The sequence below is a fragment of the Haliotis rufescens genome, unplaced genomic scaffold (genome assembly GCF_023055435.1).
Source record: "Haliotis rufescens isolate VD_foot unplaced genomic scaffold, xgHalRufe1.0.p SCAF_6, whole genome shotgun sequence".
Classification (NCBI taxonomy): Eukaryota; Metazoa; Mollusca; class Gastropoda; order Lepetellida; family Haliotidae; genus Haliotis; species Haliotis rufescens.
In genome coordinates, this window is record NW_025964334.1 from 39,854,775 (window position 1) to 39,986,661 (window position 131,887).

General features: G+C 40.5%; 4 protein-coding genes across 6 annotated transcripts; 2 read left to right on the forward strand and 2 right to left on the reverse strand.

The window, feature by feature from the left end:
* Nucleotides 1–1,527: 1,527 nt before the first annotated feature.
* Nucleotides 1,528–51,483, reverse strand: LOC124123818 (general transcription factor IIH subunit 1-like). 3 transcript variants are annotated; one of them, XM_048385644.1, is made up of 15 exons: nucleotides 51,342–51,473; nucleotides 50,125–50,172; nucleotides 49,527–49,713; nucleotides 47,548–47,749; nucleotides 23,115–23,211; nucleotides 22,906–22,971; nucleotides 22,650–22,743; nucleotides 19,935–20,084; nucleotides 18,132–18,211; nucleotides 16,953–17,204; nucleotides 15,256–15,462; nucleotides 14,555–14,645; nucleotides 12,362–12,477; nucleotides 9,032–9,124; nucleotides 1,528–4,181 (listed from the first exon to the last, which is right to left on the reverse strand). In XM_048385644.1, the coding sequence occupies exons 3-15, from the start codon at nucleotides 49,678–49,680 to the stop codon at nucleotides 4,098–4,100; spliced, it is 1,686 nt and encodes a 561-aa protein (XP_048241601.1). In that variant the 5' UTR covers nucleotides 49,681–49,713; nucleotides 50,125–50,172; nucleotides 51,342–51,473; the 3' UTR covers nucleotides 1,528–4,097. The 3 variants fall into 3 exon arrangements, with proteins under 3 accessions (XP_048241601.1, XP_048241602.1, XP_048241600.1); XM_048385645.1 differs by lacking the exon at nucleotides 50,125–50,172 and having other exon boundaries at nucleotides 51,449–51,483; XM_048385643.1 differs by lacking the exon at nucleotides 50,125–50,172.
* A 34-nt stretch (nucleotides 51,484–51,517) lies between these two features.
* LOC124123821 (protein pitchfork-like) lies at nucleotides 51,518–63,989 on the forward strand. Its single transcript, XM_046487003.2, has 6 exons — nucleotides 51,518–51,627; nucleotides 59,065–59,210; nucleotides 60,558–60,656; nucleotides 60,975–61,111; nucleotides 62,667–62,793; nucleotides 63,450–63,989. Exons 1-6 carry the CDS (start codon nucleotides 51,621–51,623, stop codon nucleotides 63,516–63,518), a joined length of 585 nt encoding a protein of 194 aa, XP_046342959.1. The 5' UTR covers nucleotides 51,518–51,620; the 3' UTR covers nucleotides 63,519–63,989.
* Nucleotides 63,990–66,821: 2,832 nt separating this feature from the next.
* LOC124123826 (zinc finger CCCH domain-containing protein 11A-like) lies at nucleotides 66,822–95,567 on the reverse strand. Its single transcript, XM_046487008.2, has 17 exons — nucleotides 95,549–95,567; nucleotides 90,843–90,909; nucleotides 90,396–90,515; nucleotides 89,773–89,896; nucleotides 83,892–84,038; nucleotides 83,536–83,718; nucleotides 83,211–83,276; nucleotides 82,197–82,259; nucleotides 79,429–79,509; nucleotides 78,233–78,472; nucleotides 77,936–78,040; nucleotides 77,457–77,552; nucleotides 72,503–72,667; nucleotides 69,765–69,838; nucleotides 69,388–69,553; nucleotides 68,558–68,855; nucleotides 66,822–67,920 (listed from the first exon to the last, which is right to left on the reverse strand). The coding sequence occupies exons 2-17, from the start codon at nucleotides 90,894–90,896 to the stop codon at nucleotides 67,773–67,775; spliced, it is 2,130 nt and encodes a 709-aa protein (XP_046342964.2). The 5' UTR covers nucleotides 90,897–90,909; nucleotides 95,549–95,567; the 3' UTR covers nucleotides 66,822–67,772.
* A 184-nt stretch (nucleotides 95,568–95,751) lies between these two features.
* LOC124123825 (thyroid transcription factor 1-associated protein 26 homolog) lies at nucleotides 95,752–110,856 on the forward strand. The gene is made up of 4 exons (XM_046487007.2): nucleotides 95,752–95,981; nucleotides 97,846–98,014; nucleotides 100,820–100,922; nucleotides 110,535–110,856. The coding sequence occupies exons 1-4, from the start codon at nucleotides 95,855–95,857 to the stop codon at nucleotides 110,703–110,705; spliced, it is 570 nt and encodes a 189-aa protein (XP_046342963.2). The 5' UTR covers nucleotides 95,752–95,854; the 3' UTR covers nucleotides 110,706–110,856.
* The last annotated feature ends 21,031 nt before the right edge of the window (nucleotides 110,857–131,887 follow it).

Genomic DNA, 131,887 nt, shown 5'->3' on the forward strand with positions numbered 1-131,887 from the left:
CAATGGATTGCATGACCATGCTTACAGCAGTGGCATTTCTCTGCAGTAACTACCTGACCTTGGTGTAACTACAGTCATATGTCACATATATATTAAGTAAACATGTCCAACATCACTGAACATGTTAAATACAGCTAACAACAAAAACTTTATAGAGATTTAGTTAAATACTCATTCTCACACAATGATGTCCATAATGTTGATTTGGTAACTTGTAATGATATTCATTGTTATAAGTCTTCAGGAAACTAAGATGTGATCTTGATTCCAACTGTTCACCGTCTCATTGTACAAATAGTACAAAGGTATAAACTAATGTGTCCCTGTCTGCCAGTATGTAGGGTATGCCTGGATGACGACAGCAGCAGCAGCAGCAATATCACAGTTCAAACAATGGGTTCCGAACCCTTCTCCAGAAGACACATACAGATTGGCAACCTCAAACCTGAGGACTCTTACTACAAACACTTCCAATTCCTAGCAAATCATTTTAGGTTTTCACACAAATGATAAGTCGGCAATGAAATGTTGCCCAATACCTGAATCAGCAGTGGTCAGCCATACCACTGAAGCTTGAAATAGCATAGCACCAAACAGAAAAATACGACAAATGTATTTCACTTTAGACTCGATCATGTAACTACATACATGCATGTAGTGGTGCAAAATGTCCTCTTTTGAAATTATTTGATGATCTCCCTTAAACAGAATTGTGACAGTACTACTGGACACGAAGGTGACAATGAACAAAGTATACAGGAAATATAGGCTATCAGTAGTATCTGAATCAGGTCCCCGATCAGTAGGAAAGCTTCAAAAGCTTGCTACATAGAGCATCGCTTTACAGTTAAAGTTTAAGCTTGTAGAAATTTAAAGCATTTGAAGATGCTGAGGATATGCTGGGAAGTGGAATTCGGCTGACTTTCAATGTGAATGACTTGCGTCGCTATACCCTAACTGGTCAGTGAAACAGGTAGCAATACTATAAAGGCTACACGTGAAGATTCACCTGAAGTTTCAGAATGGACTATTTGTCGGTGCCTCAAGACCTCAAGCTACAAAAGAAAATAGGGCCCGAAGAAGAGGGTGCCAATTTCCTACAGCCTTGCGTGGTGATGAAAGATAATGTGGAAAAGGTGGAAGCAAAGAATATATGTAAATGGTGCAGGGTCATTCCCACTGTCTAGCCCAGTCGTACATCTCAAACAGTATGGATCTCCGCATCAACCAATGTTAATAGACAAATGGAGCTGTTGCAGTTTATTAACATTAATATCCTACAAGTGGATCTGTAATATTTATATTCTATTAGAAGATTTGAGCAAAATGTGAAAAGAATTCTACAATTTTTTATTCAATTACAGAACCATGAAATTATTGCAGTTCTTCTGCTCATTACTATTGTACTCGGCAACTGTTAATATTAGCAGTCTGATTACACCTGATCCAATACAGCACCTGATTACAGTGACAGCCAGATGAGAGGTGAAGTCAGGACTTCCCAGCTGGTCCAAACTATTAGCTATGCCCTCCCACCATTGTGGCCAGTGAATTCCTATCTATACCGTTGTTGCCTATTTTCTGTCATGACCACATGACTGATCCTCATTAATTGTTGTGTCAATAAAAATGATAATATGTTTTTAAATGAAAAACGTAATTAAAATTATCACATAATACAAAGTTTCCACCATATCAATTGGCCTAGTTGCAGTCAGGAGTCATTCAACAGAAACAATTCTTGACCCCATGTCAGGTCTGATAATTTAAGGTATTGATTAGAGTTACTAAAAATAGAATGGAAATTACATGAGGTGGTATTCTCCAAACCTGTCTGCTGGAACCACCTAATGCTACTGTAGCTAGCGCAGCCATGGCGTTAGCATTTTATTCGCATATTAATATATTGGATGGAGAGTGAGAATCTGTCCGCACTGAAGATTACTGACCTTGCGATCTCCACGGTGATATGTTTACTGCATTATACATATGTAGTGCCGAGCACCCCAACAATCTGCAGGATGGCGACTTGCTTGGGTAGAATGTAGGACATACAAGGTATTCTTCATGATGTTTCATCTTAATATGACCTTACAACAAGGGCATCGAGTTGATTTTATTATCAAGTTATGGAAACTATATGCATGATCATACACACACCAAGCAGCTGTCAAGTTAGGTCATGTTGGATAATAGGGACATTCCTCTCATTTTTGTCTTCTCAAGAAATGCACTAAATTATTCCAACAACCAAATTCAAAGGATGAGTATATATTGTTATATATTGTTCTATATTGTTATTGTCTCTGTTATACAATAAAACAATTATAAACTTTACAGGAGGTCAATACTTGTTTTTATGGACAGGAAAATGACTGACCTCAGACTTAATTTGTCCTCAGTCAATATGTCATTTCTTTGGTCCATAAAAACAGCTACAGACGTCTCATAAAGCCTAAACTAACAACTGGGAGAAAACTATACTTTTCCCTACTGTTAATTGTGCAATGTTGTCCAGGCATGTCCTACTACACTGTCCAGGGTGGTGTGTATGTTTGAAGACATATCACATTCACAAATCATCAGTAATTAATACTCACAAAAATGGTGACTTTTGGACTCCTGGCATACAGTGCTTACTTACAAACAGTATTTCTACAAGCAAGAACAACATATAGCAGCTGGAATATCTACCTCTGTGCACATATTGAACATAAGCACAATATTATCCAATCAGTTACAGCTTACAAGGAATTCCACAATATCCCTCCCATTGGAATAAAAGCCAATCCATGGCCACTTACATCATTCATTCACAAGGGACAGGACATCTATAATTCCCAGTTGGTAACTCTATTTATTACTCATTGTCACTTAAAGAAAGAAAAGTAAGAAAACATAAAATATGAACCCTACAGAGAAACTCCACTGATGTTAGCCTATTGTTTAAATGACATCATGATGTCAAATTGTGATGTCATCATGGTCATATTGTATTTTTCTCAACAACAAAGCATTGTGATGTCATATCGCTTATTGCTAATGGGACATTTTTGGCCAAACCTACTTGACCTTATATGATCTTGATCATACTCAATATGAATCATGATCTAACTTCAGGAGTTGAAAATACTTTTAAAATCTTATGAAAAATAGACACATGATCATTGTCATATTTTCACTTCTTTGAAGAGACTCATGAACCAAACATTCTGCTACCAATACCAGCCGTAGACTATGTAGTTTTACTCTGTAGGGACAGAAGATGATTCTGCAGGATCAACTGATACATCAGGCTATGTTTCTCCATCAACTCTGCTAATCTAGTGCACACTGCAAAGCCCTTGTACACCTCAACACGCTTCTATCAGTATGAAGCATCCCTGTACGATGTCATTTTGTGGTACGCCTGTGAAGGAGCGACTCCACGTTTCTGGTGCTATGATAATACTGGATACAGAGTGAGCTCCACCAACCCCAGGCTTCCTTCTCACCAGTCACCATCACTATGGTTACACAAAACAAGTGATGACTCTTCAAGCTGGAGTCTCTGTTTCAACACACCACAGCGTGTCTCGTTTCTCATGTCTCCTTGCAAATTTCTTCATCTTCACCTTTTAACCATGGAGTCAATTTCCTCCATCTTTTCCTCCAGTGCCCTACTTGTCGGTGGGGATTTGAGCGGTTTACATGGGGGAAACTCAGACCTGGCACACCAACCATACAGCTCTGCACAGCTGTTCATACAAGCCTCGAAAAGACCACCAATTGTCCAAGGCACAAAATCGGGTTTTCGCCAATTCTCATCACAGCACATGTCCTCATGTCTTCTGTCACAAATAAATACTGATATCTTTCCAATCATGCTGATATCCACAGAAAGTTCCACCTCTTTCCTACAACTGTGTTACCCACACAGTGGTGATGAGGAGCACTACACAGTGCACACAATGGTGGACTATAGCACCGAGTGCTGTCAATGTATATGATTCACGGTCCACTCTGCTCTGACCCTGGGCAGGTCTTGATGGATGCAGTTTGCACTGTCTGACATTAGCACCAAATAAAAGCCGTAAACAAGGCAGAAGAAGTCCGTCTCATCTGCGACTCAGCTTCTTGGCCTGCCAGGCATCAAACTTGTTGTAGGCAGCCTGTAGCATCTCCTCCATGTGCCCGCACAGCTGGGGAGACAAACAGGTCAAGGTCAGTGAGGATTACATTACAGAAAGCAAACCAACAGTAATTCACAGAAACTAACAGTAGTTGGGTAGATTCAAACAAACTAACTGTAGTTGGGTTTTTGTTTGTTGTTTAATGCCTCACTCAGCAATATTCCAGCTATATGATAGCGGTCTGTAAAATAATCAAAGTCTGGACCAGAGAATCCAGTGACTGACATCATGAGCATCGATCCACACAATTGGGATCGATGATATGCATCAACCAAGTCAGCAAGCCTTACCACCTGATCCTGTTAGTCGCCTTTTACGACAAGCATAGTCGCCTTTTACGGCAAGCATGGGTTGCTGAAGACCTATTCTATCCAAGATCTTCACGGGTCACATCACAAGCTGACTTAAGGTGTCATGACATTATATACATGACTAATGAACACATCACTAGATGACATCAGTGTCATGACAATATATACATGACTAGAGGACACATCACTAGCTCACATTAGTGCCATGACAATATATACATGACTAGTGAACACATCACTAGATGACATCAGTGTCATGACAATATATACATGACTAGTGGACACATCACTAGATGACATCAGTGCCATGACAATATATACATGACTAGTGGACACATCACTAGATGACATCAGTGCCATGACAATATATACATGACTAGTGGACACATCACTAGCTGACATCAGTGTCATGACAATATATACATGACTAGTGAACACATCACTAGCTGACATCAGTGTCATGACAATATATACATGACTAGTGAACACATCACTAGCTGACATCAGTGTCATGACAATATATACATGACTAGTGAACACATCACTAGATGACATCAGTGTCATGACAATATATACATGACAAGTGGACACATCACTAGATGACATCAGTGTCATGACAATATATACATGACTAGTGGACACATCACTAGATGACATCAGTGCCATGATAATATATACATGACTAGTGGACACATCACTAGATGACATCAGTGCCATGACAATATATACATGACTAGTGGACACATCACTAGCTGACATCAATGCCCTGACATTATATACATGTCTAGTGAACACATCACTAGATGACATCAGTGTCATGACAATATATACATGACTAGTGGACACATCACTAGATGACATCAGTGTCATGACAATATATACATGACTAGTGAACACATCACTAGATGACATCAGTGTCATGACAATATATACATGACTAGTGGACACATCACTAGCTGACATCAGTGTCATGACAATATATACATGACTAGTGGACACATCACTAGATGACATCAGTGTCATGACAATATATACATGACTAGTGGACACATCACTAGATGACATCAGTGTCATGACAATATATACATGACTAGTGGACACATCACTAGCTGACATCAATGCCCTGACATTATATACATGTCTAGTGAACATATCACTAGCTGACATCAGTGTCATGACAATATATACATGACTAGTGGACACTTCACTAGATGACATCAGTGTCATGACAATATATACATGACTAGTGAACACACCACTAGAAGACATCAGTGCCATGACAATATATACATGACTAGTGGACACATCACTAGCTCACATTAGTGCCATGACAATATATACATGACTAGTGAACACATCACTAGATGACATCAGTGTCATGACAATATATACATGACTAGTGGACACATCACTAGCTGACATCAGTGCCATGACAATATATACATGACTAGTGGACACATCACTAGCTGACATCAGTGCCATGACAATATATACATGACTAGTGGACACATCACTAGCTGACATCAGTGCCATGACAATATATACATGACTAGTGGACACTTCACTAGATGACATCAGTGCCATGACAATATATACATGACTAGTGGACACATCACTAGCTGACATCAGTGTCATGACAATATATACATGACTAGTGGACACATCACTAGATGACATCAGTGCCATGACAATATATACATGACTAGTGGACACTTCACTAGAAGACATCAGTGCCATGACAATATATACATGACTAGTGGACACATCACTAGATGACATCAGTGTCATGACAATATACACATGACTAGTGGACACATCACTAGCTGACATCAATGCCCTGACATTATATACATGTCTAGTGAACATATCACTAGCTGACATCAGTGTAATGACAATATATACATGACTAGTGGACACATCACTAGATGACATCAGTGTCATGACAATATATACATGACTAGTGAACACATCACTAGATGACATCAGTGCCATGACAATATATACATGACTAGTGGACACATCACTAGCTCACATTAGTGCCATGACAATATATACATGACTAGTGAACACATCACTAGATGACATCAGTGTCATGACAATATATACATGACTAGTGGACACATCACTAGCTGACATCAGTGCCATGACAATATATACATGACTAGTGGACACATCCTTAGCTGACATCAGTGCCATGACAATATATACATGACTAGTGGACACATCACTAGCTGACATCAGTGTCATGACAATATATACATGACTAGTGGACACATCACTAGATGACATCAGTGTCATGACAATATATACATGACTAGTGGACACATCACTAGATGACATCAGTGCCATGACAATATATACATGACTAGTGGACACATCACTAGATGACATCAGTGTCATGACAATATATACATGACTAGTGGACACATCACTAGATGACATCAGTGTCATGACAATATATACATGACTAGTGGACACATCACTAGATGACATCAGTGCCATGACAATATATACATGACTAGTGGACACTTCACTAGAAGACATCAGTGCCATGACAATATATACATGACTAGTGGACACATCACTAGATGACATCAGTGTCATGACAATATACACATGACTAGTGGACACATCACTAGCTGACATCAATGCCCTGACATTATATACATGTCTAGTGAACATATCACTAGCTGACATCAGTGTAATGACAATATATACATGACTAGTGGACACATCACTAGATGACATCAGTGTCATGACAATATATACATGACTAGTGAACACATCACTAGATGACATCAGTGCCATGACAATATATACATGACTAGTGGACACATCACTAGCTCACATTAGTGCCATGACAATATATACATGACTAGTGAACACATCACTAGATGACATCAGTGTCATGACAATATATACATGACTAGTGGACACATCACTAGCTGACATCAGTGCCATGACAATATATACATGACTAGTGGACACATCCTTAGCTGACATCAGTGCCATGACAATATATACATGACTAGTGGACACATCACTAGCTGACATCAGTGTCATGACAATATATACATGACTAGTGGACACATCACTAGATGACATCAGTGTCATGACAATATATACATGACTAGTGGACACATCACTAGATGACATCAGTGCCATGACAATATATACATGACTAGTGGACACATCACTAGATGACATCAGTGTCATGACAATATATACATGACTAGTGGACACATCACTAGCTGACATCAGTGCCATGACAATATATACATGACTAGTGGACACATCACTAGCTGACATCAGTGTCATGACAATATATACATGACTAGTGGACACATTACTAGCTCACATTAGTGCCATGACAATATATACATGACTAGTGAACACATCACTAGATGACATCAGTGCCATGACAATATATACATGACTAGTGGACACATCACTAGATGACATCAGTGTCATGACAATATATACATGACAAGTGGACACATCACTAGATGACATCAGTGTCATGACAATATATACATGACTAGTGAACACATCACTAGATGACATCAGTGTCATAACAATATATACATGACAAGTGGACACATCACTAGATGACATCAGTGTCATGACAATATATACATGACTAGTGAACACATCACTAGCTGACATCAGTGCCATGACAATATATACATGACTAGTGGACACATCACTAGCTGACATCAGTGCCATGACAATATATACATGACTAGTGGACACTTCACTAGATGACATCAGTGCCATGACAATATATACATGACTAGTGGACACATCACTAGCTGACATCAGTGTCATGACAATATATACATGACTAGTGGACACATCACTAGATGACATCAGTGTCATGACAATATATACATGACTAGTGGACACATCACTAGATGACATCAGTGCCATGACAATATATACATGACTAGTGGACACATCACTAGATGACATCAGTGCCATGACAATATATACATGACTAGTGGACACATCACTAGCTGACATCAGTGCCATGACATTATATACTTGATCATTCAGTTGTATTCAAAGTGCACCTTGTTTGCAAGGCATCCTGCTTCCATTCACAACATGTACTTCAATTTCAAATTATACTGTAATCATCACTCCAGCAATCTGCAGAACCAAGGCAATAACAGATATCTGTAACTTCAGACTGTAACTGTAACTGCATCATAAAGCTACGAGACTCAGGAAGGTGATTATACCCATCACACTATTGCTGTTGGACTGCACTAATGGTACAACCATCAGAGATATTGTGATACTAATGAAATCCTACCCCATGTGGCTCATGAAGCCAGCTGACTCGTCCTACACACTGTAATATTGCACTCAAACTTTGTACAGACTTTGATTTGGACCAAAAAGTAGCTGGAGACACATTTAGCAAACACACGCTGGTTCTGACTGAGGTCAACTCATGGCATGTGCACATGCAGGGGACTTGTTCCAGTTCTGGTTCCTCCCAGCGCCAGTGGAGATGACTGTTATCACCCAGTTGCTACTTACATTCACAGAGTAATGGTATGATGCTAGCTTGTCCTTCAGTGGGTTAAGCTTGGTGAGCTGGAATTTTTCTAAAGTTGTCCTCATTTTCCCTATCTGAAACACAATGACACAAATATGACTACTATCCTGGTGTTATACCATACCATACCATACCATACTAGCCAATATTAGTAAAATCTAAATATTTTTTACATTTGTATACTTATCCTGCATTACTCCTTAATGCATTTACTGCTGTCTTTTGACAGAGACGAACTGTGTGAGATCCAGCTGCTGAAGATATTTGTTCCAACCAGTAGAGGCAGCACCCTCACACAGTCGGCACATGACCCGGAAGTCATGACGTCATATCAAAACACATATCTGCTTTAAACACAACTTCTGAAACTTCATAGGGAGGCAGGGTAGCGAAGGGAGGGCACTTAGACGTTGTAATGCAGGATAAGTATACAAATGTAAACAAATATTTAGATTTTACTTAATTTTTTAACTTATCCTGCATTACTCCTTAATGCATCTTTATCAGACGGCATGACCGGTGGGCATACCTTGAGATGTGATCCATGATAAACCCTCAAGGTCCTGTGAATCCCCAACGCATACAAGTGATGATCGGAACATCTACGACCATTCCTGTCTTTAGGAAACAAGAGTCGATGCAAAAAGGAAAAACCCAAATAGGTGACAGAAATATACTGAACCACAAAAGAAACGTCAGCATGGATAGATATATATGAGAAACCTTATTTGTCCGAACACTGTAAACATACTTTGAGACATTTTAAAAAGATGAAACTTGACAAAACTGATCATCAAGGTTGAAATTAAAGTGTCAAATGTTCTTAAAGCGAAACACAACACTAGTCTCTGAGAAAATGGCGACACAAGTCAGTATCTCGTGTATCCACCATGTGCATTGATGACTGCCGTGCAACGTCGATACATGGAATGGATGAGGCAGTTGATGAAGGCCAAAGGCACTAGAGCCCGCACTCTGAGGCCCACAGCCTTGGTCGCACGTCATTCAGCTATCTTTGAATCTCGTCCCACAGGTGCTCAATGGGATTTAAATTGGGACTGAGGGCAGGCCACTGCATGGTTCTGATGCCATTCTGCTGGAAGAAGTCTCTTGTTGCTCTCGCAGTGTGGGCACGGGCGTTATCATGCTGAAACTCGTGGTTGCGGCGACGTGCCAAATGAGGTATGGCGTGTGGTCTCAAGACTTGATCAATGTACCGAGCTGCTGTGACACCATTGCCTCTCCCTGGATGGATGTTCTGGAAGACCACAGGATCATGGAGGTAGTGGTTGGCAACAGCGTTCCATGATTGACTGGAAGGAGCAGTTACTGTGAAGAGCCATGGAAGATGCGACCGCCTTGATCTCGTGTGGGTTGTTAGCCTGGGGAGGGGAGGTGTCCAATCCGGTGGCTGACTGCCTGGAGACACAGGGAAATAGGATTCCGGCTGACCTCCGACTGTGATGAAGGGGAGACCAACAGGAAAAAGGCGTTTCCTAGACTCCTTTAGTTTGTCGTAGGAAAACCTTCAGTGCTCTAACAGGGTATAATGTATATAATGAAAGCTTCTGCTCGCTCATCATTGGCACCCACAATGGACGAGGGGGAGGATGGCGAATGATCTACCAGCCTGTCCTGGGGGGGGGGAGGGGGGTTGTGATGAAGTCCCGGCACAGCCCAAGATGAAACTGCAAGATGAATGAGCTCCTAATTTGAACCGGGCACGGGAGACGTCAAGTGCATGGAGCTCACTGACCCGAGTGGCAGTAGCCAAGGCCAGTAGAAACACCATCTTCTTCGTTAGGTCGTAGAAGGAATAGAAGTGGAGTGGTTCGAAGGGAGCCGTCAGAAGAACCTTTAAGATCCCATTCAGATCCCACGCGATCAGTCTGAATTTGACTTTCTAGTCTTCTAGATGGAACGAGCGCAGTAAGCCCTAGAGTTCGGGAATTTTCTTCATTCTCCGGTTGTCCAGGATGGCAAGAACAGAGTTGAGGGCGACCAGGTATTTGGAGATGGTAGAGCCTTTCAACCGACTTGTGCTGCGCAAGTACAGAAGGAACTCAGCCAGCAAATGCGGTGTCGCTGTCATTGGATCCTGGTGTTTCTCTGAGCAGAATGCCTGAAACGAGCACCATTTATCATCATTGACGCTCTAGTCAAATAGCCCTTGGCTCCTATGGCTTTCTGCAGATGTGCCAGGCGTGCAGACAAAACAGTGCAGTGTTTGGGTGTGGCTACCGACTGTGTGGGTGGAGCAGAAGGTTGGGCCACGCTGGAAGTTCCAGGGGGTTGTCTCTGGTGATGTTTCAGAGGTCGACAAGCCAAGGTGCAACCAAAATCAGTGTCAGGTGCCAAGTAGTGTGGATCTTTTGAAGAACCCTGGGAAGGAGAACCAGAGGTGGGAAAAGTATACACATGTAATCCTTCCCAGGGAACACTGAAGGCATCAACTGCAACAGAGGCCGGACTGGCACCTGTGAAATGTAAGTCGACAGCTGGCAGTTCTGAGATGTGGCTAACAGATCGATGTTTGGGGTGTAAATTGTTTGGCAAAGTCTGGCGAAGACCTCTGGGTAGAGCTTCCATTCGGTGGCAGCCACCTTGTGTGGCCTGGACAGAGCCTGTGCCAGAACATGCTCTCAATCTGGTGAGTGCTATACGAGAAACTACTGGCCTAGGCTGACCACCATGTTGAAAAAGCGGAAGGTCTGGTTTAGCAGGGATGGAGAGTGGAGGTGATGTTGTCCATGGATATGATCAACAGTGCAAGACCTAGCATGCTGTGTCAGCAAGTGACAGCCAGGATAAGCACAGATAAGCTACAAAGTAAAGAAACAATAAGCTTTAATATCCACAAGGGATACAAAGTAATTTCGTCCGTGGAGGTGACAAAGCAGTTATGTGATTTGATGTGAGGTCATGACTGTGAAATGGTGATGCCTCTACTGGTTGGAACAACTTTTTTTCAGCAGCTGGATCTCACACAGTTCATCTCTTTGTCAAAAGACAGCAGTAAATGCATTCAGGAGTAGTGCAGGATAAGTTATAAAGATATATCACAGGCTGTGAGATGAGTGCTCAGGTTGCAGTACAATAGCTAGGTTGCAGAGCATCACCACTTAAGTGAAACCCATTAGCAAACTGGCAGAGGAATGTGTTGACAAAGAAAAGTACCGGGGCAAACCTTGCAATGAGCGCTATGCACACAAAACTTATACCCCAAAGGTGAACACAGAAATAAGAATCCAGTTTTAAACTTAATCGACAAGAAGTCCTAAATGGTCGCAGTAGAAGCCTGTCTGACTCACCTTCTCCTCGATGAACTTTGACGATGGAGGGAAACATGTCCAGAAGTGTCTCAGGAGTTCACAGAGAGCGTTGTATTGCTGTTTGATTTCCTCCTGGACATCACGGGGAATCATCTCTGCAACAAAGTGTATCACAGTGTTACCATAGAAACACAGAACCAGGGATCGTCTCTACAACATTTCTTGCTTTCAATGTTTTGTTGTTGAATACCATGTATACCATTGCCATACAAATCTCAGTCCAGAATATGTGTTTGTTGTGTGAAGACAACAGAGACATGGTGTATGTTTGACAGCTGCAATGATACACACCATCGGAGGATCAATGACAGGTGATCAGTCACCAACAATGACATTGTCATCCTACAGATAAGTCATTCAATCCTATCATGACTTGTCATAAGCAAAAGGTTTATTCACTTGGTAACCAGTATGTTTACAGACTACTACTCTCTGTAATTCCCTCAGGTTCCAAGATACTTGATCATGTGAATTAGATTGAAAACACTTCAGCCAAGTCAAAACAATGAAAATATCAACAATACATTGTCATTCATCATGTTCGTCTGGAAGTATCTCGGTTAAACAGATGTTGCAACTTTATTCCATGAACAAAGAATCAGTTGTGTTACTATGTTATGCAAGATCCGCCTTACCTGCCTTAGGTAGACTGATACTTCACAACTATAAACTTGACAAATAATAACTGGTACATAATTTTACTGCCTGATATTTGTTAAAAACACAGGTTCATTCATAAGCACCTGTCTGTAACAGGGACATATTGAAGTTCTCCTCCCAGTGGAGAGGCACAATGGATTCATAGAGTGAGCAGGGCCCACTAATACCCCCAACTTTGACTCCCAACACAATTCTAAGTTCCAAACATGAAAAAAGCCAATTTTTTAAAATAAAATACACTTATCCAAATCAAACTTTGCACGGCACCTCTCATATTGGTATTTTAACTGTATCCCCAATTGGAAAAGAATCCATGATGTAGTTTTCAAGTTATAGGTCACACAAATGTTGAAGTAAAAAAATATTCAAAAGTTGAAAAAATTCATCATGTTCATATAGAAAATACACATATCAAAATTAAACTTTGCACTGCCCCTCTTCTATTAGTATGGAAACTGTTCCCCAAATTTCAAATGTATCCATAAAGTAGTTTTCAAGTTATTGGTCACACAAATGTTTAAGAAAAAAAACTGTAAGTAAAAAAACAAAAATAGCTATATTTTTTCAGAAAATCCAAATATTGAAATCAATCTTTGCACTGCACCTCTCCTAAAGGTATATAGTGTTCACCAAATTTCTCCTCAGAAGGATGAACGGATGGAAGGACAGACAGATGGAACTGCTGCTGACTGGTGCCCTGCTACAGAGCGAGTGCTACTACTCCAGGGAAATGTGTACATACGGTGTAACTGCTGCTGACTGGTGCCCTGCTACAGAGCGAGTGCTACTACTCCGGGGAAATGTGTACATACGGTGTAACTGCTGCTGACTGGTGCCCTGCTACAGAGCGAGTGCTACTACTCCGGGGAAATGTGTACATACGGTGTAACTGCTGCTGACTGGTGCCCTGCTACAGAGCGAGTGCTACTACTCCGGGGAAATGTATACATATGGTGTAACTGCTGCTGACTGGTGCCCTGCTACAGAGCGAGTGCTACTACTCCGGGGAAATGTGTACATACAGTGTAACTGCTGCTGACTGGTGCCCTGCTACAGAGCGAGTGCTACTACTCCGGGGAAATGTATACATACGGTGTAACTGCTGCTGACTGGTGCCCTGCTACAGAGCGAGTGCTACTACTCCGGGGAAATGTGTACATACAGTGTAACTGCTGCTGACTGGTGCCCTGCTACAGAGCGAGTGCTACTACTCCGGGGAAATGTGTACATACAGTGTAACTGCTGCTGACTGGTGCCCTGCTACAGAGCGAGTGCTACTACTCCGGGGAAATGTGTACATACGGTGTAACTGCTGCTGACTGGTGCCCTGCTACAGAGCGAGTGCTACTACTCCGGGGAAATGTGTACATACGGTGTAACTGCTGCTGACTGGTGCCCTGCTACAGAGCGAGTGCTACTACTCCGGGGAAATGTGTACATACAGTGTAACTGCTGCTGACTGGTGCCCTGCTACAGAGCGAGTGCTACTACTCCGGGGAAATGTGTACATACGGTGTAACTGCTGCTGACTGGTGCCCTGCATGAGAGTGCCCCCTGGTGAGAGTTCACTGAGTATGCTCATCGCCTGGCCCCCGGGGAGTACCTGCAGTACACAAAGTAGAGATGTAACATCAGCTAGCTGTCGGTCTTTACTTGTTGTTTAACATCACATTTAGGAATATTCCAGTTGTATGACGGCAGCCTGTACATATCAAGCTTTGACTGACATTATTAACACCGATCCACTCTATCAGGTGTCAATGCACGCCCAACCAGGTAAGCTATGTCTGCCAGTCTGCAGGTCTGCAGGTCTGCAGGTCTGCAGGTCTACAGGACTAGTTTGCCTGCAGTGTAGGTACTGGCAGTGACACCATGGTAGTGGGCGGGATGGATAATACACATCACACAGACAAGAAAGCCACACTGACATTCTTCAAATGATCCAACAGCTAGTTACAAGACCATTCATCAAGGTTGAAGGACAAAGTCTGGTATCTATCCCATTTCATCGCACATTATATTATCAAATAGGAATCAATAGGAGTCATATATAAGAAATAAACACTGAAGTGCTGCACCACAACCATGACAACACTCCACAAGTTAGATATGACAGTGAAATGCTGAAGGAAAGCCTGCTGGTGGGTGACTCCAACAGTAGATGAGATGGGCCAACGAGAGCGACTGACTACTGGCCCTGGTGAAATCATCACCTGAGTGAGCTGGGGGTTCCAGTGCTGGATCTCCTCCCCAACAGCATGTAGCGCCTGCATCACATTCTCACTGGTGGTGTACTTAGCAGCCATGACAGGAGTGGGGCCGTGCAGGTAGCGCTCCATTTTCCCCAGTCTCAGGTTCACATGGTTTGTTATCAAGTCATTCTGCAGGTCTGAGTACTCAAGCTTCTCCTGGAGTTTCCGCTGCAAAAAGGAAGAGATGTTAGATGGTGTTGCCGGGTGATGGTGTGACTGACAAATGGTGTTGCCGGATGATGGCGTGACGAAAAGACGGTGTTGCCGGGTGATGGTGTGACGAAAACGGTGTTGCCAGGTGATGGGGTGACGAAAACACGGTGTTGCCGGGTGATGCTGTGATGAAAAGACGGTGTTGCCGGGTGATGGTGTGACTGACAAATGGTGTTGCCGGGTGATGGTGTGACAAAAAGACGGTATTGCCGGGTGATGGTGTGACTGTCAAATGGTGTTGCCGGGTGATGGTGTGACAAAAAGACGGTGTTGCCGGGTGATGGTGTGAGTGACAGATGGTGTGACTGACAAATGGTGTTGCCGGGTGATGGTGTGACAAAAAGACGGTGTTGCCGGGTGATGGTGTGACGAAGAGACGGTGTTGCCGGGTGATGGTGTGAGTGACAGATGGTGTGACTGACAAATGGTGTTGCTTGGTGATGGGGTGACTGACAGATGGTGCTGCTGGGTGATGGGGTGACTGACAAATGGTGTTGCCGGGTGATGGTTTGACTGACAGATGGTGTTGCCAGGTGATGGTGTGACTGACAAATGGTGTTGCCGGGTGATGGGTTGACTGACAGATGGTGATGTTGGGTGATGGTGTGACTGACAGACGGTGTTGCTGGGTGATTTGGTGACTGACAGATGGTGTTGCCGGGTGATGGTGTGACTGACAGATGGTGTGACTGACAGAGTGTGTTGCTGGGTGATGGTGCTGCCGGGTGATGGTGTGACTGAGAGATTGTGTTGTCAGATGATTGGGTGACTGACAGATGGTGTTGCCGGGTGATGGTGTGACTGACAGATAGTGCTGCTTGGTGATGGTTTGACTGAGAGACGGTGTTGCCGGGTGATTAGGTGACTGACAGATGGTGTTGCCGGGTGATGGTGTGACTGACAGATGGTGCTGCTGGGTGATGGTGTGACTGACAGATGGTGATGTTGGGTGATGGTGTGACTGACAGATGGTGTTGCCGGGTGATGGTGTGACTGACAGATGGTGCTGCTGGGTGATGGGGTGACTGACAGATGGTGTGACTGACAGATGGTGTTGCCGGGTGATGGTGTGACTGACAGATGGTGATGTTGGGTGATGGTGTGACTGACAGATGGTGCTGCTGGATGATGGTGTGACTTTCAGACGGTGTTGCCGGGTGATGGTGTTGCTGGGTGATGGTGTGACTGACAGATGGTGTTGCTGGGTGATGGGGTGACTGACAGATGGTGCTGCCGGGTGATGGTGTGACTGACAGATGGTGGGCTATACACATTGTACACACAACCTCAGAGGGACCAGGCAGCCACAAGGCTATTCAACTACCACAAAAACTATTATGACAATGTTTACACTTACATTATGACTTTGAACACATGATATCCAAATCACACAGTAAATAGTGCAATAGTCACTAGTCAACTACATTTCAAGTAATATTCCATACCTTCTTATTGACAGGTTCTCCTGAAGAATCTTTACTGGTAGAAGGTGTGGCTGCCTCTGGACCAGCAGAGCCGCCGTTCTGAACACTGCATTCCCCATTACTGGTCTTTGTGGAATCATCCAGGGAGATGCTGCTGGTACTGACTTCACATGCCCGTAAAACCATCGTGGAGTGATGGTTGAAGCGTCGGATCATGGACAAGTTAGTGACATTATTGCTCTTTCGACTATCCTCAATCATTCCTCGATAACCCTTTTCAATTAAAAGCCAAAACAATGTCAACATAAATCTTAAACATACACAGGCTTCATTTAAAAACATGAACACAGCATGATGACTGCTAGTGAATGTTAAAGAAATGGGCCCTGGAAACTGAGGAAGCTTGAACAGTGACTTGTATCACATGATAAGAAGTTCAGCAGTTCCTTTCCATAAAGACTTAAAACACAGAAAACCTTTGTCAACATTAGCATATGGAAGAAGTCCTGGGGACCTTTGATTATGACAAGATATCTGTGTTTTGAGAAAAACGAAGAGTTGATATCAGGCCATCATCCATGGTTATGAAGATGGTACAGAGCTGGATTCTCAAGAAAGATACATCAATGGGCTTAAACTAATTAGATTTTAGTACAGGAAACAGTGAGTGAGTATGGTCATTATGCCACTTTCAGCCCAATATTTGCCCATTAGCACCACAGAGGACAGCAGAATGGCTTCAAACATTGCACCAAAGAAGGGAATTTAACCCGGGTCATGCATAACCACTAAACTACCCCACCACCCCTTTGAGTGAGTTGGGTTTAACACCGCTTTTAACAGTATTCCAGTAATATCGTGGCGTGTCAGCTTAAAAAGTTTACCACTTCAGTGAAACCCATGAGCATGGGTATGGTGCTGACAGACCTAGAAACATAATCAGGGCGAAACCGGGATTCGAACCCACAATCATAGGTTTCTGGCATGCCTAAGGGACGTAACTCTGAACAGTGAATTGTGGTGCCCCCCCCCCCCCCCCCCTCCACCCCGTTTGAACACTCACGGAAGATGTTGCTGCATCCTTAATACAACAGAAGTTCACATAATTCCATAAGCAACATCTGAGCAATATTAATTATGTGAGTGATCTGGCAGCTAGTGATGTAGCCTGATCACTGCGCCTGACAGTTGCATACCTACCTCCTCTATGGCCGTGTCTCTGATCCGGGACAGATCAATGAGTGGGTCCGATACATTGCGGCTAATCTCCTCCTTCATGTCTGAAACATCAGGTGGTTTAGCTTTACTTTGTGACAGAAGTTAAACTGGTACTGGAAGAAGCTCTTTCTTAATTGCCATCAAGAACATTAACAAATAGCGCATTGGTCACTGAATGTTATGTGTAGTAAAATGTTCAGTCACAAAGTTAGACAATGTGGCGGTTATCATGGTTACGAGGGGTTTAATTGCTCACACATCATTTGTCTGCATAATGTGGTCTGCATGATGCTAGAGGACAGTTATGTATCAGTGTTATGTTCTTCTCACACAGAAAAGCATGTCCTGGTAACAAACATCCATAAATAACATCACCCTGAGTGAGTGAGTGAGTGAGTGAGTGAGTGAGTGAGTGAGTGAGTGGGTGGGTGGGTGGGTGGGTGGGTGTTAGGGTGGGTGAGTGAGTGAGTGAGTGAGTGAGTGAGTGAGTGGGGTTTAATTTAATGCCTGTTTTAACAGTTTCCACTAAAATCACACATGCCAACTTGATGTGGGAGGAAAGCCCGAAGTGATGCAGGTTTCAGATGTTTACCACTTTGGTGAAACCAATAAGCACGGGTATGGTGCTGACAAACCTAGAAACACAATTGTGGTGATCCGGGAATCGACCCACAATCACTGGTTTCTGACATGCCCAAGAGGTGCAACTCTGCACAGTGAATTGCGCCGCCTTAGACGACTGGGCTTGGACGACTTCTGATACTTTTGCCTAAAACTTGGAACCTACAACCTCACATATCAAGTTTAGTATTGTAACCCACTGTTTCCCTCTGAGCCACCAGGGCAGGTGATCAAAGGTTGTTCAATCTTACATTACTTCAGTTGTCTGCATGCTGCACATGGTCTTTCTCTCGCCCGCTGTCATCAAATCCATTTTATAACGCAACTACTGCCCCTGTGTATTTCCTTCACTTGTGGATTTACATTTTCAAAAAAAAACTTTTTTTAGCTAAAACTTCGACCATGACAAAATTATAGGCGTTAGCGTAGATATTGAGTGAAGTGGCATTGGTTGAGTCCAATGTTTTGTGTGGGTTTGTCAATCTGAGTTGTGAAAACAAAGTTTAGCAGTGTATATGCTGAAACATTGGTTATTCACACCAATATGCTTGACTCAAACATATATGTAAGGCACTGGAAGTGTGCAGCATCAATTGGGCATCTCTAAAGAAAACCAAGCAATCTCTGCAATGATTAGTTCTACCCATCTCTCCATGCCGCTCATTGTGACACAAACAATGTGACACCACAGTCGGATATAGCAAATTTTCAGCACTTTGCTGCCCCCAAAACTTGAAATACACTCTCTCAGTCAATTTCTATCATTTGCTCTTGCCAACATCTATTGCCAAACACGCTTTGAGTGAGTGAGTGAGTGAGTTTCGTCTTACGCAACTTTTAGCAATATTCCAGCAATGTCATGGCAGGGGACACCAGAAATAGGCTTCACACATTGTACCCATGTTGAGATTCAAACCCAGGTCTTTGGCTTGACAAGCGAACGCCTTAACCACTAGGGTACCTTACTGGCCCTCAAACACAATTTGAATACACAGTACCCAAAACTATGCAGTTAGTAAGCCAAAGCTTCCGAGGTGATGCAGCCATAAAGTCAGCTGTTTCAATTAGAGGTGGTAATTGTGATTTGAAATCTCTGATTGACCAACCAGAGACAAGTATTTTTCCAACTGATGGAGGAATGGATAACTACAACTCCACGCTTACCTTCATCATCATTCTTGGCACATTCAGAGAACAGGTCCTTCGTGCCAGTGTGCGTACGATCTCGGTGGAAGTAGTGCGACTGGAAAAACCTGGTCCAGAACTCACTTTCAGTCATCCTGTGGGGCACATACTCAGCATGCTTCCTCTTCACTGGAACAAGAATACCTCACTACTCAGACAATCATTCAATTCACTGTTTCAGCTGATAGGAGAGGCACAAGGTGACTGGCAGCCCATCAACTGCACAGACAGTCCCCATGGAGGGACTCTAACCCAGCATACCACTAAGCATACCACTGAACAACCATAAAGATAATTTAATTATGCAATTTTTAGCAATATTGCAATCCTATGGTGAGGGACGGCTTTACGGTGAGGTGAGGTGAGGTGAGGTGAGTAGAGGTGGATAAGTAAATAGTAAGGATAAGTCCTACTTACAATATCGATTAAACAAAACAATGCACCGCCATTAAAAATCATAATTGAAATTCGGAGCAGCATGTCTTTGCATCATACTTTCTGTATCATAGGGAAACACTCTCAGGAGCTATAGTGACTTAGTCAAATGCTTTTCCTATTGCAATCTTCATTGGTCAGATCATATATATTCATCCAATCAATTGCATTGATTTGTGGTTATGCTTCGTCTGCCAATTTTGTTTATCTGACTTATTGACTTTTGCCATTGACTTATTACATTTCTTGGGTCCAAGTCATTGACCTAAACACAGGTTTATGTGTCAACATCACTGGTATCCTCTGATCTTGAGCTGACCAGTCCATGTTTTATCCCCTTAATGCCAAATGATAGGCAGGGTAACAACAAGTACCATCTTTTAACGACTTTGGTATGACACAACCGGGAATTCGAACCACTGACCTTCCACTCTCCGGGCAGATGCTCCTTCATAGAGAGAGTGAGTGATGCAAAGCCAGCAGTACCACATTATATCACAGCCAATCAACTTATATTACTACGAAGTTAGTAAAATTTAAATATTTTATACATTTGGATACTTATCCTTCATTACAACATTTATGATTTTACTGCTGTTCTTGACTAGGAAGACTGAGCTGCAGAAAGGTCCTTGCTACAGTGGGTGAGTGAGTATGGTTTTACACCACTTTTAGCAATATTCCAGCAATATGGGGGTCCTTGCTACAGTGGGTGAGTGAGTATGGTTTTACACCACTTTTAGCAATATTCCAGCAATATGGGGGTCCTTGCTACAGTGGGTGAGTGAGTATGGTTTTACGCCACTTTGAGCAATATTCCAGCAATATGGGGGTCCTTGCTACAGTGGGTGAGTGAGTATAGTTTTACGCCACTTTTAGCAATATTCCAGCAATATGGGGGTCCTTGCTACAGTGGGTGAGTGAGTATGGTTTTACGCCACTTTTAGCAATATTCCAGCAATATGGGGGTCCTTGCTACAGTGGGTGAGTGAGTATGGTTTTACGCCACTTTTAGCAATATTCCAGCAATATGGGGGTCCTTGCTACAGTGGGTGAGTGAGTATGGTTTTACACCACTTTTAGCAATATTCCAGCAATATGGGGGTCCTTGCTACAGTGGGTGAGTGAGTATGGTTTTACGCCACTTTTAGCAATATTCCAGCAATATGGGGGTCCTTGCTACTGTGGGTGAGTGAGTATGGTTTTACGCCACTTTTAGCAATATTCCAGCAATATGGGGTCCTTGCTACAGTGGGTGAGTGAGTATGGTTTTACGCCACTTTTAGCAATATTCCAGCAATATGGGGGTCCTTGCTACAGTGGGTGAGTGAGTATGGTTTTACGCCACTTTTAGCAATATTCCAGCAATATGGGGGTCCTTGCTACAGAAGTTGTTGTACCAACCAGTTGAGTGGCATATGCCCTCCCACAGCTACTACGTGACTGGAAGTGGTGAAGTGTATTGGACATCTGACACTACGCAGGGAGGTAGCAAAACGATGGGGAAGCACTTTAAACGCTGTAATGGAGGATAAGTTTCCAAATATAAAACATGTTTAGATTTTACTAAATTTGTTATATTATCCTGTATTACTACCTTAATGCATTTTTATCAGACAGAACGGAGGGGGCAAACCTTCAGATGGAATTTCAGAACAGACCCTCCAACCAGTCTGGGTAACCTGACAGCATCCTGAGCGGAAAACACCGGAAAACACAGACCTTCCTGTCCGATAGAGCCACACAAGGCAGAGTAGGAGGTGTGAAATCCAGTCATGCAAAAAGGAAAAGTAGCATGGGCCAAGTTCTAAATTCCAATTCAAGCAGCTGGAATAAACAGAATTATGAAACATTCTAGTCTGGGGTATTTTCTACCAGGGAGGTTGCAGGGTCAGTTCCGCGGTGGGAAAGACCACCTGCTGTGCGCCACCACCAGGGAAGGGAAACTAGGCACACCTTGCACATCGTCAAGAGCGACGGCTTGAATCTCATGGGTTGTTTTTGGCTCTAGGCGGGTCGTAAGCAACAACAACTCCTGCAGCCAGGACCTCTCACAGCTCTGACAGCAGTAAAAGCATTAAGATAGTAATGCAGGATAAGATAAAACAAATTGCAGACAAAATACACGTCCTCGTACAGTATTTCAATAATTAGGCCAAGACAAGTTGCCAGTTGACGATTCACTTCAAAGACATGACTGTTTCTTCCTTTCAAAATCCCACTCTCCATGAATTGCCTCATATTAAGAAGTCGACTCACCCATGGGATATGTCCTGAAGATAGACTCGATGATATCAGCATTGAGGTTGTACTTGAGACCATTGCAGCCGTCCGTTTGAGGCTTGATATCTGCCTGCATTTCATGAAACAACTTTCATCAGTAAAATGTTGTCAGGCTAGCTCAGGCTAGGATGTTGACCGTCTTACTTGCCTATAATGAGCCAAACTGGTCTTTCTCAATTATAAAACATTCATGACCAAGCATTAACAAGAAGACTGGTTTAAGCTAACTTACCAAGAACGCAGGAGAAATTCCAACAACTTGCTTAGTCTCTGGCTTGCTTGTATTGTTTGTAAATTTCTACAAATGAGAATAATAGAATGATAGAAATGGTAATCAATGAAGTCAAATACTCACTCCCAACAAACAGGAAGTGAGGCACTAGGGTCCCCATCTCTACCACACATCAACAACTCCCCAGTATCTGCATGAGAGATACATACGTGAGCACGTGATGCCCAGAACTCCTCGGCCGAGATCACCTGACTGACCACCAGGTCCTTGTACAGCTGAAACAACTCCGGATCATCCTGCAGCATTCTGGAAAACAACACTAACAAGTATAACACAGTATTCAGGGGAATAAGACAAATGCCACAGTTACAATCTAAATGGTCAAGATACAGAAGACAAAAAACAAAATGTGATCTCGGTTGATGTCATTACCGTATTTTCTTGAGTATAATGTGCACCCCACGTCTAGCGGATTCAGTATTTTGGAGAAAAAAAATGATCGAACATTATGCACAGAAAGAAATTACACCGTACCCCTTCAGCGAATTCTGGTAAACGAACGGTCGATAAGAACCTAGGTCAGTACAAATTTGAGATAAATCACCAGACCTAGTAAACTCCTAGACATTTTTTTATATTTGTATACTTATCCTGCATTACTCCTTAATGCATATTATTTGTTTGTTCTTGACAGAGAAAAGAGCTGTGTGAGAGGTCTTTGCTTGAAGAAGTTGTTCCAACCAGCTGAGAGGGCAACCCTATCACGTAGCTCCCACGTGACCAAAGGAAGTGACATCACGGATCCTCACATTATTCTGGAGTCCAAAACATCGGAAGGCATCGTAGGGAGGTAGATCTGCAATGGGTGGGTCCCTTTAGATGCAGTAATGCAGGATAAGTATACAAATATAAAAAATATCTAGGATTTTACTAGATTTTTAACTTATCCTGCATTACTCCTTAATGCATCTTTATTGGACGGAATCGGTGGAGGGCATACCTTAAGATGTGGGCTTTCATCTTTTATTTCCAGACTAGCGAGCCTTGGCTATGTGGTCGGCATCGGGTGACCCCTCCATGTACGGGAACCTTCAATTCCCTCAGCTGGTCCTCAGCTGTGTGGTCGGCATCAGGTGACCACTCCATGTATGGGAAAAACTCTGTTTCCCTCAGCCTGTCTTCGGCTGAATGGCCAGCCTTCCCTTACATTACATGGAAAGGAAGAGTCAGGTATGTGTTGTGTCCTGGTACTATGCAGCCTGACAGTAACTGTCGGTTAGGTCGAGACTGGAGCACCGAGCCGTATGCAAGTGGGGCATGAACCTTCTAGTCCAGGGCATACGCCTGGGGAGGTTGAAAGGCCGGCTCTGGACTTGGAGGCAAGGTCAGTGACGTGTAGTAGTGGTGACCTGTTGGGCCACTACTAAGGGACTATTGCACATCCTCCAATGCGACATCTCGCAGGTAGTGACTGGCAAAGACTGTGTTGGATTGCCAGAAACACCCCTTCATGATGGCGTGTAGAGAGAGACGTGGGAGACAGCGTGAGTGGCGGGTCGTCTATAAGCGCCAGGTTGTACCCATGTCGGATGATGTTGGTGACATACGGGTCCCCCAGGATCTCCCAATTCTGCCAGAAGCGACTCAGTCTCCCACCTAGTTGGGTGTCGACAACTTGAGCAGCTGGGGGAGGGAGGTCCCAGTCGAGCCTGTCTGGCGGGACTGGTATGTGCCCGAGGACTTTCCTTTCCCCTTGCCTCTGCCCCGAGAGGTTGAGGTGGAGCCCAGCCCCCGAGTCTGGAGGGTGTTGCGTCGTGGCTGGTAGGAGCCAGACTGGGACACCTTAGCTGTGACACCCTGGCTAGGGCCTTGAGAGCTGTCTCATCACGGTTGAAGGCTGAGACCCGGGAGTGTGTCTTGGATATCTGTCCATTAAAGAGGTCAGAGCCGGACCAAGGTTGACGCTTAATACTCTGGGTCCCAGTTCGACAAGGCAAGGTACCCAAGGCGTCTGGTGGTAGTGAGCTTGATCAGAGCAGCGCACATATGACAGCGCATCTGTTCCACTTGTTGTTGGAGGTAGGATACAACCGTTGTTAGGTGGTCAATCCAAAAGGGGTTATCCTCCGATAAGTCCTGCACTATGGCTCTGGAGGACAACGCCATCAGTGAGAGAGGTTTGAGCGTGTGGCGAGTCTTGGTTTCCACGTAGGCGAGTTTGTTGTTTGAAACTCGGACTGAGGTGGAGCGGTTTGGCTGTCTTGTTATCGACCTTAAGGCCGGGCGAGGGAGCGATTGCCTCCAGTCAGTCTGCGACTTGGTCTAAACCCAGGTTGGACTTACCGTCCAAGGGATGAAGGCAACCCCCGAGGAGTCGGACTGATAGCCACTGGAGCATCTGCAAACCGGGGAGCAGCTCCTTGATATATGATCCTGATGATAAGATCTGCTGTCACTCCGACGTGAAGACATACTTGGGGAAGCCTAGTCCATGGAGTGACGAGAGGTAGATGATGTCTGTGTGGTCGGCTGCCGAGGTGGAGGCAGAGGCGCCGGCATCTGTATAGGCACTGGAGGATATATAGGTGTCGTCTGAAAGAGCACATGAAGAGGAGGCGCTAGTAGAAGCGTCGACGGCTGTCTGGCCTGTAAGTACTGAATGTATTGATGGAGAGAGGCGTCTATCATGGGCATCTGTGCCGTAGGCGGGGGCGCCTGTGGGAGACCGAGCATCTGTCAAGAGGATAGTATAGGCGCCGTCTGGTAAGTGAGTGCCACACCAGGCCTCAAGGTGGCCGCCGCCATAAAAACAGACGCTGTAGTTGTCGTCAGAGTGCTCTGGGTGGAGACAGAGACCGTGGGGTCCAACATCAAGGTAGTAGTTGAAGTCGGGGGGGGGGGGGGGGGTAGTCATCCGAGATGGCCGATCTTGTGGGGGAATTCTCGGAGAGGTCTGACATCCTGCGCCGGTGTTTCCTAGCCTGCTGTGTTCTGAGTTTCTCAGGAACACGGGAGATACTGAGTGAATGCTGTGGGTGAAAGCAGTAAACAGTCTTTACATCCTTGACCCTGGAGGCATTGAGATGTAAAATTGAGGCACAGGGGGTGGGGATCCCACGCGGACATATTACGCTGGCACTTTGAGCAGGAGGACATGATATCTGCAATGAAGCAGTGTAAAATCACATTGTGTCCCCACCCGATTATGTATGCTATAAATTATTTATCCCACAAATATTACGACAAACGTAAGACAACATACAACAAAACAAACAATGCAAGACACCTGGCATTATGTTTTCTTTTGAGAACATGTCAGTAAGTGTCTAGTAACGTTATGCTACATGTTTATCAAACATAGAATGTACAAAATACAAACCGTAGGCACAACACAAAGACAAAAAACATTAACTCAAAGAGCAAACACGTGAGGGATTGAATCAGCTTATGCTACAGCAAAAACAAAAGACAACAGTAATGTGAGGATCCGTGATGTCACTTCCTTTGGTCACGCGGGAGCTGCGTGATAGGGTTGGCCTCTCAGCTGGTTGGAACAACTTCTTCAAGCAAAGACCTCTCACACAGCTCTTTTCTCTGTCAAGAACAAGCAAGTAATATGCATTAAGGAGTAAAGCAGGATAAGTAAATAAATAAATTATTTACCGTTTGAATTGTATTTTTTGTTCTGCTAGGCATTGTTTTACATCCAGGGACTAAGATTACCTTGTGTATATTCTCATAAACTAAGCCGGAAACAGCAATCAGCTGTACACATGTTTTCTTGGAATCTACCACTGTTTCGGTTAAAACTTACCCAATAATATTACATAATAGGATTTTGATGCAAGGATCGCAAAAAATTGTATTAATATATTCCAACATCTTGTTATTTTAGTTGCAGCTTTTACTAAATATATTCAAAATAATAATAACCCTAAGCGTAGCACTTTGGTGCAGCTGATCGCTATTGCCGGTTATTTTTTTCACATGTAACAATTTGACTAGTCACTGTCGAGGCTCCCGCACATGTGATCGCGAGAACTACATGTTGACATAGAATCTTCAAACTACAACATATATGTCTTTTAATGAGTCAAAGTATGGCATTTATGATATATGTGTTCATTCTCTGTTAATTAAAGTTTGTATCAAGGCGTCAAAGGCAGTAATCTGCCTGTGGTTGCTGTTAATAAGGTTGAGTTGTGCGATCTTCCGATCGCTTCACACAAGATTTTGCCAAAATTAATTAAAACAATATTAAAAGAAATTTAAATAAAATTAATGAAATAAGTGACAAATATAGATAGATAATTACATGATTAATTTGTGTACTTCAGTAAGGATTTGGTGACATGGTATTTCCGGTGTTACGTGCTCATGGTAATGTCTTTGCGTTGGGGAAAAAACCCATCAAAACTCATTATGGTGTGTATAATGCACACCCTCTTCTGCCCAGCTGTGTTTTAGGAAAACAAGAGTGAGTGAGTGAGTGAGTATGGCTTTACGCCGCTTTTAGCAATATTCCAGCAATATCACGGCGGGGGGACACCAGAAATGGGCTTCACACATTGTACCCATGTCGGGAATCGAAAGGAAAACAAGAGTTTGCCACTGATGTGGCTATATCCCCAGCCCCTGTTGCAGAATTTATGACATAATTAAATCTAAACAAACCCTAACCTTTTTTAACCGAGGTGGAACTTGTCATGGAAATTGTAAAAAAAAAGAAGAGTTTTGAACCTAAGTCCATCTTGTTGCCATGGAAACGTAAAAATAAAAATTTCTCAAATTTCTCAATAGCAAAAGGCACCAGTTCAGCATGTACCTGACAAACCTGCAAAGTTTCATGAAAAAATATTGAGCGGTTTATGAGTTATGCTCTGGAAACGAAACGTGACAGACGGACTTAAGGACGGAGCCCATTTCTATAAAAAAAAAAAAATTAAAAAAAGAAAGAAAAGTGTTCAATATACTCAAGAAAATATGCTACATAAAAAAGTATCAGTGTAAAGTTTACATTCAGGGAAGTCAGAATATTGTTTTCAAAAACGTCTATTGGTTATGACACGATAAAGGAAGCTTCTTTAAGTTAAAATCCTCAAAAACAAAATACTAATCATCCTCAAGACTGTGTGTTACATATCGTGATTTCAATGAAATCACACATATCAAACAATAGTTATCATTGTGAATAATTCTAAGAATACCACCTCTATCACATCAGTGCCATAAATTCCTGTTTATGCTGAGAACCACACTATAAATTTTTATAAATTTTCAACAGACGTCCACTACACTGCCAACATATCCATAGTTGTGAGGGAAACCCTATCCCTTGCCAGAGGCGCCACTGCGCATGCGCAAGGCGGGAATCTAGTCACTTCTTTCAACCCATACTCTCATCAACTAGATGCAGATATTTGGGGAGGTGGGAGGGATTAATTCCTGATGTGATAGAGGTGGTATTCTTAGAATTATTCACAATGATAACTATTGTTTGATAATTCTTGTGAATACCTCACCTCTATCACATCAGTGCCAGTATACACCAGAGGGACCGGCGGGTTCTGGTATCTAGCATCCCATAGATATTTGGCTAGTGAAGTGGTAAAACCAAGGATTATATGCCAAAAAAGGTCTTAAACGGATGTGCCTAATAGTCTACTTACAAGACTTAGACGTATATAATTTTCAAGGCGTCATGTGAAGGGTATATGTATATTCCCTTGTGATACTTAGACTTTTTGTGACGTCGCTTCCTGTGATGACGTCATCTGTGACGTCACTTCCGGTGATGACGTCATCTGTGACGTCACTTCCGGTGTCACTATTCTCCCGTATCACTTATGACGTGGTTTACCGTTATGCCCTTTTTGGATAGTGATATTTAACGTATCTTAACGTTTCTCCGGTGTGATGACTCCTATGACGTCACTTCCGGTGGTAATACATTAACCTTTCTATCATGTAGATTACCGTATATCACTTAATCCTTCCATCTCTGATTTCAGTGTTGACATTTGCCCTGTTTTACTAACTCAATAGCGCAGTCCAGTAACAAAGTACAACTTACCCTGAGTTCCTGAGGTACTTCTGAAATCTTCACCCCCCCCCCCCCCCTCTTTTTTCCCTTTCCTGGAAGAGGGAGGGAACAGGTTACTTTATTTGGTAACTATCACCTGGGCGGCCACCAAAGGCCCCAGAGTGTATAGTCCATTTAGATCGGTCTGTATGTCTCGTAAGTAAAAGTTTGAAAAAGTGTTGTGGGACTTCCACTGGCAGCTGGCCACGATTTGTTCGATGGATGCAGTATTCCATGTGGCTAGGCTTGTTGCCAGTGCTCTGATTTCGTGGGGTCTGCAGCTACCCCAAATCGGAGTGGAGATTTGTGCCGTTTTATAGCTATCTGTGATAGCTGTTTTTAGCCATCCCGCTACAGTGCCCTTTGCGATGTCCTTTTCTGACGAGGGCTTGCAAGAGATAAATAGGCGTTTTCTCTGCTTTCTGTGGGGTTGAGTCGCTGTGATAAAATATCTCAAGGCTCTTATGGGGCAAAGCAATCTATCCGGGAAGTCCACACTTTTACTTAAGGCTGGAATTGTGTATTGCCGATGTCCGAGTGGGCCGAAGGTTGACGACTGGTTTTTGGCAATAAATTCAGGGAGCGATCTGAACGACACTGATTTCCATTCTTTGGTATGGGTTACAGTGGAGATGTCAATAGCGTGTAGTTCTGACACGCGAGACGCCGTAGCCATGGCTAAGAGAAAAGCAGTTTTCTTGGAGACTGATAGTAATGTCGCACTACTCATGGGTTCATACGGTGCTTTCATCAATGCCGACAATACTATAGATAGATCCCATTTAGGAAAAGTACGTGGTACTTTTATATCTTCCAGGGCAAAAGACTTCATAAGTCGATTTAGTACTGGATGGGTACCTATAGATAGGTCATCGTGTTGTAATACTGATGACAGGGCTGATCTATATCCTTCGATAGTGCCGTGTCGTAATTTCTTGTCATTTCTGAGATGGAGCAAGAAATCGGCTACTATAGGTATCGTTATATCTCCATGTAACTGTTTTCCTCTTCTCCATTCGACGAACTTGTCCCATCTGTTATTGTATAATGCAGATGAGGTTGATCTCCATGAGCTAGCCACTCTTCGTGCAGCTGATTCAGAGTAACCGGCTGCTTGCATCTTATGCGAGATAACTTCCAAGCGTGAAGATGGAGGTTGTCGAGGCGGCCGTAAAATATGTCCGTCTTTGGTTGTCTCAATAGGTCGGGACGTACTGGGAGTTTCAGAGGTACTTCTATCAGGAGTTGTAGGATTCTCGGAAACCAAGCCCTTTTTGGCCATGCCGGGGCTATGAGGATTATGACACAGTCCGTTTCCTCTATTTTCCTCAGTACTCTGTCTAGGAGAGCCCATGGGGGAAATGCGTAAGCAAACATTCCCTTCCATTCCATGGAGAGCGCATCGACTTTGAGTGCTAGTGGGTCTGGTACCGGGCTGACATAGACTGGTAGTTTGTTGTTGAGACATGTGGCGAATAGATCTATGTTTGGACTGTCCCATACCTGGGTTATCCACTTGAACACCTCGGGATGTAGTGACCATTCTGTGGGTACTATCTTGTTCTTCCGGGATAGGTAATCTGCTAGTATATTTAGCTTGCCCGGAATGTGTCTTACTTCGATCTTGCAACTCACTGAGTCTACCAAGGCATATAAAGGTGTAACCTCCTTCAGTAAAGGCTGAGATCTTGTGCCTCCTTGGTGCTGTATGTAAGCGACCACGGTTGAGTTGTCTGTAGCTATCTTCACTGACGAGTGGTGTAGACGATCTAGCCAAGCTGTTAATGCTAGATATATTGCTCTCATTTCTAGACAGTTGATGTGCAACTCTTTCTCTTGGGAGGACCATTTCCCTTGAATGGTGGCATCGTCCATATGGGCACCCCAACCCTCTCCTGATGCATCTGTGTAGAGTTGATGTAGGGGGGTGGGGTATTTTAGTGGAATACCTGGCATGACATTTTGACGATCTAGCCACCAAAGGAGTTCTGAGATTCGAACTTCTGGGGGTTGGATTAGTGCTTCCAGCTCTAGGTTCTTGGTGGTGTTCATCCAAATCTGCAAGGACCGCAATTGTAGCCTGCCTCTGTAGGTTAGGTCTTGGATAGATGTGAGCGTGCCTAGGCAAGACATCCACCACCTTCTCGACTTGACGGGCTGATCGAGTGCGCTCGTAATCATGTGCTGTACCCTTGCATATCTGTCCTCTGGGGGTGCGACTATGCCTTTGTCGAGAATAAATCTTGCGCCGATGTAGGTGATGGTTTGTGTGGGTACTAGCTCTGATTTTTGAGAGTGAACCAGGAAACCTAAATGTGTGAGAAGTTGGATGAGACACACTGTGTTTAGACTGAGTTGTGATTTGTCCTGATCGACCGATAGGAAATCGTCTATATATCCGTGCAGCCTTATGAGCTTCATATGGGCGAACCCAATGACGGGATTGGTGATCCTGGTGAATAACCATGGGGCGATGGAAATGCCGAATGGTAGTACTCTGAACTGGTATCTCTGACCGTTGACAGCGAATCGTAGGTATCGACGATGGCTTGGATGGATGGGGACGTGAAGATATGCGTCTTGGAGATCTATGCTTATCATCCAATCTGCTTGTCTTAGGGAATTCTTTAACTTCTTTATAGATTCCATCTGAAATGTGGGTGGTTTTTCCAGGTAATCTTTGTTCAGAGTTTTTAGGTCTATTATTAATCTCATCTCTGAAGAATTCTTCTTCGGTACTGGGGAGTAGAATCCGAGGGTGGTGTCTGACTCCTCTAGGATGCTGATAGCTCCTTTTGTGAGTAATTCTTGTATGGCCACTTCTGCTGCGATGAGTTTGGGTCCTGATAGCTGGAATCGGGGTCCGGTAGGATGAATGACTAGTTTTGGTCGTTTTAAGAAGTGAAGTTTGTAGCCTCTTCTTATTACTTCGATTAACCATGAGTCGTCTGTGATGGTCTCCCAGTTGTCTGCGTACTGCGTAAGACGGCCCCCGACAGGCCCTGGAATAGGATGAGATTTGAACTTGGGAAGTCTTGAGTCGATGTTTGTAAGGTTGGCTAGTTCGACTGGATTTGGAATAGACTTGTCCTTGGTCTTCCGTAATGCTAAATCGTTGTCCGTAGGGCAGGCGAAGTCGGTAGGATCTGGATGGGTCTGTAGATTTATGGTGAAGTCATCTCCGGAGGGGGCCCCTACGGGAACTGCCTCTTCCTCTGCCAAGTCCTTTCTGTGAAGTGGGAAAATCAACTTTGGAGCTCTTGTACCTGGGTTGATACGATCTGTTTCTCTGTGTAGAGGCTCGAAAAGAATCCCGGTTGGGCTGTTCACGTCGGGGTCCAGGACTCCGTCGCTGGGGTCGAGTAGCCGCCGGTTGTCTCTGTAACTTGGATGCTAATGAGATGGTGGATTCCTGAAATCTCTGGTTAGTTGAAGAGATAATGGCTTCCTTCACCGACTTCAGTCTACCGTTGAAAATCTGCGATGACGTAATGGGCTGTGACATCATGGATCTCTTTAAGGGGTCTGGCATCACATGATGAACTTGCTGAAGTAAGTGTCTTCTTTGCATGAGCAAAAACTGCGATGACATCCATACTTGAGTTGATAGGAGGTCTTCCTGCATCTTCAGTATGTGGTCTAACGAGCTGTGGATAAATCCCGTCTTCTGACTAGTCATCTCCGTGGAAGTGTCTAAGGTAAGATCTTCGCTCTGGTTGCACGGTGGTATGACATGGCGAATACCAGCTGCTAACCAGTTGATGTAAGAACTGGTATTCATCATTTGTCTGTTGACCCTATCTAAGCTCTTGATCTTGGACATATCAATGCGCATATTGGGGTTAGGTTTCTTAACCAGATCGAAGTAATCTTCATCAATGCTAGGCTGTAGTGAGAACGGATCATCATGTGTTTTGTAAGCAGATTTGATAAATACAGGCCTCAGTTTCGTACTAGGTCCCGCTGAACAATTCAATTGATTTTCAGTTTTCTTGATGACGTCATCCAAATATGACGGAGGGGGAAGCGTATGGTATGGTTCGGTCCCTTTATCGGGTCCCTCATATCCTGCACGTTCAATCAAGGGTTTAACGGGTGTACTGTCCTGATCTGGTTTTAATGTGGGCATTAGTTCATAAAGTTCTGCTAAGATGTCTCTAAGGGAGTAATTGTTTGATCTATAATCCTCCTCTATAGCAGTGTCCCCATAGCCTGAATACTCCTGTGTAGATCGGCACCCCCTACTCTGGCTGTGCTGGGAGTGGGTCGTATGGCTGAGGGTATCGTAATCCCGGTCGTCTGATTTACGACAAGCTGTGCGAGAATCACGTGGTCTATAACTGTATGGTGATGTCATATTTCCCTCGCTTTCTTCGCCCGTATAACAGGACTGTGTGGCAGTATGAGAGGGTGCACGCTTAGGATTACTATCCTGATATGCACGAGCTTTGTCAGTGCGTCTATCATAGTGGCTTGACGGTGATTGGTGCGTATTTCTATGCATACTTCGGTGTGAAGATCGTGATTCACGATGATCCCTATGGTATGCGTCGTAGGGAGAAGATCTATGAGATTCTCGGTCTCTTAGTATAATTCTCCTACTGTCCTCATAATCTGATTCATCGTAACCTTGCTTTACATGTCTGCTGTATGAGGGTGTACTGCCATATTCAGCCTTAGATCTCTGTTTATTCTCGTGATCGATCCCTGATTGGCCAAGCCGAGTTTGATTAACTGATTATTTTAGATCTGAGATTTCTCGAGACATAGATTGCATGCGTGTGTCAATCATAACAGACATAGAATTTGTTATTCTTTCCGTGAACTCATTTACGTTAAAGGGGGGAACGCGGCAGAGGGTGAAAGTCGTTAGTTTCTGTCCAAACTCGACGATCGACCGTACCAGACGTTGCCGGATGCAAGTTAGAGGTACTTTCTGATTGACCGGTAACATGCATCTGCTCCTCAACATTATAGGGAGAGTGGGATGAGCGACGTGATCTCTTCTCCTCATAAGGTGAGATGGCGCCCTCGCGCGACACTCGCTTGTCACCCACGTGATTAATTTTTGCCGCCTCGGGCTTAATCACTTGTTTTCTTGATGTAGATGCTCTAGTGACTTTCTTATAATCGGGATTTTTGATCCATGCCTTGGAGAGCTTGTCAAATTTTTCTTTTGACAGATGCTCGCAATAACTGCACCTTGACTTCTGTGTACAGCTGCTTTTCTTGCATGCGAGACATCTAGGGTGAGGATCCCCCGGAGCTTGGTGTTGTCCACAGCCCGAACAGACAGGTGTCTGCTTATGAGATGAAGATCTCATCCCACAACACTTTTCTTAACTAATTACTTACTAGAGACTCCGATCTTCTATACCCCCGTTCTGCTTGTAGAACTGCTCTTTGCTTGTAATCTATGAAGCTTGAGACGATCTAATGCTTGTAGTGTGGAACGCAATCACGTGTTCGGATGTGCAACAAAAAATTTTCCTTGTTGTCATCAGGACACACAGGAAAGAAGTGACTAGATTCCCGCCTTTGGCATGCGCAGTGGCGCCTCTGGCAAGGGATAGGGTTTCCCTCACAACTATGGATATGTTGGCAGTGTAGTGGACGTCTGTTGAAAATTTATAAAAATTTATAGTGTGGTTCTCAGCATAAACAGGAATTTATGGCACTGATGTGATAGAGGTGAGGTATTCACAAGAATTATATTGTTCACAACATAACATCACAGAAGTTGATATACCCATCTATTGTTCACAACATAACCGTGACAACAGTAGATATATCCACCTATTGTTCTCACTATAGTGAATGAGTGAGTATGGTTTTACACCTCTTTTAGCAATATTCCAGCAATATCCCGACGGGGGACACCAGAAATGGGCTTCACACATTTTACACATGTCGGGAATTGAACTCGTGTATTCGGCGTGACGAGCGAATGCTTTAACCACTAGGCTACCCGACCGCCCCTGTTCTCACTATAACCATTACAACAGAAGTTAATATTATCATCTATTGTTACAACAGAAGATGATATACCCAATTACTGTTCACAACATAACCATGGTAATAGAAGGAGATATACCCATCTACTGTTCACAACATAACCATGGTAACAGAAGGAGATATACCCATCTACTGTTCACAATATAACCATGGTAATAGAAGGAGATATACCCATCTACTGTTCACAACATAACCATGGTAACAGAAGGAGATATACCCATCTACTGTTCACAATATAACCATGGTAATAGAAGGAGATATACCCATCTACTGTTCACAACATAACCATGGTAACAGAAGGAGATATACCCATCTACTGTTCACAGTATAACCATGGTAATAGAAGGAGATATACCCATCTACTGTTCACAACATAACCATGGTAACAGAAGGAGATATACCCATCTACTGTTCACAGTATAACCATGGTAATAGAAGGAGATATACCCATCTACTGTTCACAATATAACCATGGTAACAGAAGGAGATATACCCATCTACTGTTCACAACATAACCATGGTAACAGAAGGAGATATACCCATCTACTGTTCACAGTATAACCATGGTAATAGAAGGAGATATACCCATCTACTGTTCACAACATAACCATGGTAACAGAAGGAGATATACCCATCTACTGTTCACAATATAACCATGGTAATAGAAGGAGATATACCCATCTACTGTTCACAACATAACCATGGTAATAGAAGGAGATATACCCATCTACTGTTCACAGTATAACCATGGTAATAGAAGGAGATATACCCATCTACTGTTCACAACATAACCATGGTAACAGAAGGAGATATACCCATCTACTGTTCACAGTATAACCATGGTAATAGAAGGAGATATACCCATCTACTGTTCACAGTATAACCATGGTAACAGAAGGAGATATACCCATCTACTGTTCACAACATAACCATGGTAATAGAAGGAGATATACCCATCTACTGTTCATAACATAACCATGGTCTGCTTAAACTCTTTATCCACGTATAATGATATTTGTCATCTTTTTCGATCAGAAATGAATTGATTCTGGGAATATGTTCTGGAGCGGAGCTTATCCTATGTACAACAATTCCTTTAGAAGAATGACCGAAAACATTTATAGCTAAATTATTTTGCTTTTCCACCTTATCAATTTGTGATATTGGTGTAGGTTCGTCTATACCATCGAGGTTGAGCCCATCGTTTTGAGGATAGCTAGAAGGTCTATTTGCAATTTTAGAATCTACGGGGAACAATGCAGATCTTATCATCATTCTTAAACAGTCATCGGATTTATTTTTTACATTAATTATGGCTTTTTTCTTCTTATAATACAGGGGTAAATCTATATAAGATCCACCTTTGAAGGGCATATTATTTGCTATATCTAAATATAAACTATCGATTTTATCTACACCCCAACCCGAACCTCTATTAGTCCAGCGTTCTAAAGTTTCCTGTATCCTCTGAATTGATGTATCTAATGATGCGATAATAGTATCGGATTCGGTTATAAATTCTTGATTGCTTCGGAAATATGGTTTGGTATATTCAGTGCTATCGTCTGTGCTACTTTTACTCAATGACATTTTAATCGTCAGCTGGTATTTTATACTATTTAAATCATCTAACTCCTCGTTAATTTTACTCGATATTATGGGCTTAACATCATTAATATCCATGTTGGAATTAATATCCATCTTCCAACCTCTTAGATATTTACCAATGCCGGCGGATGTGGGTACAAATATTTATTCTTGTTGTTTTTTATCAACATCACCTTGTTGATTATTATCAACATCATCAACATCATTATCAACATCATCTTGTTGATTATTATCTAGTAAAGTGATTAATTCAGCTCTTCTCATTCGAGAATAACCTCTCAGCCCAGTTTTTTGCTTGAACTTTGAGTTCTCTAACAGTCTTGTTGTATTCCAAACCGAGTAAATCGATCAATTCAGCTTTTAACATTCGAGAATATCCACGTAGACCACGTTGTTTTGCTAAAGCTTTCAGCTCTCTGACAACATAAGTCATTGTGATCTATAAATACATGTGAACTAATGTCTAATTGGTTTGAATTCTACCCAATCTATTTATCTCCTTTCGGTAAGCCTTTTTCCTCTCATAAATAATTTGAAACCGTTTCTTGTCAGCACCGTGACTCTTACATAAACATTAACTACCTTTAACCCCAATCCCACATACAGAACACGAATAATTAATGTGCCCTTTTCTAATTGCAATGGAGTGGATTCCACAAAAATCCGACATACAGCTCTTTCCACAAATTTGTGATCAGCCCATGCGTATGAATTTACATGTTGATGTGCCCCTCGCCATTGTGATAAATATACACTTCTAGTATCATTTGTCTAAATGCATGCCCCAGCCTAACATAAGCAGTCAACGCTATTTATAGATTAGCAGTCAGGGTGATTTATTGATTAGCAGTCACTCTGGCGAGCGAGTCAGCTCGAACTAGGTCATGGTTTATGCGTAGTTATTGTGTAACTATAAATAGCCACAGCAGTCAACCCCATTATGAGGAATTTTACCTCGCGGTTTTTTTTAGCCTCTGATGGTGTATAAAACTGACTCATTGTTGGTCTCGGCATAGGGTCAAGTTTTTTCCCATAAACGAGGAAGTATTCGTGCAAGGCAGATTCGACATCCTTAAACGTTTGAATTGAATGTCCTTGTTTACGTAGTTCTTCATGAATAAAATCTAATCTTAATATCCTATTTCTGGTCCATTGTGACTGGGCTGCTTCGAGTTGTTCTAATGCTTTATTATGTCGTTTACGCTCCTCTTCAACTTCTTTAGCATTTGATTCCCTCATACTAGAAAATAAAAAATTACTCCCCGAAAAAGATAGAGCATTAACAACAGCTCCACCGACCATCATCGCAATTGATGCCATATTCAATAATATAAAATATTCAAATGTTTATATGAATATAAAATATTCAAATGTTTAATTACTTCATTATGTCTTCCGGGATAAGCCCTTGTTTGATGAGCATATCTTTTGTTGACATTGCTAATCCAATATGAAGAATGGTCATACCGATATCATAACCATTAAAATCTAGCTTGGGAGGTGTGGCTTTAGTAATCATTTTAGCTATAAGGCATAGCCAATGGCCAAGCCAATGGCCAAGCCGCTGACCACCGCTGAATGATACGTTGCGTTTACCAACATTTTACCGTCTGTAACTGGAGTAGTCATGCTTCTTATAGCATTATATGAGGGCTAACCTCTAATTGAACTTGTTGTTGTGACATCAGGGGTGACGTTGTCTCTTCTCCGGTCTTATAAAACAACCATACAACTCCTACTAGTGCCCAAGTTTTAATTCGGATCAATATTTGAATTATTCATTAGTTTCGCTTTGCGAGCGAGTCTGCCCATTCTTCCTGCAGCTATTTTTGGGGGGTTCTTAGTAACTCTGGCTTGTTTTTGTGGTTGTGGTTGTGGTATTTCCGCAATCTGTTGTGATTGTGCAATCGGGGTTATTATTTCCTCGTTCGCAATCTGTTGTGGTGTCACCTGTTGAGTCTCCATTATTATTAAGTGGGCACGTATGTTTAAATTGACAATACCTAGCCGTTATTAAAGCTGTGGCGAGTGGAGCTAAGAACATTCCGTATCTATGATAAAACTCACAGCTCACTGAGCTTATAGCGGGTTCGATGAATGGATCTTTCTCGAGAGATTCGCATAAATACATGCGATGTTCTGCCGGGATAGGAAGAAACGTACTAGCTCTGACTGTGCATAGTTGTAATATAGCCGACCCTATCGTTTTAGTCATGGTAGCTCCCAGTCTAGACTCGTAACGCGCGTACAGTTTTTTAATTTCTTCGTCGGTCATGTTATCAATTTTTTCGATAGTATAATTTTCCCCCAAATATTGGGAACATTTTCCACCGGCGAGTCTTTCTCTATGTTTATCTAAAGATTTATCTGTAACTGCTTCTGCATGTTGATCAGATTCTTTGAGCATTTATTCGATGAGTTCGTCGCATTCCATAATGTAATACCTAAGGAGATATTTAAGTCTAACATAATATAATATGACATATCCAATACATCCCGTAATAATAAACTGTTGCGAAAGAATGAGGATTTCAAACCACATCATGCCATATTAACCGCTAACGTTCAATTTATCGTATTTTTACTATAATTTTGCTATATTTGCTATAATTTTGCTACATTTCCTATAATTTTGCTACATTTTGCTACATTTTGCCACATTTTTGCCACATTTGCTATTATTTTGCTATAATTTTGCTACATTTTGCCACATTTTGCTATAATTTTGCCATATTTTACTAAGCAAATGCATAAGCAGCTGGTTGATCGGTTTTTAATATGAGTTTACAGTGCTTCGTTGCTGCTAACAGTTTTCTGACTTTATCTCGTTCGAGCTTGGTATAAATAACATCAATTTCGCGTAGACATTCCTTGAATGAATCTCGGTCTTTGCAATGAAACAGTGCTACCCATTTGGTCTGCTCTCTAAGATCTTTTAGGACAGAGTTGTATTTTTGAGTAAGTTCCCAAACGCTATGCTGACTATGCTGACCTGAGAATGCTAAATACGAAAGCATATCTTTCTTTTTGGTGAGTTCTTTACACGCGCTGCAATCGTCTATTACGAAAAGGGTTGATTCTCCTTTGTATTATTCGTAAACAGTCTTGTAAATGATCGCCCGGATCGACTCTGTGTACCCCGTCGTCATTTATTATCTATATGTTTTATTAACGCTTATAGTCGGACACAGAACAATAATATGATCGAAAACGTCCCGATAATGACTTTCTAAAATATCTAGAATAAAAGCTGTTTTTCCACAAGCCCGCATATGATAGCGCAGTGCCGTTCTTTAGGTAAAAGATTATTAATTGCTTGCACGAATCGTCCATTCTGTATATTAAGTTTGCGCATCCATAATCACGTACAAATATATGTTTAATTTACCAGCCAATTCCTGGAGCTTTGTTATCTGTATGGTGGCACCCTCGCTAGCATTTTCTATTCTCCTCCCACTGCCATGTAGTTGGTCATCGTCCGTTGTTCGCATGTCGAGCCATAGCGCATACTTCGTGGTGAGGTATTCACACTTCGATACACTCCCGGAGAAGCAGATCTTTCACGACCGCGTTAACTTCTGGGCTTTGTTTTATAGAAGGAAGTTTTTTAATCTCATCCAACTGTTGATACGCTAGCATTCCTTGACTATATAGTTGATTAGGAACGCCCTCGATAGTCAATTCTACTTTTGTAATCTTGGGATTGTAGAACTTCTCGGTATTTCTTTTAAACGCATCGGAGGGGTCCTCGAACAACATTAAAATACCCTTCAACGACCTCGTGGGGACCTTTAGATTGATATTCCACATCGTATCTTTTTTATCCCTCGTGATCTTTCGATGTCGCAGCACGCGATCGTACAAAATGGCTAAACTTCCTGTATACTGGTTACCAATTTGTCTGGCTAATTCGGGATCTGTTATCATATCATACTCCAGCGAGATATTGTCAATGGAATAGCTAGCCGTTTCATCCCCAGTGACTTTGATTACTCTGCTGTAGTCATTAAAAGTGAGTTCGTATTCTAACCTATCGCCTAGGGATGCTTGATAGAAGGGCATGTGGGAATCTATTAATTCAAAGTCTAGGGGAATATAGAATCGGTTACCTAATGCGTCGGCAACGGCCTGATCTTTTACGACAGTACTATCACCACTAGAAGCATCTACGCGCAGTCTCAATGTGTTCCGATTACAAATACCTTGGTACTGTAAGTTTTCCCGCTCTTTATCCGTTCTCCAGAGATCCATGTAACAATAGTATACATCGCTATCGTCGATACTCAAAACCTCATTACTAGCCAATTTTAATGGCGATTTTCTTAACGATAGCACGACCTATGTTCTGAATGGGCTCCCTGTTAACGTCAGTAGAAGTCAAAATAATCGTAAATGCTAGTCGAACAGTTCCCGGAACTAACACATCGTGTGCGCCGAGGTTAGGAAAGTGAACCAGAAGCGTTTGATTCTGATCGATGGTACTTGGGTTATTAGTTATAGTTACAGACTGACGAATTGCTTTGACCCCTAATGGATCTCGAAGTCTACGTTGTCGGTTTAACTTCCGTCCGTATTGCGAAGACATTGTTATATTGAAATTATGTAACCTTATGTTTAATACAAAAATGGATGATTTGAATCTAGATAACATAACTGATACTAGTCCAATCGAAGAGGGTACTGATGAAACCAGCTTTGGTGGCATGAATCTTAACGATGAACTTTTACAATCAACCGTTAATGATTATTACGATACCTTTAAAGATGTTACCCCAATTGGTCGTGACTATTCAAAGTTTGAATTAGATAGTAAAGGAATATTGCGACTGCGTGTCGCTCCGGATATTGGTCTTATGAATTCTCGTACTCCGGTGGTGGTACAGGAGGTAGCGGTTCACCGCCTAGTGATAGGGATGGTATAAAAGAGTGGATAAAAAAGCATTTAAAAGCATTAGGTTCAGCACTGGGAAAGCTCGCTGGGAAAGCCGCGTCTGCACTTCCCGGTATAATAGGGAGTATAGTTTCCTGGCTCTTGAATTTATTAGCTAAGACCACAACTTGGCTTAGTCAAAACTTGTGGGCCCTGATCGTAGCAATTGCAGGGCTGTTGTACGTATCCGCTAAAGACTATTTAACCAAATCATTTCGCTAAGAACTATTTAACCAAATCATGAGTAAACCAGCCGCGACTCCACCTACTATAAGTGCTGTTTTTTCATTGATATGTTGTTGATTTTTAGCCGCAATATGTTGTGGCACTTTTGGTTGTGCGTTAGTAGGAGCGTCCGTAGATATCTGTGGCTTGACTATTCCTGTTTCACCTGTGTTTGTTTGCGTTATTAATTCGGTGTTAATATCTGAATTTATACCTGGTTTTTGTTGATCGGTAGCAATAACAATTTTATTATTATAACCTATCACTTGTCCGATCTTAAGTTCCATATTACTCGGAGACATGTTTAGTCCCGGCACATAAACGTAGTCTACTTTGGATTGAGCGTACTGTAATACATCTTGATAACGCTTTATAGAAGTTGGTATGTCAACCTGTGAATTAATAGCATCCTCCACGTTTGCAAACAACTGTTTTTGCGCATCGAGCGCCGTCCCAGAACCGATTATTCCCGTTCGTGTTTGCGATTGTGCACCAAGAATTGCCCATACATAAGTTCTTATTGATTCATTAACTCTTACAACTCCTGGGTTAGTAAATTTATTTTCTGTTTTATCATTAAGAAATTCATTCCAAGCATTTCCAGGTGGTTGCTCAACCTTTTGGATGGTGAAAGCAACACCACCCTTAAAGTTCATACGATCATCTCTGCACTCGTTACTCGAGAGAGAAAAGCTCGAAAGAAGCCGACCTCTTTTCAGTAAATCATCGCTGACTTCTTTAACAGAGGGTGCACCAGCGTACAGAATACCTAGACCATGGTTAACTCCACTCAGACGCCAATCTTTACTCGTAGAAATATTAAATTCCTGACAAATACGTTCGAATGCCCACCTATTGTACGGATTATTTGATGCATTCCATGCTCGATCCTGCGGTAATGGGGCACTAATTTCTTTAAGAATACGTCTAATCTGATAGTACACGTGAAATGATAAAACAGACTTATTTAGTTCAAATCCTGGGGCATAAAGAGATACACCACATCCTGTTGTTGCACACCATATGGCAAAGTTTAACTGATTCTGTCAAAATTGCATCAGATTGTGAAACAAATCGTGCACCATTTTATCGCTAGTTGCCGTGACCCTGTATTTTTCAAAGATATCAGGGAATTCAACAAAAAAATCAGCACCAGAGGCACTTACTAAAATCGACTGATTAGTAATGTATCTCGATTTCATATTTAAGTTATGATATAGTATCATTGTATATTTAATATGTATGTCACACTCCCGGGAATAACAAATGGTCAGTCTATTGAACTGCTTCATACTATCGATAACTCGGATGGTCAACTTGAAGTCGCTCTATGCGATGTAACGTATTACCCGAGGTGGACCAATATAAATGATGCAAGACGTAATAATATATTTTTACTATTAGGTGAATTAGGTAGAATTGACAAATACATTATTATACCTGATGGGTATTACAGCGTATGCTCACTCAATAATGAAGTTTTTAAGCCTTTCGGAGCTAGTCTCACACAAAATGATTCGAATGGGATGTTGAAATTAGACACTGGAGAAAATCAAGTAAGGCTTTACACGAAATTAGCGGTTACACTTGGATTTGCACTCGGAGATATAACAGTAATCAAGACATCAGCACAGGGATATAAATTACCCGATTTAGTTCCCTATTAAGAGTTGTGCATCCATCTTGATAAAAAAAGCACGACGGATAATATTCAACTAAAAAGTCCTTCAACTCTACTCAGATCTGTTCCAGTAAAAGATGAAAAATACAATAGCGGTAGAACGGACTCTTTCTCAACATTACAATACAAAAAATTAAAGCGTGGTATTATTTCAGACCTCAAAATTTTTGTATTAGATGTAAAACACCAACCTGTACATATAGGATACTTAAGTGTAACACTCCATATTATAAATAATGGTTGATTCATCAGGCCCTGGAACACTCAGACAATGTAATACAATAGCGCTTTCCGATCTCGGAGACACAGAAGGATTCGGTAGACCTGGTACCTATGGTAAGTTATACGCTTTACACTTACAAGATAATGTATACAAGCTGAAAGAAGTTACATTCACAGGTAATCTAGGAGATTTAAGCGAAGTCGACGTTGTTAGTAGACTCCTTAAAAAAACCACTTCGTACAATCTTACTCACAACGATGATAATAAATGGACTATGGTCGAAGCAAACATCGAGTGGCTATTGAATATCGTCATTACCCCACCGTATGTTATGATGGGTAAGGCACATAATTTAACTAAGATAATAAATAGTAGGATCGTACTCGCGGCTTATATCCCATCAAAACAAAAAAGTGTGTTAGTCTCTCCCCAGCCAGAAAACCCAGGTCATATGTTATATAGTCGTCCGGCAGTAAAAAATGTTAGTTTAAATTTGGTTACTGAATTCAATGATATTAAAAAGAACTTGAGTGCAATACCTAATCTTTCTACGCTTATTATTGAAGTCTTGTTCGGAGATGTACCGGTAGATGTCTTCGAAATATTACCAGGACTATCGATTAAATGGCAAAAGAAACACAAGCGTCAACGTTGCAGTATTATTCATATTGGAGCTTCACCCGTTGCAACCCTTGAGGTAGTCCAAATTATTAAAAGTGATAGCATTTCTCTTACTAAGATATTCTTGCAGTATAATATTCATTTAATAAGGTTGATGTATACTCTCAAAACATTTAAGCAAGATCAATTAAAGACTATTATATGACCGTAATATACACTATGAGTTTATATCCGGCGCTCGATGAGGCATTTGAAAAGATGGATACCGTTGATGGATTTCGATTACATCAAATAAGCGATATAAAACATCGAATAGGGAAGGATAGGGAGTTGAGACTTGGATTGTATAAAAAGTATCGCAGAGCCGTAAATGCTATGGACGGAGTTGACACCGCGCTTGTAACAGCTGGCATGGGACTCGGTGTAGCCGGTGTTGGTTTATTATCAACTATAATCGCCGCGCCTATCGTTCTGGGCATGGAAATACCCGCCGGAGTCTCAGGACTGGCAGGAATAGCGATAAAATTCATTTCTCGTAGGTTGCAAAAGAAAGCATTAAAACACGATAATATTCGGATACTCGCCGAAGCAAAGTTGAACAGCATTGAAGATCATATTTCGACAGCAATGGCTGATTGTAAGATATCTGGGGAGGAGTTTCGTTTAGTTTTGTCAGAACTCACCAAATACAACGCAATGAAGCAGGAGATTTGTTCAAATTATCGTAAGACCAGTGGTATTAGCGAAGACAAGAAAAAAAAGTTCATAGAACAGGGGAGACAACAAGCGCGTCAATTATTCCTTGCCAAAACCAAAGAACTGGTTGGAGATTAAAAATAGATTGCTTACTATCATTAGATCACATTTAGAAGAATCCTTACATAAGTATATAATAATGGAGAATTACAAACCAACAAAGGAAGAACTCGAAAAAGCTATTGAAACATTTATGCTCAGGGACAAAATTATCAAATGGAGAGAATTAACACAAGGTATATATTATATTTGTGATGTCAAACCAACCAAATACGGTCATCAATTGTTTCTTACCAATTTCGAAAAAAAGTATATAGTCTGGTCTCCTAGTAAAATGAACGAAGAACTTAGTAAAAATGTTGAATATCACTTTGTTAAAAATAATGGTATACGTATTAGTAAAAATAATAGAGAATATTTTCATTACAATTTAGTCTCATCTGTACTAATGACATCATTGATTGACTCCAAGAGGTGGTGAGCTAGAGTCAATTTAACTTAATCTCATGACTATCATTGAATCGCATAGTCATTTACACATAAAAAATGCCACCTGTAGTGGTGGTATAAGTATATAAATCTGGCTCCAGTGGAGTTGCGGCAGAATCACAATTACCTATAAAAATTTATATCATAGAAGCATTGATAGGTTTGAAAATGGCTCCAAGTGGTGGTGAGCTAGAGTCATTTTCATTACAATTTAGTTTTATCTCATGAATATTGTTGAATCGCATAGTCATTTACACATAAAAAATTCCCCTGTAGTGGTGGTGTAGGTAAATAAATCTGGCTCCAGTGGGGTTGCGGCAGAATCACCATTACCTATACTACTCCATCTACTGTTCACAACATAACCATGGTAACAGAAGGAGATATACCCATCTACTGTTCACAACATAACCATGGTAACAGAAGGAGATATACCCATCTACTGTTCACAATATAACCATGGTAACAGAAGGAGATATACCCATCTACTGTTCACAACATAACCATGGTAACATACCTTCAGCAATAATTACTGTCAAGTTATGGCTTCCATTGGCTCTTGCTATTCACCTATCAGTGCCAATCATCTGCTGGCTTCCCTTGTTAGTTTCTTCCCTTTGTTATTTTCCACCTTTCGTTACCTTAATAATTTTGTTGTCCTTACTTGTACATATATATATGCTCATGTACATATATACATATATCTGCTCTATGCCTCAGGGCATTCATTCACCTGATGAAGGAGTAAACATCAACTACGAAATGTTGTGGTCCTCATAATAAAGAATATATCAATATATTCTCTTCCTTATACCCATCTATTGTTCACAACATAATCATGACACAACAGGTTCAGTAGGCTGATGTCTGTTTAAATAACAGACCAACTACCAGTACATGAAAATAATAAACAAGGGCCTTGAGTACTAAAGAGAATATTCTGCTTCTGAGTAAAACATTAAGTGTCCCTTGTGAGTGAATACAGTCAAGTCCCGTTAATCCGACATTGATGGTTGCATATGATTATGTTGGATTAACGAGTATGTCGGATAAACGAAATTTAGTAGTATCAACATTCGTGATCGAAAATCGGACAACTACACGATAGATAAACAAGTAGTCAAAAATATAAAATAAATATTCATATTGTTATGTTTCATTGTTGGCCGAATATGTTTTCTAATCAAGCAACCTCTAAAGTTTAACACAAAACTGTTACGGACTGTATGACTTATTCAAAATACTTTAAAAAGCATAGTCTGGAATGGAAGTCGCAACTTTGAAACTGGTACCTAAAGCTTAAGAAAGCTGCTTTCTAAGTGGCTAACGTCGACTTCCTGTTGATCATTTCATTGGTAGGTCATAGTTCGCGAAAGGTTGTTCTGACGTGACCTGTAATGGGATGTCCTCGTCGATAGCGAGAACTTGTATCTGATTTTAATAAGATTGAGGTAATCTAAGCATGTGATTTATCCTGTTTTCTTTATTCAAAGCATTAATTGTTTATTGTTAAGCAAGTTTATCTCTGCAGCCGTTGTAATATGCAGCTACCAGCCGATTCGTCTCGCATCAAAACACAGGCTGTGTATTCGCCGGCAGATGACCACAGAGTACGCTGATCACTGTGTCGGATTAACGAGACTGATTAATGAGTGATTTCGGTAATTCGTTGCAAATTAGGTGTGTCGGAGTGGGCAGAGTGCGAGACTGTCGGATTAACGGGTCTAAATAGCACAGATTTAATCGGTTCCCATCATTAGTGTTGGATAAAGCCGACTGTCGGATTAACGAGACTTGACTGTATATGACTTCATAGATCTTTGCCAAGGTTAGGTAATAACAATTAACAACATCAATACACTAGGGGCAGCAGGTTTGTAATTCTGTATAGCTAACCTCATTATTGGACTGTAAACAAAAATAAGTAGATGTACCATGATACTTTAACAGATGATACACGTCACAGCGCTTCATGAGACGTTCGGTACCAGATGAAGCAAACATCCAAGTACCTGTTTTTCTCCTCAAGTTCACTGCTTATTTTCATCCTGAACTTAGGCAGCAGTTGCTGGAGCAGCTCCTTGACACTGTCGCGATCCCGCATCTGTGCTGACCGGCCCTCGGCGTTGTTGAAGTGGAATGTGTTTGCACCACCATCATGCATCACCAGCTGCAACTGCACTTTATCTTTTGTGTCTGGGGAAATTTTCTGCGCTGCAATGTTTACATCATCTTATAGTTCAGAACTAGTAGAGTTTTTAAAAAAATGATTGATAATTTCAGGACATTTCTTTGTGATTCCATATTGTGAATATTGAGTAACTCAATAGCATCAACAGTGAGAGTTCTGTACATGGTGGCTGTAACACGTGGTCCTAAGAATTACGTACTGCAGTGTGAGCCACGACACACACCGTTCCTACACCATATGAAGCACTGTGGCAGGCTCGTGTTAGTCCACCTCTCTACACAAGCTTTACGTACTGCAGTGTGAGCCACGACACACACCGTTCCTACACCATATGAAGCACTGTGGCAGGCTCGTGTTAGTCCACCTCTCTACACAAGCTTTACGTACTGCAGTGTGAGCCACGACACACACCGTTCCTACACCATATGAAGCACTGTGGCAGGCTCGTGTTAGTCCACCTCTCTACACAAGCTTTACGTACTGCAGTGTGAGCCACGACACACACCGTTCCTACACCATATGAAGCACTGTGGCAGGCTCGTGTTAGTCCACCTCTCTACACAAGCTTTACGTACTGCAGTGTGAGCCACGACACACACCGTTCCTACACCATATGAAGCACTGTGGCAGGCTCGTGTTAGTCCACCTCTCTACACAAGCTTTACGTACTGCACACTCATCCCCAGACAGTACTGGAAATGATGTTTTATACACACTCTGGACAAATCCTACTCCATGCAGACATGTTCTGTCATACCCATATTACAACAAAGCAGGGAAGAAATACAGTAAACTACGGTTATAACCGCACGCTTATAACAAACTAACTTTTTAGTCCCGACTATTTGCTGTAGTTATACTGTATATATGCTTATAACAAATTACGGTTAAAACGAACTAAAATTAGCAGTCCCTTTGAGTTCGTTAAAACCGTAGTTTACTGTAGTATTTTCTCTGATCATGATGGCGCAAAATGTGGCAGCACTTGTACCAGAGGTTGCCTCAAAGAAAAGCAGACATATTAGCAAATCAATTTAACAAGTAAGTATTCTTATCAATCATAAACATGATAAACAACAGATATATAAATTGCATTTCTAACATGTCTAAACCATATATTCCAAATAATAATGATTATTTTACTCGATCATACTAAATTACATAATAGATTTTCATCCCTGCTCACCACATGTCCAGTTCAAACACCCCACCTCACATCATCTTACGGTCCCCAAATATCTACAGACACTGCTAAATGTGTGTTTCTTCTTTCTTGACTTGATGAAATACACCCTATACAGAGTCCTACCAAACTGTCCTACTTTGTGTGTATAACATCAGAAAACAGTTAATGTGCACAGATACCTTAAATTGTTTGTAAACAAAATGTCTCACACATTTAAAACATTTGAGTAAAAATCGAATAATTATTTCATTGTACAAAATAATCAACAATAATCCAGTCCTTCACAATTATAGGTCTTATCCAAACTACACCTTATTTGAAAAGAAATGTGGGACCCCATACCGACACAGCAAGCAAAGCTACATCTAACACAATGCCTACTTTCTTAATTCCTACACAAAGTACAGTTTCGATACAATTTTCTTCAGGGCCTGTGTTTCCAGTCAGTTATAAACTTACCAGCTTACTGGACCGAAAGGACCTTAAAATACTGGTATGTACCATATTTTGGACTGACAGGGTAAAATTTTACCAGCACACTGCCTATTTTACCGGTAAACAAACACTGATGACGCAACTTGAATAAAATATCAAGCTAGAATAAGAGTACCTACTTTTAATGTTGGCATACATGTGACTGATAGTGAAAGAGCTCTTCCCCCCCGGCATCCATGCCAAGCGGGTGCCCATGAGATACAGAGTTCCATCAGTCTTCTTTTGTCGTACATGGTTGACAATGAGCAGCACCTCCTCAGATGATTTGGACATGACGATGGGGACTGATGGCCTGGGAGATCACAACTGAAACAACACTTACAATATAATATGCTGGGGTTTGAAGCCACAAGCAGCAATAATACATTGGACTTGGTAATGATATACAAGAAACCCTGTTAAGTGGATGGTTCTGTTTACAGTGGAATTAAATTCAAATCACAAGTGTGTGTATATATATATATGCAATCGAACCCTGTTATCTTGAACCTAGCAGGACCGCATTGTAACTTTGACACACCCAGACATTCGAGCTAAATAGGCATGAATATGTATATAGTAAGGTGGTCGGGACCGGAGAACAGGTTAGAGATATCGGAACATTCAGGATGACAAGGTTCAACTGTAACATGTGTATATAGACATTACTAACAGTTCTGGTCCAGAGAATTAGTTTCCTGATAAACAGGGTCAAGAATGACAGGATTTTTACTTTACCATGAGTATCATTACTTGCAAGTAAATCCAGGCAGGAGTGGACAAGGGCTGAAGAATACATGGGTACAAAAAAATTATACCTAAACTAACGACAGTAAATTTATGATCCAAAATTAAAGTATTAGAGTCAATAAAAAATGAGTCAATGGGTTGTTTTCTTGAAAGGAAAGTATTCAAAATACCTTCATGATAATATGCATGAGATGGTTATGGCATAAAGCTGTATCAGCAATCTTGCAGCTATTCGTGAAGATTGTCTGCAAGATGACTTCAAACACTGATTATGATACAGTATTACGACAATCTGTCACTGTCAGCTAATAAATAGCTGACACACATTCCCATTCACTGCCATCAACTTGTACCGGTGAGGTTTTGTTCTGTACTTTGAGCTCTTGGTGAGGTGAATAAGTACTTAAACTTGAATCAGGTGATTATGCAGCACTTTGAGCATGCTTAAGGGTGTGAATTTGGCGCATTATAAATTTCAACATTATTATTACAATTATTATCATTACATAGAGACACATATGCGTGTGCATGTGTGGCTGGTTTTACTAGACCCTGAACCAACCAGCAGGCACTTTTACAATAAGTACCATCTTTTTACATCTTAAGGTTTGACAGGGTCAGTAGATCAAACCACTGACCTGATCTCCTGGCAGATGCTCTATCCACTACACCACAGATTTTGAGCTCAAGGAGAAAAAGATCTCTAATATAATTTTTCATTTATGACTGTACTTCATATGACTTTACTATATAACCAAACTGTTAACACGATAATAATAATAATAATAATAATAATAATAATAATAATAATAATAATAAAAAAAAAATGTGTCATGGTTGACAATGGTATACGATCCATACCAAAACGTCACTATTACAGTATAATAAAGAATTGGTTATCCATAAATTATGTCTACTTTGTCATCCGTCAACTTCTAACAAATGCCGCCTGGGTGTATCAAACTATTATTGGAGGAGTAAAGTTAAAAACAAATGATCTTAATTTGTACATGGCATTCACACAATGATTCGTATGCTATTGATTCAACATTTTCATTGACAAGAATAAAGTCAAATAAAAAACGTTAAAGTCATAAACAGTTTAAAGTACCGAAAAATACAATGTCAACGAGAAGTCCTTGTATAAGGACTTTGACGTTTGTGTTTACAAAACTTCTCAAATCAAACCATGAAACTTTATTCACCTTTTCCAAGATCAGTATTTCATTAACACCATCCTTAAAACAGCAAGCAGTGACTAGATAATTCTATGCTAAATCATGAACTAAACATCGTCAAAAACAACACGCACTTGCCGGTGGACATGCCTATTTACGACAACCGGAAATCGAGTTTTGCGACACTTCCTGGCAAAAATCGATGTCACACATGCGCAAGAAGCATAGTAACGCGTAACTAAGAGAAGCCGAAATAAGGAAATAAGGACATTTTAGAGAAACTCTAATCAGTTGTGGTCCCTCAAAATGGAGGGTAAGTTCAATATATCTTTGACCATTAATTACTTGTATGCCATATGGGTATATAGAAGGAAAAGGATATTGTAAATTATCGTGGGCTTGAGTGTTTGGACTCCAAACCGCCAAGATAATGGTATACGTCCCCTAAATTCGTGTATTCAGAAAGGCCAAGTTTGACTGTTTGTGTTTTTGGCCATAGTGCAATTTGACCACAAACTACTGCTAAAGTTGTAACAACGTATACGTCGGATAGTCAGCTGATGGCAGACAACATTTGGTTCTTTCCGTTTGGTACAATGCGGTGAAAGGAAATATTTTCAAAAGAAACCTATAGCAGTGGCAGCAGTACGCGGACAGCGGTAGTAACCATCACTCATCAAACATTTATTAACAGCTAATTAGTAAACTGCTAATACCTAAAACTAACAGGCAAGCATGATCCGTTTTTCTCATAGGCCATTTAAAAATGTGTCAGCAAGAGATAACTCTCTAAGCAAACTGTCCAGGATCACCTTTTAAACATGCATGCCCCGCCCCTAGGTTTTCTTACATTATCGCTAAGCAACATTGTTTCCGGTCTTAAATTAGTGTGTTCCAAACAACTCATTTTAAATGAACTTTGGTGTATGGTAGGACTTTATGAAAATGTAACAGCATTCCAGGAAAGACGATGACTTGAAAATTCAATAAATAGTACTGTTTAACCTGCTGGATGCCGAGTTTTGTTTTTTGACGTTCATTTTCCTCAGATCTGAAAAGTGATGGTTGCGCAAGTATTGCGCTCACACCGCAATGGATCTACCTCCGGCTATAAAATTACGTAGAGATGTAGAATATGAAGTTTCCTATCTGTTGGTGTAAATTTTACTGCAAATATTAAACCAGTTCGAAAACAAAATATGGCTAAGTGTCGACTGAGAATGTACTAAAAATAGGATTTATATGCTTATGTATAACGTTACATGTCGTAAATGACGAAAACTGATTTTCCTCTATGACGTCAAAAGACGACAGAGAGGTCATGCACGTACAAAGAAAAGGGGGCATAACTCTGCTGTGCTTAGCACAAGTTTATTGTTACTCAGGTCATTCTTGATGAGAATGACCTGTGGATAAGGAAAATATATTTCCGTGGTGTTTTTTTCAAGAGGAACTTTTAGGTATAAAAACACCTATAAGAAATGATGAAATCATACTTTATAAAAAAGGAAGTAATAGCAAAATGGATAGCCCTATCTAACCTATAAATAAGTCATTAAATTCCAGCATTCTCCTGATTGTGTAAGTAGAATTTGACTAATGTTGCACCATTATTAATGGAGCACTAACCTTGTCATCAAATGTAATGAATTACTGAAAAAAATGACACTATTTTTATTTGACGTCATAGAAGGTTTTATGTCTCTGCCAACGTCGGAGAAAGACGACATGGGTATGTTGATTAATATATATCTCCCCTAATTTTCGCTCATAGTATGGCAAATCTCGATGTGTAGAACGGAATTTGTTAAACAATGAGATAGTTTACCGTGTATCTTAATTGGACAAGCCATGCACCTGTTTGGCATCAATTTTACGTAATAGGGGCGGTCGGGTAGCCTAGTGGTTAAAGCGTTCGCTCGTCACGCCGAAGACCCGTGTTCGATTCCCGACATGGGTACAATGTGTGAAGCCCATTTCTGGTGTCCCCCGCCGTGATATTGCGGTAATATTGCTAAAAGCGGCGTAAAACCATACTCACTCACTCACTCACGTAATCAAATACCAAAAAGAATATTTCAAAGCAAACACCATTATTTTCAAATTGGACATATGTCTTTGTTCATTATTATGTGATTATTTCTCTTTATCTCACCTCAGAATTATACAATAAAAGATGCGAAGAAAGCAATCTCATTAAAATCAGACCTCAGTTCTCGCTACCACTAAACAAAGATCTGAGGAAATCCCATTAGGGGTCACGTCAGAACGACCTTTCATTCTGACCAATCAGAGCATCGCTTACCAGATTATGAAAGTGACAGTCGGAATGTGATTTCTAGTCATGCAACCTCGAAAACTTTAACTCCACATGATAGTTACAGGTTTAACGACTGAATACATACAATCTAGACCATCTATTAGCCATTCCAGAATGTTCTTTGTTTAGGATTCAAATTTGTAATCAAGAATTTGTCAAAATATGTTTCGAAGCGTGATTGCCAATTTTAACTTAGTTCCGTAAAGCACGAGAAAGCTGCCTTCTGATTGGTCATTCCATTGGTCGGTCAAAGTTCGCACAAGGTCGGTCTGATGTGACCTGTAATGGGATGTCCTCAGATCTTTGTTTAGCGGTAGCGAGAACTAAGATCTGATTTTAATGAGATTGCGAAGAAAGCTCCTTTGGTATAGAATTATCAGGATAATCATATAAGTCATGACCAATGGGGTACATGGCACGGTTTATATATTTACACTTTTTACAATTCTTGGAGAAAAATGGTAAACAGTTTAATATCCTGTGATCACAATATTTAATAAAGGGTGAACCCATTGATAATGTAATACAAAACGAGAGGAATAATTCGCAAATCACTTGTGACTAACTTGCATCTGGCATATCGTTAGACATCACCGTTCTGTCTATCAAACGGCATTAAAAACAATTCCAAGACCAAGACAATTCTTCTAAAAATGTGTGCATATATTTAACAATAAAAATTATTCCTTTTTTAAAGTAATATATTCAGTTTCAGTTTTAATATAAAATGAACCTGTTTGTACGAAATAACAATATTGACTAATACACTCCAAAGAAATACGAACATGTTACATTTACATTTACATTTCATTTCACACTTACATTTCATCTAAAGGAAAGAAATATTTAATACAACACTATAAAGTTATCAATTTCTATGTAAACAATGTTCAAACAAACAGTAGGTTATCAAAGGTTATATCTTTTGTGGCCTATATCTATGTATATCATATTGAATATTGATAAATATTCATAGTGAGATTAATTGTGTGAAAAAATGTATAAAATATATGCAAAATCTACATCATTATTTAAACTGTAAACAGCATGATACAATGATCATGTGTACTTTCATTAACGGACCTTCACCTCAAAGAAAATACCAAATATGTGTAACAATGTTGACGTATGACATCACTACTGGTGACCAACTTTTACAAAATGGCATGTTCACTGACAACAGTAGGAAGGAGGGGACTTTCGATGATTCAGGGATAGTATGTACATAAATGTGACATGTAAGTAATCAGAAACATTCTGACAATCTGTGTACTGTTATTTGTTTAAATGTTTTTCATTGAAACCAAGATAACTAGACAGAGATAAATACTGTTGTCGCTGAGCAGGATTTTGCGTCAGTCATGGCGTCGCACAGAACGGCACCTTTTACAATTTCTGTTGAATTTACCAAATCATTGCAATGTATCTTTTTTTTTAATTACCCAATTCTTGCTACAATTCTCTTCCCACGAATATCATGAAAACTTTGAGCAAATGTATGCAACAAATAGACAAATGGATAGCTCAAAATAGGAGATAATGTTACACAGTGTAAAATCTGAATTTTGCTTTGTTTACATTTCAAACAAGCACATTTTTCCGACCTCAGTGTTCGCTTTCACACCTTATTTATTTTGCTTGATTTCATCTAGATACTTTACAATGGTGTCAAAGACAATTTGTCATTTGAATCTAAAATATATGAGGAATTCAAGGATGTATGTATCGCTGCTGAGTTTGAAATATACGTGATGTGATAGGCATCTCATTACCGGCATAAGTGTAACATGATTTTGTAAACACTATCCAATATGCCCATTGGTGATTTGATAAAGGACATATATGTTATTTTTGAAATTCATTTCTCTGAGTCAATATCCAAAATTTAGATTTTAAAACATGCTGTAAATAATGCCATGAATGGTGATTTGGTAATGTGTGATAAATGGCGACATTTACAATGTACCTAATTTTTAGAGGTCGTTTTCAGTAATTTTGTATTGCCTAAAATGACAGTGGCTGTTATCACAGAATGGGGAATTTCCCACAGAATTCAAAACAGTGTAGTTTATTTGTGTGCGTGATGTATTTTGAATTTTAATCGACTTCAAAGTGAGGGTTGAAGAGGAGGGACAGCGATGTCTGGGTACTACCTTGATGAAACAGTGGCAAGGGAGTACTCAGACATTTTAAAAAAAAAAAATCAATTGAACATCTTCATCACATTTCAACATATAAGATTTTATTTTTATTGTACATAGTGACATATAAATTAATATAACTTAATGCATGATTTATAAAATAAGATCGAAATAAAATCTTTATTTGTGTATACGTACCATAACAATATTCAGATGTCTATATTCAACCTAGCTCTTCATATAATAAGGTATATTTTCTTCAAAATTGTTCTTAGTCTGTGTGTAATTATTTATAATTGCATTTTAATTTTACAATTTTTTTAAATATCTATAAAATCTACTAATATATTTTCCAAGAACTTTTAGGAAGTGAGCCAAACATGAACGTAAAACCTGCGCATTACCTTGACATCTAAAAAAGGCAGTTGAAGCAGTCACTGCTCGCGAAATGTCCGTAGGAAAAGCTGCTGTATCTTATGTTATTTCTCAAACTACACTCTGTGATAAGATAAATCAAAAAGTGCCAATGGAATATCAAAATGATGAAGAGGATCAACTGGCCAAATGGGTTATACAAATTTCAAAGACTGGGTGTGGTCGTTCCAAAGTAGACACATTATGATGTTGGTCATATGTCAGGTGTATCAAGACACACATATTATGTACAAGTATTTAGAATTAAAAGATACCTATAGTATTATAATGTTGCATCTTACATTGATATAAATTATCTAAACATGATTATAATGTAGTGTATGTATATTGAAAAACATATGTGCAAGATTTAGCTGAAACACTACTCGTTGTTGTAAACTTAAATACTTGGATTATTTTCTCTTTTTTTCGATAGGTATCACATTTTTTACGTGATACTACTTGCATTCATGGCCAGTTATTTATTATGAGACATGTTAAGAATGAGGTATATGTTTCAATGTCTCCATTCCATTCTAACAAACAAGATATGAAGTGTCCAACTACTGCCTCTCTGTCTGGGTACAGCAGACCATGTCCTGGTACTACCGATGCAGTCGTCAAGCTCAAAGCATCCACGTTCAGACTGAGCAAGACGTTCTTTGCCTTTTGGTCAATTTTGTCACCACTAGCAGTTGTGTCCTTTTGTATCAGCAATTGTCCGTTCAATTCTGATGGTCAGTTAGTGTGTTGTAATGCGATGATTGTTATGTGTCCGGGTTCTGCCTCCCCTGCTCATTTGCCAAAATAATGCCTCTGTTGTGACAACCTAATTTTAAATGGTAACTAGGTTATAAAATTGAATGGTATCTTTATTTGTTCAAAATCTGTATGTAGCTACAAAGATGTTTGGGAACATAATCTTGCCAATCAGCATGGAGCCCTTGTAGTTAGTTTCATCAAAATATAAATGGGGAAAAGCTCTCGTTTAAATGAGTAGGTGTTATACTGTTTTGAGATATCTCTATTTGACATCACAAATGGAGATTTGGAGCACAGAACAGGAAACAGAACTAAATATTACACGTCATTGCATAATGTCAATGTACATAACCCTCCATCATAGTGCAGTAGTGTCATTACCACTTTTTATGGCATTCTCTTTTTACAGTCAGTTTAGTCTTTGGGCACTGCATCTCGCCAGTTTTCACCATACCCCTTTATGATCTTAGGGACACGGACACCCAATCAATAATCTTAGGGTGAGATTCCAAAGCCGATGACATACTTTGGGTTGAGTACCATTGAGCCATACAGTCAATTCAGTGAATTTGGGTAGGTTCTTTGTTACTAGGGGTAAAGCAAGTTTCTCATTTCCAGAATCAGGTGTGGATATGTAGATATATTTATAATTGAAGGGAAGACATAACATTCTTCTTGTACCATATATTTGGTTTTGGAGAAGGATCTCAGGTAACTAAATTTGCTTAAAGGAACAGGACGTTGACAGACTGTTCTGAAGTTTTGTTTGTAAACAGTAGCCGGTAACCCCCGAGCTTACTCGGAGCTGTTCGCCTTATTCTGTTTCTGCTCCCCGTGACCACATTGGTGTATGCTTATCATGTGACAGCACTTTTCTCTTGTTTGTAAACAAATGCGCTTATTCTGAGATAAGAACAGACAGGCCTAATGCAAGCCTGTTGGTGCACTATACATATTGTTTTGCATAATTGTGTAGAAATACTAGCTACTTCAACTGCGACAATGAGGTAGGCATGACAATATAGCTTACACATCAAAGTGATCATATCACTAGCTGTCCGTAGGGCTTTGATGACAGGATGTGGAGGATAACTACACAAATGGATACAGCTTTTCATGTGTTAGGATATTTTCTCAAAAGAAAGTTAAACATTTCATGACACATGTTTATATAAACGTGTAGACTCATCCAACATGAAACTGATACTGTCTACGTTCTGACGATTTGACAGAGGTTCTCGGCTGACCGCAAGGAACCCTGGGTAGGAGAGTGATTGGCTTCACACGACAGAGGCATATTATTATTATAATCTAGGCTTTGATAAAAACTGGCATCTAATCTAATCAAGCTGGCAATTAGTATTTTGTAACTCAGCCGCAAGTAAAACACACAAGCTTTCTCTTCAATTTGCCTCTATTAAAAAACAAGACTAAAGCCAGTTTACCCTACACAGTGCTTACGTTGCATGATTTAAAAACACATAGACATACTGACCCTTTCAGCAAATTGTCACAAGGGGTGTGGCAATTATGATCTTGAAAAAGAGTCCATATGATAAGTCTGGGTTCCAATATTTAACAAGCAAATCTTCTGAATGCCCTGACAGGTAAAAGCAAATTGTGCTTTGAAAGCATTATTACCCAAAATAACAAATGTTTTGTGATGAATAAATGACTGTACAAGTAAGTGTTGTTTGTGCATTTGATCTTTGAATGCTTTGACCTTTTTCATGTTTGCTAGTAACAGTTCTAGTTTGTGATTATGAGCATCTGTCCGTACAAAACCCCAGTCACAGATTTATTCCACTTTGTATGCACTTGTCACTGACAGCTAGTGTCGATGGCCAGTTGGAGGATGTGTGTCCAAACTTCTGTAGTCATGGTCATACATAGCCAATGATGTGCATAATGAAAAGAGAAGTTAAGAAATGTTTCAATCAAACCTTAGTTACCACAATCACTAACACCTTGTAATTTGTGTATGTTGAAGGGCAGATAAGTTTTGTTTACATGGAAAAGCATATGTTATTATTGACTGTTATATGTTGGTTATTAGAACTTTTTCAACAATTTAAAAATGTACCTTTACAAACAGTATTTTCGTTTATTTCAGTGGACAAGAGACCTAAGGTTGCCTTCATGACAACTCTAAATAGGGAACTATTCCCTACCAAAATGCCACCAAATCGTTTTGGTAATGAGGTAGTTCCACTTCGAGGTGCTCCTCACAGAGGACCGGGCTGCTATGAAAATGAAGAAGTATGGCTCTGATCTTGCCTTACATTGTACATTGCTATAGATACTAAGTTGTATGTGCCCCTCATGGTTATTCTCCCTGCAGTGTTTTATTGTATGATAAACAACTCCCACTGGTCGTTTATTTATTGTATGAAATATCAATATTATGTTAATAAAATGTACAAGTGTAAAAAATATTTATTCTTGTTTTGATAATGATGAATAAAACTCTCTGAATAAAACCCGAACTCGGCAATGTTTGACAAGTCTTTCCTGCATTTTCTCACAGTTCGAATGTTGATTATCTGTACCTTTTCTCCCAATACCAATTGTCATATTTCCCCCACTTTTGGATTAGCCATTGTGTTTATCTGTGTTGCCCAGCTACATCTATGGGGGAACAACTCACTAGACACTTCCCTCTAAAAAATAATGGCGTAACATTTACTTCATCAAGTTGCGAGCACATGTTCGAATCTCCAGAAATGACATCATGATAGAACAATGTTTTATTGTTCATTGTCCTTTGTAATTTGTCACGTAGCTATCTTATATATATATATATCAGTAAATGTCTCATAGATAATAATCTGGAGCAAGGAGGTCCAGTAGTGCTAAAGTTGTGTGTGCATCCGTAAGGGAACATGCATTTGATTTTTAGGGGGAATTGGAGGGGGGTGGAATTGTTTTTTTAGAACAATCTATTTTTTTCCCAACTTTATCCAACAAATTATTTACTTACTGAGAACCATTAAACAATCTATTATTTTCACTATAAACACAAAAATATTAGGGTGTATTTTTCACAAAACTATTAATTCTTTTTACCACTGTCAACATTTAACAAACTATTCATTTTGGTCATATTTCTGAACAAAGTATTCAATTAAAAAACTTGCAACCCACCCCCATAGAAATATAATGGATGATCCCTTAGCTGCACCCTGATCATTTGATTATGAGATCAATCCCAGATTGGACCAATAGTTATCCTTGGTCTGTCAGAACAATACACAACGGTGAACCTTGTGGTACGACCTGCATCACTTTTACTCACATATTGACCTGACATGCTGTGATATAACTCATCTGGGTCTCATTCTTCATAGCCACCAAGTGCTAAGATACTTGTAAGGTTATGTCGAAGTATTGGAGTCACGATCGTGTTGTCACTTTGGTCACTTTGTGAAACAAAGCTTTAGTATCGTAAATACTCTTCAAGGCAGTGTCAAACTCCACTCAGAATCAGAGAAAGATGAGAATCAAGTTGGGAAGCGGCCTATGTCAATTCTCAGCCAATACCCAGTAATATTTGTTATGAATAATATTATTAGTGCCACTTGTAGCATCATCTCATACCCATTTCAGAAAACAAACTTCTGGTATGGTGTGAAGAACAAGATTACCAGTGAAAAGGGCTACACTCTCGGAGCTAGGACGTCAAACAGGATACCATCAGATGCAAAGGTAATCATAATCACAGTCACATAATTTACATGATGCAAATGATAGTTGAATATATTGGTTTACATTACATTAAATGTAGGGTTGTCTTACAACATCATATGGACTTTGTATCTGTATCAAGTTATATTGATGTGACAAGGTTACAATCTGAATAAATTATAATCTTGAGAAAAAAATCTTCTCTATTTGTCCTAGGTCCATTTTGCTGATCCTTTTATGAAGTAAACCTGTTGCAATGGTATAACATAGTTAAGACAAATGACAAAATTATACCATGTATCTATCTGACTTAACAAAACCTTCCTTTAATGTAACTAGTTTCAGACACCTAGCCCTTTGGTCTACCAGACAACCTGCACAGAACCCCGAACCTTCTCGGCATCTAAGAAACCATTTGAAGTAGGGGCAGAGAGGTTCCCCGTGTACAGGAGGGACATCAGTGAGGTTCTCCCTGGGTAGGTAGCAGTCACTGTCAATGTAGGGGGAGAGGTTCCCCGTGTACAGGAGGGACATCAGTGAGGTTCTCCCTGGGTAGGTAGCAGTCGCTGTCAATGTAGGGAAGGGGTTCCCCCAGTACAGGAGGGACATCAGTGAGGTTTTACCTGGGTAAGTAGCAGTCACTGTCAATGTAGGGAAGGGGTTCCCCCTGTACAGGAGGGACATCAGTGAGGTTCTCCCTGGGTAGGTAGCAGTCACTGTCAATGTAGGGGGAGAGGTTCCCCGTGTACAGGAGGGACATCAGTGAGGTTCTCCCTGGGTAGGTAGCAGTTACTGTCAATGTAGGGAAGGGGTTCCCCCTGTACAGGAGGGACATCAGTGAGGTTCTCCCTGGGTAGGTAGCAGTCACTGTCAATGTAGGGGGAGAGGTTCCCCGTGTACAGGAGGGACATCAGTGAGGTTCTCCCTGGGTAGGTAGCAGTCACTGTCATTGTAGGGGGAGAGGTTCCCCCCGTGTACAGGAGGGACATCAGTGAGGTTCTCCCTGGGTAGGTAGCAGTCACTGTCAATGTAGGGGGAGAGGTTCCCCATGTACAGGAGGGACATCAGTGAGGTTCTCCCTGGGTAGGTAGCAGTCACTGTCAATGTAGGGGGAGAGGTTCCCCGTGTACAGGAGGGACATCAGTGAGGTTCTCCCTGGGTAGGTAGCAGTCACTGTCAATGTAGGGGGAGAGGTTCCCCGTGTACAGGAGGGACATCAGTGAGGTTCTCCCTGGGTAGGTAGCAGTCGCTGTCAATGTAGGGAAGCGGTTCCCCCTGTACAGGAGGGACATCAGTGAGGTTTTACCTGGGTCGGTAGCAGTCACTGTCAATGTAGGGAAGGGGTTCCCTTAAACCAGATCTTCTTTGAAATGGGGGCGGTTGGATAGTGGTTAAAGCATTCGCTCGTCACGTCGAAGACCCAAGTACAATTCCCTACGTGGGTACAATGTGTGAAGCCCATTTCTGGTGTCCCCCGCCGTGCTATTGCTGGAATATTGCTAAAAGCAGCATAAAACCATACTCACTCACTTACTCACTCTTTGAAATAATTGGAAACTTATGTCATGCACTAATGCAAAATTAATCTTCTCCTGACCTAGTCCTCCTCTAAAGGTTTATATGTTCTTGTGACAGATTTATTTGTAAGTGTTATATTTGTCACTTTGTCTAAAAAAATATATATGGATCAATGCTGACACTGAAGATAGTGACAGCTGCTTCACTTCTCTGTGAACTATAGTGCTGTTTCATTACATGTACTCCAACATAAATATGTTGAATGTCATGTTATTTTACCTGTAAACATGTCTTACAAACAATAATGAACCTATATTCCATGCAGGACATTAATTGTCTTATTCCTCAGATTTCTGTGATCCTGTAGGTCATGTGTATTAATTTGGAACCAAGCACTTTAAAGTCATGTTAGAATTCCTGATAAACCATGTAGATGGTTTTAGCTGATATTCTTTCCAGGGCTTGAGCAATATATGAATGATGTATCAGGAGGCTGTGTACTTCTCTTTGCAGGCCAGGCACATACGAGCACCAGAGCCCTAAGAACAGAATGGTTCAGTGGCACCAGTCATTTGGTGGAACGCCCATCATGTTGCCTGCAGTCAAGGTGACAAGCACCATACAGAAAAACACAGATAAGGTGAATGCTATGTTACTTCTTAAAAGAGGGTCTTAGAAAAGTATCAAGTGTACAAAACATTTGATAAACTATGTCTAAAGTACTATGTTTAAAGAACTAGAATAACCTGCACCTTAGCATCATTATAGATGTTCCAAGAGTCAAATCAGATCATTTTTATATACAGAATACATGTATGCTGTCAATTGTTGACACATCTTCAAAAAAAATAAATTAATCCAACATGTTGACTCTAATATAAGGTATCTGCATCTGGCACCTGTTTTAGGGTACCTCCTAGAGACCCAGCCATGTTGTATACAACTGTAATGAAAGGGGAGTTACTTGAATGATGCTTTTTTAACAGTTCCCTGATATTGCTCATCTTTGTAAACACACATATAGTTCTCAAATTTTGATAGGGGTACTGAGAACCTAGAGTACAACTTACGGAAATATTTTCACTTGAAACATGTTAAAAAGAAGGGGAAACTGTCAGTTTCATGACAGTATTGGATACTGTTTGCGTGACAAAATGTCCAAGCAGTCACTCAACTTGACATATCCTTTTCTAAAGTTTTAAAAGCTTATATGTGCCCTGGAGTCTTCTGAGGTATCTTCACCTTTCCACATTTTCTCTCTGTGGTTCATTTGCTTACTCATCATTTTTCTTTCAGTTACTCAGCACGAAAGAAGAGAAGAAATATCATCGAAAGCTGGCTTATCTTAAGCTGTATTATGATTAAGTTGAATATTCTAACATTGGCAATTTGAATTGTTTTGTTGCAAATGAGGTCATTAAACATCAGTGTCTGGTGAAGTTGAGAAATGTCGGAAATGATAGCAAAATGTTCCTCAAATATTTTAATCACATTTCAATTCAAGAATGTTGTCTTATACATGTATAAGTATGATCCATCTGTTTTTGTGTGATGATGTGCGTTTTTGCAAAACTTCATGTGAATACAGATATCTGGTATTGGTATTGTCACTACATGTTAACAATGATCAATTCCTGATTATAACAGATAATCAATGCTCAGAGTTATTATATTGTAAACATGTGACACAATGACATTGTTTTGTACAAGATGTAAATATGTCTTGAAGACAGGCATACTTTCAGTGATCTGTGTCCAGCAATATGTAGAGGCCTTTGTTGCAGGATATATATCTACATGTACATATATTGTAAATAAATGTGTGTTTGTTGTGTACATCTTTCTATGACTTGCTTATTGTGACAATTGACACTTTTTGGATGACTCAGGTGAGCATTTTCATGAAATGATTTCTCTCATCCTTAAATGTTAAAAACCTATTTGACATGTTAGTCCCTACATATACTGCAAATGACAAGCCATCAACACATGGCGGACCATGTAAAAAAAACAAGTGTATCAGGCTAAAATCTAAATATATTGCTAATCTACACTGTGAAGGAATTGCAGGTAATGTTAGAAAAATGTACACCAGTTTGTATAATACTCTGCCATAATCAGGTTCTTTGTAAATAATTATATAGTTGTCTACATGAATATTTTAGTTATCAACTTGCATTGTGCCTCTTGTTTTTTGTTTAACACCGCACTCAGCAATATTCTAGCTATATGATGGCAGTCTGTAAAAAATCAAGTCATGACCAGACAATCCAGTGTTTGATATTATGAGCATTGATCTACGCAATTGGGATACGTTGACATGCATCAACCAAGTCAGAGAGACTGACCACCCGATCCCGTTAGTTGCCTCTTACAACAAGCATGGGGTGCTGAAGACCTATTTGAACCCGCATCTTCACTGGTCTGTTGTCTTGTCCAATGTATATGTACTTGCATATAGTGGTTGGATAAATACTACTGTGTACTTGGATAAACCACACACATCGAGAGACATCTTGAACAGTGTGACCACACTGTTGATGACAATACAAAGCGCATCACTCCCACCAACCTAATAATTATATACATATTTGCATTACACATATACTTCAATTTCAATGTTTTTTAAATCAAAACCAAACATAAACAATAGACTTTTCTGCATGTATCATATATTCTAAGTGCCATTGTGACCAAACAATAACACTTGTACAATCCATAGTGTTTTACATGTACTGAACAGGGTATTACAATCAGACAGATGGCCATTAATGACAGCTAAATGTCTTGTAACTGTTTGTAATTAACGTGTTATGTTCATCACTTGTCCTCCGTGCTTCCAGGTAGTTTCCTACACCCCATCATGCCCTCCACACTGTTAGGCCACATCTGTCCACACTCAGAGTTGTAGACAATGTACGTTGTTGATCTAGCTATTAAATGGCCATCTTATCCGTAAGGTAAAACATATTCTTAATTAAATGTTTGAATGCATTTTATATTTATATTTCCATCCGTACATCCTCTTAGATTTGTTTAGTGCTGATATCCATTTTCTAAAATGTGGGCCCACTTCCCCCCATCATATATCGTTATCAAAACAAGTGGGCCCACATTTATATATCACCTAGCTTCATTAGGTTGCGTAATTAGTGCTGATTATCAATTTCTAAAGGTGGGCCCATTTTTTCCATCATTGTGATTGCAACAGGAGGGACCACATTTATAAATCGCTAAGCTTCATTAGGTTGGCTTACTTATAACCATTTACTAAAATGTGGGCTAACTTCTTCCGTCATTTAGTGATCGAAACAGGTGGGCCCCCATTTGTAAATCACTGGGCTTCATTGGGTTATTATTTGTAATTATTTTGCATGGGTATGTAGCAATATATATTATTCTCATTTTGTAATATTGATGGGAAATGTCTTTATAAATTATTTAGTGTGACGTTAATTCCACGAAAGGCACAAAAGGTCTTGTTTGAATAACGTCATCATAGCTGACCACACTCATTCCATAATAGTTTTGCAAAAAAGAAAACAAGAAACTTAGAATTACTTCAAATTAAACTTACAGAAGCAATACCACTCATTCCACTTTTTCAAGTATAACACATCAATCTAATCATAAGTGTCAGTGGCGATATAAGCCTGAAAATATGTCTACACTTGAATTGAACTCGGACATGATACAAGCCTATTACCAAAAACTTTTCCGGGAACTTATTCCATAAAAGGAATAACTCATGAATATTAATGACGCCACGACCTAGTTTTGCGGTATTTGTACATTCTAATCCAATTTGGCCATAATACTTATTTTAAGTAGCCAAAATAGCAGTTCGTAATGCAGTTTGTTTACATAGTACATATTCTCAACAAGTGCGTTTAGTTTAGAATGTGGGCCCACCTCGAACTTTCGATTAGGCAAACAGAGTTAGCGCCCCTCTCGAACCATGGATAATGCTGTTTGGCCCTGTGTCCTTGCCCCCACCCTGTTTGGAATCTTCTTCGATAACTAATAAAAGAAAATACTCTGAACACCTTCCCCATGCTCAGCCTGAGTTGCATCCTCGGGATCACCTGGAGAGACCGATTCACAAACATAGAAGTTCTCTCAGCCACCCTGATCGCGAGTCTCTTCAGCCTTCTCCAAATCTGCTGACTTTGCTAGCTTGGCACCTCTGCTTCAAACAACTGAAGCAGGAATTATGGGCGCTATACATGGAATTTAAGAGGTACGAGGAATGCCCCACCAACCGCAGTCGATGGAGGAAGGAGTTCAGCAGTCTGGACAGGTGAGGCCCCGAGGACAAACAGACTCGGTGGAAGAACAGCTGCAGCAACAGGAACTGTCATTCTCGAGTAGACCTGTACAGCCACAACAGGAGCCACAAAACTGCCAGCTGACTCACCTTCAACCTAGGCGCAGATTTGTGATCTCACAAGATCGACGGATGCCTGGGATAATTTTATTTATTTAAAAAAAATATATTAAGCTCTTGTAAGTTGCAAAAAATAATTGAGCTCCTATACATAAGAAAATAATGCTGATTCCAAACTCTGCTCAAAAGCACAAGAGGAAACACTATCTGACTTTCTTTAAAGTATAAATAGAGCTTGGCTGGCTGGACAGTAACCGATGAGATGAAGGAAAGAACATACATCTTATACAAATATTTTATTTCAATATGTACATATGTCACATCTTGTCAGTAATAAAATCTTTCATACTCTGAATACCAGTCTAGGCCTTCATTTTCAAATCCAAATTCTCCCTCCTCAAAATATATTGGTCCACAAATACACATATATCACAAAATAGCACTTACAGAGGCAATACTGCATTAAACAAGATATACCAAGGACATTGCACTGTGAATACATGTACATTTAACGAAGACATAAATCCTTCTTATGCATGCATTGGCACCAACAGCCAAAAGAAGATGAGGTGTCAGAACATTCTTCTCTTGACAAGAATAACTAATTCAAACTTAACAGCTAGTATGTGTGTGAAACAGTTTCTCCCATGTCTTAATACTGCACGTACCAGTGTAGAACTTGCAAGGAAACTGGGTTGGAACATAATGAGTACAAACAATAGCAGATACATTATATATGTTTGTATATAATCAATGAGATCTTAATTCTTTTTGATGACACGACAAAATCTCAAACTTTAGATAGTTGTTCTTTGCTGAAAATCATGTATATGGCATACAGTATGAAATATAAACAAACAAAACAAAGTTTCACTGGCAGTGACATTTAACTGATGAAGGTAATGTCAATGGGTAACAATGAACTCGACTGACTGTGAGGGCAAATTAAAACCACAACTTTGGGGTAAAATTCCAAAGAAACAAAACCCCATAACAAATATCTGCAAACTTATTACCAATAAAATGAACTTTAATTTGGACCATGAAACTACTTAAAATCCTTCCTAAATAACAAGTACTGTAACTCAACCATGTAAATCATTTTACTGTTACAAACTACCATTTTTTCCACCAACATTCATTGCTTTGTTTATACTACTGTTAAATCAGATCAGAATCTAAATGTATTTATCTTAAAAGGTAGAGAGTCATTATGCAGACAGAATAGCAAACTATGCCAACAGATCATCAATGTCCTGCAATATATCTCCCTCATCTAATTTCCCTCCATCATCAAATTCATCCAAATCTTCACCAAAGAAAAAGTCATCATCATCTTCAGCAAGGCTGACCGACTGCTTTGATTTCTTCTTTGAAGGCCTGCAAATATACATAAACACACCGTCATAATCATGATACCAGTATCATATTAAACCCAGCTTGTTTGTTTGTTTGTTGTTTTACGCCACAGCCAGCAATATTACAGCTAAATGACGGAGGGCTGTCTGGACCAGACAATCCAGTGATGGACATCATGAGCATCAATCTACGCAATTAGGATATGACATGAATCAACCAAGTCAGACAGCCTGATCACCCGATCCCATCAGTCACCTCTAACGACAAGCATGTGTTGCTGAAGACCTATTCTCTACCCAGATCTTCAGGGGTAAATTAAACCCAGTGACACCTTGCAGTACAACACTTCATTCACCTGCTTTGGTGTAATGTTAATCTTACACACAGGCTGGGCATGGTCAAAATCTGCATCTACATGTATATGATCTTACTGATTTTGTGCCGTTTGAGCTCTCCGTTGCGTTGATGTTGGTGGGACAAGGGCCAATTAACAAAGTCATTTCAGTAAATTATAATGAATTCTTATATAAAACATTAAGGGCAAAAATGGCATTTTCAGTTCCCCAAGCAAAGGGCTAAAATGCACATATAATGTGACAAGTGTCAGTTTGAAGTAAACTAGCCGTAGCACCATGTAAAGTACTTCAAGTACACCTACAAGTCTGAACCCTGACTGGATGTTCTTCTCTTTGGAAGGGAGACATCTGGAGTTGACTCTTCAGTCTCGTTCTGCTCACTGTCAACACTCTTCTCTCTGTCCTTCACTTTGTCACACACATTATAACTTAACACATGGCCCTCAAACAGACGACCATTTCCACCACTCCTCTGCTCACTGCTATTGTTCACTGACACATTCTCTTTTGATCGTGTATTGCTATTTTTCATTGGCATAACTGAAAGAGTTTGTTTGGCACTTGGTCTTACACAAACTGTATTTTCTATTTGAGGTTTATCTGAAAAGGAAATAGGACTCATGATTAACATTTTGATACAAATTACTTCAAAATATAGACTTAAAATGCAATTCATCATAAACGAAAATAATTTGATACAAGACATTGGAGCCAATATTCAGATAGTTTGCCATTGAAGTTTGAGGCAACAGCCATGATAGCTTTTCACTTGGGATGTCTAGTGGGGCTATTTTCACCATTGCAATTGTACTGCTATAGTTGCCGACACTACTGCAATATTATCGTGATAGTAGAAAACAAACGTTAAGGCTTCATAATTATATTAATCAATGCAATAGAAATGAATAAAGTATTGCTGAAAATCTTAAAGTCAGCCATTTTCCTCCATCACTATTCAAACAAACTGAAGTAACTCTGCAGTTGTCGTATTCCAAGAGGCAGGTTTGAAATTCACATAATTTATGCATACAACATATACAACTAATAGCAGCTATTGAAACTGTTATGCATACTATAATGGGGCAATGTCCACAAAGGCACATGTACAATAGTCATTGAGAGGAAGCATTACCTTCTTGTTCAATGTCAAACACAACAGGTGTAAAGGACACTTTGGGCTTAGGACTTTCAGGCTTGTATTCTTGTTCAAACTTTGCACGTAATTCCTGTTGTCTGCGTCGCTTTTCTGCCATTATTTCTGAGAAAGTCTTCACCTTTACATCGCTGGTCGGTTTTACCTATAATCACATCACAAGGTACTTAAAGAACATACATATTGATACATAAATGTCTGATGTCTGATTTCCATTTATACTGAACATTACAATAAAGTTTTGTGAAACATTCCACTTAAAAAGAAACAGAAGAATGTAAAATGCATGAGTTTCTTACCTGACATAACACTGCACTACTTTCAGAATATGCTACTTCGAGTTAGTTTGTACATACCTCAGAAATTGCTATTTCTTTTGTTACAGGCTTTGGAATATCTGATATACGCTGCTTCACTGGTAGAGTCTTAACTGCAAAAGGAAAAAATCTTATTGTAAATAGGTAGTCTTATCATGCTTATCAGGTACAAATACATACCATATTACGATAATCTAAAAATAATGCTAACTTCCAGTTGAGGGGTGTGTTCGGCTGAAGTGTTTGGGATTTAGAACAATATAGGAAAATCATACTTTCTCAGCAGGAGAGTAATAACAGACTATTTTCCCTACCACAAGATAACTGACAATTTCAGATTCAAATGTTGTGCTTACCAATGTCTCTGCTACTGGTCAAGGTGAACACTACATCCTGAATACCACTGTCAGCAGGCTTTTACAACCATATGGTACAATAGACAGTGGAAGCACTAATAAAAACAAGCATGAAATACTCATATCCCCCGCCAATATGACATGTCGGGTTGTGTGCAATGCATTAGCTCCTGTGAACTATGTTCACTGGCCGTTTTGTAAATGGCCTAATTGCAGCACTAAAAAAGTTATTACTGGTGTTGTTTTGCCATCTGCAGTTTATGTTAGAATACGTAACTGTATTTGTTATGAGTAAAGATGAGATATATGGACAAACAAGTTCCTTATAACAATTTGGAGCGACATTTCGGTGTAGGTTCTAACACTGTTATCAAGCAAGTGAAGTACAGAATATGGTTGACAAGAATATATACAGGATAGGATGCAATGCAGTGTTTATACAGTTGAGTAGGTTTAAGATACATTTACAGTTGTATTTGTAATGAGATGTGTTATAACTTCAACAATAATCAAAGAAGTAAGGGAGTTCATGCTTTACTTAGAGATCATTGAGAGCAGGGGCACCATGAGGTGTACTGAGAAGTACAGCACCAATCATCTGATGATCTGAGTAGTAGACTGGAGTCTGGAATGCTACAGCACTGGCATGATCAGTAAACAACAAGTCCAGTGTAGCTCCTAGACAGTGAGTTGAAGAGTGAATGAGTTGAGTCATTTTTCGCACATGAAAGAAATCTTCAAGTTTGAGTTTTTCACTCAGTTCACAGTTGAAATCCCCAGTAACTAGGGCATGTTCACATTCATGCTGCTTGGAGAGATCCTGAAGTTTCTGCATGAAATGAGAAAGTGAATGCGACAACCATGACACTTTTGGAGGAACATACACACAAGAAATGCAGAACTTGCCAACAAGAAAGGAAATGTATTCAATACTGCGAAATGACATTACATCACATAGCTGGACACTGTTCTTGAAACTTGTTGAAACATACACAGCAATACCATGTGTAGTGTCTCCTGGATAGACTTTATATTCTGGCAGGTCTCTTTCACTGTAATCATTGATGTGTGTTTCTGTGAAACACAAAACATCAAGCACACCAACAAACTTGTCCTTCTTCACATCTTCGAAATGAGCACTGAGGGATCGAACATTCAAGTGAGCTACCTTGAGTCCATCACCATGAATGTTCTCTACAGGGTGTGTCAAGGTGAACAGTCATTCATTCCACAATCTAGTCATATCATCCAATGCTTTTTTGTTCATCAAAACCTACAAGCTTTAGGCCTTTCCTTGTTTTGACCCTACTGAGCATCGTATACACTTGACCAGGCTTGGCTTTAAATTTACTTCCTTGTGCAATTGTCATGTTCCCAAATCATCTGCTCATAGGTGCTACCTTGTGACTTGTGGATTGTGAGGGCCCATGCTAAAGTTCCTGGATACTGTTTTCTTTCAACCATGGCAGATTTAGCATTGTCTGACACAGAGAACAAGGCTGCTACAGCAGTATTGGTACTGCATGTTTCAAATTGACAGGACCTCGCTTCTTGCATCACGGCACTGAGAGGAAATAGGCTGGTTCGGGTGTCCCCGTTCATGTTACAGGTACCCACTGTGAGGAAGTAGCCTGGTTCAGGTGCCACTGTTCATGTTACCACCATGCACTGTGATGAAGTAGGCTGGTTCGGGTGCCACTTGTGTTTTCAAAACAATTCACCATATACCTCGTCAAAGCCCCTTTGTCAAGTGTCAATTAGGTTATCATGGTAACGGTTCTCAGGCAACCCTGTGTAGATGTTTTTGTAGAATATGTAAACGGTTTCTGAGTTATGCTCTTGCTAAGGAAACATTCGTAAAAACTCCAAAACTATCAAAGGGCATGGTTTTCAAGATCTGCTCCGGAAACGAGGACTACCGCCATTTTGAGCCTAAGTCAAAGTCGTTGCCATGGAAACTCGAAAAATAATTTTGTAAAAAATCCCAAACTATGAAAAGGCACCAGTTCACCACTAGACCTATCTATGTGCCAAGTTTGGTGAAGAAATATTTTACGGTTTTCAAGATCTGCTCCGGAAACAAGGATTACCACCATTTTTGGTTTAAGTCAAAGTCGTTGCCATGGAAACTCGAAAAATAATGTGTTAAAAAATCCCAAACTATCAAAAGGCACCAGTTCACCACAAGACCTATCTATGTGCCATGTTTGGTTAAGATATCTCTCACGGTTTTTGTGTTCTGCTCCGGAAAGGAATTGTGACGGACAGACGGAAGGACGGACGGACGGCACCCATTCCTATATCCCCCTTCCACTTCATGGCGGGGGATAATAATGCATGAATTTATCAAAATTCATTCTTCTACAAATACCTTCAGAAACCATTTTTTGCAGTCCCTACATTAAGAAAGTTATATCTTACCAGTGTTTTTCATCGCAGGGGGCATGTATATCGGCCGTTCCTTCTTGACAGAAGGTTGTTTCTTTGCCTTCTCTGCCCTAATGTCCGTCAGAGTTTTCACCTTCAACACTGCTACTGGTTCTGCCATCTCAGGGGTTTCCTTATCAGTATCATCAAACATTTCATCTGCAGCAAAACATGGCTGTGATAAAATGTTTTATGTAAATTTAGTAAAATCTAAATAATTTTTATATTTGAATTGTATACTTATCCTGCATTACTCCTTAATGCATTTACTGCTGTTTTCTGACAGAAAGACAAACTGTGTTCCAACTAGTAACTGGCAGCACCCTCACAGTCAGCATGTGACGCGGAAGCTATGACATCACATAAGAACCTTACTGCTTCAAACACAACATCTGAAACATCGTGGGGAGGTAGTGTAGCGAAGGGAGGGCACTTAGACATCGTAATGCAGGATGAGTACACAAAAGTAAAAATTACTCTGTGATGAACATTATCCAACAGTACAGAAGGAGACAAGAGTTGATGCATCAGGAAACCCGAATGGGTGGCAGAAATAGAATGAGGCTGGTAGCCCAAAAGTAGAACTGACCTAAGAGCAAAAATGCGGAATGCAGTAGTAGAGCCCTCTAATCTGGGGTGATAAACACTGGAGAGTTTGACGGGCCCCGCTCTTGGTATCTGTGAATCAGTGGCGTTGGGGATTAATGACCAGTTATTTACCACCAAGGGACCAAAACTGTGGGGGTGGTGTCTAATTCGGAAGCTTGTAGGATGACCACCACGAGCCACAGGGAAATAGCATTATTGCTGACCTCTGACTGCATCAAGGGAGAGACCAGCAAGAAAAGGCGTCGTAGGAAAACACGCAAAGCCCGCACAGGGCATAACCAAAGCTCTGCCTCATTGTCGACACCAAACGATAGACAAGGGGGGGAGGGGGATGGTGAATGATCTATCAGGCTGTCCTGGGTGTTGATTCTTGGCAATGAAGTCCCAGCACAGCCCAAGATGAACAGCGCCATGAGTACCACATTCGAACAGGACACGGGAGATGTCAGAAGGTTAGCCAAAGTTCTTGGGGGTTGCCTCTGGCAAGGGCTCGGAAATCAACAAACCAGTTTCTTACTGGCCAGCAGGGCACGACCAAAATCAGTGTCAGGTTCCGGGGGGCCTGGAACATTTGAAGGCTGACCACCAAGTGAAAGAAGCGGAAGATGTTGTGCTCGAAGAAGCGATATGGTCAAATGGGCGTGACGTAGAATGCTCTACGAGTGAGTAACGGCCAGGATAAGTGCTTTTAGCTAGAGGTTGTTGCTGTGCCAAAGGAGATGATCTCATCCCTGCCGTTTGGATGTGGATGTGTTCCAATGAACAGTTGGATCGTGGGATGTAGTGCTGTCAATGAGATGTCGCCGAAGACATTCGATGCCACTTTCCACCAACGGAAGGAACTGTTGAATCTGATGCAAGAGTAGTCAACCTCAACCTGTTACAACATGGGCTGGTGTGAGCAACCCCAAGAGCACTAGTCACTGACAAAGTGGAAGTAGCTGTTGAAGAGTGGGAAGCCATGTTAGATGAAGTCGTCTACAAGACTGCAAAGTTGAAATGTCAACAGCAGGGGTCTCTGATCATGTGCTGTCGAGACAATACGTGGAACAGTGTGTCCGCCTGCGAACTAATACCAAACCCCAAATAAACCTGTTCCTCGACCAATCGCCAAGGCATCAACGAAACCGGTTAGTGGGAAGTCAAAGCTGTATCCATAAGAAAAGGCTGGATATCTGTAAAACTGTGGTTCTGGAAAATCGCACCATATGACTTATGGTGACCAGTTCTATCCCCTGGGTGTTAGATAAGCACTCCTGTTCTTATTTTGAGGTGACGATGAAGGGAGGTGCCTCATTACTGGCATATAGTCAGTGGAGAGTGATAGAACGGTCGTGGGAAGAGTCATAAAAATGACTGTATCTGAATAGATATAAGTTTTTGGTCAGAAAGGTCGTACTGCACAAAGTAATGTGATCATTTCCATCCCATGAGCGTTGTATATATGCGTTCCCGTTCTTAAATCGAGGTAACGATGAGGGAAGGGAACATGATACTAGGCATGTAGTCATCAGGGGTCAATGGAACGGTCGTGGTAAGAATTAGAAAATCGATGCTGTATCTGGTAGCCAAGGCTGAAGATATAAAAAATTATGTAGTCTGAAAGATCATACCGTACAAACTAAGGCGATCTTTTCCATCCCCTGAATGCCGTAGAAGCGCTCCCGTCCTTATAGCGAGGGGGCAATGAAAAGTGGTGCCTCGTGACTGCCGGGTTGATAGGGGAGGTCGACCGTTTCCATCCTCTGCATTTGGATGGTCTACGACAGGCGTCTGGTTGAGTGATTGCACCATTACGTACATTTTAGCTGGAAATGAGGTGCAAGCTCCACACACAGGCAATCCCCAGTGAACTGTGTGGTAAACAAACAAGTGGTGTACCTGAGTTAGGTCAAAAACACCTGCGGGAGCAACAGGAGCGCTGTGTAAAGACCGGGAGTGCCATGGAAGAGCCTCTTTGAGAAATGCTCGCGCTCGGTCAAGGTAGAGGAGTGCTGGTGCCAGCATCTACGTTGACAGTGGATGTCATCGTCGGATGGCAGGGCCGGTGTGGGGCAAAAATGAACACCATGATATTAGAGATGCCTTATCCTGACCAGGCAACGATTTTCCCAAGAAGTGGGTACCCGGTAACCTATGACAAAGCTGTCAAAAAGGCTAAATGAGCGAGAACAGTTCTGCAAGTTCTGATACAGACGATGTCCACCAGAAGCCATGTGAAGCAAGTTCAGTGGGAGGAGAACTATCACCCTCTCCATGTGCTCGTTTACCAATGAAAAAGGCAGGAATCTTCACAACGCCCTCAGCACAAGTCCAAGCCTATGTAGAGCGATATATTTCCAAGTCGATGAAAACCAAGCAAAGGAGGGATGAGATCGGCAATAAGGCAATAAAGGTGAGCAAAGCAACAAGGGACAGCAATGTCGGCACTGCGCTGTGATAGTACAGGGCACCGCACAATCGAGGGAGAGAGGGTCGGGGGTCCCAAGTCATATTGATGGGGTAAGTACACTATGGGAAACGGGAGATATATGTAACTAAAAAACTTTTGTTTTTTAAAAGTTTATGTGAGCAAACAATTACGCAAAAAGAAGTGAAAAGCAAAGCTTTAAAACACACAAACATGAGGTAAAAGAAAATTAATGCATTACCCAGGCCAAATAAAAGAAATCCAAATGCAAGACATGAAAGTATGTGGCCATGTGGTGAAATCAAAATGGCAGATAGAACAACAATATGCCCGTAAATTACTGTGACTAGAGCCACGAACGAGCGATAATACATATGGGAAGACCACAAAGGGCACAAACCATAAACAGAGGATGACATATTAATAGCAAACGATGAATGTAGAAACATGCAATGTAGCAAAACAAAAGGCTTTATTTCCACAAGGGATACAACAGTTCTTCCTTTCGTGGAGATGACAAAGCAGTAAGGTGTTCTTATGTGATGTCATAGCTTCCGTGTCACATGCTGACTGTGTGAGGGTGCTGCCAGTTACTGGTTGGAACAACTTTTCTTTAGCAGCTGGATCTCACACAGTTTGTCCTTCCGTCAGAAAACAGCAGTAAATGCATTGAGGAGTAATGCATAATAAGTTAAAAAGTTTCAATATTTATTATATTAGTATACTTATCCTGGTATACTTATCCTGGTACAACCTATTGCAAATTCTCTCTATTTAACACAGAACCCAAAACCTGTCTCTCCACCAGGCAAACAATCAGAGTTACTTCCCCTTGAAACCTCACTTTCATTCTCATCGAACTTCCATGCACATTTCAAAGCTGATTTGTTATCCATTAACTCAACAGACTACAGACTCAAAATTTGCTATCATTGCATAACATTTGGATAATCTTTTTTTTGAAGGTTACTGTATAAGATGATGCCTTGATTATTTGTTTTGCATTATGCATTTTTTAAGCAGATAGTCATCAGATCGTGGTGACAAGACAAAATGAACAGAATGCTTCCTGTTATCAATCATTGTGTAACATTATGTCCTCAGTTTGATTATTTGTGGTTAGTTTTGTGACTGCAGTATCAATTCTTTCTAAAATGTTGACAGACAGACATGGATGTGGATGTGGTGCAACACTTAAGGATAAGTTTGCAATAGGTTGTATCAAGACAAGAAATACTTTAAATAAATAAAAATATTTATTGTATTAGTAAACTTATCCTGATACAACAAATCTGAAGCCTGCCCTACCTTCCCCCGTCGGAATGTTTTCAGCAGTTTTGAATGCAATTAAGAGGAATTTGCAATACATCATCCCAGGATCAGAAATAATTGACTGGCGTCCTAAATGTATGTAACATATATTTAATATCAAAGTAACAAATTATAGACAGTAACTATTTGTTTTTTACTTGTCTGCTTTAAAGAGTCGTGGACTAAAGAAATAAGTTGGGCTTTTACCACTTTGTACCGTGTTCTAGATGTATCACAACATGTCAGCTTAATCGTGGAAATGTGGAAAGAAAACACAAATTGATGCAGGTGATAAGAAGATAAGACAGGACAGTACAATATATCATTCCTTTCATTAGTCTTCCTTTTTAAACAGTTTTACATGCCAACTGAGGAAACTGAAAGATAATCTGTAAGAAAGTCCTTTAAACAAGGAAAGAATATCTGTAGGCTGTATAAGTATTCATTGAGTAAGGTATTGACAGATTAAGGATCTGAAATAATGATCAGCAGGTCCTGGTAGGCAAAGGGACACAACTCAGAACACTGAATTGCATCACCTTAAATAACTGGGGCTACTATGCCCCCAGAGAAACAGGAAGTCATCTAAAGTATCAAAAATAGAATGCAGCAACTCACCAGAGTATGTAATTATCTTTCTCTTTGGTGCAGGTTTAGCTGGCGGAAGAACATATTTTACTGTCTTTTGTAAACCTCGCTCACCAGAAGCAGGCCCTGGAAAGTTCAAGTTGTATAGATTGTAAGCACATGATATCACCTCATTTCAAACACAAGGAATATTTATTCTCAAAACACTGTTATAAAAAAAGTTAAGTTATCCTCAACTAAATTGTTGATTGTACTTTTCAGGAAGGTAAGATCAATATTTCCTTTGATAGATATGTTTTGTTTGCTTTGTTGCTTAAGGTTTACATAGATATAAGCAAGTGTTATTTGACATATCATCATTCTTCAAATATTGTAACTCTACCAACTTTAGAGACTATTATCTCACTTAATGGATCTTACATAATAATCCAAGAGAGTCACTTAATAAATTTTGGAACTTGCCTTACTGGGTAAAAGACACAAATTCATAGTTGTAGTTATAGTCCTACCTCTTGTGTTAAAAGCCTTACGGGCCTTTTCTGCCTTTATTTCCTCAAGTGACTTGATCTGGATGTCAGATGTATCATCTTCTTCATCCTCCGGCTCTGCAGAAACTGTTATGAACAGCAAACATGTCACATGAAACTTTCCAAGAAGACAGGTTGTCACTTTCAAAGCTAATTGTTGAGAGGCATTCTGACCATCACTTGTATGCACAATTATTGTCACATGAAATAAAAATCATTAAAATACATAAATGTATATCCTGAACCATATCTGTACTACATGGCTTCTGCTTATTTTACCTTCAGCTAACTGTTGGAGTATCTGTAGTTTCTCTGTACGTAAATCAGTCAATGACTTCGCTCCAAGGTTTGCAGTTGGTGTATTCAACCCTAGCCGACTCCGAACATTTGTTCTCGGAGGAGAATCATCCTTCCCCGCCCCTTGTCCACCTAGTCGGTTCTTGATGCTCATCTTCACTGGTTTTGCTTGCTGGGGCTCCCTGTCAGGCCGACCCAGCCGATTCTTCACACTAAGCTTCACTGTAAACACATGGCTACATCTAACAAATAGACTGTGTTTTGGGTGAGGACTAACGTCAACACTAACTTTAATTCTACCATGAATTTGGAAGAAGTCGATTTAATTTGTCAATCAGAAGTATCAAATCACAATAAATCCCCTCTGATTGAAACAGCCGATTTGACGGCCGCATCACTGTGGAAGCTAATATTTTTAGAATAGTATTTCTTTTACAGTTATTGACGGTAGGCATATATACATAATTATATGTACAATTATAGCCTACTAAATGCATAGTTGCGGTTACTACAATATTCAAACGGTGTGTGGCAATACATTTTGTGCAGAAAACACAAAAGAAATCTTCAAAGAAAATGTAACTCCAGTTTGGGGAAGAACAGAGAGATTGCTATTTGGCGCTTTACTATATCCGACTGTGACGTCATATCTTTTGCGTCACAATGAGCGATATGACATCATAATAGTGACGTGCGGTTTGGAACAAAATCTTTGCAAGACTTGCTGAGTTTTCTTTAGGGTGCCCACCTCATGTTAGCTTACAAAGTTGCCATGCCACATGTTTTCATTGTCGGTCATAAGTTCGAGTGAAGTATTACGGTTAAGCGCCATATTGTCATAAAAGCTGTTGTCTGTGATTCTGTAAATTCTGATTGACATCCCACTCAAAACATTGGACTCAACCCATTGCTCTTCACTCAATATATTTGTTAACATCAAAGAATTCACGTTTTATTTAGTCATGGTAGCTAACTTTAAGATTTGAAAACCTCACGCTGCAGTTAAATCTTCAGGTAACCTAGCTCTACACTGAAAACTGCATAAGAAACCCATCACACCATTTATCCCTTACTGAAGGTGTGACAGCTAAACTGACAACATGCTTTGTTCATATGAATGTTTACATCACAACATTGTCACAGTTAGAAAGATTAGAAGATTGTCTTATAATACATACCTGGCTTTTTCTCTGGGGACCTCTTAACTGTCACATTCGAGGAACTCCTGCTCTTCTTCAGCATGTCATGAAAAGTCTTCCCTGAAAAAGATGACATATCACTGAAATGGATGTCTTGCGGTACAAAACCTGAGCCAAAAGACTGTAGCTCCCCTGCATTATGAAAAAGTAATTCCATGACGTGCCATGTGACATCTAGAGTGAGATAAAGAAAATTGGTGCCATAGATTCTAAGGAAAAGAAACAAAAGACATAGTCTTGAAACATTGTTTATGATATCTCGTATCTTCTTAGTCATTACCCTTCACACAATGTTTAAGCTCTCTGTGTCCAGTGGTTCTTAAGAACATTAATCTGTAACATTTGGAAAAAATTTTTTTTTGAATATTTATATTAAAAAAGAAAAGTTAAACTATAATCACAGGGTTCGGCACAAAATAAGATGTCTTCATAATTGGGAACATGCATGCCAAATTAGTGAAGATGACTCAGAGGAGATATTAATAAGATGGTAAAGGTGCAAATATCAGTGTCACAGGGTGATGTAATTCTTGTTACATAGTCTGTGACAAATCCGTCCTGTTTTAAGAAGGTAGGTCCCTTACTCATACAAATGGATGCATTGGCTTTGACAGGCTAAGGGCTAACTGACACACTTGTCAAATTGGCAAAACATTGGCCTGCCATCAGTTGACACAATTGTCATGCTTAAACTTTTCTTTCAAACTATTTCTCCTTTATCAAAAAGTGCTGGATGGCGGCACCAAGTCTGATCTGTAATGAAGATCTGTATTGTAACATAATGGGCCTCTACTTGCAAAGTGCATGAAATTACTTGAGCACCAAGATCAAAACCATACAGATCAAAATCTCAGCCAGTTTGGCAAGAGAGGAAACTGGACTTTTATAGTCAGTTAACTCCCTTGCCTCAGGAAGATGCTCCAAATATTACATACCGTATTCGACGCAATAAGCGGGGCGCTCTCAAAATTAGAAATAGGGGGCTCTTATAAGACGTTAAAGGATAAATTTTGTGGTTTATGCTGACAGCCTGAAATGTTTATATACGACAGATATATGTTTCCAGAATTTAATTGCCCATAATTAAGGGTGCATATAACACACAATTGCGTATTACACGTGAATAAATAAGTCTTGTGTACATTGATCAATCGGAAGGGGTGCTAATTGTGATTGTTCACCTGCCAATATATTAGCAAATATCGCCGTGGGCGCTTATTAGAGCGGGGCGCTTATTACGTCGAATACGGTAACCTAATTCTGTTCCATTTCAAGTTTCCTGTCCATGGCAACAACACGCAAAAACCAACATTTTGCCATTGCTTCCCAATATATGCAGATAGTTTCATGGAACGTGGTTGTAGTCTAAACTATGCTTTTCCAAGTTTGCACCTACTTGGATTTTGATTTTATTATGACTGCATGTTCACTTTGGTATTAAGTTGTGAAGGTGAAATGAATGCCAAACTTCATAACATTGACAACAAGCGTATAGTTGACAAAGTCATCTATATCCCCCGCCCATTTTAACACGTTATGGTCCCAAACCAGGTAACTGACCCAACATTTCTCTTAGCCCATGTCAAAATAGCTGCAATGGAAATTCTAAAATAAACATTTCTAAAACTCCTTAATATCAAATGGCACTAGTTCAGTATGCACTTTATATATAGACATGCGATGTTTGGCAAGGAAATATTTAACAGTTTATTTCTTATACTACTTAAGTAAACCAATCCTATATTAAAACTTAAATCCAACTTATTGTCATGGAAACATAAACAATAAAAGTTTCTATATGCTATATATCAAAAGGCACCAGTTCAGTATGTGCCTGGTAGACATGCAAAGTTTTGTAAGAAAGTATTTAACGGTTTTTGAGTTACACTCTGGAAACGAACACCACCCCTGTAGAATATAAGTCCAACTTATTGCCATGGAAACGTGAAAAATAAAAATTTTAAAAATTCCTAAATAGCAAGAGGCACCAGTCCAGTATGTGTCTGGTAAACATGCAAAGTTTTTGTTGGAAAGTATTGAATGGGTTTTGAGTTATGCTCCGGAAACAAACTCTACCCTATAGAACATAAGTCCAACTTGTTGCAATGGAAACGTAAAAAATAAAATTAAAAAATTCCTTAATAGCAAAAGGCACCAGTTCAGTATGTGCCTAGTAGACATGCAAAGTTTTGTAAGAAAGTATTCAATGGTTTTTGAGTTATGCACCGGAAACGATTTTGGCACGCACACACGCACGCGCGCGCGCACGGAACCCATTTCATATCCTGTCAACTTTGTTGGCGATAAAAATACTAGTATATGTTATTGCTCATGTTTTCTACATACTTAGAGCATATCAAATTTCATAAAAATGCACACGGGAATGGCTGAGTAATGTGGAAAGATAATGTCAATATTGTTGCCAGAGAGGCCATATTTACAATGAGATCAGAATTTTGTGAGCACTTTTTACTTAATAAAGATGCAATACCTGGGGTCATTCATGCAAAGGTTCAGCTTCACAGACCTTTCAGTTTCAGAGGAAAATTCCTAAGTTAAAGACAGACAGACAACCTGACAGTCAACCACACAATTTACATTGTCACAACATCAGCTCACTTGACTATATCTACACTACATATAGATACTAATGATTGTCATACGCATGAATTAACAGCCAAATAATGTTGCTGAAACTCAATCGTTGTAAGCACACTTCTACCAGATGAAGTGTTACCAGTGGTCACCTGAATCTGAATCCCCATCAATGATGACATTTCTCCTGGAAACAGCCGACTCTTTCAACAGATCTGCAACGAAACCCAATATTAAAGCTGTAGGCTGATCCCAGCTGTAATAACATAGCAACTGAGTAGGAGTCAGTTCAGTTTGTTAAACATTGCTTTTAGCAGCATAAAGAAAGTTATTAAAACATGTGCCTGATATCTATGAGAAGCCTATTTGAAATTATGCATACAGGTACTCCTTGAACATATTCATCAATTTCATAACTACTCAAAGTTAATTTTGGAAACTGTTGCTAATCTGACAATCACATAAAACCCTGACACAAGTGGATTGTGGACTGTTTCGAAATAAACATAATATCAGACGTTGTGTCACAGATTCAAATCAATCTCAATAAATAGTATTAAGTTCTCACTACGGCTAGACAAAGATCTGAGGACATCGCATTACAGATCATCTGACCAATCCTTTTACTATCGCTGCCACCAGTCAAAACTCTCCACAGTGATAGGTGGCTACAACCATGCTTGGAGTTGAACTCGCAACCGACTGACCGTTATGTTTACAAACAAGTGATGACTGCCGTGACGCCGAATACTCTTACCCTTGCTTAATTATTTTCTTTCTTTGTCAATTTAAATTTCTATTTCATTTCAATCATCATGTAAAGTTAGAATGTAAGCATGGTAAGGGGGCAATCTCAAACCAGTCTGATCAAGCAAACAAAAAGTTAAATTCATCTGGGTAATATGGTCAGTCATAAACCTTTTCAAAATGAACAATGATAGCATTCCCAAAGACATAAACAAAAGTATAAACGTTACTATATTTGGGGTTAGATTCTTGTAATGGCTGCCCACACTGGTGGTAGCGATATTACCGAGAGTGGTACAAAGGTATCACATGCTGGGAAGGAGCTTGAGACATATAACTCTATACAACAAACTGTGGTGCATGAGATCATTGGGTTACTTGAGCCAACTGCAATTAATGATGACAACAAAACTAGTTACCACTGTCGGAGACTGAATGCCTTGTATCGTTTTGTCCATCACTATCATCAGGAGTAACATCTTTCTCTGTGGATATAAAAAACAGCATCTGTCAAAATATAGTTTCACAAGAAATCAAATTTGTGATATTAAAGAACATTATCTGAGTGGACATTCATGTTTACATTTCAAAACAAACACCATGGTCAAGTGAATGGGCATTGCAGCATGAAAATGTTCTTAAAGATGTCAAAGAACCATTTGAAATTCATTCCAGCTGATTTCACAAAATGTGAAATTACTCTGTTTGTAACACCACTCCAGTTGACATTTGTTACGTCCTCACCAATCAATTTAATCTTCCTCTTCAACCCTGTTGGTTTTGTCATCAGTACCGAAGCAGCAACTGGTTTGCATGTCACCTTCACAGAGGCCTTGCTCGTTACTGGGGCTGATACTCTAACAACATTTTTCTTCAGCAGAAGAGCCTTCTTCTGAGGAGACCCAGAAGTGCTCTCCACATCAGAATCTGAAGATGAACAGCATTTGATCAAACACAAACATCATTTTGTTTTCAAACCAATTAAAACATTGTTAAGTAGAACAAATAAGCAATCCACCATCAAAAGCTATATTGGTCAAAACTACCTGGCGAAAAGGATTCCAAAAGGCAAAAGATACCAATACTATTGCTAATCTCACCATCTTCAAATGGGTTGACAACAACTGGTTCAATCTTAGGACTAGCTCTGTTCTGCTGAGATGCAGTGGTCCGTAGTGTCCCCACTTCAGTATCAGGGAGGCCAGTATGTAACGACACTGTCTTGCTTTCCCTAGGTGCAGCTATGTCTGTAATGCAGAAATTAGTAAAATCTAAATATTTTTGACATTTGTATTCTTATCCTGTATTACTCCTTAATGCATTCACTGCTTACCTTACAACAACAAAGACAGCACTCAGCGATGGTCTTGGGTGAAAAAAAGATGTTTCCATTTTCAACTTTTACTTTCTGCATGGACCATCGCCGCTGTCATGTGATCTTGATGACAAGTCACCTTCCTCACATCACTGCCTGTCCCCCAAGCTTAAAAAGGTCTTTTGAGGTTTCTGAAGCCAAAGTGCGGTAGCAAGTCTGCGACGGGTGGGTAATTAGACGTAGTAATGCAGGATAAGTATACAAATGTAAAAAATATTTAGAATTTACTAAATATTTTACTTATCCTGCATTACTTAATGCACCTGTATCAACTCCCACAAACGTAGAAATTGATGGGATAGTGAAGGAACGATTAGGTTGGCCTAGTAGTTGATTTTTTGCTATAAAATCCCAGTACAACCCGAGATGTACCATGCTAAAAACGGACCCGGGTAATGTTGATTGCATGTAATTCTCTCACCCATGCTGCAGTGGCTAATGCCAAGAAATATAGTTTTCTTGGTGAGGTCATAAAATGAGGATGTGGTGAGGGGCTTGAAGGTTGGCCTGCGCAAACCTCAAAGTACTACACTCAAAATTGGCATTCTGATCCTCAAGCCTGAAGTAGGGCCTGTAGTTCCAAGGCTTTCGTCATTTCATGATTTCCCGGATGGCCCAACACTGGAAAAACGATACCAACTACATTGTAATGGTGCTATGCTTCAAGTGTCACTTGATACGGAAGTGTAGGAGGTATTCAGCTAGGAACTGAAGTGATGTGTGATCTTGATCCTTTACCTTATCATAAAAAGGTTAGAAATAGTCGCTACTTGTCATCGTATCACCCTCTAGTAGAGGGATGATGTGTCAAAACAATGCCCTTAGCCATTACGTACAAGAAAGCATGCAAACCAACCTGGTACAATGACCCTGCACTGCTCGCATTAGGTTAGTTGATTCCGGTGTATATAGTCAGAAATCTTGACCCGTGATATTCAAGTCACCCTGCGAATAAACCTCGAATCCTGTAATATGCCAGAGGCTAGGTACCAGCTCCACACAATGGACAGTTCACTGTGAACTGTCTGTAAAAGAGCCAAGTGGTGTTTCTGTATAGGACATGCGACTTGGCTGGTGTAGGCGCAAAATGTTTACAATCCTGTAGAGGTTATGAATTCTCTGATGAAATCCTCCTTGGGGCACTTATTGCATTTTCCAGGCTGCAGAAAATCTACATGACATGTTGTCACTATTTCGTTCCTAATAAAATATTACCACACTAAAAAAACAACGTTTTTTGTGTATGATGTACGGCCACCCAAACAGGGCCTCACCCTATTTGGTGCCACACGCCAAGGGGAGCAACTCACACCCAAATCACTTTCCATATGTCCTCTTGCAGACGGTATGTGGGACGGGGGGTGGCCGTGCCCCAAGGAGGATTTCATCAGAGAATTCATAACCTCTACAAGTTTGTAAAATTCTCTTTCTGATTAAATCCTCCTTGGGACACTTATTGCATAAAGACAGACTCCCAAAGATAACTTAGGTAGAGGCATCCGTCTGCAACAAGGGTAAATAAACACATCGTTTTAATAAGAGAGTTGCGTTATTTTTAAAAACCAACCTCATCGTATAGCTCCACCGTTGAGAGGCGGGGGCTGAAGACAGGGCGTGGTCGTAACCAAAGGTGATAATTATACACCCTCCGCGGGTTATTATCCCTTAGTAAATATTGAAAACTCAAATACACCCCCCCCCCCCTTTTCTTCACCGTATAAGAGTGAATTTTACGGGGACTTCGAAATCTATAGAGAATCCCTTAGTCAGGCTAGATGGTCCCCTTAGTATCGAACGAGTGCTTTTGGAAATGAGTGCAGATCGTTAAGAGATGACGTCATAGATCGCCAGTTTCGTATAAAAAAAAAGGCGTCGTTGAGCCAAACTAATCAATATGACAGAGAACTTTACGATCACGAAGGCTCAATCGGCTAGAGACGTAGAGCTCTGTCCAGTGCGGAGTACTGCTTGACCGAACCGAGCACGCTCCTTAGAGTGTTTATCGAGTTGGTAATGTTTGATGAACGTGATTGGCCGGCTCCAAATAGCCGCTGAGCAGATCTCCTCAATGTGCAGAGCCGCGGCGTACGCTTTGGACGTAGCCACTGCTCTAACCGAATGAGCCTTCAGCCCCTTAGGGGGGTCTCTCCCTTTGTGTGTATAGGCCATACAAATAGTGGACACTATCCAACGAGAGATAGACTGTTACAGATATCCTTAGTCTTGCTGATATAGACCTCTAGAATCTTGCGGACATCCAAGACATTAGCATGTCTTGCAGAGGGCCCCGACGAGGAAGGCTGTGAAAGAGCAGGTAGCTCGATAGGAGCCGTCACGTGGAAAGCGTGTGCAACCTTGGCACGGTAAGAGTCTGGTAGGCGAATACTGACTCTGTCCCGGTGAAAGATGGTCGGCTCGGGATCGGCGGACATTGCTTGGACTAAAGTCGGGAAGTTACAGTCAGTAAAGTTAGATGAATTTGTACGATGAGCCCAGGTAGTCAGGAGAATGTGTTGACATACTGGTCTTCCTGTGAAAGTCGACAGGGAGACTCCAATGCACAGAGGGAAGTAGAAACATTGTACGTAGCAACATAGAACGGCAAAAGTTGGCGCCCTGATATCGGTGATAACTGTCTGCTTAGGTTCCTTGGAAGTGGGTGGGCCAATGTTCAATGAAGCCTTGGCACTTTCGCAGATAAACTTTAAAACCTGTCTCATTAAGATGGCGGCAGAGCAGACGACGGTCGGTGAGAGTACACAATCCACAGCAGTCTCAACAAACTGTGTGGGTGTCAGAAGGAACACGCTTGCATTCTCAGTAACATGAGCATATCGGCTCCATAACACAAGTGGAATGTGTGTAGCTGTTGTAAATACACAGACAGATACGACTAATCTCACAAAAAAAATATATTCTGTGTTCTAGAACATTCTCACATTTCCGCCATGAGAAAGAGAATGCGGGTGCAGCAAATGTCGGGCGTGGGGTAGGGTTGCACAGGATTGCAGCGGGATAAGCTATGTTGGGGTAGTGGTGAATGGGATGTGTTGAAGTGAGGTATTTTATTAACCTGGAAACTTTGTTCTAGGATTGTTTCAACACTAAGATCGAACATGCATAGTGTGAGATAGGATAAGTTTAAAAAAATGTATAGTTTCTTCGGGCTTAAAATATGAGCAACAAATATCATAATCATGATTGCTAACAGGGTTAGAAATTACCTGAAAAAGTGATCCAGTCCACAGGGCTAACTGCAGCTGAACTTTACTAGCCCTGAAGAAGATCAGTTAGCCCAGACTACCCAACAGATAACAAAGTCTGAAAATGATGTCTTCATAACTATTAAGTTTAATAAAGTTCAACTTCTTGTGAGTTCATGAGGTTTTTGAGACAGGTACTGAACTCGTACAAACAAAATAAGATGAACAAGAGGTTTACATTAAGGGACAAACAATTTCTTAAAAGGGACATTTGATATTAATAAATATTATAACACAAAATTATCCATGTTAATATATAACTTCGTATATGAAAAGGCAGTTCACGGGTCAGCCATTGGTAAGGGGTCATTGTGACAGACATTTGTGAATGTTTTTACCAAGATCTACCAATGATTTGAAGTTATGGACTCAGTTAAGTTCAATGGCTGTTCTGATGCTACTGTACTGAGTATTGAGTTCATGTTATAACTGTGACAATGATCAATGAGTCATAAAATATAAGTGGCATATCGAACGTTTTTTTAGTAAGAGTATGTTCAGGATCCAGCATTTCCTTGACAAATCTAGTCAACATGTTTCAGGTGCTATAAATGTTTAAACATGTCAGTTACACCAATAACGGTCCTGGCAAAATGTGTTTTGCAATTCTTAATATAACTCACAAGAGATTGAATTATTATCAGCTTGATAAGTCTGTTGTAGAATAACTAAATATTCAGAGTCCGCTAAATAAAAACAATGCTTACATCATTGTACATTCAAGTGTTCGCATTCATTCTTTATCATATACAGTATCGCGGTATTGATAAATCTCGTAATCCACACAAGTTGTCGACTGTTTACGTATGCAAATCTAAGAACGATATATTTCATCGCATGATCGAATACAGGACTCGTTGAGGTATGTCACTGCTACTTGTACACACGTTAACTTTTTTTATGATAGTTCCTGGGATGTTTCTGAAGTGGAATTACCCCTTCCTCCATTCAAAATTGATTAGAAAAAGAACCCATTTGTTCAAACGAAGTTCCTTGACCAAACCTCGGTCGTATGCAAAATTCAAAACAGGAAGTGATATACCATATAATCCACACAGCCTTACTTACTGCGGTAAGATTCACCAATGACAGGTACTTTGTTTACCGAACTCGGTAAAGAAAATCAGCATCACTCAATCCAATGAACAACAAACATTTTGTGAATCACATATTTAATAAGTTTGTAAGCGTGCCCCACTACGATCCATTATAATTTAACTACCGCAATAACATAGCGTATCATCCTACACGGTCGCTCGATTTCGCGGGTCACTGTTACCACGTTCTGAAGTATACCCTTGATGTGCCTGGCTATTTTTAGTTTGACACAAGGTCAGGATATTTTCGACCAATCAGCAAGCTAAATTAATTATGACTATATCCGACTTGCTTAATATGTGGCACCTGATTGGCTGAAGCAAAGCTACGGACCATACCGAAAATTAATACATGCAAAACCGACAATAGATATAGGTCAAGAAACCGGTTTGGGTATTTGTCATAAAAAGGGAGAGAATAATGAAACTGGTTTGGTTTAGCAAACGGAAGTGTTAATCAACATGCTTCGCTGTCTTGTTTGGCAACAAATACCTTTACGCAAAGACGTACGTCTTTGATTTACGATAACAGTGTCAATTCGATATGAAATTAATATAGCCCCAGTCACTGCGTCCATGAGACCCACACATGTTACGCAGGTGCGTTCAAACTTATTTTTGTGCGTCCAAGACGCAAAAACGCGCTCTTCAGCCAACACTGCTTTAAGGTTAGTTAGCCACCCGGGCTAGCGTTCTGCGGATGTTCTTAGCCCTGTAGGAAATACTCTAGCCACGGGCTAACGGGCGAGCGTTAATTTCGAACCCTGGCTAATATACTCTGTGTATACCACTCAACTGTCTTTTCAAAATATTTGTTGTCTAATTTAATGAAGGTATTCAGGGAAGTAAGGATAAGATTTATGGATGAACCACTTCTATATTACAATTTGGAGCGACATTTCGGTGTAGGTTCTAACATCGTTATCAAACAAGTGACCTTGTTAGAACCTACACTGAAACGTCGCTCCTAATTGTAATGAAGAAGTTGTTCATCCATAAATCTTATCCTTACGTAGTACTCCAACTTTTAAATGCCTCTCAAGGAAGTATTCAGGGAACATAATCATGATATTAATACGCTTGACAAAATGAGGGAATGCATGACTGACTGCTGGGGTTATTGACCCATGTCACTATATTTGTGATATCTGGGCTATCATTTGCACTGAGGTTATGGAGCACTGGACCAGTATATGTTAAAATAAAAATGGGTCTAAGAAAGACGTAAAGCATCTTACAGTATTACCTGTTGAACATGTAGAAAGTACTGTGTCCAGATCCTTAGTCTTGAAATGTTTGAAAGCACAATGTGCCTTGGTACATCCTGTGGGCTGAGACTCCCAGTAGCATGGTATGTTGCTTCTGTCAACCTGAAACGAAACCCAACGAACAATATACCATTTAGTTAGTGGTAAGTTTTCATCTTAAGCTATCAAGAGTTCCGACGTCACCCCACATATTTCTTAAATACTCTAAATCTTGAAATGAATGTATCTCCAAATGAACAGGATGAATGCGACTGCTGGCCCCCAGCCAAAAATGTGACTCAATATGAATGCAACTCCCCACTGAACACACACACCCTCCCCCCAGTGTAATTACTAGTATATACAAAGAAAATGGCTTTTGTGAGGTTAACAGGAGAATCCCTACCTTAAGCTGACCTTAATCAACCTTACCTTACTGATATTAATCCAATCAAACAGTTGCTGGGACTTATTTCTACTGTTACCAGGTTAATCATGTCAATCACTTAATGGGCATTGATGATCATTACTTTACTTATTATTTCTTATGTGCCTCTGATATTAACCATGTTAACCTGTTAAGAAGAAGATGAAACAAAACAAAGAAAGCATTGCATCACACCTTGATTTCCATATGTCTGAACTTGCATCCCGGCCTTATACAGTTCCCTGCCTGCCAGTGGGTGCACATCACCTCACATCCTAGAGCAGCCTCCACATGGCGGAATGGGCAACTAACTCCCTGAAAAACACATCATAATCATCATAACTGCTAACAACTCTCCATAAGCCCTGAGACTGGAAACAAGTCAACTGAAGTCAGATGTTCAGACACTATTGTACGTAATATCTGTATTCATGTTGCCAGGTTGCAGTCACTATTATGAACCCTGAGTTCCTACAGCAGTACACGAGTCACTACTGATCACATCATTTACCAATATTATCATGATATTACCATGTTCTTATCCTTGCAGTACTCAACCCTATGCATAATGGTAAATAAACTACATGTATGATCAGTGATGAAAAAGCAACTAGCATGTTGACTTATCATGTTTTTTATTACCTTTGTACATGCAGAGTAGTAGAAGAAGTAGCAATCATCTCCAGTTTGTGCCATCCTGTCTTTGATCCTGAAGAAATAACCTTATTACACATTCTTTTTAAACATATTTTTTTTCGGAATCCCTTTTTAATTTTTTTTTAAATCAAAACCAAACATTGATCCTTCTCCACTTGATGTTGGCAAGCTTCAGTGTGAACATTTGGTGATAGTTCAGTCTCAGTCCAACCCTGACCTCGACATGACCTAGATTATCAGGACTGTCTGTAATCCAAATGTCAGATGCACCAGACTATTCAAGCACAAAGTAGTCTCATCAAACAAAACACATGTTTGTCTTGTCATTTTATCTAAGTAGTTGTTCAGCACAACAGAAGTCTCAAGAAGTCGAGAAGGTTAATTCCAAAATTTGGAAGTATTCTAATGTGTATCACAAATCCATATCCATATCAGAAGATGGCCAGCAATCTGAAATTGGAAGGAAAATAATAACTACACTTGGGCAATAAAAAGTTCATCATTGTCAACAAGGACAAAAGAAACTAATTACAAGTTTTGCAATTACCATGATCACATTATAATTTATCATGGTTATTCATTTACTAGAGCTGCTACATCTAACATTATGTGAAAACTTAACATATTTAAATCAACATACCATGACCATGATGACCATAATGATGAATAAACATTAATTTGTTTTTAACCATGTTAACATTAATCTTAACATTAATTATGCATGGTATGTATGGTATATAACATAAACTTATTCATGATATAAGCATACTTATCCTGACACAACATATTCATGATACTGCAATTTCCTCCATCTCTTCAAAACATATAACAAAGAACTCAAAATGTGCCTCTTCTACACTCGGGCCACCCAATGTCCTTGGTTACCAATCAGAGTTAGCAGTATTTGTCCTTGCTGCCTCACTGCATTCTCATTCTCGTCAGCATGTAACTTGATACCTAACAGGGAACTGACAGGCTGGCCTGAGACTTGTGTCTGGGAAACTACACAAATTTTCATCCAAATTCACGTAAAATAATTTTTATCCTGACACAACACATTGCAAAGCTTATCCCACAGAGGTTTACACTATGCTCAGCAAGCATTCCCTACACTAATCCTGTATTACCTGTCATATCCTTATTCTCCCTGGTCTCCCTCAACTCCAGCTAGTGGCAGGATTGTCTATACATGGAGGTTTTCCCAAAACATGGCTGGAGCAGCTTTCTTAAACTTTGGGTATCAGTTTCAAAGGTGCGACTTCCATTCCAGACTATGCTTTTTAAAGTATTTTGAATCGGTCATACAGTCCTTAACAGTTGTTTTGTGTTAAACTTTAGAGGTTGCTTGATAAGAAAACATATTCTGCCAACAATGTAACATAACAATATGAATATTTATTTTATATTTTTTATTATGTGTTTGAATCCTTATCTATCGTGTAGTTATCCGATTTTCGATCACAAATGTTGATACTACTAAATTTCGTTTATCCGACATACTTGTTAATCCGACATAATTTTTTAATTTGACGTTTACACGATATGCGTCTTTTCCATTGGACGAGAGGTCGGTCACATGAGTGAGTGAGTGAGTGAGTTTGATTTTACACCGCTTTTAGCATTATTCCAGCAATATCACGACACCAGAAATAAGCTTCACACATTGTACCCATGTCGGGAATCAAACCCGGGTCTTCGGCGTGACGGGCGAACACTTTAACCACTAGGCTACCCGACCGCCCCGTCGGTCACATGACCACAACATTGACGTTCATAAGTGTATGAACGACTCAATTTGACGTTCATATGTTTTTCACTAAGCCGTGTTCTTGAAATGACGTAAACACTGACGGACTACTTCCACATTCCTGGGGAAACCCCTGGGAATTCCCTAGCACTTAAACATGCATAATTGTTCTTTCTGATCATTTTGAACCTTTATTCTTGGTCTCAACGTTTCAGTATACATTGAGAAATGTCAGAGAGCATGACTGCATGATTGTTCACGAATATCCTCGTTACGGCCCATCCTAATGAATAAACGAAGATATGCACATCTAAACTATCGTAGTATCGACTCGATCCGTGCCTAGGCTGACATTGACCGTCTCCAGCAATCTATGAAGTTACCTTAGTGTCTGTTTGACGCATCTTTATTCACCTTTCAATGATCGGCCAGTTGATCAATGATGACTAACACATGTAACTGCAAAAGGTTCATTAACAACTTCGGAAATCTCTCCCGTCACGTTTATCGTGTTGGCCATTTTGACGTCTTGTACTTGATGTAAATGTATTACGACGCGCTGTCATTGTGACTGACTTACTGAGGTAGTTCTTTACAGACCTTTCTCATCTAATGAGGATATGATTTGAACACATGCGCTGCGTAAGATGTTTCTGAAGAGGCAAGTTGTGCATCCATACGCCCATGTCACCTCTCTCTTTGAGGAACTATTTTACTCCGCGATATAGCTGGTTGTTGTATGGCTGTCAGTGTAAACATGAAGTCACACGTACTAAATAAAATTGTGTTTAGATCTTGACCTACATCCTTTGAGGTAAGAAATTGTGATAAAAAATTATAAGAATTGACTTTCACTTTGTGTGAGTTCATTGGAGTATGAACCTTCATAGAGTGAGGGCCAAACTGTATGAACGTCGGAGCTTGCGATGATGTTCATACAATGTTTGAAATTGATAAAATTGTATGAAATTGTATGAAATGGTGATTTACAATTTCAGTTGTATTTCCTGTTATCCTAGGCTTATGTATACAGTCAAGTCCCGTTAATCCGACATCGATGGTTGCATATGATTATTGAAGAATTGACCTTCACTTTGTGTGAGTTCATTGGAGTATGAACCTTCATAGAGTGAGGGCCAAACTGTATGAACGTCGGAGCTTGCGACCATTTCATACAATTTTATCAATTTCAGGTATATTATCAGCAATGGTCCATCAGGTTTTCTTTGAGGCCCAGATTTTGGGTTGTTGTTTTTTTTTCACGTCTAATATGAATTCTCAACAGGATATGTGGACAGAAAATGTTTGCACAAGGAAAAAATTCTATCACTGCCATGATTACATAATGTGAGATGAAACATTCCCACATAACATAATGTAAGAACCTCCTAGAAAGTTATCTCAGATGTCTTGTTTGCCTGAACACATAATAAGCACAACAAAAAATGATATCATTGCCAAAAGCAAGCGCATGTGTATATCGCTGTGCAATGGAAAGGAAAGTGAGGGAGCGAGGAGAGATAACTGATTGGTAACAAAGGCCAACAGAAGAAAAAGCACGTTTTGGTTCTGTGTTAAATGATCGAGGAAAAGAAGGAAAATGCAACATGCTGTGTCACTGTCAGGAAAAGAAATAATTTTATTCTTACCTTGAAAATGATAAATGGACTCACTGGTCCTTTCCTTACAGCACAGTTGCTTTAAGAAAAAGGACCATAACATATCCTCTGGTCTTGATCCTGGAAATGTGTCACGCTTCACATGGCACAGCTGCTGATCAGGCTGGTGTGACCCTGACCATCTATTTCCCACACCTAACCGAATACTCACAGAACTCCTCTTAAACAATGTTTTTCATACGTTCCATCCAGAAAATGTAACCCTTAATTCATAACCATGATAACAGTGTCATTAAATTTAATATATCATTAAAGTAATTAATTTACATGTACAGCCATGGTTTCAATACCATATTTGGTTCTTCACTGCACTGTGTTTACTCCCAGAGCACATTTTATCCTGTTCACGTCATTAATAACTTGCCTATCTAAACATTATTCCCTTTCAGAAAGTTAGAATCAATTAACTATCAACTATCTGGGAAGAACAAACAATCTGACTTCTGTGAGTAAAGATGACAAATGTGGTATGAGAGAATGTCCAAGCTCTGAATTGGATTCAAAGGAAGATAAAAATTTCTGTCAAGTGATTATTTAATTGGCACATGGTAGTGTATATTGACAGAAAAAATACACGTTTCATTTCTTATGTTTTGAGGCTGTGGGTTATGGCATGACAATCTCAACACATAGAGTGAATCAAAGTCACCATGATTACTTTTCACCATCATCATCACAGCTGTATCTTTGGAAACCATAGCGAATAATACAATATTTTACAAAAGGAACATGTAACAGTGATTTAATTTTAATGGTGATTACCAGGATCTAATTGAACAAAAAGGTGCTGTGTAATACTGTTGTGTTACTTGTAAAAAAATATGAAACCTATCTGAAGTTATGGGGTTACTTAATTTACTACTTTTCATTTATCATTCATTGACAAAGCTGTTTGTACAATATCAAATGACCCTTTGCTGCTTATTATTTGCTGAAGTTTCAACATTACCTGCTTGTTGAAAGCTATCAGTATCCGGTATATTTTTTTTTAAATGTCACACCTCTTTTCCCGGATTACATAACTAAGCTCGAACAAAACTATGCCATCCATATTCACTCATCCTCATCCAGTGACGTTTTTGGTGATTATTCGACAAAGCTACCCTAGATCTCTTTTTTCAAAAGATAACTATTTGACAAAACGTTACACTCTTTCAACACGATTACGTAGTTATGACTTCAATATAAAAGTACCGCTTACAGTGACAGACGAAAGATGGCACATGTATTTATAAATATATGAAGTCTTGTGAGCCCTTGTTTACCTCTCCTGTAAATGGCGTCTTGTGAAATGACGTCATTTCTTTACGGAGTTAATACTATTAAAATAAACTTAAAATAAGAGTTATGAAAAATACAAAAATCATACCATCAACGTTATTAGAGGTTGATATTATTATTTCATTTCTCCGATATATGAAATATACTTTGTTTACATTTCATACTAAAATTGCAATTCCGCACCAAAGCAAAGGTGAAGGTCACTAATGGAAGTAAACATTTTCCACATGTGGATTCGATTTTTGTGAACCGATGAATGTGGACCATTACGAAGTCTGATATCTTCAAATATGGACAAAAAGGAAGCAAAATATCACAGTCACCACCCAGCGGGGAAGGGAAAGAGTTATACACAATATCACACTTCCAAAAAAAGGATAAATCCACAGAAACAATTCAACGGAAGTAAACAAGAAGGTGTGAACTCAAAATTGTGAGGGTACACACCCGAGCCTCCTAAAATGTATCCCAACCAAAATAAATTACTGTCGGTAATTACGTTACATAAACAAATTCGTAACCCGGAAAATAAGAAACTTCGGAACCCGATTTCGTATTTCTATCTAAGATATTTGTTAATGAGACACTATTATCGTTGAAATATAGGTTTGCAAACATACAACTATCCTCGACACACAGTGAAATACATCCCTGTAAAACAACAAGCAATTCACTACAAACAGTCACTGCATACTCTTTTCCAGAGAGATGTCATATAGCTGGAATATTCCTTCAAATAGTATACAATAACCAGTGAAGATCCGGATAGAGAATAGATTTTCATCAGCCCATGCTTGTCGTAAGAGGCGACTGTGCTTGTTATAAGAGCGACCAATGGGACCGGGTGGTCAGGCTTGCTGACTTGGTTGATGCATGTCATCATATCCCAATTGCATGGATCGATGCTCATATCAATCACTGGATTGTCTGGTCTAGCCTCGATTACTTACAGACCACTGTCTTACAGCTGGAATATTGCTGTGTGCTCGTCGTTGTGTGTGGGCGGTCGGGTAGCCTAGTGGTTAAAGCGTTTCGCTCGTCACGCCGAAGACCCGGGTTCGATTCCCGACATGGGTACAATGTGTGAAGCCTATTTCTGGTGTCTCCCGCCGTGATATTGCTTGAATATTGCTAAAAACGGCGTAAAACCATACTCACTCACTCACTCACTAATTTCTATATGGCCATTTTGACTTTGATTTTCCATGGCTGTTGCTTTTGTGTTTCTATTTTAGAAGCAACTAGTATTTTGTGTGGTGTTTGGAATTCCTTGTGCTCCACTCATCATGTAAAATGATAAGACAAATGTGATAAATTGATGTTTGGTTTACCATTTTGACTTTTTCTCCATGTTGGTTTTGACATTTTTGACATGTAAATGAACTGAGTGGACTGGTTGATTGCATGTCATCATATCAGGATGGTATTGGGCATTGTTCATTATATCAACCGCTGTTTTGTCTAGTCCAGACTTGATTGTTTAAGGGCCAACTTGATACATTTGGAATATTCCTGAGAGCAGTGCTGTTTGAGAGTTTGAATTCCAGATTATATCTGATTATTATCAACTGCACTTTCCAGTCAAAGGTATTAAAATCATTTTGTCATCATATACTGCAAATCTTGAAATTAACGCGAGCGTGAATTAAATGAGAGTAGTCTTTGTTCGCATTAATGAAACTTCGCATTTATGTATGAAAATGACTATCAACAATAAGACGGTTTCACTGCACACTTGGATAGCGGAAATACCAACTTGAATATATACACAAACACAGTTTATTTGAGCAGCAGTATATAACAACTATATAACAATGTTATTCAAATAAAAGGAATTACACAAAAGACATCTGGTGAGTTATCACCTCTGGGGTCAGGAGTTCTACCTACTCGTGTCAAACTAGGCATCATTGACCACTCCAGCAGTCCACCCACGAAACACTTCGTCAAAGGCCGACATGACCCAGCGCGCACCGATAGGTTTCATCACACTCCTCAGATACATGTATACAGCCTTTGCAGGGTTAGAAATTGGCACTAGTCCTATAGTCCTTGCCAAACTGTCCAATGGTAAAGGTATCATAAGGACTAGTAGGAAATTGCCATTTTTTAGGGTTTTGCTATATGTTATCATTATAAGGACTAGTGGACGAAAACTGTTAGTTTCTAATGCTGCTTTGTCTTGTCATCTGCCTTCAAGTTTGTTGACACCTTTGCATACCAATCAAGGAACTGTTGTTTGATTTGATTAAGGTTAGGTTGGAAATTTGAAATGTTTCAGGTGAGGGGTTTGCAGAGAAACGGAAGAAGAAGATGCGTTATGAGTACATGAAGCTTTTAAAGAAACAGAAGAGGCAAAAATATGTGGAATCACAAAGAAATATTACTAATTCAAGTGGACCTGATGAGGTGGTGGGGAATGTGATTGATGCTGACATGGCTAAACCAAGGTTTGTTGATCTGCCAGTTGACCAGTTTTTAATTACAGTAAATTATGTTTATAATGAACACGCTTATAACAAACTGACGGCTATAACAAACTTACTTGTTTGTCCTGACTATTGCTGTAGTTATGCTGTGTACATGGTGTACATGCTTTTAACGAACTACATTTATAACAAACTAAACTTAGTTGTCACTTTGAGTTCGTTATAACCGTCGTTTACTGTACCTTCATTCCTTTGTTGTTGAGAGCGAGTTACGCCTGGAAGGTATGTATTGATTTAGTTTAGGTTTGGTGCCAAAGTTTCTTTGGGGTATTTGATTCTGTTCAATTTTGGTGAGATTTAAGGTGTATCAATGTCATTTGCAGACCCAGTGGATAATGTTACCATGACCTTATTTTCAAGGTCATGAAAATAATGTCCTTGAGCTCATTTTCAAGGTCATTGAAAGCATTTTCCTTTCTGTTGTTTGTGAAATATACCAATATATCATTACCTTCAGGTCATTTTAGATAGTTTGCAGATACCCACTTAATTGTAAGAGCACAGGTGACTTTTTCTGTCTTGAATGATTGGGGGGTGGTAGGGTAGCCTATGCTTGTCGTAAAAGGCGACTAACAGGATCGGGTGGTCAGGCTCGCTGACTTGGTTGATGCATGTCATTTATCCCAATTGCGTTGATCGATGCTCATGATATCAATCACTGGATTGTCTGGTCCAGACTCGATTATTTACAGACCGCTGTCATATAGCTGGAAAATTGCTGAGTGCGGCTTAAACAATAAACCAACCAACCATCCAACCTACTGGTTAAAGTGTTCACTCGTCACCCCGAAGACCCGGGTTCCATTCCCGACATGGGTACAATGTGTGAAGCCTATATCTGGTATACCCCGCCATGATATTGCTAGAATATTGCTTAAAGCGGCATAAAGCCATACTCACTCACATTGAATTATTTGGAGTTTGTACATATTGCTTCACTGACCAATTCCTCATCACATGATGGTTACAAGGTATACTTCTTCTCCCTATGTGCCCCAGTATTGTGTATAAAGACGTGAGTACAGATATAGCTGATATTCTGTTGACACGCTTTCTCAAAGGTATTGTCTCTGCAAGTCAAAAGCTTTATAAACTGAACAAAGTGTGTCATTTGTTCTATGTGTACCAAATGTTTGTTTGTTTAACGCCACACCCCGCAATATTCCAACTCTATGATGGAGGTTGGTAAATAAACAAGTCTGGATCAGATCATCAATAGATTGATATCATGAGCATCGATCCACACAATTGGGATACATCAAACCCTGTTTGTCGCTTCTTATGACAAGCATTGGTTGCTGAAGACATATTTTAACCCGGATCTTCACGGTTTACCAAATTTGTTCAAGTGTCATCTCGTTAACAGAAAACGAAGGATGAGATAAGCAGGATTAGAACTAAACACTCCAGACCCATTTTATGAGTTTAATTGCTCCATAAATGTCTTTTACAATCAGGTAAAATAAAATATATTTTCATAAGGCTTAACAACATAAAAGAATTGGTTCTCAGCCAATGGCTTTCGAAAAAATAGTGAGGGAAGGTGGGATTTCATTTTTTGTTTTTGGTTGTTCAAACTGGTATGTAACCAAATAAACAGTTGTGTACAATCTACCTAGGAAAGGGCCTCCCTACATAAATGTATTCCTTGATGAGTAGAATACAGTATTTTACTACCGTTTGACTACTAGTGTGATCATAATACAATGAACTTTGATTTGATTTCACAAAGTGAAATTGTTATTGTGAGCACACAACACCGGAAGAAACATTTCAACAAATCTGTACTGAAGTATGCAAGTTTGTCCTTTTTTTACACATCTGGCTGTAAACGTCTTCACTGTGTATCTGTACTTCCGTTTAAAATCCATTGTACTACTTTTGTCCAAGATTTCATACAGTTTTGTTTACATTAATTTCGTCGAAATCTTGAATAAACTGATAAGCAAATCACATCAACTCACCATGAACTCACCTTGAAAGGAACATTAGTCATTAGCATGATTAGAGATACAAGTCTTTTCTCTTCCTATCACTGTATTGAAATTTCTTTTCAGTTATGATCATGATGATATTGGCCATGATATTAAGAATGTTTTAAACAAAATCGCCCATAGATCATGATAGATAGGGAAGATAGGGAAGAAAATGGGTGAACAGCTGATTGCTGTTACCGGCTTATTTTATGAGACAAATACACATGTCATGTTAACCTCTGCGTATGAAACATTGTCTGGCATTCAGTACACAAAAAACACTGAATTTGTATATCATCATGTCTAATGATGTTTTATCGTAAATTTCATCTTATCATTGACTAAATTTGCAAAAGGCAAAACAAGCACACAAGCTCCTATTGCCACCATAACCATAACATGAGATGTGCAGTAAAGCAGTGCGCATGTAAAGGGATGTAACTACACGTTATATTGGATCGCATTGTTTTTAAGTATTGCTGCGTTTCACTGCTGTGGACGTGTTTTCGAGACGTGGAGTATTAAAATGATTTTTATTTTTTAAAAATTAAAAAAATATTTACAGAATTTGACTCATTCCTCAACATGAAGCGAGGCTTCAACTCCTCGTGAGTTTACTCCTACAGAAGAAGTGTTACTCTGCATCTACGTTTATCTTTCTGACTCTTTCTCACCAAAAGTGTACAAGTAGTATTTGTGAAGTTAGATTTCAGGTGTGTTCTGTCATGTCTTTTATGATGTCCTTGTTATTATTTTGCATTCATTTATATGTTCATGTGGGTATTTGCAGGAACTTCCGAGTACGAGACAGGCATGAGGGTAAACAGCATATTTTTTCTGAGGCTCAGAAGCGTTTTCATGAGAAGAAAGAAAATCAGGAAAAGCAAAAACAGGTGAGGAAAGTCTTGTATTTTCATAGCGTGCAAACCATAACGTCTCCTTGCCAAAGTGACCCCCTACTTTGCTTGGCCTTGCATGAGACGTGTTTTTCGAAACATGAAGGGTGTAATTAGATTGGAAACGTCTTTAGGCTCCTCATTTATCTGGTATGAGGTTGCGGAAGGTTGAGCAGTGCTGACTGTGAAAATAATATCAATAAATCTATACTGAAAGTTATCCAGTTTGTATCTTTTGTACAATTTCTAAATTGCATAAAAATATTTTTCCAGGGGGTGTTTACCTCAATTATTTTTTCCCATTTATTTATTGTTAGGGGAAACTTTTGGATCATATAAACTTGTTGTAAAGACCCTTAGAACACTTTGTAAAGCAGAGAATACATCCCAACTTCTTACTTATACCCTGGTCAAATATTTGGATATTGATTTAAGGTTTTAATCTTATGATGCCAAGATTCAGGAATATTGCGCAGAAGCTGGTTATAATCTAATATTGTTCTCTGAATATGATATCTCAATTTAAGGGTATCAAATGGTCATGATGGTATAAACCTGTCTTTATTACAAATATCTTTGATCAGATGAATACCTTTATTGATTCAGTTTACGATTGTAAAGTTGGGATTTGTAAGATAATGGTTCCCCGTTTACTAATATATCTTATATATTAACCAATTAATCTTATTGGTACATCCAAGACATCTTTCCAAAATAGGTTATCTACATGAATATACTGGTTACTAGTTGATCCCAGTTTAAACAGTGAGAATCAAGGGAAGTGGCTTGGATTACTATAATTGTCTTTCTCCAGATATCTAGCAAAAACTGCTATTTACATCAAAACAAGAAAAGCATCAAAGGGGCACCAATCTCTGGCTTCTTCTCAGCTGTCTAATACTGCCCGCAAGGGCTCACTAGCTGCCATGAATATATTTGCTCGCGTGACTGAGCGTGACAAGAGACTTAGCTACCGTCTGTAAGGACAGCTAAATAAACTTTGAGGCAATATCTGTTTTACTCATGTTTGAACACTGATTGGTTACCCGTGATCTATAAAGATTTCGACAAAAGGCACAAGTTATTTGATTTCTAAAGCCTAATCAAACAGACAAAAAGTACGGTGGAAGCTCATTAGATGTCGTTATTTGGAAATACCCCCAATGGTTATAGTTTAAATTTTTAAACTTATCCTATCTCACACTATGCATTTCCTCTTATTCTTCGATCCTGATGTGGAAACGTCCTAGAACAAAGTTTCCAGCTTCAAAAACATCAATCACCCCAACACATCCCACACATCACCAAATCACCACTGAGATCATGGGTCATGCACCACTGCAATCCCGTGTGGCACGACCCCAGCGATCTGATCACCTGACATATCCAGCACCCTCATTCTCAATTCTATCGCCTGAATGTTAAGAAGTCACTTGAACAGAGAAATTTTGTTGTTATTTTTTTTTTCACAAGTAATCTAATAAACGATATGGAGTGATCACGCCCTCTCTGCTCCGACTGCCATAGTCAGTTTTCCCCTCTCGATCCCCACCTCAGTTGTTGTGATTGTCGTGGGGTATGTGAGATTGCAACATGATGTACACAGTGTGCAAAATTATCGGAATCGTATTTCAAAACTTACCTACGCAAGTGCTCCAAACGATCAGCTGATCGTAGATCAAAAGCATCAAAGGATTCGAAGGAGCACAGGCTATCCTCTGTGAAGAAACCCAAGCAACAAGTAATATCTCGTGTGAATATGCCTTCATCGTCTTGCAAGAAAAGGAATAAATCTACTAATTCGGCAACAGTTACTTCGCTTTCCGTGGAGGAAGATTTACTGTCTGACTCGTTTTTTAAATGCTGACATTCCCGCTTGTAAACAGACCACGCCCCCTGCACGTGACAGTTGGCTGTCTCCTACAGTCGTCCCGCTATCAGCTGTCCACCAGACCATACTGTCGTCTGAGCCTTCCCCCCTTCGTTCGATGATGGGAGTCTCCCATGACCAAACATTGGGAAAGTGTAAACATCCAGCAGAGGGGTGCCCTTCCCCCCAACCCGCGCGGGATTCGTCTCTTCGTCGCGCGATCGTGATACAGTTACAGCTCTCCCGACTTCCAATGGCGAAAGCTCATATGATCAAGAACCGGACGATCGTCATCGTAGCAGAGAAACCAGCGTTCTCCGTCATACAACAGAGCTTCCAATACAATATCGTCATCCTTCGTTGGATCGCGTGCAATCAAGGGATCGACAGATCGACGACTCGCCAAATCGCCGTGCTTGACTTTTATCGACAAATTGTCATTCCTCCGTGGAAAGTCACCGCTCTTCGTGGGATTATATTGTCGATATTTCACCAGATCGTACCTCAGTTGATCAGCAGCTCGCTTCCTCTACAGATCGAAACCTTAGGAATCGACACTCTTCTGCTCATCAACGTATTGATACTTCAACAGATCGACACATCGATACGTCGACACGTCGCCCGAGTGTGAAATCGGCCGTGAAATCAACTTTTTTTACGACTTCACCTACCCGACATAGGGATCGTCATCATTTACAAGATCATCATTGTTCCATGGAACGACATTTTTCCCGGGATAAGCAAATCTCTCATAGTGAATCGGATTGTCACTGCTCTCAAGATAGAAGACATTCAAGAGAACATCGTAGGGATGACAGTCGTCGTAGATCACGGACTCATCCACGTTCTACTCCTTCTAATTATCAGGATTATCAGGACTATAATGAAAACAGTCATCTCTCATCGGATCGTTATGATTCTTCGGCTCATCCTCGGTCACCAAGGGATCGACGTTACCAGGGATCTAGATCCCATTCTCCTTTACCTCGGCGACCTCGGCGCTCTCATACTATGAATTGCATGCCTACGCAGGATCAGCAATTTCTCCCTACTGGGATCATTGAACGGATTCTTCCTCGCTCCCCTCCTCGAACTTTCAGACTCTGGTACATGCGGTATCTAAGGCGCTAGACCATCGTAGCTTCCCATCGGCCGAGACTCCTACCTTACCTACGCCTTCTACTACTGCATACGATGATCCACATTCGTCGGCTTCCTCTCAAGGTGATTATGATATAGTGGATCAAGCAGACATGTTATTTTGGATTGCTGATAAACTGGGACTTTCCCGCAGTACTACTAAGGAGGATCGACCCCCTGGCTTTGTGATCACTGGTCCCTCATCGAACACTCTCACCTTACCACCTAAACAAGTTTTCACAGATATGAGCAAGAATTTGGATTTGGCCTTTGCTACTTTTCGCTGCCATAGGGACAAGTTACTGACTCCTCGCTTTAATTACACAGACACAGGAACTCATGGTATGTCTTCCATCGCTATGACCCCAGAACTAGATGGCAACATCCATAATATCACTCCCAAGCGTTCTACCCTTTCTGCTATTGTGGAGGATAAAGAATTGGCTCATATTGACCAGACTATATGTCGCACGCTTCCCTTCCTATCAACTATACTCTCTACTACAGAAGCTGTTGCCATGTCAGTTGCCCGCGCTCGTTCATCAGAAGAAGCTCATATTCGTGGGGCCATGACCTTGGTCCATGACGAGTTTCAGGACGTAATGGACCTCCTATCCCATTGTATGGGTTCCCTTACTACATTACGTTGACGTGGTATACTCCAGTATTGCCCTTGGGAGGACCATTTTAAGGCACAGTTGTATCAACTCCCTTGGTCTTCACCTTTCCTGTTCGCCAATGAGATTCACACTGTCATGCAAGACGTCACTAAGGACACCAAGCTGCAAGTGTCCGTTGACCTTCTCAAGATCCACAAACAGCAGCTTGAAGATCAGCAGCGCCTTCGCCGTAAACCTCAGTACGTCCCAGCCCAGAAGGATGTGCGTGAGGCCTACAGCAATCGACGTGGTTCCGTCCCCAGCCGTCCCCTTGTCCCACACTCCTGTAGGCAGAAGACTTTCTTTTTATGCAGCCAACTGGACTCTGCTGGGCGACCCCTTTGTAACAAGGATTTTGACTCCCGTTAACAACTCTGCCTCCAGTCACTCCTCATCCAAGGCAAAAGGTCTACGCTGCCCACCTACTGTCAACCATCACAGAGGTCATAGGTACGTTGATCACAAAACATGCAATAGAATGTCTTGGTCCCGTTCCTTTTGTTCCAGGGTTTTATTCCCCGATCTTCATCGTTCCAAAGAAGAACAGCGACAAAATGCGGTTGATTTTCAACATGAAGACTTTCAACGCACGTTACCTAGACCCTCCACCACACTTCAGAATGATCTCAATCGTGTTACTACGCACAATCATTCGTCAAGGCGACTTCATGATCAGTCTCAACCTTCAGGACGCCTATCTTCACGTCCCCATTCACAGAGATCATCGTTGATACCTCCGCTTCGTCTTCAACGGGATGCACTACCAGTGGATGGTGCTCCTGTTTGGAATTTCTACGGCCCCGTGGTTATTCACCCGTCTCACGAAACCGGTGACACAGTACCTGCATTGCCGAGGCATTGTTTTCGAGGCCTTCATAGACGACTGTATCTAGGCCCATGCCAGTTCAGCGACACTGGTGACTCATCTGGAATTTACAAGAAAGCTACTTCATCAACTAGGATGGTTGATCAATGTATCCAAGTCAGAGACGATCCCGACTCAGCGTCTCCAATTCATCGGAGCCCTTTTCGACACTCAGGTGGGAAAGATGTTTGTTCCCCCAGACAGGTGGGCAAAGATACAGAAACATGTACCATTGGCCCTCAGACAACCGTTACTTCTCCGGCAGTGGCAAAAACTCCTCGGACTTCTAACGTCAGCACAAGCCCTCACTTTGCGAGGTCAATTACACCTACGCCCTCTACAGTGCTTCTTCCGGCCCTTCCTTCAGAAGGAAGATTGCGAGATCCAGATTCGGCTCCCACTGAACCTCCACGATCACCTTCACTGGTGGCTTCAGGAGTCGAATGTCTGCGCCGGAGTCTCCTTGCTGCCGTTTACACCGTTACACCACCTCTTCGTCGACGTCTCCACAGTCGGTTGGGGCGCTCATCTCCACGACCTACAGACGGCAGGGCGATGGTCAAGTACTGAAAAAAATTTATACATCAACAATCTCGAATCCAAAGAGGTCTTTCTCGCCGTCACTCATTGGGCGGATCTTCTACGATCGTCGTCAGTCATGATCCAATCAGACAATGCAGCCGTCTAGTGCATCAACAAGATGGGGTCGACGAAGTCTGTTTCCCTCCTCAGGATGCGCTCCAGTTCTTTACCCTCGTAGACTCCCTTCACATACAAGTTCAGGCCAGACACATTCCTGGGATCAAGAATGTGATAGCGGATGCATTATCCCGACCCGATCAACCATCCCCGACAGAATGGCGACTCCACCCTCAAGTCTTCCGCTGGATCTGCCACCTCTTTCAAACACCAGACCTAGACTTATTTGCAACCCGCTTCAACAATCAGCTTGCGAGATTCATATCTCCCATGCCAGTTCCACTAGCATGGGATCACGATGCCCTAGCCGTATCAAGTTCGGGCCAGACACATTCCTGGGATCAAGAATGTGATAGCGGATGCATTATCCCGACGCGATCAACCATCCCCGACAGAATGGCGACTCCACCCTCAAGTCTTCCGCTGGATCTGCCACCTCTTTCAAACACCAGACCTAGACTTATTTGCAACCCGCTTCAACAATCAGCTGGCGAGATTCATATCTCCCATGCCAGTTCCACTAGCATGGGATCATGATGCCCTAGCCGTATCGTGGGAAGGTCTCCACGCTTATGCATACCCTCCGACAGGCCTCCTTCCTCGGATCCTACAGAAGCTAAAGAACACCAAACGTCTTCTACTTCTTTTGGTGGCGCCCTTTTGGCCAGCGAGAAGTTGGTTCACCATCCTCATCAATGTCGCAGATCGAGGTTACCATCCTCTTCCTCAGCGACCAGACCTCCTCCTACAACCGTACTCGGATATAATACACCCATCTCCAGACACTCTCCATCTTTGCGTTTGGCGCATCTCCAGAGATCTCTTGTAGCCAAGGGTTATTCTCGGAAGGTGGCGAGAACTATTACAGCGGCGCATCGCACATCTACGACCACAAGTGGAAGGCGTTTGAAAGTTACTGCTCAGCTAGGGATATTTCATCTCCTACTACTGCGTCTCCTCAGATAATAGCTGAATACCTCCAACATCTCTGCTCTACTAGGAAGTTGAAAGGTTCTACTTTATCTACTTACTTGGCTGCTATTAATTCAGTCATTGCCACGACCACTGGCTCCCGGGTTTCCACTGTCACTGAGCTTCAGACGTTGATTCGATCTTACTGCCTTGTGGACCAATCATCCCGTTTCAGACCTCCAGCATGGGATCTCAACATCATTCTACGTCTTCGGACGAGTATGAACAAATTCAAAGGAAGACTTTCGAACTCATTACGTTCAAGACAGTCTTCCTCCTCGCACTGGCTACGGCAGCTGGTATTAGTGAGATTCATGCATTAGACGTTGCCAGAGTCAATTTTGAACGTCATCCATATGGTAAAGTCTTCCTGGGATTGCGCTGGGACTCATTGCTAAAAATCAACTCCCAGGACAACCCTTCCACCCCTCTCATCAATATTGGGACCTGATGACATGGAAGACCTCTCACTTTGCCCAGTCCGAGCCTTAAAGATCTACTTGAAGGTATCCCAGACCTCCCGTGGCTTTCGCAAGCGTCTGTTCATCCCGTTTTCATCGGCTGCTACGTCAGAGGTATCACGAACCACCATCTCCTTTTGGCTGCGTTCTATTATCCTCAGGGCCTACACCTTTGCGGGACTACCAACCCCGGTCGCCTCCAATCCTCATGAGACAAGGGCAGTGGCTTCCACCTTGGCGCTGCACAGTAATTGCTCACTCTCGACAATCATGGAGGGATGTTTCTGGCGTTCTGATACGGTCTTTGCCTCCCACTACCTTCGGTCCAGGGTCTTTATCACTTTGGCCCTCTTGTGTTGGCACAACAGCTTACAGCAGCCTCACAGCGCAGATGAGGATACCCAGCGTACTACAAGTACCGCGTTTGGTCTCCTGTATATCATGCAATAAAGTCTTTACATGATTACAAATTGTTATGTTTAATCGGGTTTCCCAGACGAGCTCCTAGAGGGAGGGTATATATGCTTGTCTGTTGGGACTTCGGTCTACGTCAATAGAAGCCACCATCCGGTGCGGCCATTTGTTTAAATGGTGTCCCGATCTTCTACCTGCTCACCTCTGTCTTTGTGCATGTGATGTCTCAGTAGTTGATTGACGACCTGTGTGATAAACGGGTCTACACCAACAGAAGCCACCATCCGGTGCGGCCATTTGTTTAAATGGTGTCCCGATCTTCTACCTGCTCACCTCTGTCTTTGTGCATGTGATGTCTCAGTAGTTGATTGAAGACCTGTGTGATACATGGGTATCGTCAATCGTTCCTCTTCTCGTTCTTACCTTATTCAATCTCTACGTGAGTTTGATAGGGTGACGAAGCGATAAAAGAGATGCCAAGCTGGTCCGCCTTACGTCCTTGGGAGCGTATGTGTGAGGTCTGTCTTGTAGAACCTGCGCCGGGGACTGAAACAAAACACCTCCTCCTAGCCGGGGTTAGGTAAAGTCGTGACCGAGTAGGTGTCGCCCGGGCTCATGGTTACACGGTCGTTCTTGGAACGGTGTCCTGTGTGAAACCAAGGAACACATGATTCCCCGATGTCATGATGTAAATATCTTGGTAGCACAAAGAGGGTTTTTTTAAGCAACCCTTACACGAGTTTATCACTAATCTTCATAAAATCTTTTGAATTTTCCTGATTAGTTCTAGCTTCCTCGTGTACGTCTCACGGTTGAGGTCCTTACAGGCTAGGGTATCTGCGCCCCACCATCCAACCGTGGGATAAATGCATAGTGTGAGATAGTATAAGTTTAAAAATTTGTAAATTTTCTTATAAATTGTATATTTGTATACTTATCCTATCTCACACGCTAAATGCCCACCCAACCATCCCTGCATCACAGTTACACCAGCCTGTACGCTCTAGAATAAGAATGAGGGTGCTGGATATGTCAGGTGATCAGATCGCTGGGATTGTGCTGCACAGGATTGCAGTGGTGCATGACCCATGATCTCAGTGGTGATTTGGTGATGTGTGGAATGTCTTGGGGTGATTGATGTTTTTGAAGCTGGAAACTTTGTTCTAGGACATTTCCACATCAGGATCTAAGAATAGGAAATGCATAGTGTGATATAGGATAAGTACCGGTATACAAATATACAATTTATTAGAAAATTTACAATTTTAAAAAAGTATCCCAGCAGTGAAAGTATTTTTGGAATTCGGATTGCGTGGATAATATGATTGCTACTCCCTTGTAGTCATCCATGTTTTCTGGAAAACCCTACACCTGTGTCTTTGTCGTCATTCACTTGATGCTCAATTTATTACAGGTATAATTAGTGGTGGCACCACACAGATTACCTAATGGTTTCCTATTTGGCATTTCTTGTGTCTGGGGTAATTATTTAATCTAAATCCATGTTTGAAGTGGGGTGAAATGTGTGTTAGGCCAGGCATTTTATATTTTTCGAATTACGGACCCTTCGACTCTAATTTTTGAGAAAATGTAAAAAAAAATAATCAAGATTTCCATATTTCTTTTTCCCCGCCGATAGCTGCGTAGTCAGTTATTTTATTTGTTATCATCACCTTTTGATAAAAAACATGAAGTTACCGTTGTGAGCTCGTAAAGAGATACATAATTGATCTTTGTTGATCTCAAACTCAAAGCCGAACATGAATAGCCTCCCTTGACAATTGTCCGTGTTGTAAGTGGTAGAATTTTTATTGTTACAAGGGGCTTTATTGTCACAAATGGGGGTCTTTTGAACACAGAATATGTTCATAAAGTATGCCAGAGGCATTCTGCATTTATTTTTTTAATGCAGAATGCCTCTATTTTATATAAGGATTGGGTGGATAGAGTTGAGAGATGATGCAAGCACAGCCTACCCGCTTTGCATCACGACAAGACGTGGTCAGTCAAGTGAGATATCTTGTATCCCAACTAGTCATAGGAGAAATTGACATGGAATTTAGTTAGTCACCAGGGTTCATACAGGCTTGAAAGGCCTTGAATTTTACTGTCCCTCTTGAAAAGCCTTGACTTTTAGTGTCAACCCAGAAAAGCTTTGAAAATCACCAACATAGCTTGACATTTACTTGTTAATAAAAGTATTAAAGCATGCAAAAATATGTACCAAGGATGTTCAAGTAAGATTTATCACAGTGATTGATTTGTGTAACTAAGACCATGAAGAAATAATCACAAACTTATTGTCCTTTGTTGGACATGAAAATAGATCTTGTTGGAAAATGTGTGATGGTCGTACTGCTTTTATGGAATTATGTAATAGTGTGAAACCCAACCAAAAAAGCCTTGAAAATGACAGTTGACAGCCTTGAAAAGGCTTTGAATTTGAGTGTTCCATGTCTGTATGAACCTTGGCCCCAGTGGCCTGTCTTACTGGGTCTCTACTATTTAAATGCTTTCTGTTCATTACAGGAAAACCTCTTGAGGCTGGAAGAACAGAAGAAAGCTGTTGGTCAGTATAACAGCAAGAGGAAGAAGAAACACCTCATGTTGTGTAAGAAGACGCACAAGGGCCAGCCAATTATGAAACATCAAATACACTACCTGCTCGAGAAAATTCAAGCGGACATCGGCCATTCATGACATCCTGCGGACATTGTTATTTGAGAATCGCTAGTTGATCAAGGCACATTTTTTTTATGAATATACAACATTATCAGTTCCAAATGTCAAGATACTATATCTTTTACGCATATACTGTTGTTGTATTCTGCTAATAAAATGTTTCTTGTTATTGTGTATGTAACCCATGGTACAGATGAAGAAGTATATGGTGCAATTTCCATAATCAGTCTCTTATACAACTGCGACATAAGTATATTAGTTGAGACCGACGCATGACATGCAGGATTCCTCCCACCAATGGTGCCTTGTCAATATAACATCTTAGTTTTCACATTGGTACGTTACATCCAGGATTCCTCCCACTGATGGTGCCTTGTCAATATAACATTTCAGTTGACACTGGTACGTTACATGCAGGATTCCTCCCACTGATGGTGCCTTGTCAATATAACATTTCAGTTGACACTGGTACGTTACATGCAGGATTCCTCCCACTGATGGTGCCTTGTCAATATAACATCTCAGTTGACACCCACACATGACATGCAGGATTCCTCCCACCAATGGTGCCTTGTCAATATTATAAGGGTAACACTATTTTTTCGGGGCATTATCATTTGCAGAAGCCAGAGGTCTTCGATTAACTGCCCGACAAAGGAGGGCAGTTGAAAAGACCGAGGGCTTGTGCAAATGAAAATGCCCTGAAAAATAGCGTTACCGTTATTATAGCTAAGATAGATGAAATTTATTATCAAATAAAAAGAAACAACAATATCGGTTTTTAAACATTTCCTGCAATCGACACGAATGTCACTGACCTGGCGTGATAATGGCCCGTCGTCAAGAAATGTGAGGGCATTATCAAGTTCCAGTGGCCCGCTCATGTTTGATAACATGCGGGCGGTTTGGTGATAATTCTATCCATTTTAGCTATAAAACATCTTAGTTGACACCGACGCATGACATGCAAGATTCCTCCCACCAATGGTGCCTTGTCAATATAACATCTCAGTTGACACTGGTACGTTACATGCAGGATTCCTCCCACCGATGGTGCCTTGTCAATATAACATCTCAGTTGACACTGGTACGTTACATGCAGGATTCCTCCCACCAATGGTGCCTTGTCAATATAACATCTCAGTTGACACTGGTACGTTACATGCAGGATTCCTCCCACCGATGGTGCCTTGTCAATATAACATCTCAGTTGACACTGGTACTTTACATGCAGGATTCCTCCCACCAATGGTGCCTTGTCAATATAACATCTCAGTTGACACTGGTACGTTACATGCAGGATTCCTCATAATATAACATCTTAGTTGACAGTGGTACGTTACATGCAGGATTCTGCCCACCGATGGTGCCTTGTCAATATAACATTTCAGTTGACACTGGTACTTTACATGCAGGATTCCTCCCACCGATGGTGCCATGTCAATATAACATCTCAGTTGACACTGGTACTTTACATGCAGGATTCCTCCCACCAATGGTGCCTTGTCAATATAACATCTCAGTTGACACTGGTACGTTACATCCAGGATTTCTCCCACTGATGGTGCCTTGTTAATATAACATCTTAGTTGACAGTGGTACGTTACATGCAGGATTCTGCCCACCGATGGTGCCTTGTCAATATAACATCTTAGTTGACACTGGTACGTTACATGCAGGATTCCTCCCACCAATGGTGCCTTGTCAATATAACATCTTAGTTGACACTGGTACGTTACATGCAGGATTCCTCCTACCGATGGTGCCTTGTCAATATAACATCTCAGTTGACACTGGTACGTTACATGCAGGATTCCTCCCACCGATGGTACCTTGTCAATATAACATCTCAGTTGACACTGGTACGTTACATGCAGGATTCCTCCCACCGATGGTGCCTTGTCAATATAACATTTCAGTTGACACTGGTACGTTACATGCAGGATTCCTCCCACCAATGGTGCCTTGTCAATATAACATCTCAGTTGACACTGGTACGTTACATGCAGGATTCCTCCCACCGATGGTGCCTTGTCAATATAACATCTCAGTCGACACTGGTACGTTACATGCAGGATTCCTCCCACTGATGGTATCTGTCAGTATAATGTCTCTTACTCTTTATATAAATTGGTACTACAAAGTTATCATATCACTGTGGCCATGGAAAGAGCATGGATATGCTGTAATCAAGAAAGAGCAATTGTTTTGCATATAATTAGAACTTAAATCACACATGAGAAACCAACCACACATTGGAGATATGTTATTACGCGTTATTATGCTCATGGGCCAAAAAAAACGTAAATAATTTCGTATTTAGGCCCATGAACTTAAATTCAGATATTTATTTTTGAGTGATCTTCCCTGAATTAATAACTTACTCCCTTCGAATGCATTGTGCATTCAACAGTAAGTCCGGTTCAAAGTTAAAATTCATGTTTTTTTAGTAAAATCAATTGAACAGTTTCTTATTTTTTCAGTAATGGTTGTCCCCTGTTTATGTAAGAAAGCGTTAGCTTCTTAAATTTCGGAAAACATTTTAAATGAGAAAACGCTATTTTCTGTACATAGGCCAGGGGATACGGGCAATCCCGGTAAGATGAGGATATTTATACAAAATCTAGCTTCTTTATATTCACATGTTTGTTTTCATTCTTGTGTAAGATCAACCCTAGATGGGAAATAGGCCCTAGATCTGACACTTACTTAAACCATGGGCACACAAAGGGTAGGGTAGTGGTCAAAGCGCCTCGGCTCATAATGTTATTGGATACAAAACTAATGTCTATTCCAGGAACAATCTGTCACAGAGATTGACCAGATGATTGTTGTTTGACGCCACAGTCAGCAATATTCCGGTTATCTCATATTGCCCTGTAGTCTAAATAACAAACTATCTCGTTAGTCGCCTCTTACTCGAACACATCAAATTTAAAGTAAGGAACACATTTAATCAAAAGAGTATAGGAGCACATCTAGTAAAAAGAAGAGAAAAGCACCAAGTCAAGAGAATATACACATCTTGTCAAAGCGGACAGACACATATAGTCAAAAGAGGAGGAACATTTATAGGGAAAAAATCGGAACACATCTTGTCATGTAACATGTAAGAAGAATAGGATCATCCAGTCAACAGCAGACGAACACGTCAAGTCAAAAGAATAGAAACATATAAAAGCAATAGGAACATACCTAGTCGAAAGAATAGAAACATCTAGTCAACAGCTGACAAACACATCTATTCTAAAGAATAGGAACCACACTTCTAAGATTTTGTCTTATGTTGTCATACCGAGGACATTCTAACAGATAATGTTGCACTTGCTTCAGGTGTATGTTCACTACATTGGCCTCACAGAGGGGATACCTCCTTGTCAACACTTGTGTAGGCGTTTAGTACACAGCGACCATGCAGGACGAAGTCTCGTCAAAACTACTTCATCACGTCTCTTGGGACGGCAAGTTGTAAATGTGGTGTAACTGGTGCAAATGTCGTCAAGTAGAATCAACATCCGTCAAATGTTGCCATTTTATGGAGGCCGACTTCGCAATAGTATATTGAAGTCTCTTCAGCTAGGCCTGAATACAGAATTATCAACCTCATCCTTTAGTAATCCTGACCCAGCATCATTAACATTACTCTTCAGGCCAGCACGAGCTGGAACCCATACAATAACACAGGATATATATTCAGTATTAAAAAATGTGTCCAGTTTCAAAATGTCGCTAACAATATCATTTCTAGACCCTATAACTCCAGACTTCATAGCCTTAATTGCTGCCAATGAATCAGTAAAATGATTGCTTCATTGTCATATTTATCCACCCATGTAAATGCTTGTAGAAGTGCTGTAAGTTCTGCTGCAAATGCTAAATGTAATCATGAATAATGAACACGTCGGAGATAGAATAATCAGGGATCCAGAAAGCCCCAGCAGTACGAACCATGGAAGAATCCTTGGAGGCGTCAGTATATATAGATGCATGCAAAGTCTAGCGTTCTTGCATAAAATCCTCTGAAATTACTCACTATGTTTGGACTCGTATTCTTCTTAACCATGGAATTGAGTTCATAACAATCCTGGCTTAAGGAGGAACCCTCGAGCAGTTTTAGAAGGTGTGGGTGCATCCCCAGGATTCCAGTGACCAACTCCATGTTGTGCTGCCAGTTTCTGAATGTCCAAGCCAAAGGGAATGCTTCCATGAGACCAGTCACACATGACATACTCGAGACAGCCATTAAGTATATCAGTAACTGAAATAAAGCTGTGCATCGTCTTCATTTTCAGAAAGTATTTCAGTGATGTGTATCGTTTCGTATATAGAGAGTAAAGAGTGTTTATAAAGAACACGCTTATAACGAACTGACGGATCATTGAACTCATTTTTTGGTCTCGCCCATTAGATGTATATTTGCTAATAAACGAACAACGGTTATAACAAACTAAAATTGGTGGTCGATTTGGGTTCGTTATAACCACAGTTTACTGTATATGTAATTCGACCTCGTCAGATTTCTTATGTATGTAAGACCGACCCAAATAAATTCCTTTTATTTAATATTAACCTTCACAAAATGGCAACATGACGGCACGACATCAGTCAGAAATATTTAATGTCAAATTGACTGAAACACTCATAATATGAACAGAGAACCAACCACATCAAGTGAAAAGTACATGATACTCTTTATGGATAATAGCTTCTTTTATTCTTTGTCACGCCGTTTCAGAGCTAATACCAAAAATAAAAGAAGTTGTTATCCAAAAAGAGTGTTATGTATTCATGTTCTTCTAACTTCTAATTGCCTATCAAAGACTATATCAAAGTGAAGAGATTCATATTTGCTTGCAGTTAGTGCATACCAAGCTCATATTATTATGTAAAAAAATGAAAACAGTTAAAATCCTGTGTAGCTTATCTTGCAGAAAGAGAACATTACTTCTGACTTTGAAAGCAGATGTTCAATTTGATACAATATATATGAACCGCAACGTAACTATGTCAGCGGATTGTGAAACCAATGGATTTCTTTCAAGAATGTTTTGGAGACTCAAGTTTTATCTTCCGCTTTAGGGAGGTCGGGTAGCCTAGTGGTTACAGCGTTTGCTTGTCCCTCCGGAAACCCGGGTTCGATTCCCGACATGGGTACAACGTGTGAAGCCCATTTCTGGTGTCCCCCGCCGTGATATTGCTGGAATATTGATAAAGGCGGCGTAAAACAATACTCACGCCAATCTTCCGCTTTATGTTCGCATTATGCAATACCGGCTGATACCGAATAAATGCCTGCTGTGCACAGAAACTGTTCCATTCATAGAGGAAAGCCGCGGAGGCCCAAACAAGGCGCCGCTGCAATTCAGGGATCTGCTGACCGAGGCTTCGATTCCCAGATTCCCAATTATGATTCTTGATTTGTCAACACCATACCCGAATCTGACACTATTCTTCACAAACAATTATTGGGGTACGCGGGTGGCTGAAATGTTCTAAGCTTGACTGCGAAGGATGTATAATATACGCTTGATATTTTGTATGTATTAAGTACTATACTTTCTATGCTAATAGCGTGCATTTAACCAATTAGATCAACCGGGTAATTTCCCAATACGAATTTTCAAATCTCGTACAACTTCAGAGCAGCAAGCCTGGGACAAATACCATCCTTGAATAATCCAATTTAATTATCCAGCAAAGGCATATCCCCAGACACTTCGCAAGCACCAAAGTACTAGGCATTCTCTGTTGACGAACATGGACACAACTGGCCAAGGCTCTGTCTTCGAGTATATGCCACTGAAATGAATAACTTCCACAGTCACCCATGCCGACATGGACTAGAGGTGAACAGAGAGCCTCGGGGGTGATCACAAAGACCTTCAACTGCCACCACTAAGGAACAGGCTGATAATATGCATGTACATGATACGATTTGGGATGACTCATGAATACAGTAGGCATCTCTCATGAGAGTTTTCTGAGGAAAAACCAGAGCACGACAAAGGTTCCCATGCTGGGTTCCTATTAAGACGTCTGACTCCTGATAGGGAACGCTCCAGGTTCCTGTTCTTTCGTTAAAATATACTGCGTTTTGAAGATGACCCAGCTGATTGTGTTGAGCGATTTGTAACCATGTTGGGTTCACCAACAGTACAAGCAGTGGAAACATTGAATGTCTCTTCCTCCGACGAAGGTAGGTACGAATAATTATACTGATCGGCATAGGCAACAGCGTGAAGAATATCAAGGTGAACGGTCGTGGACAACTCACTTAAGGCCTGTTGATCCACTAGGACAATGCTCCTGTGCACAAAGCTGTTGTTGTCATGGCTGCAATGCATGACTGTGGCTTTGAACTCCTCCTAATCACTAGATTTGACACCATCAGATTTCCATCTTGTCCCAAACTTAAAAAGTCTGTCTGGCAAGCATGACGTCATTTCTTCTGTTGGGGATACTTTACATCACTGGGAGGAAGTCAGCGGGATCCAGGCACTAGAGCATCGTTGGCCGAAGTGTGTGGACCTCGAGGGGAATGCGTTGAAATATAATTCCATCAACGTAGTCCATCATAGTTAGCCCCAGAACATTTCAGCCGTCATACATATACATTGTTTTTACAACACGTAAATATTGTTGTTAATTGTTTAATAAAGTAGCCCATGTCAGAATAAGGACATAGTCAAGAATGAAATGATTATATGATTGTGGTATGTGATTTGAATCCCTATGTATGATAGTATGACAAGTGAAGAGAACCTGAATTGGTAACAGTTGTAGATCGTGCTGGCCTTCTTTACGGGGGTACCGTATGCAATTTGTTCGTTATTTTATTCCACATAGGGACATCATATTTGGTTTACGTTTGTTTATGTTTGTTTAATCGGAAGTGAATATGTCTTTCTCTTAAGGTAAGCATTAGGAGTGGGACTTTTCAACATTACTGCAATCGGCAGCTATTTCCTCAAACTAGAAGGAGCGGTGAGGTAGCTCTTGTCCTGAAAAACAGCTCTAGGTGGCCACATGCATAATCGTGCTCCTCGTCTTTAGATCTGTGTGTGACTGATGAAACCTGTTTTGAAGTGTTTGTATCGAAATTGCTTGTATATGCTGGGGTAATCTAGGCAACATGCTGGCCCAAACAATTCGACCTGATGCAAATCGACCAAGATGAGAGAAACATGATATTTCACTCAGCACATGGAATATCCTATTTATAACATACTTTTGTGTGTAGCGAAAATATGAATTATTTCATTACAAATCTAGAACATTGAAACGTAAATTCTCCATACCCGACACGCAGGGACGTTTCACCATCCCTTGTAATTGCGACTTAAAATGTAGTTCCGTGTATCCCAAATATTCCAAAATATCAACAAAAGTAACAAAACGTATTTGATGTAAATAACATTCTTTAGCACACATTTGGATATGATTATACAAAAATGAACAAAAAATATTCTTGAAAAGTAGTAGAAATGGAAGCGAAAGAAAACACGCTGATGAAACAAAAATGGGGCTTTGCACAACAAACAGTCTTGATTGACGAATTAAATGAGATACTTTTTCAAGAGAATAAAAAACGACAAGAAGCGATATTACTCAATAAATGACCATCTGTCATTATTTTGCCATGTCAATGTGGTAGCGTAAATAGGACATCAACAGTTTGCGTACGAGCGAGACACTAACGATAAAGGGAGATAAGACTAGAAAGACTAGATTCATCGAAGTGGCATGTCCACCGCAGTGAAATAGCAAGTGTCATGTCCACTGCAGTGAAATAGCAAGTGTCATGTCCACTGCAGTGAAATAGCAAGTGTCATGTTCCCTGCAGAGAAATAGCAAGTGTCATGTCCACTGCAGTGAAATAGCAAGTGTCATGTCCAATGCAGTGAAATATCAAGTGCCATGTCCAATGCAGTGAAATACCAAGTGCCATGTCCACTGAAGTGAAATATCAAGTGGCATGTCCAATACAGTGAAATATCAAGTGTCGTGTCCAATGCAGTGAAATATCAAGTGTCATGTCCAATGCAGTGAAAAATCAAGTGTCATGTCCAATGCAGTGAAATATCAAGTGTCATGACCAATGCAGTGAAATATCAAATGTCATGTCCACTGCAGTGAAATATCAAGTGTCATGTCCAATGCAGTGAAATATCAATTGTCATGTCCACTGCAATGAAATATCAAATGTCATGTCCACTGCAGTGAAATATCAAGTTGCATGTCTAATGCAGTGAAATATCAAGTGTCATGTCCAATGCAGTGAAATATAAAGTGTCATGTCCAATGCAGTGAAATATCAAGTGTCATGTCCAATGCAGTGAAATACCAAGTGTCATGTCCAATGCAGTGAAATATCAAGTGTCATGTCCACTGCAGTGAAATATCAAGTGTCATGTCCAATGCAGTGAAATATCAAGTGGCATGTCCAATGCAGTGAAATATCAAGTGTCATGTCCAATGCAGTGAAATACCAAGTGTCATGTCCACTGCAGTGAAATATCAAGTGTCATGTCCAATGCAGTGAAATAGCAAGTGTCATGTCCAATGCAGTGAAATATTAAGTGTCGTGTCCAATGCAGTGAAATACCAAATGTCATGTCCACAGCAGTGAAATATCAAGTGTCATGCCCACTGCAGTGAAATAGCAAGTGTCATGCCAACTGCAGTGAAATACCAAGTGTCATGTCCAATGCTCTGAAATATCAAGTGCCATGTCCACTGCAGTGAAATATCAAATGTCATGCCCAATGCAGTGAAATAGCAAGTGTCATGTCCACTGCAATGAAATAACAAGTGTCATGTCCAATGCAGTGAAATATCAAATGTCACGTCAACTGCAGTGAAATATCAAGTGTTTTGTCCACTGCAGTGAAATATCAAGTGTCATGTCCAATGCAGTGAAATATCAAGTGCCATGCCCAATGCAGTGAAATACCAAGTGTCGTGTCCAATGCAGTGAAATATCAAGTGGCATGTCCACTGCAGTGAAATACCAAGTGTCATGTCCAATGCAGTGAAATATCAAGTGTCATGTCAACTGCAGGGAAATATCAAGTGGCATGTCCAATGCAGTGAAATATCAAGTGTCATGTCTAATGCAGTGAAATACCAAGTGGCATGTCCAATGCAGTGAAATATCATGTGTCGTGTCCAATGCTGTGAAATACCAAGTGTCATGTCCACAGCAGTGAAATATTTTAAGTGTCATGCCCACTGCAGTGAAATAGCAAGAGTCATGTCCAATGCAGTGAAATATCAAGTGTCATGTCCACAGCAGTGAAATATCAAGTGTCTTATACATTGCAGTGACATATCAAGTGTCATTTCAAATGCAGTGAAATATCAAGTATCATGTCCAATGCAGTGAAATATTAAGTGTCGTGTCCAATGCAGTGAAATACCAAATGTCATGTTCACAGCAGTGAAATATCAAGTGTCATGCCAACTGCAGTGAAATAGCAAGTGTCATGTCCAATGCTCTGAAATATCAAGTGCCATGTCCACTGCAGTGAAATATCAAATGTCATGCCCAATGCAGTGAAATAGCAAGTGTCATGTCCACTGCAATGAAATAACAAGTGTCATGTCCAATGCAGTGAAATATCAAATGTCACGTCAACTGCAGTGAAATATCAAGTGTTTTGTCCACTGCAGTGAAATATTAAATGTCATGTCCAATGCAGTGAAATATCAAGTGCCATGCCCAATGCAGTGAAATACCAAGTGTCGTGTCCACTGCAGTGAAATATCAAGTGGCATGTCCACTGCAGTGAAATACCAAGTGTCATGTCCACTGCAGTGAAATATCAAGTGTCATGTCAACTGCAGGGAAATATCAAGTGGCATGTCCAATGCAGTGAAATATCAAGTGTCATGTCTAATGCAGTGAAATACCAAGTGGCATGTCCAATGCAGTGAAATATCAAATGTCATGTCCACTGCAGTGAAATATCAAGAGTTTTGTCCACTGCAGTGAAATATCAAGTGTCATGTCCACTGCAGTGAAATATCGAGTGTCATGTCCAATGCTCTGAAATATCAAGTGCCATGTCCACTGCAGAAAAATATCAAATGCCATGCCCACTTCAGTGAAATAGCAAGTGTCATGTTCAATGCTGTGAAATAGCAAGTGTCGTGTCCAATGCAGTGAAATATCAAGTGTCATGTCCACAGCAGTGACATATCAACTGGCATGTCCAATGCAGTGAAATATGAAATGTCAAGTCCAATGCAGTGAAATACCAAGTGTCATGTCCAATGCAGTGAAATACCAAGTGTCGTGTTCACTGCAGTGAAATACCAAGTGTCATGTCCACTGCAGTGAAATATCAAGTGTCGTGTACACTGCAGTGAAATATCAAGTGGCATGTCCAATGCAGTGAAATATCAAATGTCATGTCCACAGCAGTGACATATCAAGTGTCGTGTACACTGCAGTGAAATATCAAGTGTCATGTCCAATGCAGTGAAATATCAAGTGTCGTGTACACTGCAGTGAAATATCAAGTGGCATGCCCACTGCAGTGAAATATCAAGTGTCATGTCCACAGCAGTGAAATATCAAGTGGCATGTCCAATGCAGTGAAATATCAAAAGTCATGTCCAATGCAGTGAAATACCAAGTGTCATGTCCAATGCAGTGAAATACCAAGTGTCATGTCCAATGCAGTGAAATACCAAGTGTCATGTCAACAGCAATGAAATATCAAGTGCCGTGTACACAGCAGTGAAATATCAAGTGCCATGCCCAATGCAGTGAAATACCAAGTGTCATGTCCAATGCACTGAAATATCAAGTGTCATGTCCACTGCAGTGAAATATCAAGTGTCGTGTACACTGCAGTGAAATATCAAGTGGCATGTCCAATGCAGTGAAATATCATGTGTCGTGTCCAATGCTGTGAAATACCAAGTGTCATGTCCACAGCAGTGAAATATCAAGTGTCATGCCCACTGCAGTGAAATAGCAAGAGTCATGTCCAATGCAGTGAAATATTAAGTGTCATGTCCACTGCAGTGAAATATCAAGTGTCGTATACACTGCAGTGAAATATCAAGTGTCATGTCCAATGCAGTGAAATATCAAGTGTCATGTCCACAGCAGTGACATATCAGTGTGGTGTACACTGCAGTGAAATATCAAGTGTCATGTCCACAACAGGGAAATATCATGTGTCGTGTACACTGCAGTGAAATATCAAGTGGCATGCCCAATGCAGTGAAATAGCAAGTGTCATGTCCACAGCAGTGACATATCAAGTGGCATGTCCAAAGCAGTGAAATATCAAATGTCATGTCCAATGCAGTGAAATACCAAGTGCCATGTCCAATGCATTGAAATACCAAGTGTCGTGTCCAATGCAGTGAAATACCAAGTGTCATGTCCAATGCAGTGAAATATCAAGTGTCGTGTACACAGCAGTGAAATATCAAGTGTCATCCCTTCTGCAGTGAAATAGCAAGTGCCATGTCCAATGCAGTGAAATATCAAGTGTCATGACCAATGCAGTGAAATATCAAATGTCATGTCCACTGCAGTGAAATATCAAGAGTTATGTCCACTGCAGTGAAATATCAAATGTCATGTCCACTGCAGTGAGATATCAAGTTGCATGTCCAATACAGTGAAATATCAAGTGTCATGTCCAATGCAGTGAAATATCAAGTGTCATGTCCAATGCAGTGAAATATCAAGTTGCATGTCTAATGCAGTGAAATATCAAGTGGCATGTCCAATGCAGTGAAATATCAAGTGTCATGTCCAATGCAGTGAAATACCAAGTGGCATGTCCACTGCAGTGAAATATCAAGTGTCATGTCCAATGCAGTGAAATAGCAAGTGTCATGTCCAATGCAGTGAAATACCAAGTGTCATGTCCAATGCAGTGAAATACCAAGTGTCGTGTCCAATGCAGCGAAATACCAAATGTCATGTCCACAGCAGTGAAATATCAAGTGTCATGCCCACTGCAGTGAAATAGCAAGTGTCATGCCAACTGCAGTGAAATATCAAGTGTCATGTCCAATGCTCTGAAATATCAAGTGTCATGTCCACTGCAGTGAAATATCAAGTGTCATGTTCAATGCAGTGAAATACCAAGTGTCATGCCCACTGCAGTGAAATACCAAGTGTCATGCCCACTGCAGTGAAATACCAAGTGTCATGCCCACTGCAGTGAAATAGCAAGTGGCATGTCCACTGCAGTGACATATCAAGTGGCATGTCCAATGCAGTGAAATATCAAATGTCATGTCCAGAGCAGTGAAATATCAAATGTCGTGTACACTGCAGTGAAATATCAAGTGGCATTTCCAATGCAGTGAAATATCAAGTGTCATGTCCACTGCAGTGACATATCAAGTGTCGTTTACACTGCAGTGAAATATCAAGTGCCATGTCCACAGCAGTGAAATATCAAGTGTTGTGTACACAGCAGTGAAATATCAAGTGTCATGCCCTCTGCAGTGAAATAGCAAGTGCCATGTCCAATCCAGTGAAATATCAAATGTCATGTCCACTGCAGTGAAATATCAAGTGTCGTGTACACAGCAGTGAAATATCAAGTGTCATGCCCTCTGCAGTGAAATAGCTAGTGTCATGTCCAATGCAGTTAAATATCAAGTGTCATGTCCACTGCAGTGAAATAGCAAGTGTAGTGTCCAATGCAGTGAAATATCAAGTGTCATGTCCAATGCAGTGAAATACCAAGTGTCATGCCCACTGCAGTGAAATAGCAAATGTCATGTCCACAGCAGTGACATATCAAGTGGCATGTCCAATGCAGTGAAATATCAAATGTCATGTTCAATGCAGTGAGATACCAAGTGTCATGTCCAATGCAGTGAAATACCAAGTGTCGTGTCCACAGCAGTGAAATATCAAGTGTCATGTCCACAGCTGTGAAATATCAAGTGTCGTATACACTGCAGTGAAATATCAAGTGTCGTGTACACTGCAGCGAAATATGAAGTGTCATGCCCACTGCAGTGAAATACCAAGTGTCATGTCCAATGCAGTGACATATCAACTGGCATGTCCAATGCAGTGAAATATCAAATGTCATGTCCAATGCAGTGAATATACCAAGTGTCGTGTCCAATGCAGTGAAATACCAAGTGTCATGTCCACAGCAGTGAAATATCAAGTGTCGTGTACACAGCAGGGAAATATCAAGTGTCATGCCCTCTGCAGTGAAATAGCAAGTGCCATGTCCAAGCAGTGAAATATCAAGTGTCATGTCCACTGCAGTGAAATATCAAGTGTCGTGTACACTGCAGTGAAATATCAAGGTGCATGTCCAATGCAGTGAAATTCCAAGTGTCGTGTCCAATGCTGTGAAATATCAAGTGTCATGTCCACAGCAGTGAAATATCAAGTGTCATGTCCAATGCAGTGAAATATTAAGTGCCACGTCCACTGCAGTGAAATATCAAGTGTCATGTCCACTGCAGTGAAATATCAAGTGTCATGTCCAATGCAGTGAAATATCAAGTGTCATGTCCACTGCAGTGAAATACCAAGTGTCATGTCCAATGCAGTAAAATATCAAGTGTCATGTCCAATGCAGTGAAATACCAAGTGGCATGTCCAATGCAGTGAAATATTAAGTGTCATGTCCAATGCAGTGAAATACCAAGTGTCATGTCCACAGCAGTGAAATATCAAGTGTCGTATACACTGCAGTGAAATATCAAGGTGCATGTCCAATGCAGTGAAATTCCAAGTGTCGTGTCCAATGCTGTGAAATACCAAGTGTCATGTCGACAGCAGTGAAATATCAAGTGTCATGCCCACTGCAGTGAAATATCAAGTGTCATGCCCACTGCAGTGAAATATCAAGTGTCATGTCCACTGCAGTGAAATATTAAGTGCCACGTCCACTGCAGTGAAATATCAAGTGTCATGTCCACTGCAGTGAAATATCAAGTGTCATGTCCACTGCAGTGAAATATCAAGTGTCATGTCCAATGCAGTGAAATACCAAGTGTCATGTCCAATGCAGTGAAATATCAAGTGGCATGTCCAATGCAGTGAAATACCAAGTGGCATGTCCATTGCAGTGAAATATCAAGTGTCGTATACACTGCAGTGAAATATCAAGTGTCATATACACTGCAGTGAAATATCAAGTGTCATGTCCAATGCAGTGAAATATCAAGTGTCATGTCCACAGCAGTAACATATCAAGTGGCATGTCCAATGCAGTGAAATATCAAATGTCATGTCCACTGCAGTGAAATATCAAGTGTCATGTCCAATGCAGTGAAATATCAAGTGGCATGTCCAATGCAGTGAAATACCAAGTGGCATGTCCAATGCAGTGAAATGTTAAGTGTCATGTCCACTGCAGTGAAATATCAAGTGACTTGTCCAATGCAGTGAAATATCAAGTGGCATGCCCACTGCAGTGAAATATCAAGTGTTTTGTCCACTGCAGTGAAATACCAAGTGTCATGTCCACTGCAGTGAAATATCAAGTGTCATGTCCACTGCAGTGAAATATCAAGTGTCATGTCCACTGCAGCGAAATATCAAGTGTTTTGTCCACTGCAGTGAAATACCAAGTGTCATGTCCACTGCAGTGAAATATCAAGTGTCATGTCCAATGCAGTGAAATATCAAGTGTCATGTCCAATGCAGTGAAATACCAAGTGCCATGCCCAATGCAGTGAAATACCAAGTGCCATTTCCACTGCAGTGAAATACCAAGTGCCATGTCCAATGCAGTGAAATATCAAGTGCCATGTCAACTGCAGTGAAATATCAAGTGTCATGTCCAATGCTCTGAAATACCAAGTGTCATGTCCACTGCAGTGAAATATCAAGTGTAATGTCCAATGCAGTGACATATCAAGTGTCATGTCTAATGCAGTGAAATATCAAGTGCCATGTCCAATGCAGTGAAATATCAAATGTCATGTCCACTGCAGTGAAATATCAAGTGTTTTGTCCACTGCAGTGAAATATCAAGTGCCATGTCCATTGCAGTGAAATAGCAAGTGTCATGTCCAATGCAGTGAAATATCAAGTGCCGTGTCCAATGCAGTGAAATATCAAGTGTCATGTCCACAGCAGTGAAATATCAAGTGTCGTGTTCATTGCAGTGAAATACAAAGTGTCATGTCCACTGCAGTGAAATATCAAATGTCATGTCCAATGCAGTGAAATATCAAGTGTCATGTCCACTGCAGTGAAATATCAAGTGTCATTTCCACTGCAGTGAAATATCATGTGTCATGTCCAATGCAGAGAAATACCAAGTGTCATGTCCACTGCAGGGAAATACCAAGTGCCATATCCACTGCAGTGAAATATCAAGTGTCATGTCCAATGCTCTGAAATACCAAGTGCCATGTCCACTGCAGTGAAATATCAAGTGTCATGTCCAATGCTGTGAAATATCAAGTGTCATGTCCACAGCAGTGAAATATCAACTGTTTTGTCCACTGCATTGAAATATCACTTGTCTTATACACTGCAGCAAAATATTAAGTGTCAAGTCCACTGCAGTGAAATATCAAATGTCATGTTCATTGCAGTGAAATATCAATTGTCGTATACACTGCAGTGAAATATCAAGTGTCATATACACTGCAGTGAAATATCAAGTGTCATGTCCAATGCAGTGAAATATCAAGTGTCATGTCCACAGGAGTAACATATCAAGTGGCATGTCCAATGCAGTGAAATATCAAATGTCATGTCCACTGCAGTGAAATAGCAAGTGTCATGTCCAATGCAGTGAAATACCAAGTGTCGTGTCCAATGCAGTGAAATACCAAGTGTCATGTCCACAGCAGTGAAATATCAAGTGTCGTGTACACAGCAGTGAAATATCAAGTGTGATGCCCTCTGCAGTGAAATATCAAGTGCCATGTCCAATGCAGTGAAATAGCAAGTGTCATGTCCACTGCAGTGAAATATCAAGTGTCGTGTACACTGCAGTGAAATATCAAGGTGCATGTCCAATGCAGTGAAATATCAAGTGTCGTGTCCAATGCTGTGAAATACCAAGTGTCATGTCCACAACAGTGAAATATCATGTGTCATGCCCACTGCAGTGAAATAGCAAGTGTCATGTCCAATGCAGTGATATATTAAGTGTCATGTTCACTGCAGTGAAATATCAAGTGTCGTATACACTGCAGTGAAATATCAAGTGTCATGTCAAATGCAGTGAAATATAAAGTGTCATGTCCAATGCAGTGAAATATCAAGTGGCATGACCACTGCAGTGAAATATCAAGTGGCATGTCCACTGCAGTGAAATAGCAAGTGTCATGTCCAATGCAGTGAAATATCAAGTGTCATGTCCAATGCAGTGAAATATCAAGTGTCATGTCCACTGCAGTGAAATAGCAAGTGTCATTTCCACTGCAGTGAAATATCAAGTGCCATGTCCACTGCAGTGAAATACCAAGTGCCATGTCCACTGCAGTGAAATATCAAGTGTCATTTCCACTGCAGTGAAATATCAAGTGGCATGCCAACTGCAGTGAAATATCAAGTGTTTTGTCCACTGCAGTGAAATATCAAGTGTCATGTCCACTGCAGTGAAATATCAAGTGTCATGTCCACTGCAGTGAAATATCACTTGTCTTATACACTGCAGCAAAATATTAAGTGTCAAGTCCACTGCAGTGAAATATCAAATGTCATGTTCATTGCAGTGAAATATCAAGTGTCGTATACACTGCAGTGAAATATCAAGTGTCATATACACTGCAGTGAAATATCAAGTGTCATGTCCAATGCAGTGAAATATCAAGTGTCATGTCCACAGCAGTAACATATCAAGTGGCATGTCCAATGCAGTGAAATATCAAATGTCATGTCCACTGCAGTGAAATACCAAGTGTCATGTCCAATGCAGTGAAATACCAAGTGTCGTGTCCAATGCAGTGAAATACCAAGTGTCATGTCCACAGCAATGAAATATCAAGTGTGGTGTACACAGCAGTGAAATATCAAGTGTCATGCCCTCTGCAGTGAAATAGCAAGTGCCATGTCCAATGCAGTGAAATATCAAGTGGCATGTCCACTGCAGTGAAATATCAAGTGTCGTGTACACTGCAGTGAAATATCAAGGTGCATGTCCAATGCAGCGAAATATCAAGTGTCGTGTCCAATGCTGTGAAGTACCTAGTGTCATGTCCACAACAGTGAAATATCAAGTGTCATGCCCACTGCAGTGAAATAGCAAGTGTCATGTCCAATGCAGTGAAATATTAAGTGTCATGTCCACTGCAGTGAAATATCAAGTGTCGCATACACTGCAGTGAAATATCAAGTGCCATGTCCAATGCAGTGAAATATCAAGTGTCATGTCCAATGCAGTGAAATATCAAGTGGCATGACCACCGCAGTGAAATATCAAGTGGCATGTCCACTGCAGTGAAATAGCAAGTGTCATTTCCACTGCAGTGAAATACCAAGTGCCATGTCCACTGCAGTGAAATACCAAGTGCCATGTCCACTGCAGTGAAATATCAAGTGTCATTTCCACTGCAGTGAAATATCAAGTGGCATGCCAACTGCAGTGAAATATCAAGTGTTTTGTCCACTGCATTGAAATATCAAGTGTTTTGTCCACTGCAGTGAAATATCAAGTGGCATGGCCACAGCAGTGAAATATCAAGTGTCATGTCCAATGCTCTGAAATACCAAGTGTCATGTCCACTGCAGTGAAATATCAAGTGTTTTGTCCACTGCAGTGAAATATCAAGTGTTTTGTCCACTGCAGTGAAATATCAAGTGTGATGTCCACTGCAGTGAAATATCAAGTGTCATGTCCAATGCAGTGAAATATCAAGTGTCATTTCCACTGCAGTGAAATATCAAGTGTCATTTCCACTGCAGGGAAATACCAAGTGCCATGTCCACTGCAGTGAAATACCAAGTGCCATGTCCACTGCAGTGAAATATCAAGTGTTTTGTCCACTGCAGTGAAATATCAAGTGTTTTGTCCACTGCAGTGAAATATCAAGTGTGATGTCCACTGCAGTGAAATATCAAGTGTCATGTCCAATCCTCTGAAATACCAAGTGTCATGCCCACTGCAGTGAAATATCAAGTGTCATGTCCAATGCAGGGAAATATCAAGTGTCATGTCCAATGCAGTGAAATATCAAGTGTCATGTCCAATGCAGTGAAATATCAAGTGCCATGTTCACTGCAGTGAAATATCAAGTGTCATGCCCACTGCAGTGAAATAGCAAATGTCATGTCCAATGCAGTGAAATATCAAGTGTCGTATACACTGCAGGGAAATATCAAGTGTCATGTCCAATGCAGTGAAATATCAAGTGTCATGTCCACTGCAGTGAAATATCAAGTGGCATGACCACTGCAGTGAAATATCAAGTGTCATGTCCACTGCAGTGAAATATCAAGTATCATGTCCAATGCAGTGAAATATCAAGTGGCATGCCAACTGCAGTGAAATATCAAGTGTTTTGTCCACTGCAGTGAAATATCAAGTGTTTTGTCCACTGCAGTGAAATATCAAGTGGCATGTCCACAGCAGTGAAATATCAAGTGTCATGTCCAATGCTCTGAAATACCAAGTGTCATGTCCACTGCAGTGAAATATCAAGTGTTTTGTCCACTGCAGTGAAATATCAAGTGTTTTGTCCACTGCAGTGAAATATCAAGTGTGATGTCCACTGCAGTGAAATATCAAGTGTGATGTCCACTGCAGTGAAATATCAAGTGTCATGTCCAATGCAGTGAAATATCAAGTGTCATTTCCACTGCAGTGAAATAGCAAGTGTCATTTCCACTGCAGGGAAATACCAAGTGCCATGTCCACTGCAGTGAAATACCAAGTGCCATGTCCACTGCAGTGAAATATCAAGTGTTTTGTCCACTGCAGTGAAATATCAAGTGTTTTGTCCACTGCAGTGAAATATCAAGTGTGATGTCCACTGCAGTGAAATATCAAGTGTCATGTCCAATCCTCTGAAATACCAAGTGTCATGCCCACTGCAGTGAAATATCAAGTGTCATGTCCAATGCAGAGAAATATCAAGTGTCATGTCCAATGCAGTGAAATATCAAGTGTCATGTCCAATGCAGTGAAATATCAAGTGCCATGTTCACTGCAGTGAAATATCAAGTGTCATGCCCACTGCAGTGAAATATCAAGTGTCATGTCCAATGCAGTGAAATATTAAGTGTCATGTCCACTGCAGTGAAATATCAAGTGTCGTATACACTGCAGGGAAATATCAAGTGTCATGTCCAATGCAGTGAAATATCAAGTGTCATGTCCACTGCAGTGAAATATCAAGTGGCATGACCACTGCAGTGAAATAGCAAGTGGCATGTCCACTGCAGTGAAATATCAAGTGTCATGTCCAATGCAGTGAAATATCAAGTGGTATGTCCAATGCAGTGAAATATCAAGTGTCATGTCCACAGCAGTGAAATATCAAGTGTCATTTCCTCTGCAGTGAAATACCAAGTGCCATGTCCACTGCAGTGAAATATCAAGTGTCATTTCCACTGCAGTGAAATACCAAGTGTCATTTCCACTTCAGTGAAATATCAAGTGGCATGCCAACTGCAGTAAAATATCAAGTGTTTTGTCCACTGCAGTGAAATATCAAGTGTTTTGTCCACTGCAGTGAAATATCAAGTGGCATGTCCACAGCAGTGAAATATCAAGTGTCATGTCCAATGCTCTGAAATACCAAGTGTCATGTCCACTGCAGTGAAATATCAAGTGTTTTGTCCACTGCAGTGAAATATCAAGTGTTTTGTCCACTGCAGTGAAATATCAAGTGTGATGTCCACTGCAGTGAAATATCAAGTGTTTTGTCCACTGCAGTGAAGTATCAAGTGTTTTGTCCACTGCAGTGAAATATCAAGTGTCATGTCCAATGCAGTGAAATATCAATTATCATGTCCACTGCAGTGAAATATCAAGTGTCATTTCCACTGCAGTGAAATACCAAGTGCCATGTCCACTGCAGTGGAAATACCAAGTGCCATATCCACTTCAGTGAAATATCAAGTGTTTTGTCCACTGCAGTGAAATATCAAGTGGCATGTCCACTGCAGTGAAATATCAAGTGTCATGTCCAATGCTCTGAAATACCAAGTGTCATGTCCACAGCAGTGAAATAGCAAGTGCCATATCCACTTCAGTGAAATAGCAAGTGTTTTGTCCACTGCAGTGAAATATCAAGTGTTTTGTCCACTGCAGTGAAATATCAAGTGTGATGTCCACTGCAGTGAAATATCAAGTGTCATGTCTAATCCTCTGAAATACCAAGTGTCATGCCCACTGCAGTGAAATATCAAGTGTCATGTCCAATGCAGGGAAATATCGAGTGTCATGTCCAATACAGTGAAATATCAAGTGTTTTGTCCACTGCAGTGAAATATCAAGTGCCATGTTCACTGCAGTGAAATATGAAATGTCATGCCCACTGCAGTGAAATAGCAAGTGTCATGTCCAATGCAGTGAAATATCAAATGTCATGTCCACTGCAGTGAAATATCAAGTGTTTTTTTCCACTGCAGTGAAATATCAAGTGCCATGTCCAATGCAGTGAAATATCAAGTGTCATGTCCACTACAGTGAAATATCAAGTGTCATGTCCAATGCAGGGAAATACCAAGTGGCATGTCCACAGCAGTGAAATATCAAGTGTCGTGTTCATTGCAGTGAAATACCAAGTGTCATGTCCACTGCAGTGAAATATCAAATGTCATGTCCAATGCAGTGAAATATCAAGTGTCATGTCCACTGCAGTGAAATATCAAGTGTCATGTCCACTGCAGTGAAATATCAAGTGTCATGTCCAATGCTCTGAAATACCAAGTGCCATCTCCACTGCAGTGAAATATCAAGTGTCATGTCCAATGCTCTGAAATACCAAGTGCCATGTCCACTGCAGTGAAATATCAAGTGGCATGTCCACCGCAGTGAAATAGCAAGTGTCATGTCCACTGCAGTGAAATAGCAAGTGTCATGTCCAATGCAGTGAAATAGCAAGTGTCATGTTCCCTGCAGAGAAATAGCAAGTGTCATGTCCACTGCAGTGAAATAGCAAGTGTCATGTCCACAGCAGTGAAATAGCAAGTGTCATGTCCACTGCAGTGAAATATCAAGTGCCATGTCCAATGCAGTGAAATATCAAGTGCCATGTCCACTGCAGTGAAATATCAAGTG

Excerpts from the sequence above, each read along its gene's own strand:
- LOC124123818 (XM_048385645.1), bottom strand. The coding sequence starts at position 49,680 with ATGTCCAAATCATCTGAGGAGGTGCTGCTCATTGTCAACCATGTACGA. Across the intron at positions 47,750-49,526 it reads CATGTATGCCAACATTAAAA|CGCAGAAAATTTCCCCAGAC; the intron begins GTAGGTACTCTT and ends TAAACATTGCAG. Across the intron at positions 14,646-15,255 it reads GGAACCCCCAGCTCACTCAG|GTACTCCCCGGGGGCCAGGC; the intron begins GTGATGATTTCA and ends TGTGTACTGCAG.
- LOC124123826 (XM_046487008.2), bottom strand. The coding sequence starts at position 90,896 with ATGGCACAAACTGGAGATGATTGCTACTTCTTCTACTACTCTGCATGT. Across the intron at positions 77,553-77,935 it reads TAAGGCTTTTAACACAAGAG|GGCCTGCTTCTGGTGAGCGA; the intron begins GTAGGACTATAA and ends TGAACTTTCCAG. Across the intron at positions 69,554-69,764 it reads AAGAAATAGCAATTTCTGAG|GTAAAACCGACCAGCGATGT; the intron begins GTATGTACAAAC and ends ATGTGATTATAG.
- LOC124123825 (XM_046487007.2), top strand. The coding sequence starts at position 95,855 with ATGGACAAAAAGGAAGCAAAATATCACAGTCACCACCCAGCGGGGAAG. Across the intron at positions 98,015-100,819 it reads GCTGACATGGCTAAACCAAG|GAACTTCCGAGTACGAGACA; the intron begins GTTTGTTGATCT and ends GGGTATTTGCAG. Across the intron at positions 100,923-110,534 it reads ATCAGGAAAAGCAAAAACAG|GAAAACCTCTTGAGGCTGGA; the intron begins GTGAGGAAAGTC and ends TGTTCATTACAG.
- LOC124123821 (XM_046487003.2), top strand. Across the intron at positions 59,211-60,557 it reads GCTGCTATGAAAATGAAGAA|AAAACAAACTTCTGGTATGG; the intron begins GTATGGCTCTGA and ends TACCCATTTCAG. Across the intron at positions 60,657-60,974 it reads GGATACCATCAGATGCAAAG|TTTCAGACACCTAGCCCTTT; the intron begins GTAATCATAATC and ends TAATGTAACTAG.